The 144179-nt window shown below is 38.0% G+C and overlaps 8 protein-coding genes across 12 annotated transcripts; 2 read left to right on the top strand and 6 right to left on the bottom strand.

The window, feature by feature from the left end:
- The first annotated feature begins 3329 nt into the window (after positions 1 to 3329).
- LOC129773105 (uncharacterized) lies at positions 3330 to 5458 on the top strand. The gene is made up of 3 exons (XM_055776659.1): positions 3330 to 4131; positions 4556 to 5373; positions 5447 to 5458. The coding sequence occupies exons 1-3, from the start codon at positions 3330 to 3332 to the stop codon at positions 5456 to 5458; spliced, it is 1632 nt and encodes a 543-aa protein (XP_055632634.1).
- A 5437-nt stretch (positions 5459 to 10895) lies between these two features.
- Positions 10896 to 20308, bottom strand: LOC129778038 (uncharacterized). Its single transcript, XM_055784674.1, has 11 exons — positions 20163 to 20308; positions 20028 to 20084; positions 14101 to 14302; positions 13874 to 14041; positions 13714 to 13808; positions 13489 to 13646; positions 13250 to 13433; positions 12946 to 13195; positions 12627 to 12886; positions 11960 to 12570; positions 10896 to 11900 (listed from the first exon to the last, which is right to left on the bottom strand). The coding sequence occupies exons 1-11, from the start codon at positions 20209 to 20211 to the stop codon at positions 11241 to 11243; spliced, it is 2694 nt and encodes an 897-aa protein (XP_055640649.1). The 5' UTR covers positions 20212 to 20308; the 3' UTR covers positions 10896 to 11240.
- A 7409-nt stretch (positions 20309 to 27717) lies between these two features.
- On the bottom strand, positions 27718 to 36021 carry LOC129779230 (ovochymase-2-like). Of its 2 annotated transcripts, none has more exons than XM_055786589.1 (11): positions 35592 to 36021; positions 32587 to 32643; positions 30572 to 30773; positions 30339 to 30506; positions 30209 to 30285; positions 30020 to 30150; positions 29779 to 29962; positions 29474 to 29723; positions 29155 to 29417; positions 28486 to 29102; positions 27718 to 28422 (listed from the first exon to the last, which is right to left on the bottom strand). In XM_055786589.1, the coding sequence occupies exons 1-11, from the start codon at positions 35638 to 35640 to the stop codon at positions 27766 to 27768; spliced, it is 2655 nt and encodes an 884-aa protein (XP_055642564.1). In that variant the 5' UTR covers positions 35641 to 36021; the 3' UTR covers positions 27718 to 27765. The 2 variants fall into 2 exon arrangements, with proteins under 2 accessions (XP_055642564.1, XP_055642562.1); XM_055786587.1 differs by having other exon boundaries at positions 32587 to 32652; positions 35592 to 36019.
- An 8571-nt stretch (positions 36022 to 44592) lies between these two features.
- On the bottom strand, positions 44593 to 48855 carry LOC129777013 (uncharacterized). The gene is made up of 12 exons (XM_055783043.1): positions 48729 to 48855; positions 48612 to 48668; positions 48211 to 48412; positions 47987 to 48154; positions 47830 to 47924; positions 47614 to 47771; positions 47357 to 47540; positions 47050 to 47299; positions 46732 to 46991; positions 46056 to 46669; positions 45680 to 46001; positions 44593 to 45619 (listed from the first exon to the last, which is right to left on the bottom strand). Exons 1-12 carry the CDS (start codon positions 48775 to 48777, stop codon positions 45339 to 45341), a joined length of 2640 nt encoding a protein of 879 aa, XP_055639018.1. The 5' UTR covers positions 48778 to 48855; the 3' UTR covers positions 44593 to 45338.
- Positions 48856 to 57299: 8444 nt separating this feature from the next.
- LOC129778254 (ovochymase-2-like) lies at positions 57300 to 68805 on the bottom strand. Of its 3 annotated transcripts, none has more exons than XM_055785045.1 (12): positions 68704 to 68805; positions 68588 to 68644; positions 60212 to 60413; positions 59981 to 60148; positions 59831 to 59925; positions 59617 to 59774; positions 59384 to 59552; positions 59064 to 59313; positions 58748 to 59007; positions 58079 to 58692; positions 57697 to 58018; positions 57300 to 57634 (listed from the first exon to the last, which is right to left on the bottom strand). In XM_055785045.1, the coding sequence occupies exons 1-12, from the start codon at positions 68750 to 68752 to the stop codon at positions 57354 to 57356; spliced, it is 2625 nt and encodes an 874-aa protein (XP_055641020.1). In that variant the 5' UTR covers positions 68753 to 68805; the 3' UTR covers positions 57300 to 57353. The 3 variants fall into 3 exon arrangements, with proteins under 3 accessions (XP_055641020.1, XP_055641019.1, XP_055641021.1); XM_055785044.1 differs by having other exon boundaries at positions 57302 to 57634; positions 59369 to 59552; XM_055785046.1 differs by lacking the exons at positions 68588 to 68644; positions 68704 to 68805 and adding an exon at positions 67078 to 67285 and having other exon boundaries at positions 57303 to 57634; positions 59369 to 59552.
- Positions 68806 to 74899: 6094 nt separating this feature from the next.
- Positions 74900 to 76172, bottom strand: LOC129777595 (serine protease snake-like). Its single transcript, XM_055783965.1, has 4 exons — positions 76030 to 76172; positions 75942 to 75962; positions 75357 to 75878; positions 74900 to 75296 (listed from the first exon to the last, which is right to left on the bottom strand). Exons 1-4 carry the CDS (start codon positions 76091 to 76093, stop codon positions 74935 to 74937), a joined length of 969 nt encoding a protein of 322 aa, XP_055639940.1. The 5' UTR covers positions 76094 to 76172; the 3' UTR covers positions 74900 to 74934.
- Positions 76173 to 79903: 3731 nt separating this feature from the next.
- Positions 79904 to 113374, bottom strand: LOC129778184 (ectonucleoside triphosphate diphosphohydrolase 5). Of its 2 annotated transcripts, none has more exons than XM_055784925.1 (4): positions 113186 to 113374; positions 99491 to 100598; positions 81054 to 81217; positions 79904 to 80990 (listed from the first exon to the last, which is right to left on the bottom strand). In XM_055784925.1, the coding sequence occupies exons 1-4, from the start codon at positions 113219 to 113221 to the stop codon at positions 80901 to 80903; spliced, it is 1398 nt and encodes a 465-aa protein (XP_055640900.1). In that variant the 5' UTR covers positions 113222 to 113374; the 3' UTR covers positions 79904 to 80900. The 2 variants fall into 2 exon arrangements, with proteins under 2 accessions (XP_055640900.1, XP_055640901.1); XM_055784926.1 differs by lacking the exon at positions 113186 to 113374 and adding an exon at positions 112689 to 113055.
- Positions 113375 to 119403: 6029 nt separating this feature from the next.
- On the top strand, positions 119404 to 133938 carry LOC129776649 (ethanolamine-phosphate cytidylyltransferase). Its single transcript, XM_055782411.1, has 7 exons — positions 119404 to 119891; positions 127644 to 127781; positions 128831 to 128943; positions 131767 to 131833; positions 131900 to 132012; positions 132315 to 132800; positions 132864 to 133938. Exons 1-7 carry the CDS (start codon positions 119836 to 119838, stop codon positions 133007 to 133009), a joined length of 1119 nt encoding a protein of 372 aa, XP_055638386.1. The 5' UTR covers positions 119404 to 119835; the 3' UTR covers positions 133010 to 133938.
- The last annotated feature ends 10241 nt before the right edge of the window (positions 133939 to 144179 follow it).

The raw sequence follows: 144179 nt of genomic DNA on the forward strand, positions 1-144179 counted from the left end.
GGACGGAATCTTACGCGGGACATTTTGTTGAAATGCGGGACGTCTGGTCAGTTTATCCTAAACAACTGAACGAAATGGTATGATAAACACTTAATTCGAAAGATAAAATGTCTACGTGTTATATGCTTGTTACTTTTTGATCCAAAAACTTGTTTCAATAATCCTAAAATTGCTTTCAAAACAGGCTATTGAAATCACACCAATCGGTATATAAGCGAGTGCCGCTCGGAAATCCACTCAGTTACGATTGCGCAACGATTGAGGTTCGATTGCTGGAATGGATGGATGTTTCCCTAACACAGACTTCAAAACCATGGAGCCTGTGGAAATCGGCATAGCAAATTGGATGCAAGCTGCGGGTGCTATTGTACTCGCTTGCGTTTCTGGAAATCGGAATGTTTCTCTAACACAGACTTCAAATCCATGGAGCCTGTGGAAATCGGCATAGAAATTTAGATGCAAGCAGTGGGAACTTTCGTACTCGTTTGCGTTTTTGCAAATTGGAATGTTTCCTCTAACACAGACTTCAAAACCTTGAAGCCTGGGGAAAGATGCAAACTAACCATCCATAGATTTTTTTAAGATTAGGCTCATTAGCATTTTTGCTGTAGCAGAGCCGGGGTTTAATCGTGTACATGTACATATGTTTATGTTTCTATAAATTGTAAATTACACAGTAGTAGCCATTTATCCAGCAGCGATGATCCGATTCCGCAACGCACTTTTCGGCGGGCCACAAAAACCAAAGCTGAATTGGAAAACAAAACGTCAAACTGAAGACACACAACAGAAAACAATTGAAAAGGATAAAATTGCTGATCAAAAGAAGAATTATATGAAAAGTTCCCTATTATCTATATATTTAAAGTGAAATCATAATTTTATAAAATTCCTGAATTACGTGAGTCGAATTGAATTCAACATTGAACTTAAAAATAATATATAAAGCCTATTTAAATAGTTCTAGAGTGGATAAAAATTAAACCTAACTGGTCGTCCTGATAGGATCTTTCCTCTGTAATAGCTTCACTAAAATTGTAAGTGAGGAATAGAATTAAATCCCATAAAAATTCTAATAAAATGCTTTGCAGCAAAAAGTCAACCACAACCAGATCGTGTTCTCTTTTTTTGACTTGGTGCAATCTAACCCAACAAAAATTCTTTTGAATTTTGTACGTGGGTAGCAAGGATGGAAAGACATCTAGGCACTCCAGAATACAACTGCAAAGGATGTAATCGTTCCGACAACGCGGATACAGAAATGGTATGCTGTGATGTGTGCCACGAATGGGAACATTTTTCTTGCGCAGGAGTAGATGACACGGTGCGAAATCGTCCGTATACCTGTAAAGTGTGCAAGGCGTAAACAACAGTAACAGAATCGCTGAAGCACCTGAAACCTTCTACGTCGGATAATAAATCCGCCCATATGTCCAAGAAATCCATGAGCGGGTTTAAGCGTGGAAAGAAAGTTTCTCAATCGGTGTCACAATCAAGTGTAACGTCCAGTGCAAGAGTAGCATTGCTGACTCTAGAGAGAAGGTTTCATCTTGGTTGAATGTCCACCACGACGCTAGAAGATCAATGGAAAACACTATGCGCAACGATACCACGAAACCCCGAAGAATGGCCGGTGTTCATTGCAAGTTTTGAACAATCGACTTTGCCATGTGGATTCTCCAACGCGGAAAATTTAAACCGTCTACAGCGGTGCCTAAAAGGACACGCCCTGGAATCGGTGAGAAGTCGTTTGCTTTTACCTACGAGCGTACCACACGTTATACAGACCCTACGTACACTATATGGTCGACCTGAACTGTTGATACGAGTACTATTGGAAAAAGTGCAACAATCGCCCGCCCCCAAGCCGGGACGTTTGGAGACATTGGTACAATTCGGATTGACTGTCCAGATTCTTGTAGATCATCTAGCGGGAGCAAACCAGAAGGAGCACCTTTCCAACCCAATTTTAATGCAACAGCTAGTCGATAAACTTCCTGATCACTTAAAACTTAATTGAGGCGTATATAAAGGCAATTATCAAAATGCTACACTTGCGATGTTTGGCCAGTTTATGACTGGAATAATCGAAGCTGCTAGCGCAGTCAATTTCGACTTACCATGGGTCGATAAGCAAGACTGGAATGAAAAAAGAAAACGGGAAAAAGGTGTTGTCCATACCCACTCCACGGAGCAAGTTGTTCCAGCCGACGAAGCTTCCTCGACGACAATAAACCGAAAACGTGTTAAAACGTGTCCTTAATGTGGTCATGAAGGTCACCGGCTACCTGATTGTGATCAATTCGTGGCTCTGAATTGTGATCAAAGGTGGAAGATAGTTCAACAGAAAAACTTGTGTAGGACGTGTCTCAATAACCACGGTAAATGGCCATGCAGGTCTTGGCAAGGTTGTAGTATGGATGGATGTAGACAAAAGCATCATACCCTTCTTCATAGCACAACGATAACATCGATCAATGTATCAGCAAGTCACCTTTCTCTGAGTACACCACCGCATTCCATATTGAGAATGATCCCGGTTGTCGGACGAACCAAAGCGATTTTTGCATTCATCGACGAAGGTTCGTCACTCACTTTACTAGAACAATCAATTGCCGAGCATTTGGGAGTATTCGGGACGCCGGAACCACTAACATTGCAGTGGACGGGAAATGTAAAACGGGAAGAACGAAATTCTCATCGTGTATCACTGGAAATATCCGGTAATAGTAACACCAGTCGTCGAGAAATACTGCACGCGCGTAACCGACGCATCTACGTTTACCTTCACAAACAGTTAGATATCGTGAGCTCTCCCAACGATTTCCTCACCTGCGTGGGCTGCCATTAGAAGACTACGAACTAATACAACCAAAATTGCTTATTGGGCTCGACAATCTTGCCTTAAGGGTTTCTTTGAAAATACGTCAAGGAAATCGAAATGATCCAATTGCGGCTAAATGTCGACTAGGATGGAGCATATACGGCGGCTCTCCTAGTCATCCTGGGCAAGCATCGATCCTCAACTTCCACGTTAGTGTTGTTTCCGATCCTGATAGGGAACAAAATGAGCAGCTTCGGGTTTTTTTACTCTAGATAATGTTACTGGAACAATTTTACTAGAAAAACTAGAATCGGAGGATGACAAGCGAGGCAGAAAAATCTTGGAGGAAACCACCAAGCGTATTGCGACCGGATTTGAAACTGGGTTATTGTGAAGAACTGATGATCCTGTGATTCCAAACAGCTATTCGATGGCGTATCGTCGGTTGGTCTCACTTGAGAGGAAGTTGGAGAAAGCTCCACTTTTAAAGCAACGGATTCACGCCATGATAGCAGACTACGAAGTGAAAGGCTACGCTCATAAGGCTACTAGCAAAGAACTAACTTTAACGAAACAAAACCGAGTGTGGTACCTTCCATTGGTTGTCGTTTCTAATCCAAAGAAACCACACAAGATCAGATTAATCTGGGACGCTGCTGCCAAAACCGATGGAGTCTGTTTTAACTCTCTTCTGTTGAAAGGTCCTGACCTATTGACTCCACTTCCACAAGTCCTAAGTCAGTTTCGTCAATTTCCCGTTGCGGTGTGTGGAGACATCCGAGAGATGTTCCACCAAATAAAAATCCAATCTCAACGTTTCCTGTGGCGTAGCACTCCAACTGTATACGTTATGGACGTAGCCACTTTTGGGTCCACCTGTTCACCTGCGTCGGCACAATATGTGAAGAACCTTAACGCATCGGAGGCTGCTGGACAATTTCCTCGGGCTGCTGCGGCCATCACATTGAACCACTATGTGGACGATTATCTGGCTAGTTTCTTATCAACTAAGGAGGCGATAGCAGTGGTCAACGAAGTCAAGCAGGTACATGCTATGGGTGGGTTTGAAATGCGGAATTTTCTGCCAAACAAATCAGAAGTCTTGCGTGGCGTAGGCGAATTGGAAAATGGTGTTGAGAAAGAACTTGATTTAATTAGAGGCGAATCATCCCAATCCGTCCTAGGAATGATTTGGTTCCCCAAGACCGATGAATTTGCTTACACATTCACTATGCGGAAGGATCTTTTACCGATTCTCGCTAAGGATCACGTTCCTACAAAACGAGAAGTTCTCAAAGTAGTAATGAGTTTGTTTGATCCCTTGGGAATTCTGGGAAAATACTCATTCAAAATACGTGGCTCTAGGGGTTAGGCTGGGATGAACCTATCTCGAACATACTGCAAAAACTGTGGCAGTGGTGGACTGGTCTTTTTCCGCAACTTGAGTTATTGAGAATTCCTCGGTGTTACTTTCCAATTCCGTTTTCAAATAACTTGCAAGAGTTGGAAGTACACATCTTTGTAGATGCCAATCAACTGGCGTATTCTTGCGTAGCATATTTCCGCCTGGTAACGGAAAATAACATTATCGTTGCGCTTATAAGCGCAAAGACCAAGGTAGCCCCCATAAAGCCACTCTCGATACCCGCCTGGAATTGAAAGCGGCCGTTCTGGGCACTCGCCTGCTGGAATCTATAAAAAATTATCACACTCTGCCCATTTCACGAAAAGTGTTCTGGAGTGACTCCAGCACCGTTCTGGCCTGGATTCGTTCTGACCATCGTCGTTACAACAAATTTGTAAGTTTCCAAATCGGTGAAATACTGAGTTTCAGTGAACCAAACGAATGGAAATGGGTGCCTTCCAAACTGAATGCAGCAGACGCCGCAACGAAGTGGGAAAATGGATCAGAAATCAAATCTGACGGCCGATGGTTCCTAGGACCCAACTTTCTGCGGTTAACTGAAGAACAGTGGCCAAAAGAAAAGTCTGTGTCAACCACCGAAGAAGAATTACGGTCGGTTCATACTCACTGGGAAAAGGAGTCGACATCACTCGATTCAGTCAGTGGACAAGATTACTTCGTACGATGGGATATGTATTACGCTTTATCAACAATCTTCTACATAAAAAAATGCAATTCACCTTCTGAATCGGGAGTACTGACCCGAGAGGAAATTAAAGGAGCAGAAGAAGCGCTATGGAAAATAGCGCAGTCAGATGACTTTTTTGAAGAAATGAAATCGCTGAAGGAGACCCAAGGGTCACCCCATGATGTACACTGCATAGTCGCTAAATCAAGTTCTATATATCGAGCTTGGCCGTTTATAGACGATCGTGGAGTGCTAAGAATGCGTGGTCGTATTAGTGCTACACAGTTTGCGTCATACGAAGCAAAATATCCAGCTATTCTGCCAAGACAACATCGTATAACCTTCCTGATAACTGACTGGTATCATCGTCGCTTCCGTCATGGTAATAAGGAATCTATTGTGAACGAGATGCACCAGCGTTTCGAAATCTCCAAACTACGGACATTGGTGAAGAAGGTTATGGCGAGCTGCGTCTGGTGCCACGTTATGAAGACCAAACCGAAGTCTCCACTCATGGCATCATTTCCAGATGCTCGAGTAAGCGCATTTGTCAGACCTTTTACATTTGTTGGGTTGGATTATTTTGGTCCAGTGTTTGTAAGAGTTGGTAGGAATCAGGTCAAACGTTGGGTGGCTCTCTTCACCTGCCTCACCATTCGAGCCGTACACTTAGAAGTAGTGCACACTTTATCGACAGAATCTTGCATTATGGCGGTTAGGCGATTCGTTGCACCTCGAGGATCTCCCGCCGTATTCTATACGGATAATGCGACATGTTTTCATGGTGCAGATAAAGAGCTGCAATCTCAGGTCGACATTCGAAACAGAGCGTTAGCCTCTACGTTCACTAGTTTGCAAACCAGCTGGAAATTCATTCCCCCTGCTGCTCCCCATATGGGTGGAGCATGGGAGCGACTTGTTCGTTCCGTAAAAGTAGCAGTTGGCACAATCATAGATGCTCCCCGCAAACCCGATGACGAGACTCTGGAGACTGTTTTATACGCTGTCGGAAAATGTGTGGAACTTTACTCCCTGATGCTTTCTCATGCCTCCGCTCAACGGCGGCATTTTGGAGAAAATAATTGGAAACAGATTCTCGCACACTTTGATGGATGAACGCCAATCGATTGTGGAAACAGCGATTAAAATTTGCTGTTTCCACAATAAACTGGCGTTGGTAACATAGCTTAAATAAAACTGCATTTTTTCAAAAATCAAGCCGATGGCAATGTTTTTGCATCAACAGTACACATTTTGTACAGATCAGATTTTCGTAATGTGATGGGAGAGTTCGACAGGCGATGATACGAACTGCGACTGGCGTTCTACGGAGACCGGTGGTTAAGCTAGCGGTTTTAGACGTCAGAAAAATTAGTAAACCCAATCAAGAGCCTACAGGAGATCAGGACCATTACATAGGTTTACGGGCGGGGGTATGTGACGACCAAAAACCCGATATCGACAACACTACAGCCGCGATGATCCGATTCCGCTACGCACTTTTCGGCGGGCCACAAAAACCAAAGCACACTGAGAGAAATAATTAGTATATATTACAAATTGTCTTGTAAATAATACCGATTCGTTAGCCATTTTCGACCGCACTAATTATTCGTATATTTTACGCGAGTAAATTGGTAAATACAAGTGTCAAAATATGTACCCGAATATCGCCCCAACCTCGATCCTGCTTTCGGGATTTCGGGCCTACGCACAATTTATGGAGATCGGGTTGCATTCGTATTATCATTGTATTTTCAGTTTTTGAAATAATTAAGATGAAAAAGGTTGTTTTGTTAATTTATTTCCATCAAATACATCTTCAACATACAAAATGTAATTGTTTCGGAATTGGGCACTTGTTTGGGCTCTGGTTTCTGGTTCTGTAATTGATATCTGCGCTAGTATTTTGTTGCCGATGCCGTCTGGACTTTTCTTAGAACAAGAATTGTTCGTCAAGTTCGCTGACATAATATTTGTGCAATTAACGGAAAGGACCGGCTGAAAACTTACTGAATAAGTTTACATAACCGTCTCCCGGAAACTCTTTAAGTTTCCCTAGAAAGAAAAAAGGCAGATTTCGTTTCGTTTCTTTTGAGGACTGTATTATGTGTAGCCCTGCATTTCTTCCAGCAAAGAAAGCTTAAACGAAATACACAAGTATAATTATAATTAAAATAAAACAAACTGCTCACCTTCGAATTGCATCGCTTCCACAAGAGAAATGGCGAATGCACACACACAGTTGCTAAGTAAGAAAATGCTCGAGGTTACTCATGCTATGAAGTAAAATGTACGAATCGTTGGTAGGTATGTACATTGCATTTGACATTAGTTTTACAAGGAGTTGGTAATATGTACAAAAAATGTGTACACTTTACCAATGTTTCGGTTACTAAAGATTTGGTAGCTGCGTTTACTAATGTTTTTCTCCAGTGCAGAATTGGAAAACAAAACGTCAAACTGAAGACACACAACAGAAAACAATTGAAAAGGATAAAATTGCTGATCAAAAGAAGAATTATATGAAAAGTTCCCTATTATCTATATATTTAAAGTGAAATCATAATTTTATAAAATTCCTGTATTACGTGAGTCGAATTGAATTCAACATTGAACTTAAAAATAATATATAAAGTGACTGTATATATATATATGGGTGACCGAGAGCGCTAACCGGTGATGATTCCGGAAACTTTTAGATCAATGTAGTATATCGTACCATAGTCGTAAGGCAAAATTGTCAAAATATTGAACTCCCGGCCCCGACCGGCTAACATCCATATGTGCTTTAATAAAATATATATTTGGAAAAAAGGTAGTATATCTCTTTTTCTAGAGATTTACTGCCTTCACCCACGACTTTATAGTTGTTTATAATATTAGGTTGGGGAAAAAGTAATCCATTATTTTTGGGTGAAATTCAAATCTATTTTTATAATGTTTAATGTTTAATGTTATATGATTGTCCGTTTTGGGTCAAATATGCACCGTTTTGTTGTAAAATTTGTTACCATTCTAAAGGTAGCTTCATGATAACTCTATCGTAGAGGTCTTGGCCCTTATGGGCGAAAAGCTCTAGCAAATTCTTATTACTCTGAAAATTTTGCAATGCGAGAAAAAGGTGGTAATCGCTTGGTGCCAGATCCGAGCTATATGGTGGATGCATTAACGAAGCTCTCGGATTTGTGTGACCTTGCGTTGTCCTGATGGAACAAAACACCTCTTCGGTTGGTCAATTCTGGACGTTTCTGGTCAATCGCTATCCGATTTATGTACGACGTATATTTTTGCATTTTTTCACCTTAGATCAAACATAAGCTTTCGCAACCGGGGCGGAAGAGTTGATTGACATTGCCCGGGTTTCTTACATATGTGGGAAAAAATTAAAAACCAAAATACCTAACAATTCCTACTATAAATGTACAAATAAAAAACAAAAATTTTGAATGAAACTGTTCCTATCAAAATAGCAGTAACACCATGCAAACATATATTCAAGGGATATATTTGGACTATATTTGGAAAAAGTCGTAAGATTATTGGAAAATATTTAAAAAAAATTCAAACGAAAAATCTTGTAAAAATATTATACAACCGGTCGATAGTTCTAGTGTCAATCACTTCAATGTCATTTTGACAATGCATGGAAACAACAATGTGATGCGAAAATATAGGAGCGCTTCCACCGAACAAAGTTGATCCGCTGTTTGTGATATCTGTCATCCTTCCTTTGTACCGTACAACACCTCTATGTGTGTTATCAGCATTAGAAAAGAGCGTTGTTTGCTCGCTAACTAAATTAAGACTGTGATTTTAATTCGCTAATGGGAATAATGTACCAGATAATACGAGAATGGGCGATGCCTAAATTGAAACATTTGCTCTCTCTACATTGTCCATAGAACAAACGCTGAGTTTACACTTCGAGAGATCTATTTATGCAAGCCTGATTCACAGTGGTATATGAATATTGTACTACAACATTTTTATATCGTACGGGCTTTAAAGTTGCAAGTTATTCCGCCTCTAAAATATTGTACCTCACCGATGACATAATCGTTGTTGATGGTGTGGGCAGATAGCATACAATTGGGCAGAAGCATGGTTAACAAGTCCTATAACCTTTCCAATTCGATTGGCATACAAACTATCAAGGTTGATTGGTAGCGAAAATAGTTATTAATGTTCACATGATTTAACCTGTTTTCTGATTTGACACCTCTACTGAAAGACGCAATCCAACGTCAAAAAACATTGCGCGCCGTTGATTCATTATTTTTTATTCATATTCTACTACACGAAACGATTTTTGCGTTCGTTTTGTTTTTGGAAGCCTCTATAGACTTACAAAATATGTTTCCAACAAATAAATAGTAAATCCGAATGACCTAATTCATTAGTTTTCATTCGATTCCTAGAACGTTTCAAAAAACCATTTGATGCATACACGATTGAATGTAAAATAGCTCTTCCCTCTCAGATTAAGAATATTCATTATTATAATGAACATGGTTTCGCATGGGATGATTGAATTCCGCAAAAAAGCTAGACGAAAATTTATTCAAATTTTACATCACTTTGAAAAAGTACCGAAAAATGTTTTTGTCGTTTTTCAGAAACTCTACTGTAATTTCGCATCTATTACCCAAAGTACTCATGTTAGGAGGAAAAACTCTACTAAATTTCATTGTAATATGCTCAGCTGTTTTTGACGTAGGATTACGTCTTTCGGGAACATATTGGGGTACAAATTGAAAATTGAAAATCGAGCACATCGTGTAAATTGTCCAATTTCAAACGCTTATTGTCCAATTTCAAATGCTTATTGCTTCATGATGGATTGATGAAATTTTTGTGTCAATCGATTTCGGCACTCCATAACAATTTTTTATATTGAATAAAATAATGTATGTCATGAAACTAACTATCGAACAACTGAAAAATCTCAACCCCTATCCTAACGGAAATATCCACTTCTAATTGGTCGAAATTGACGACACATGCGGCGGTTCCCTAACAGAGACATCAAACCCAAGCTGCATGGGGGAATATCGACATTGCAAATATATGAAAGCGGGTGGAACTTTTGTTCCTACCGTAATGTGTTCCCTAACAGAGATATTAAAACCAAGGAGCCTGAGGGAAATCAGCATTGCAAATACATGAAAGTAGGGGGAGCTTTTGTTTCCACCGAAATATGTTCCCTAACGGAGATATCAAAACCAAGGTACCCGAGGGAAATCAGCATTGCAATATATGCAAGTCCGGGGAATTTTTATATTGCACCTTACTTGCTATATAAAATTTCCCCCGAGTGATACGATTAAATCTAGCAAATAAAATTTAAATTTGGAACTTTAATGTTGGTTGCTTCGTGAAATTTCATATCAATGACCGATCGTGTATTGTGAAGAATTTAACACAAGTGTAAGTGTTAAATTGTATATGGTAGCAGTTGTGTTAAAATGACTTGATATATGAAACGTTATATTTCAATTTCCATAAATAAAAACCAAGGTGTGTTCCCGCTCGAGAACGGGTCGTTCGATTTGAGCTGTCTGTTTTGATGTGTTCATTTTTACGTAGGGAAAGTTCATGCGGCGAGAAAAAATTTGAAAAGGGAAGAAATATTCGGAAAATTAATTTCCATATGTTCTACATATAGTATTGGGTGTTGTTAGTCCAATTAAAATTCGCATTGGGTTGAAAAAACACTCAGAAAATAAAATTTATAAAACAAAATTACCTTTTCCATTCCAAATATGTTTCTCTATATTAAAGAAAGATGTTTTTACTGATGAGAAAAATTGTCAATTGCGTTCGGTATTAGTAATTATCATATATTACATTGGTGATTTTTTTTTCTTTATTTCATCCATGCATAACACAGGAGGCATCTCGTAAAGGGTCACATAGGGCGGTTTTCATCATATCTCATTCCACTTCGGCTTCTTCTATCTGATACGCACCGCACAACGACTGTTTACCATACTTCTGTCATTACCACTCGGTAAACACCGGTGGAGTGATCAAACAATACCCAACAACCAAACAAAATTGCCCTTTTCAGGCATCGTAATCAATGATTTTAACGATGTAATTCTTCAAACATATCCAAAATCAACAGATGGCCTAACGGAATCCTACGTCAACTATGCGGTCGTGTCTCGGACACAACCCTCCTGTGAATTTTTTTCCCAGTTCAGTTAAAATTAAGCAACAACTAGAAGAGCCCTTCATTGCAAATTGTACTGGGGGTGAAGATTTTTATTTATTTTTCTATGCAATGTGTATTTAACACTTAATGATCTACATCGATTTCATATATACATTCCTATCCAGTTAACGAACCCAGATATCCTGGTAAACAGCTTGAAATACGTGTTCGAACAGTCCGAAAAGTTCGTAGATAATCCCACAACAAACGGTACCTTATCAGCGTTAATAAATTGGAGTTGGTCGAGGAAAGTTCCGCAAGTAATACTCTCGAACGGATTCCTCGCGCACAGTTGAGTATCTAATACCTCATGCTCGTGTGTTCTCTGGCAATCTGAGTTGTACATCGACAACACTCTGGTGTACTCTGCCTCTTCCGGAATAGCAGTAATGTTGAGGTTTTGATCCGTATGGTCCGCTGATCGTGAAATATTTTGGGCAATTGGAGAAATCATTGACAACACAAGTGGGACGTGTGTTGTATTGGTCCATAGACATGATGGGTATAGATCGGAACTCCAGACGAGCGTATCTTCCAACTGGATCAATGCAATGTCGTTTATATGATCATTAGCTTTGTAGGCTGGATGAAGAACAGTTGTATTCACTCGATACATATTTTGAGAGGTATTTGCTGGCAGCTGTACGCCAGTGGGAACTTCGGTCCCAACACAGCTTGCCGTAGTTAAAATAATCCTGTCTGTTATGATTGTTCCGAGACACCTGAATTCCACGATATCTTCGGTGAGCCACGCGATGTAAACCTAAAACAATAAAATCTATTATCTCTACAATCATAGCTGCAGGATACAGAACATCATACAAGTGAGCCTGCAGACGATGTCGGCTTGAGGTCTTTCACCAATGTTGGACATTCTTGCAACACTGGGTGAACCACGCTGTTGTCGCTGTTTACTATATCACTCAGAGGACAGCAAACCAAAGAACTAGTATCACATAGTTCAATCGTACCATTTGATAGGAACTGTTTCCATCCCCTCGAACAGTTGGAAATCGGCGTACATCGTGCCGCGCGTCCATCGTATCGACGACAGGAATCTCCCTCATGTCGATCTGAATCAACAAATTGCACTGTTCCGTGAGATTTTTGTCCATTCGGCAGAAGCACGGATTTCATCCACCCGACGTGACTTGCAGTGCCAATCGCGATCGAGTGTTCGCCAAAACCACAGTCCCTGCTAAGGTAATTCAATCCGTAAACCATAGGATATATGTTGCCTCTATTCACCTCATTGTGAACGGCAGCCCCGGTCAGAAGTTCGCAAGATTTCGGCACGAGAAATAAGTGTTCTCCAGTGCAAATATATTCATCAGTCAATCCATCACGAAGCAACGGCTGATACTGCTTGGGAATGATACATGATGAAGCATTTTGGAAATGTAGCCGTGGAGTAAGAATCGATAGCGAAGGATCTGTAATTATCCGTTATTGAAATGTAATTCTACAACAATGCTTCTTAAAACATTACCTAGGGAGTAAATTTCACTCCCTTCAAAAAGTATGTTATTGATATCAGTTCTTCCGGAACCGTAGACATGAACTTCCCTCGATGGAGTCTCCTCATGCCATATACATGCTGGTTGAAGGTCTAAGATATTCAGCAGATGTTTTAATCGTAAAATAGCAATGTTGTTGGAGCTACTTTCATGTTTATACTTTGGGTGAACATGGACTCTAGACACCTCCAGTGCATTATCGTTTAAATGTCTTATATGAGAAACTGGTATCCTGCAGCAATACGGTAAAAGAAAATAGGAACTAAATGGAAATAAGTTATATGAATTTACCCATTCTTCGTAACACACTGTGCCAGAGTTATCACAGTGTTCTCATCGATAATCACTCCATAACAGTCGTTAGTGTCTCCATTCCATACCAATTGTGCAAGATATGACGGCAGTTCGTATATTGTAGACATGTGCGCTCGTTCATAATTCAGATTTACATCGGTTGCAGTACGGGACACAATCATAGCTTCATCGAATTCACGAAAAGGTGCGAAACTGAGCGCACAAAATGTAGCATTGTAAGTATCCTCTGGAAAGTAAAACAGAATTATCATATGTACCACAATGGATCTTCATTTGTTACCTGTAACCATCGCACCGCTTTTCTGCATCGTCTCAACTATCCAATCGATATAGGACGAAACTCTGGTGTAAACGCCAGGTGTAGACATACCACATGCCGCTCCAAAGGATGTAATACCAACAATGAAAGGTGTCATTCGGCCGTTGTGCAGTAACTTGACTTGAAGTGGACCTCCAGAGTCTCCCTACAACAAAAGTATTGAATAACGACTCAGCAGAAGAGCGCACAATATGTATTACCTCACAAGTATCCATCTTTTCATCGACAGCGCATATTTGATGTGATTGAAGCCCAAGTTTAAGCTTACGATCGGTTCCATTTAAATACACTCTGCTACATTCCTCATTTTCCATTGGCTTCAAAGCTACTTTCAGCAGTATGGGAGTTTGATTTTCAACTATAATGCGCCACCAAAATACCGAGGTATTGAGAGATTAAACCATGTCTTCAAAATATACACATACCATAGCCTGTCCTGCCCCAACCGGTTGCTTCCAAAACCTTGAATCTCACTTCTTCGTCTGTCCAAAGACATGCTGGTGTCACAATATCGCTCAATCTAGAATTTTACATTTAAAAAAATAAATGATAATGAACCCAAATCTAACGCAAGGTTTCACTTACTCGACAGGATGCTCTAACTTCAGTAGAGCAATATCATGATAGTGTGCAGAAAAACGATGCTGCGGATGTCTGAAAATTTCCACGATTTTCAATTGCTGCGCAAATTTGTCTCCCTCGCTGGTCTCGATGTTCAAATCTCCAAACCTTACGACGTCTGGTTCTTTATTACTTCAACGAATAACATATCATTGATACACTATCGCCTTCAACAAACGTTTTATACTAACTTCGCATCAAGCACACAATGGGCCGCGGTGAGGACTGTGTCCAACCAGATTAAAGTTCCGCCACATTTCCACAAGATATTTCCGTCTGGTTGAGTCCATCCTATAGCACCCATATGGGCAAATTCTTTCAGGAGAGCAGGGAAACCAGCTGCAGGCGCCACAAAACCCCGCGGTTGCAATCTATGGAACCGCAAATGGCAGTCTAAGGAACAAAATTGTTTTGAGTGTCAGTTCCCATCCCGATGAAACATTTCCGGTGTTAGAGTGTGTATTCACCGTTATGAAGATCATGATTTAACTTTCAAGTGCTTTTAACAGGAACAAATATGAATGTATGTACCAGCACAGATTCATTTGTTACATTAACTTAAACTTTAAAATAAGCATAGCATTTTTGTTGCTCAATTTTATTCTGTGCTAAATCCCATGTTTTGATTGGTCCACTTTGCGCTTTCCCAGGAAGTAACAGAGCGGCGATTATTTGTGCCCGTGTAGCAAGTATAGAGGCCGTTTCCTGCGATATCGGTGTTTAAGTGTTACTCTAGATAGCGAGCAGTGCATGATAATGTTGAGTAATAATCTGAAACGTTGTCTACAAGCGCTAGTTTGCTGTGGGACCGAATATTGAAATTAGGGTAAATAATGTTGGTTTGTTCAGTCGAAAATATGATCTTGGTTTGTCCACTTTTTGAATGCTCTAGTTCTGCGCACCTGTGTCAAACCAGGTATTCGAATCTTTCAAAACATATGAATAAAATGGTCTTTTTTATGATTTACAGCAGTTTTATAGGATATTATTACGGATACACATGTGCGATTATTTGGTACATATTCAGACCTTTTCTGGGTTATAGCACTTACAAATATTGTATCCAAATCATGTAATTAATGCATCTCGATGACCTCAATTCCGATCATGGTGTGTTTATTTTACTGATGTTGGTTTTTCCACATGATTACTACCGCTCAAATCGCTGCAGTTTTTTTGTTTTGTGTTGTTGTTCTTCACGCGAAACAGAAATAAAGTTTCACTGTGTTGAGTGCTGTTTACCTTTAAAATGCCCATGAAAAGGGAATAGTGTAAAGAAAACCTAAATTATGAAGGGACCAAGTCAGTAAACTTAAGCGATGAAAAATACACCATCTACTTGCAAATTCGAACATTTTCATTCAAAAATTGTGAATACTAAAACCGCACAAATCATGATCAGAGACGGACAAAACATAATCATAATTTCTCTTTGAAGAAAATCATCAAAAAACATAAAAAAATAAACAATTTGAACGCCTTTTGGTGCTATTACCAACTAAAGACTTGGGGATTTTCAATAAACCCAAACGTCGTCCTGGCAATATCTAACAAAAACCAAAACCAACTAAATATCATCCAAAAACTAATCACCATACTTCTGCCATCATCGCTACCATTGTACCACTACACGTATCCAAAATCAATAGGCAACAAATTGCCTAACGTAATCATCAACTACAGTAGAAACCCGATTATCCGCGGAATGTTCGGGTCACCGCTTATAACGCAAAAAGAGCTAAACATTTTACACTTCATGTTGAAAAACTATATTTTAGCATGAAAACTATGCTTCATCAATACAGAAATCATTAAATTATTCATCTGTAAGGTCGTTTACACCAGTGATCATATAATGTGAAAGCCATGACCAAAACAAAACAACAAGGCCCTACCACTAACCGATACATTTCGGGAAGGTCTATAGAATTACTAGGAAAGTCCCTTCCGTGGTTAATCCGCACCGCGGATATTCGAGGTTCCACTGTATGTGGTTGTGTCTCGGACACAACCCTCCTGTAACTGTTCGATGTCACAAAAATTATTATCGCTAGCCACACGAGCTTTTTCTATTTTCCTGACAGCGTTATTTTTGCACTAACCTCTGAAAGCTTACTAACACTAACAAAACAGTTTAGAACGCCGTTATTGTTTTGATATTCAAACATGATAAACTTACGAATACATTGTAACGTTTTATGAGTAAAAAATTAGTTAAGGATTGAAAAAAATTATAGGAGATTGTGTCCAAGATACAACCGCATTGTTGACGTAGAACTACGCTGTTATTTTATATAAGTCGCTTGTTAATAACTTCGGATATTATTTTATAATGCTGTGAAATTTTAGAAATAACTGTTTAGTAGAATGGTTTGATCGCCCTGAAATGTTTTTTTTTATAGTAGAATCAGTTGACGATAATTGATTGATGATTCATTCTCACCCTCGCAGAACAATACACTAGCTGATCATATGTCGCAATTTGTTGCATGTCAATGCATTGACAATTTACCTCGAACGCTATTCCGGTGGCCTTTTTCGCAATTGACATAAACTAATTACAGTCGATTATATACTTGTTGTACCAGCACCATTATTCCACATCTTATAATTATCAATATAAACTTGGCACCGCATGGAAACAATTACAATGACAATACTTGCAAGTATCAAATATCATGCCACATGTTATTTAGTACTGCCTCATTGGAATCGCACCTCTAGACATCATTCGTACAATGTAAACCAAGCGCCAAACAAGCGTTCGTCATAGCATGCATACAGAGCCCTACATCGGTGGCTTGAAGCTACTAGGAATATAAACACTACTCATCATTTTGCGCTATTCTCAAAAGAAACGCTTCTGTTAATATTACTGGCCTCGAAAAAAGTTGCATTACTTTTCCATGCTCAAGATAAGCGCAGCTGTCATCCTTAGTGGAGAAAGTTTTGCTACTGGCAATCGAAACCAAATCGCATACAAATTTCCAGAACGACATTTACTTTCTTGGTGACTAAATAAATGAAATAAACTTTTTCAAGATTGGAGCAGATACAATGAAGACAGTTTTGCGACTAGCACGCGAACCCAAATAACATACTATAACATTCCAGCACGACATTCACGATGATCTAGCTTGGTATTCCCCAAATAATTTTTTGACGCACAACCTTAACGCCTGCTTCGCCATACCATCAGTTCAATTCATTGAATGTAATGTCAAAGGCGCCAACGAAGCCTTTATGATGACGGAAAACAAACAATGTTAACTGCTTGGAAAAGACTGGATATTTACCTCAGCAGAGATGCATTACTAATACCCTAACGCAAATATTTTCCTCCCGAACTATTTTCACGTACGGGTGATGAAACACGCACGTACGCACATGAATATCCATATTTCGATGGCTTGAAGCAACTAAATATACACACACTTATCTCCTCTCTTTTCAACAGAAGTCCTTTCTGTTAATATTGCCGATCTAGATTAGCTTAGCTGCCATCCTTGGTGGAGAGAGTTTTGCTACCGCCATATGAAACTAAATCACAGACCAAATTCCGGAGCATTTATTTTCTAGGTGAGCCGACGATAGCCTAGCTTGATGATTCCCCAATTGTGTAGCTCAGAGCCTTAATGTAATAGCGTCAGTTTGATGCAATGATTGCAATGCCAGAGACATCAGCGAATGGATAACTTGGTCGCGTCCACAGCTCAACCCGAAACGAAGGCATGTAATGACGCAAAACAAGAAAGAAACAGCGATTTTCATTGCTTTTGAAACAGAACGAGACTGAAAGTTTGCCTCAGCGAGATCCACTGTTTACACTCTAGGCAAATATTTCCCTTCGTTCTTCTTCCTTTCCTTTGTTCACGGAGACGTTAAATCTTACGATTTCTTCTTCGTTGCTCATCGATAAGTTGCTCGTTATTGACAGCTCTGTTCGGGAAAGCACACAAATCAGCAGAACAAATGTATGGGAAAATGGAAACGCTTGTAGTTTTCATGAATTTTAACCATTTACACCCCAGGAGATTGTGATTTTTATAATATCAAATAAATCTTAGGGAATTTCCGATTCATTTGGCATGTGAATCGCCAAAATCCGTTCGCGGCAAAAATAGTTATTAACGTAAACTTTATTTCATAAAAACGTGACCTGTTTTCTGATTTGGCACCCTTAATGAAAGACGTAGTTCTACGTCAAAAAAAACTATAGGGGGCTGTGTCTAGATCGCATTTTTGACTACGAAATGATTCCATTACTATTTTAGATTTTTTGTTCAAATATTTCAGAACGCATCGAAATTTTTGAAATAACACTTTAGCAGAAAGTTTGAGTGATGTAGAAAGTCCAGTAGTTTTATAGAATCAGCAGAAGATGATTAGGTCATGGTTCATTCCCTCATTCTCAAGAATAGCACGATGTGCACAAGAAGCAGGGCCCGAAATCTTCGCAGGTGAAAAATGAAGACCGACTCTACTCTCAGTAGTTTCGCTTTGACTAGAACTGCTTCGGCAGTCGCCCACAACAAAAAATGACTTGACTAGAAAATGAATTGACTAGCGAGGATGACTGGTGAGCTAGTCCAGTCAGTGGTTATTTTAACTGACTCGACTAATGAATAGAAATCGGCCTCTTCATTCAACTGACTTCAATCCACATTTCTACTCCTCTAGGAACGAAATTTATACCCGCGTACGCAATCTTATTTTTACGTCCATGTAAAGAGGAACGAAAACATGATCTCTAATGCAAAAAAAGAAGTTAAACCATCAATGGACGGTTTATTGTCTACCCATCGTGAACTCAAACCAACGAACTTAAACATTTATGAAGTATGCTATAAAGGTCCTCGCGTTAGTATTAGTAAACATCGTGCAAAATAGCGCACACATACTGCACACTATTTTATACGTTTGAGTAATTTTCGTGTACGATGCAAAAGAATCTAGCTCACCTGTAGCGTAAGTCAAACCACGTTGAACTCAAACATCGATGCATGCATACGTACATGGGAGCGAGAAAGAGAGAAACGAATTCGTTTTGGGGGAAGCCACTTCAAAATGCAATGAGGACAATTTGACTGGGAAGAATGAAATGATATGGTCGAGTCGGTAGAGAGAGATAGCGACTAAACGCCCGACAAACTGTTTAGTCGAAACTGCCTGAAGAAGCCAAAGGTCATTACTAACTGAATACGGATATAGTCAGTCAGATAGTCAGCTGACTATCCTCAGTTGACTATGACTATGCAGAGCCCTGACGAGAATAATGAGTAGGCATTGCAAGCGTTATGTTTTTACCTGTTGGTATTATAGCTAGAACAGTTATCGTAGTGGTCGTTTTGCAGTTGACATAAACACAGTCACAAGTGATTATATTTTTTGTTTTATCACAAACATTGATACAAATTTCTGATAGACAAAACATTAAAACCGCTTGAAATGATCATCATATTTCATTCTACATTTGCAATTTAAGCAATGTAAAAAAAGCCAACGACAATGTATGCATGTGATGCAAAACTACACAAACGCTCTCCATCAGGTGGCTTGAAAACTGACGCTCTGAGTTCCATCGAGTTCCACCTCCAAAGTGATGTTGATCGCTCGTTGGCAAGCGAAAGACTGGTTAAAAGTATCTGGAAATATTCTGCTTGTTCGCTTAGGTCGTCTGGGTAAGTTGCCATCGGGTGGAGCTCCATTTGCAATATTTCCTCTCTCCCTCTCCGCAGTATCTCTCCAAAAATAGATATCTTTCAAGAATCATGCCTCGATGTTATCTATAAGATACTTCATGCGTTGATATAACATTTCAAAAATCACACATAATTTACGATGCCGCTATCTGTACCACTTATTAAAAATTATCTGATTTTCAACTAGTGTAGTATCAACTAAAAACATCTCAATAAAGTTAAGAGACAAGGCTTCTCTGGAGAAGCCGCATCATTGAAGAAGAAGTAGAAGTAACAAATCGGCGCCAACTTGCGTCTCGGAAACACTATTTCTGTATCACCTGTACCATCATAGTTGTCCTAGTTCACTGTCACGATAAAGTTTTTTCGGCCCAAATAATACAATGAAACGCCGAATATTAAACATATATATTTACCGTCCAAAGTAGTGCGCTCATTGGGAAGAAATACGACATCGTCGTTGTGTCCGTGAACTGCAACGAAACTTGTTTTTACTGAACAATTCCTTCACCTTTTTGGGATCACTGTAGATTCCATCATCAAATACGCACCACAGTAGAGCGCCACAAACAAAAGCCCGCAGAATAAGACAATCCACATCGGGGAGCTTACTTAGCACTTTTAATATCAACTACTGATTTTGGCACGAACATTTAACACAGCCGGTGAGCTCGACACTATCAGCACAAATGAAAGCCTAGCGATGTTTGGCCAATAACGTGAAATCAACCGAAATCAAACTGGTTGATCCAACCCAATACCGATAGCTTAAGCCGTGATAAAAAAAATACAAAAATATGATCTTGTTTTGTTTTGTTCTTCATGGTGAATCTTGTTCTATACGGAACGCTGGAATTGCCGGTCATCACTCAGCTGTAGGATGCTTTTCATTAGTATTCCGAATTAGAGGCTGTATGGAGACGGTCCGATAAATTCAATTTAATTGCGATAAATCGGGTAAAACCACTGTGCAGGAAATGTCACTGGTTTTACCATCGAAACAGCCTTTTCCAGACTGCCAGACGAGCTAGACCCACTCGTCGTTTTTACATAGGACTACGTTTAATAAATTTAATTTATTAATTTTCATCAAACAAATTTCATTTCATTTATTTGTCGTCTATCTGTGAAGACCATTACTTCCTTAAAACTTCTTAATACTATTTACTTAGAACTAAAGAAAGCCAGCTGGATAATTACATAATTTAATCTTTAGAAGACGAATTTCACAAGCTAATAGGAGTACCGGTAAGTTTCTTGGTTTTTTTTTAAATTAAAGCTTTAAATTCTGCGAAAATGGTTACAAATTTAATATTCAAAGTATTCAAAGTATATTACTAGTCACAACTTTTTCCCATCTTTCTGGCAATTCAAAGATCTCCTAGCGGAAATATTCGGCCGGGTTTTCAGCTAACCACGAATCGATCCAATTTTTGAATTCATCAAAAGTGGAGAAGTGCTGGTCAACCAGGCCATCGCATCGATCGAAAAAGGGAGTAATCGGACGGAGCAATATCTGGAGAATACGGCGGGTGGGATAGGATCTATCATTTCACCTGTTTCGCGACATGCGGCCGAGCATTGTCGTGCAGCAAAATAACTTTTTCGTGTCTTTGCTCGTATTGTGGCCGTTTTTCCTTCAGTACCCGGCTCAAACGCATCAATTGTCATCGGTAGAGGTCCCCCGTAATGATTTCACTCGGTTTTAGCAGCTCATAGTACACCACACCCAGCTGGTCCCACCAAATAGACAGCATAACCTTCTGGCCGTGAATATTCCGCGCGTCCGTCAATGTTGATACATGGACGGTTGTAATGGACCCACTTTTAATCGCCAGTAACGATTCGATGCAATAAAAAACCCTTTCTTTTATGTCGTTGGAGCAGTTGTTCGCACGTGACCCACGTGACCCGGCACCCAATGTCCTATCTTTCGGATCATTCCCACTGCATTTAAACGATCCGATATGGTTTGCTGAGCTACTCCAAGTGTATCTGAAAGTTCTTGTTTCTTTTGTGACGGATCTCAATCGAGTTTAGCCTCCAATTATTCATCTTCAAACTTTTTTGGCGGTCCGGAACGTTTTTCCCCTTCCAAGTTAAAATTACCACTTTTAAATCGTGAAAACCCCGGCTGACACGTTCGCTCAGTTGGAGCATGGTCACTATAAACTTCCACCAAATTGCGATAACTTTCCGCAGCTTTTTTCTTTCTATTAAACTAATGAAGTAACACTTCGCAAAAACATTCTCGTTGGTACGAAAATCGACATATTCAAAGTGGCAAAAAACTATGTTGTTTACGCTTCAACTTTTTGGCATATACTGAAAAAGACGCCCAACGACAGCTCTATCAGTCGAACTCTAACCGTGATGGCGAAAACAGTGAAACTACTCCGTTCAGAAGTGTGCGCGTTCAATGAATGGTACCCCGCCGCGTCGAAAACGGACATCGTGCGGAACTTTGTGAACGCCGGATATGCTCGTTCCGGCATCTACAACATCTTGGCCCTATTGGACAACAATCAGAGCATCGAAAGAAAGCCCTGTTCCGGATAACCGACGACCCTGAGCGACAAGATGCTCCAAAGGATGCTGAAGAGGAAGATCGAGGAAAAAGTGGCTACATCGCTGCGATCGTTAGAGGAGATGGAGCGGCTGAATATCGGCTGAATATTCCCCCAGCTGGGTCACATCGAGAATCTTTTGGCCAATCTGAATCGTAAGATCTACTCCTTCCTCGCTTCACTGTCAATTTTTCGTAAATTTGGAAAAATGCCGTCGAACGAAAAAGAGCGTCGTGAATTAATCCTGCGCACTCATTTCGAGAATCCGGAGTTGTCACATCGGGACATCGGTAAGATGCTGGGAATCGTCCAATCCACGGTCAGCAGAGTACTAAAACGATACTTCGAGAACCTAACCATCGACCGGAAGGTGAAGAATGGCAAAAAATGGATGCTCCATCAGTGAAAAAGATCACAAGCGCGTAGTTAAGCAGTTTAGACGTGATCCGAGAAGTTCGGTCCGGGATGTCGCCAATAAGCTGAATTTGTCAAGTTCATTCGTCCAGCGGACCAAGCAGCGGGAGGGCCTGCGTACATACAAGGTTCAGAAGGCTCCTAACCGCGACGAAAGGCAAAACATGGTGGGGAAGACGCGAGCCCGGAAGCTGTACACCGAAATGCTGACGAAGCCGCATTGCCTGGTAATGGACGACGAAACCTACGTCAAAGCGGACTTTCGTCAGCTGCCGAACCTGTTGTTCTTCTCCGCAGAGGACAAATTCAGCGTTCCGGAGGAGATTCGCTAGCAGAAACTATCCAAGTTTGCCAAAAAGTACATGGTTTGGCAAGCGATCTGCTCTTGCGGAAAGCGGAGCGCCCCCTTCGTGATGACCGGCACGGTAAACGGGCAGGTTTACCTTAAGGAGTGCCTACAGAAGCGCTTACTACCACTATCGAAGCAGCACGAGGGCCCGACCATCTTCTGGCCGGATCTCGCTTCGTGCCACTATTCAAAGGACGTGTTGGAGTGGTACGAAGCCAACGGGGTCACCTTCGTGCCAAAGGAAATGAACCCGCCCAACGCGCCGGAGCTTCGCCCAATAGAGAAATATTGGGCGATTATGAAGCAGGCCTTCCGGAAGAACCCAAAAGTTGTCAAATCGGAGGCGGACTTCAATAGAAAATGGATTTCTGTTCAAAAAAAAACTACAACCTGACGTTGTACAGAACCTTATGGACGGGGTAAAGAGGAAGGTGCGAGCATACGGGCTTGGACTCGAAGTATGAATAAAAAGAAAATGCCAAAAGTTGTTTAATAGTTTTTATTTTACTGTCTAAAATTTTCAAAAGGATCGGTCTACTGGGCGAATTTCTACAGCGTTTTTTCCGTGATGCAATTTGATGTGACACACCCTTTAAACTTAAAAAAAATAAAAGAACTCAAAAACATGCCTAAAAGCATGTTTTCCTTCGCCATGGCGAATGTTCCGGTTAACTACCGGAAGGCCGCTCGCAAGGTCGTAGAATTTTTTTTAGTAAGCTAATATAATTATCCTTATCAAACTCAATTATCTTCTATAGTTTTTTTATCACCATCCGAAAAAAGTTCATTTTTTAATGCAAACGTTATTCAGGTAATCTTTAAGTATTTACCTTGACATGGTTACATCAATTTCACTGTTTTCGTTAAATAGGCAATCGCTTAATAGGACTATATTTGGCGTAATTTGTTCTTCGGTAATCTATGCAGAAAGTGTTGGAGTTTCTCAGATGCCTAATGGGTGCGTAAAAATTTGGGTTTCCTAACATTTCTACTGAGTCCACTCGTTGTGATATGATGACAATAATAAAAAGAATCATGGCAGAGTTCCGACGTTCTTTCAAACTTTTCATATTGATTAGCATACAGCGGGATTTATATGGAGGGAGTTGATATGAAGACCGGCCTAGTTTATGAAGTGAAATTAATAAAAATTGCTAAGAAACGATACTATGATCACAATGTTGAATTCTAAACATTTGATCATACAGCGTAGGGCAGCTCGATTAATAACTTATAGATGCAGTTAAAGTTTAGCAAGTTTAGTCATATATTACAAAAAAAAAAGATGGGTCTGAGCCTAGGGGCACGAACGGGATCTTAACATAGGACTGTGATTGTGTGTAGTATTTGCATTTAAATTGAGTTCTTCATTGTTCAAAATCAGATTTTTTTTCTTTTAATACATCAGCAGTTTGTTATCGATACGATTAATCGGCCCAAATAATCGATTAATCGCCACACTGAGAGAAATAATTAGTTAGATTAATATTTCTCATTTGCTAGAAAGCCATAGGGAATCAAAAAAGTGTTCATTCCGCCTGAAAATCAATTAAAGGGTGTGTCACATCAAATTGCATCACGGAAAAAACGCTGTAGAAATTCGCCCAGTAGACCGATCCTTTTGAAAATTTTAGACAGTAAAATAAAAACTATTAAACAACTTTTGGCATTTTCTTTTTATTCATACTTAGAGCCCAAGCCCGTATGCTCGCACCTTCCTCTTTACCCCGTCCATAAGGTTCTGTACAACGTCAGGTTGTAGTTTTTTTTTAACAGAAATCCATTTTCTCTTGAAGTCCGCCTCCGATTTGACAACTTTTGGGTTCTTCCGAAGGGCCTGCTTCATAATCGCCCAATATTTCTCTATTGGGCGAAGCTCCGGCGCGTTGGGCGGGTTCATTTCCTTTAGCACGAAGGTGACCCCGTTGGCTTCGTACCACTCCAACACGTCCTTTGAATAGTGGCACGAAGCGAGATCCGGCCAGAAGATGGTCGGGCCCTCGTGCTGCTTCAATAGTGGTAGTAAGCGCTTCTGTAGGCACTCCTTAAGGTAAACCTGCCCGTTTACCGTGCCGGTCATCACGAAGGAGGCGCTCCGCTTTCCGCAAGAGCAGATCGCTTGCCACACCATGTACTTTTTGGCAAACTTGGATAGTTTCTGCTTGCGAATCTCCTCCGGAACGCTGAATTTGTCCTCTGCGGAGAAGAACAACAGGCCCGGCAGCTGACGAAAGTCCGCTTTGACGTAGGTTTCGTCGTCCATTACCAGGCAATGCGGCTTCGTCAGCATTTCGGTGTACAGCTTCCGGGCTCGCGTCTTCCCCACCATGTTTTGCCTTTCGTCGCGGTTAGGAGCCTTCTGAACCTTGTATGTACGCAGGCCCTCCCGCTGCTTGGTCTGCTGGACGAATGAACTTGACAAATTCAGCTTATTGGCGACATCCCGGACCGAACTTCTCGGATCACGTCTAAACTGCTTAACTACGCGCTTGTGATCTTTTTCACTGACGGAGCATCCATTTTTGCCGTTCTTCACCTTCCGGTCGATGGTTAGGTTCTCGAAGTATCGTTTTAGTACTCTGCTGACCGTGGATTGGACGATTCCCAGCATCTTACCGATGTCCCGATGTGACAACTCCGGATTCTCGAAATGAGTGCACAGGATTAATTCACGACGCTCTTTTTCGTTCGACGACATTTTTCCAAATTTACGAAAAATTGACAGTGAAGCATGGCCAACGTGATCTATACTACTCTTATCTGATTATAAGCGAAAGCTGAAGATATAATTCCTAAAAATTAAATTTCTACAGCGTTTTTTCCGTGATGCAATTTGATGTGACACACCCTTTATTATCTTTTACTCACCCCTAAAGTCGTAAACGAACGTTTTTTTCTCTCTGAGTTTGGATCGATTAATCGACGTAAATTATTCGTTCGCTTCGATTATTGGTTGTGCAGTATTCGTTCGATTAATAATCGATTTCTGTAGGAAGTATTCGATTAATCGATTAATCGAACGATTATCGGGGATCACAATCTCCGTGAACAAAGGAAAAGAAGAAGAACGAAGGGGAATATTTGCCTACAGTACCTATAAACAGTGGATCTCGCTGAAGCAAACGTTCAATCTTCGTAAGGACACCGACTGGACAACACCGTTGCTGGGCGAGCTGGATGGCGAGGGATCGAGTGCCTTTCTTAAAGCAATTGGGTGGACGCGACCAAGTTACTCACTCGCATTGCATTGCAATCATTGCATCAAACTGATGCCATTGCATTAATGTTTTGAGCTACACAATTGTGTGGGGAATTATCAAGTTAGGCTATCGTCGGCTCACCAAGAAAATAATTGTTCTGGAATTATGCCTGTGATTTGGTTTCGCATGGCGGTAGTCTTTCCACCAACGCTAACAGCTAACAGTTAATCTAGACAGGCAATATTAACAGAAAAGGCTGTTGAGAAGAGCGCAAAATGAAGATAAGTTTGTGTATATTTAGATACTTCAAGCCATCGATATATGGATATTTGTGTGCGTACGTGCGTGCTTCATAACCCGTACGTAAAAATAGTGTATCTTGGCTACGCTGAAACCCCATTTGTATCTGCTCCCGTGTGCATTGGTGGTGCAAATTATGCAGCCGTAATGATAAATTTAAACAAGGAGGGGAGATAGTGGGAGGGAAATATTTGCGCTAGGGTATTAGTAATGAATCTCTGCTGAGGCAAATATTCAGCAATGCTACTCTTTTCGAAGTTGTTGAGATTAACAGAAAGAGATTTTTTCGTGTATTTAGTCACCATGAAAGTAAATGTCGTTCTGGAATTTTGTATGTGATTTGGTTTCGCTCGCCAGTAGCAAAACTTTCTCCATTAAGGATGACAGCTGCGCTTATCTTGAGCATGAGAAAGTAATGCAACTTTTTTCGAGGCCAGCCACTATTAACAGAAGCGTTTTTTGAGAATAGCGCAAAATGATGAGAAGTGTTTTTATTTCTAGAAGCTTTGAGCCACCAATGTATGGATCTGTATGCATGCTATAACAAACGCTTATTTGGCGCTTGATTTACGTTGTACGAACGATTCCTAGAGGTACGATTCCACTGAGGCAATACTAAATAACAGGTAGCATGATATTTGATACTTGCGAATATTGTTCTTGTTGTTGTTTCCATACGGTCAAAGCCAAAGATATATGGATTTAGTTATAAGATGTGGAATAACTGGTGCAACAAGTATAAAATCAACTGCAGCCGAGTCTATGTCAATTGCGAAAAAGGCCACCGGAATAGCGTTCGAGGTATATTTTCAATGCATTGACATGAAATAAATTGTGACATACGATAGGACTAGGGTATTGTTCTGCGAGGGCGATAATGAATCATCAATGAATTATCAACAACTGATTCTACAATTTAAAATACCATTTCAGGGCGATTAAACCATTTTACTAAACAGTTATTTCTAAAATTTCACAGTATTATAAAATAGTATCCGAAGTTATAAACAAGCTACTTGAATAAAATAACAGCGTAGTTCTACGTCAACAATGCGGTCGTGTCTTGGACACAACCTCTTATATTTTTTTTACTATATTTACTGTTCATGTTTCAAGCAAAAAAATGTTTAGATAAATTTCCTGTCTAATGATATATAACACAACATATGTCGCAAAGTTAATAATGTTAATAAAGTAAAATGCGTTTGAAAACTCTTAATAAATTTTTACATTTTTCGTAGAGTGACCCCCCTATATAGAAATCAAAGACATAGTATTATGTCAAAAAACAAGAAATATACATGACAGCATTTATTAATCCATGTTACATATTCGTTCTAATCCAATGAATATACTCAGAAATTCTAGTAAACACTGTGTAACGTGACTGTTTGCAGGAAACAAGATCTGCAGCTAAACCCACAATATAAGAAAAGCCGTTTGAATCATCATATCGTAGATGGTCACTTAGTGTGTTACACGTAAAATTCTCAAATGGATTCCTCGCGCAAAGTTGAGTTTCTTGAATCTCATATGGATGGGACCGCTGACAATCGGAATTATACATTGCCAATACCTTAGCACTCAGCGCTCTTCCGAACTCTTTTATTACGTCAACAGATCGAACGGCAGTACTCGAACCATGCTGGGATTCCTGGGTAACCGGAGAAACCATCGACAAAACCAGTGGAACATGCGTCGTATTGATCCAAAGACAGGCTGGAAATAATTCAGAGCTCCAGACAAGCGTATCCTCCAGTCGAATCATTGCAATATCGTTAGTGCCGTCGGTGGCATTGTAGGCTTGGTGAACAAGCATTGCTTCCACTCGGAACATCTTTTGTGTAGTGTTTGCCATCAGCTTGACAGCGGCCGGTTCCTCATCTCCAATGCAGCTGGCTGAGGTAAGGATGACTTTTTCCGTTATGATTGTACCAAGACATCTGAACTCTTCGACATTCGATGCGAATGCAATAAAAACCTTTAGGGGAAATCATCGTTGAAACTGACAGTTTAAGTGAGTACGTTTACTATAATACTATACCAGAGATCCTACGAACGATGTTCTGTTCAGATTCTTCACCAAGCTCGAGCACCCATCATCCGGCAGACGGACTTCGGTTTTCTCGGTATCCTCAATATCATCCAGAGGACAGCAAACTAAAGAGCTTGTAGCACACAACTCAATAGTTTGCTTCGATAGGAAGTGTTTCCATGCCCTCGAACAGTTATCAACCGAAACACATTGACCAACGCGTCCATCTTGTTTCTCACAACTCTCTCCCTCGCGTAAATCCGAATCGACAAACTGGATCGCGCTGGATTGAAGTTTTCGATTGTTCGTGATAAGCACCGTCTTCAACCACTCGATGTGGCTTGTTATGGAAATCCCAATAGAGTGCTCCCCGAAACCGCAGTCTCTGCCGAGATAATTTAGCCCGTAGACCATGGGATAGTTATTGCCGGCCAGATATACTGTTTCGTCAATTGCTCCACCGGTCAGTAGATCACACGACTTCGGCACGAGGAATAAGTCCTGTCCATTGCAAATAAATTCGTTAGTTAATCCATCGTGAAGTAACGGAAGATACTGTTTGGGAATGGTACATGTTGAAGTGTTCTGAAAACGAACCCGCACAGACAGAAACGAGACCGTAGGATCTGAAAGTAATGATATATTTTGAAAACATCGTCAAATTATTTCAACTATTACCTATTGCTTGTATGCTTCTATCTGTCCAGATTATGGAATTGATGTCAGTTCGACCAGAACCATGAACATAAACCTCATGCGATGGATGATGTTCCTCATGCCATATACATGCAGGATCGATGTCTTCAATCTCTAGCAAATGTTGCAATCGTAATACAGCTAAGTTATTAAAGCTCTTTCCCTTCTCATACTTTGGATGAACATGAATCTCCGAAACGTTCATCACTCTGTTGCCTAGGTATTTGATATGAGAAACTGGGTTCCTGTAACAGATTAAATATGCAATTGGACTAAACCACACCATTTTGCTCGAATTTACCCATCTTCCGTAACACACTGTGCCAAAGTCACTACAGTCATCTCATCGATCAATACACCATAACAATCGGTTGCTCCTTCGTCCGTTGCTAATTGCGCAATATACGTTGGCAGTTTCGTGGATACACCCACATTATTCCTGCCATTAACTATTGTCACAAAATCAGGGCTCCGACTCATAATCGATGCGTCCTCAAATTCTCGATAAGATGCGTATCGCAACGCACAAAATGTTTCATTATAGACGTCATCTGAAATGGAAATTTTAACGACAATTCTAAAAATCATAACCCATTCTCTCTTTACTTGGAACCATTGCTCCGTTCTTCTGAAGAGTCTCGACTATCCATTCACGATACGGGGCTACCCTGGTATGAACGCCCGGGCCATTCTTCCCACAAGCCGCTCCGTACGAATTTATAGCAACAACAAAAGGTGTCATTCTGGCGTTGTTCATCAATTTGATTTGAAGAGGGCCTCCGGTCTCATACTACAACATGGGTATCGTTATTTGAGTGCAACTCAGATTACGTATTATTTGTTTTACTTCACAAGGGTTCATCGTTTCGTTGGCGGCGCAAATTTTGAGCTTACCATCTTCCACACTTGGACTCACTTTGCTACATTCCTCATTGCCAATAGGTTTGAATGATTCCTTCAGTAGCATTTCATCTTTGACTGTAAGTCGTCATTAAAAAAAGTTATCTGTGCTTACAATGTCTTGTCATTCGCTTACTATATCCGGCTTCCAATATTTTGAACCGCATTTCTTCATCTATCCAAAGGCACGCTGGAACAACATAGTCGCTCAGTCTGCAATTCGCAAACTGTTTATGCAAATATTCCGAATACACCGACATACTTACGTGACATTCTGCTCCAACTCTAGCAGAGCGATGTCGTGGTATTTTTCTTTCGGAGAATACTGTGGGTGTTTCAAAATAGCGGTAATATTCAACTGCTGTGCATCTTTATCATGTTCGGTGGTTGCCATGTTCAAATCCCCAAATCGGACAACATCAGGTTCTTGATTCCTTGAAATATACAAAAGAATACATCAAATAACAATTTTTGAGCATATCTCCCTAAGCATATTAACCCATTATCGAGGGTGCAGTGTGCAGCCGTGAGAACGAAGTTTGGCCAAATTAATGTTCCGACACATTTCCATGCGATGGTCCCGTCTTCTTTGGTCCAACCTATAGCTCCCATATGGGCGAACTCCCTCGAACGAGCGGGGCGACCGAAGGCAGATGAGGCCAATCCGTACCGTGACAGTTTGTGGAAACGCAAGTGGCAATCTGTAACAGAAATGGTTTAATGGCGTGTCAAATAAGTTTTGGGACTGATCAAATAAAACACAAAATACCAACCAAAACAAATTGGAAAATGTTTTCAAGTTCATTGAGCATATTCTAGTAGGAAAAAGATTTTTTTTTTTTTTGACGTAGGACTTTTTTTCGGAGGGTGCCAAATCAGAAAACAGGTAACGTTTCTATGAAATACAATCAACGTTAGTAACCATTTTCCCTACGAACCAATTCTGATTCCCTAAAATTCGTTTTATACGCTATATATCACGATTTCCTAATCCATTAGTCCGCCAAGCAGCAAATTTTGCCAAAAGCAGTAATCACCGCATTACGATTAGCTGTTTAGAAGTGGAGATCGCCACATGTTTGAAGCCCGACGGACAGGTTGTTCAGTCGTCGTCAGTCAGTTGTGGGGGGAAAACGAAGAAAATTACTATAAACTCCTTCGGAGCGCTAGAGTACGCCCTTCTCGGTTTGATACCCAAAGCGCACTGATTGAAATTCAGTCATCCGTCCGCTTTGGATTATAGAGACTTCAAACTTCTTCAGTTCATTCGTGTCCAGCACTGAGAAGAGCCATTGTGGACAAACTTAATCCAAACTCCTTTTCCACATGTCTTGAGAAAGACAATTGACTGCCGCTCGACGTTCGTCGGCAAGCGGTGTTAACTCTACAAACATCAAATGAGAAGTCTTGTGACGAAATACACGAATGGTTACTCCTACCTTCTACCTCCTACCTGAACATGCGATATAAGCGAGCGGGTAGAGCTAGCGATGCACATGATTTGTTTGACAGAAAATGTGCCGCGAATGAGCTCGAAGCACCGATAATGTTATTCCGAAGTGGTTGAATCGGGCGCTAACAAGTGCACATTCACTAAGAGCACATATTACCGCCACAGGTTGCTTGGATTTTCAGAGGATTTAGGTTAGGTTAGAGAACTTAGAAAGGTTTTAGAATCTATAACTAAGCACAACGAAATAAAAACAACAACTGAAGCTGATTTCTCTGTTTTCAGAAACATTTTATATATGCGACGCATATTAGCAGAATATCGAACATCAAATTCATATTTCATTACACAAACCTATCTAATTTCAACAGAGTGCAGATTCACTGGAACTGAAATCAAAGATTGCTTTCGCAAATCGACCAATCAGAACGCGAGGTTTTCGATTGGATAATGCTTGAGGTTTTTCCATTTTTTGATAGCTAGTTTCATACAATACATCCTTTTATTCATCTTCGATTTCGACCAATCAAACCGCGGAATTCCCGTTTGAATAATGGTTGTAATTTTTCAATTGTTCGATGGTTAGTTTCATGATAGATATTATTTTCTTCAATGTAACAAATTGTGCCCAGATCGATTGACGCGAAAATTTCATGAAATGACTGAGCTATTGAAAATTGGACAATTTTCACGATGCGATCGTTTTTAGTTGTCAATTTGTACCCCTTGTATGTTCTCAAAAGACGTAAATAGAAACGCATTTTCGAAACCTTCTAAAGTGTGTCAAAGACAGTTTCCAATCACAAGCAAACTGCAGGGTTTACAAGTTGAAAATAAAATTTAAAACATCGCAAAAACGGAATGATGTTGGGGTAAGGACAATCCAATTTGGATTCATAATTTTTTTTAACACTGAGTTTCATCATCCAAGCAATGCAAAGCAGGAAGATCTTACATTGCAGCCATCAATTTAAAGCATATTTTATAGCGAAAATAAATAACCATCAAACATAGAAACAACTGAATTGCAATATAATGAATTACACAATGTTTAAAATACTCACCATCCAAAGTAGAGCGTTCATTAGGAAGCATCAAAGTTGGTTCATCCCATCCGTAAACTGAAAAAACTGTACATAAGCAAATAAACTTTATTTTTGAACCGACATCTGTGTACCTAATAGTTTAATTTAATAATTATAAAGATCATTCAAACTCGTTCAAAATGTATCCGTGGTTGTTTGTTTTTGTTGACAGTTTGTGTAAACAAAGTTTGCTAATTTACCAATCGTGTCAAAAGTTACGTTGTTTTGAAAATAAGTGAAATTTGCGAAGAAATACGTTATGTGATGTTCTTTTCACTACCGAAAGCAAATCCGCAGCAGCAATATGCAGAAAAGTCTGTGAAGGTTACGGAATTATTACGTTCTGAAATGTTAAATTTGATGTCGAATATCGGTTGATGTCAGATAAAGGGTGAGTCAATAGTTATTGCGACATTTTAGATTGATTGGTAAATCGGTTATGGTTATCGAAATAAAATCAAATATAGTTCAAATAGTTCAGTATATTTCAGCTTACATACATCGATTAATTTTTATGATGAGTTTAAAAAAATAAAATGCTCGACATTCACAATTGTAGTCTTTCCGGTACGTTTTTCTCGGTTTTTTATCCACTCCCTCATTATTTTGTTTTTCATTTGGTCTTCCGAAGTTCACGCTTCATCATGATCCAATGCGATTCGATCGGACGGAGTTCAGGACAGGTTGGTGGGTTAATGTCTTCCAGAACAAAATCCACAGAATTAGCCTCATACTATTCCTGCACTATTATGGGATAGTGACATGAAGCCAATTCAGACTAAAACAACAGCTTTTGATCGTACTGTCTCAAAAACGGCGAAATCCGTTTTTGGAGGGACTAAGTTTTGTAGATCCCAGATAATTTCGCTCCCTCTCATCGTTTGTCTGTCCAACAACTGCAATAGAACAAACAGAGAAGGCGAGCGAAAAAAGAGTCGAATAATCTTTCCATCATGTATTGGATGTGATCTTAAAAAAAATCACTGTCCATTTCGCTCCACCAGTACAATTATTCAAATAATTTACATACCGAAAATTGTTTCCTTGTTGACTCACTAACTAAAATGTAACCATCAGTAAATTGAATTTTGATATTAAAACACTCCAAATGCTGAATATCAAAGCCGATAAAATAACATCCACGGAATCATGTATGACTTTCAGTTTTTGTTTAACTTTTCAACTTTTTATCAGTATTAATTGTCTTGAGGTGGTTTAAATATTATAGAATAACAACGGGTTCTCATTACCAGAAATTTGAAATTCAAAATGTAACTATACAAATATACCTATCCATATTACCCCCACTGTCCGTATTACCCGCTCTTCCCCTAGGTCTCAATGACACAGCACCGGTATTTCGTTAACAGCTTTGTGTAGAATTTGCGGGCGCACATTTGCTGGTGCTCGTCCCGACAAGGTGCCAATTGTACGTTTTCAATCCGGATCGTTTCTTGTCATTCAGAAACGAAATTTCACGGAACATCAAGTTTTGTTGGCCAAGTCCCGCGTTGTAATGCTCGGATTCCGCTGGAAATGAGCAATCTCCGTTCTCTTAGCTTTTTGAGGGTCATTTCGTCCAACTCCTGACGTGTGACCCACTGTAATCCATTCCTGGAACCTTTGGAGGACCCTGTAGAAGGTCAAATGATGTATATTCGTCAGTTTTCCCATGGTGCGATGCAAAAACCCAGGATTTTCCATTTGAGTGAACAAAATCCTTTCGCGAACGGTTTGCTGGTTTTCTTTCATTTCTACCGGTATCTCACTAAAAACTGCAAACCGCTCAGTTTTAACAAACACTCTAAAGAGAGATCGGCCAAAATTTGATTAATTTCGGTCAAGTAAGAAAAAAAGGTATGCGAGTTTGAAAGTGTCACAATAATTATTGACTCAAGCTTCACGGACCTCGACCTGATCAATCTGTCCCTGAAAAGTTATATGAAATTTTCCAACTGGTTGAGAAAGAGCCGCTTCTAAACTGCCATGAGTAGCCAATGCATTAAGAACTAACCATGTGACAGATTGAAATTATTAGGAAAAAACCGCGAAGAAGCTCTATGTTTGGGTCCAACATGATTAAACGCACAGGAACTTGATTTATTAAATTTTCATCAGCCAATTTCTATCACGAGCGATGAAAACCGGGTAAAATAGAGAAATATTGTTCGCAAAAATCATGGTTCCAGTGCAGCGAACAACCACAAATAATTTAAAACCCTGGATTGGCGCCAAATCAGGTTATGCTTAGTGTATGATTGGTTTGGAAAGGAGTCGTCTATTATGTATAAGGAATGGTCTAACCATTAATTCAGAGCTTCATTGTTCATAACTGGATAGATAACACGAAGCGTTTAGCAAAAAATACCAGAGTTAAAAAACGGTAGTGTCTGCCATTATGATACCGCGAGTCCACACACATCTTTGATGACACACCAAAAACTGTGGGAGTTTCGTTTAGAAGTTTGGAGGCATCTACCGTTTAACTGGTTAAGCCCCAATTCCATTCAGCGCGCATCAAGAGCGTTTGCTCTTATCAGTGTCGGCCCCAGTTCCCAAAGATACTTATTGTACATTTAGAAAACAATCAGTAATTCAACTAGAAAGTAACAAAGAAGTAACATTTTGTAAAACAGCCGAAAACAAACCGTATATATTTTTATTTTATTATTTTGTAACTGTCAGTCCCAGACAGTCAGCACTTTCCCACCAAAAAGGTCAACGTCGGCCCTTAGGGACCGACGCTGGGCTTAACGTGTTAATCCGAACCTTGCACTGTTCTAATAACATTTGCTCCGATCTCTGTAGAGCTCTTTTGATTTGAGGCAATCGATAATAATGGTCGATATACTCGTATACTTGATTGGAATAGATTTTCAATAAAGAAAAAAATTAAACAAAAAACCTGGATGCTTTTTAAATGACTTTAAATAAATTTGATCATATCATTATCTTTTCCTAATATTTTCCCGATTAATACAAACCACTAAAAGACCCCAGGATAATAACTGCATAGAACTGTGAGTACCACATTTTTGATATTTTTTTTCTCCTATAAACACTTTTAATCCACTAATTATTCCACACAGATTTCAAACGCGAACTGACACCATTCAACTCGCATCAACCGTAGTATATAAACGATAATTTAAACACCAACAAAAAAGCTTCACTTAAAACAGCACTATGCCTGCTAACAGAGAAACTCGTTTGGCTAGATCGAATTGAAGAAACTCCTGTCACGAGAGGAATCCCGCGCGGAAATAAAAAACCGGAGAAATCGTTTCGCCTCCAGCTACCGCAGATCTGGCGCGTACCGTTGTTTATATGGTGTAATAAACGACGACAATGCTACTACTAACCGAATCGAGAACTTATCAAAACCGACCGGCAAAATAGGGAATCCCATGAACGCGAACATAAACAGCACCGAACGAGCTTGAAATTTGAACCGTTCATCTCACAGCGCAATGATAATTATTTGCGAGGCTGACTAAACAGGTGATAGCGATTAGCTACACAGGTAAACCTGTTTTTGTACAAGGGATAGGAACCGCACAAAAAAAATCGCATATAGAATTGTGGAAAAATTTAGGAGTACCTTCAAAAAATAGGTTTCGCTCTACAATTTGGAGAAAAAACATTTTTTATGCGTTGAATTTGGACCGCATGGAAAAAGTTACACGTAAAAAATAACTCCTCGGCTGATGATTCCGATTTAGATCACCATTCGATTTCCCTCTTTTTTAATGCTGTATGTTGGGATATGTTGCCTTATTCAACAAATAACAAAAAAAGACACCTTATTAAGCTGCGCAGATCTGAGAACCACGTCTTTAGTAAGCTACTACTTACACAACTAAACAAAGCATGAGACTAGTATTGGGATAAAATACCAATGTATTACCAAAATATAGGGTAACACGGGGTTATTTGGTCAAATGGGGTGATTTGGACCACCCCGATTATCTCAAAAATTACGGCTCAACTTGGATTTTTTACAATGTCATTTCCTTCTATTGTTGAACCGTATGTACCTAAAATAACAAAAACTTTGGTAAAACTTTACAAGTAGAGGGAAACGGTAGCATAAACACAGCAAGCACTTTGATCGTCAAAAAATGTGAGTTTTCCGATAGTGGTTTTAAGGTTTTTTCCGCTAATTAAACAAACTTTTCGTGTATTGTGCAGTACAGTTCTGTTCGCCTACAGAAGTGGAACAATTTGATTTAGCGAAACTGTAAGTTTGATAACAATAAATGAAATTAATTGCATTTTATTTTTTACATGACATGGACACGTTTCTGTGGGGTGAATTGGTCCTACAGATTTGAGACTTTTTTTGGTCTAATTGATTCCAGATGCCGCTGAATTACAAATAGAGGATGGACAGACAACGTTGGAAGAAGGAGGAGCTTGAAAGAGCAACGCAGGCCATCGAGAACAGATTTTCTTTGACTAAGCATCAAAAGTGTTTGAAAATGCTCGACCAACAGTGAAAAGATTCGTGCAGAAGTCGAGATGGTCTCAATCCAACTTTTCTGGTCTCGTATCTTGCCAAAACACCTGGTATCGATCCCAAAACATTGTTACTGATTGTAACATTAACATTACTTTACATAAACATAAGTATGTTTTTTTCGATGAAACACACACTGGACCAAATCACCCCACAGACGGTCCAAATCACCCCACATCAAATTTTAATGTCCAAAAATCATCTCTTTTATTTTATGATATATTTGATAGATTGAAGCTTTATATAATGATTAAACATTATTTATTGAGAGAAAACAAGTGTAGCTCAGTATACAATGTGAAATTTTTTATTTAGACCGTATTGGTTTGGAAATATTAGGCGATTTGCTTAGGTGGTCCAAATTCCCCCCTTTTCCCCTACATATCAAAGTTCCTTTTCATATGCAACACACAAAAATCGCACAAAGAATAACGCCCAAAAACAGGTTTGACTGTAAGTTGCGTCTCTCTCTCCGTAACGCCAGATAATGAGAAGAGAGAGTGTTTACTCGTTCTGTTCTTAGTTTTAATATGCATTTCTCGCGTAACTTTTGAAAAGGTCCAATGTAACATTTTCGCCAACTCGAGAAAAACGTAGTTGAAGACCCGAACATTATTTCGCGAATTGTCTTAAAAGCTATCAATCTTTATCACTGTTTTCACCACTAGCTGTCAAGAATAACTCCATAAAACCAATCGTAACTATTCTTCCGTGATTTGAGATTAAGGTTGAAGCCTCGGAGCGAAAAATGTAACATTGGACGTTTTGACTGCCCGCGTTTGCACATTGGACATATTACGTTACACTATAAAAATTTGAAACTAACTAATAAACAACAATCCAAATCTCAGCATTTCGTTCTGAAGACTGATTATTATTGTTATCACTCGTTGAATTGCACTGAAATCGGTAACAACACTGTAAGAAACAAATTCCAAAACGACCGAAGTACGACTGCGAGTTGTATTGACTGCTTTGTTACTTCGGACGTTTCGGCCGTCGGAGGAAAGTGGCGTCCGAAGTAACAGCCGGGTGCTTAAAATTCGAATCTGTACATTGGATATTTTTTGTATCGGCGACAAAAAGATGAAGAAGATAGATACGTGAACGATTGTTTTTGTAATACATTCAATGATTGAAAACTAATAGCGTGCATCCATTAACTCGATTTGTTTACATTTGTTACATAGGACCTTTTCAAAAGTTACGCGAGAATCATGCTATGAATCGAATTAGAGGTCAAGAGAAAAGTAGTCCAGTCTTAATATAGAATCAAGTACTGAATCAATTAACACTCCGGGTCCATTTAAAATATTATAATATCATACTTTTGTATGGCTGAAACCATATATAGCATCATGATAAGTTATTCAAATGTACAACGAATTGAGTCTGGGAATGGCACATCCTAATCAACTTTAACTTGCCTATTATGCTTCACATACTAAATCATTCTGCAATTTATTGGATCCATTTGCATGTTTGTTAACGCCATGCATACCCTTCAAGTAATGCAGCTTCTCGACATCCGGCCAATCTGTCTTGGGATAGATGAGTGACATAACCCTTCGCATCATGTTGTGAAAATACGAATTCCATCACTGCTGCATCACACATTTAAAACTAGCAAAAAAAGTTCAGAGCAGCTCAAACTGTTGTTTGAATTGTCTGATTGAGTTTGTTAGCTGTTGCGTAAAATGGTCGAATATTTAAAAATTAGTTTCTCTTGTTACAAAATCTGAAATAAATCCGCAGTATAAAAAAAACTGAAAATCTGTATCATTACAGAAAAATCTGTATATGTGGTAACACTGCTTAGGAGCTGGCAGTCACATCTCAGATCGCAGTGAAACGTTGTGGATGTAAAGACATGGGTCTTTTGAACAACTTTGCATACTTGATATCTTCAAAAAAGAATTAGACTACTTTTTGAAAAAGATCAAATTTTTTTTCTCAATTTTTTACAAAACTTTACAACTCTAAAATTTTGATGCCTACAAAGTTCTGGTCGAAGGATAAAATGATGAAAATAGTTTAAATTTTCATAAAAAAATACCAAAACAATTTTTTTATTATTTCGCAAAAAAAAATATTTAAAAAATCAAAACTCATTTTTCTCAAAAACGTATTTTTTTATTTCTTAACGTATTTTGAATTTCTTAAAAAAATATATGTATGAATGACCCTTATAATTTCTAACAAGTCGTCCATACGTCGGAAGATGGGCAAATTACAACAACTTTTACAAGAAAAAAGTTTTTCGAACAACAATTGTTTCATGTTTTTCTTCGAAAATTTACTCATTTTTATCATTTTTAGGTAGAAAATATCGCGATTCACTTCTCTGCTAACTTTTTTCTATTAGGGGCTGTCCACATACCACGTGAACAACTTTAGGGGGGGTAGGGGTTATGAAAATGTTCACGCTTGTCCACGGTGAGGGGGGAAGGGGTTTTGATAATGTCCACGTGGACACGTTAAGTATTTTTTAAAGTAAAACATTCAAGTTAGAAGTCAAAATTGAATGAGATCTGTTTTGTATTTACAAGATTTTTTGAACTTCACGCCCGCCCTGAGTACTCAGTATTCATCAATAAAAATACTGAACTGCCTGAGAGTGCTGCTCGGTCGAACATCCATATTTTTTCATATGACTAACCTCTTTCCTGAAATGTATATTCTGAAGGTAACGCACATGAACTAGGATCCAATTTATTCCAATCGGTAATAGAGGGCCATTAAAGACACCCAATAACACAAAGAATGTTGGATTTTTTGTAGTAATCAAAATGACGACTTAAGCGCGGGTTGAATTCAGCTTTTGTTCTTGATGACAAAACTGTTTGGTTTGTTTTCGAGAAGTCCCAAGGATTTCTGAACATTGAAACGAAAAACAAATTCTTCCATGAGTGTACGGGCCGTATCTCTGGAGATCTATTTCTTGCAATGATGTTGTTCTTCATTGATGTCTGGTAATTTTTGTGATACGCTTCTTTTGAGTTGTCTGGAAAGTTCATGCTGCTACTGCTGATTAATTAAAAGAAAAGATTAATCTTTCATGCACATGAATTAGTAGATTCACTACAGATGTCGAAAATCACCGAAATCACAGAAACTAAACATCACGAAAAACATGCATGTAACATGCAAACATGCAACAATGCATTGACTACATATTATATTAAACCATATTACGGAACCCGATCGGATTTGACATATCGCAATCCAAACGAAACAAACTTTTGCATTCTGCATTTCAAGGTTGCAACATTTGTACAATCCGATAGGATTTGACTCGATCAGAATAAGGGGGATAAAGACTCGAATTTCGGACGTTTGTTCGAGCTCCGAAAAAGAAAAACAAAGAATATTTTTACCATCCATTATATCACTGTTTGTTTATTTATCTTTCAACAATAAAACAAAAATTGAACGGAAAAAAATATATCCATAATTAGAAGCTGATCGAGTGAGGGGGTTCAAAAAAAAGTTGTGCCAGGGCGCACAAAATTCCAGCACTTCTGGAATTTACTGAAACAAACAAATCGAACAGATTCTGAATCAGTAAAGATGCTACTATCGCATGAACCTCGGACAGGTCAAAAACGTGTTTTTTGATAAAGTGGCGGAAATTTGAAGAAAAAAAATGCTGTTTAAATTTTTTTTTTTAGGTTTCTTGATTTTTTTAAAATGGTAAAGTTACGAAATTATGATTTTTTATAGGTTTATGTATAGAAAGATACATACACATTGTATTCATATAAACATAGATCGGATAAGTAGAACTTGAGATATCGTGTAAGCCAGTTTGAAAAACATGTTTCGAGAAAAACGCGTTTGAAGTTAATGGTTATGGCCGTACTAGATAAGATATCGCATCACCAAAATGGCTATAACTTGGTAAATAATGAGATTTTCGAAAAGTCTCTTCTATGGTATATTCTTAAATGTCTGAATTAGAGAAATATGAAGAAAAAAAAAGATTTTTTTTTCAAATTTCTAGACTAGAATACCCTCTTAAAGAACGCAACATTGTGCTAATTTCAAATCCGACCGGATTCCGAAATAAGGGTTTATTTATTGTTTTCATAAACGCGACGAAAATACATATTTGTAACGAATTGTAAAGGGCAAATTATTTACAAGAATGTTGAGTTAAAAAAATTTTAGCAAGTGAATGGAATCCCGAAGCAGGTTTTCGCTTTAAGAAAGTTATGGCTGGGTCTGGTAGGACTGGAAGAAAATCTGTATCATGAGCTTCTACCAAGCAACTAGTTTCGATGAATTCCAACAAGTACTGCTAGCAGCTGAACGTATGATAATCAACGATCCAGACCGCTTCTAGGGCACTTCTAAAACTCCACCCGCCTTACACGCCAGATATTGCATCTTCAGATTATGAACTGTTAAGATTCTTGATTCTTTAAGATACTCCATAGCATAAGTTCTGAGAGGATGGAATTTTCAAGTTGCATGAAGGATGCTGAAATATTCAGGAAAAAACGGTATATCTATGACCGAAAAGAAGTATGCCTACAAAAATATGCTTTTGGTTTTTTCCTTAGAATCGGCACGATTTTTACAGGACAATATTTAGCATGATTTAACAATTAAGGGTTGTAGGTCAACGGAATCATCGATCACGATGATACTGCAGATGTTTTGTTTTTACTAGGTTCATTATAGCCATCAGGCACTACCGAACCTGTAAAAGCGAAAGTCATTGATGTTTAAACGAGAAAATTCTGTTTTCAAACAAAGTGCTTGATTTCATTGTCTGATTTTTTGAAAACTCAATCAGCCAGCCAGCTTTAATAAAAATACTCGAGAATAAGCTCACAATCGATATTTTAAATGGATATGGAGATAACATAAATGGCATTCGAAAGAAAATAATGAGCTCTCGGACAATGTTGAAAAAAATCGATTCAAGAAAAATAGTTACCATTGGTAAGGCTATAATTTTTATCAATAAACATATGGAATAGAAAATAGAAACAAACTTGAAATGAAATTTAAGCAAAAAAATAGAATTTCTTGATTTTTTCCTCAAAGCCGGAGGAATGTCCACGTGGAGGGGTATAAGGAATGTCCACGCTTGTCCACGGAGGGGGAGTCTAAAATCATGCTTTTCCTGTCCACGTGGTATGTGGACAGCCCCTTAAGAAACATGTCAAGACGAGATGTCAAACACGAGAATTTACACACAAAAATATTACGAGTAGAAAAAAAGTCAGATATTTGACTAGAGAGTAGTAACATATCGTAAAACATGCGAAAACAAACCTTTTTTTTATTATTTCCTTATTTTGTAACTGTCAGTCCCAGTGATCAACGTTTTTCCAACGAAAAGCTCAACGTCAGTCGCTAGGGACCGGCACGGGGTTTAACGTGTTAAAAGAGCCATGTGTTTTCACCCACAACGTTTCAGGGTTATCTAAAATGGTACTGCAAATGGCTAGTCGAGTTGGCATGAAATTTGTCAGTGAATTTCAACCTTATGGATGGTTCGTCACTCGGCCCAGGGCATTATTTCCATTCCGACGGAGTAATGTCGGGAGTGAGAATTTAACTCGTGACCTTTTGCTTGAGAGGTACGGATGTTAGCCATTACGTCAGATCGCCTCCTCTCTGTAATGAAATCACTGCTACATAAAACATACTTAAGCAGGATTTGTGTATAATAATCGGAGACTTGAAAATATATATGAATACGTTCGCATTTTCAGCGCGAATATGTCACATTTTTAGTATTCTTACTTTGCCTTCCTCCTCGGCAACCACTAAGCATTTTTTTCTGATCATAACAACAATATAGCTAAGCTTCTAAATCAGATCACGCCACGACACTACGAACGCAAGGTCTGAGGTCTGAAAATTTCATTGAACACCTACCCTGCCGTTCTACGCATAGTTGTCCTATGTTACTTTTCGACAATTTTCACTTTTCTTCATAAAACTATGGTTTTATGCCTTATCTTCTGAAAAAACACAAAAAGTTATTGTTGGTTCCCAGCTTTTAGAAAAACAACATCAAGCTCAATTGTACCATGTTCATATTCTAAGCATAACTGTCCCGCCATATATTTTTTGTTGATACATAATAAATAAATCGGTAGTACAAGAATTTAGTGCCAAGCTTTCAGCAGGGCTATGCACTCATTTTAGGTTTGGAAGAGCGAACTAATTCTCAAACAAATGAAAAAAAGTTTAACAGAACACGTGTACACCTTGTTAGCGAATTCCTAATAACAATTAGATTTATATTCTGCAAAGTTGTTGCAGATCACTCTCTTCTTCATAAAACGATGTTTTTATGCATAAACTTTCGGAAAAACACTAAAAAACGTATTGTTTTTCCCAGTATTTCAAAAAACAACATCAAGTTCAATTGTGCCATGTTGATATCCTAGGCATAACTGTCCCACCATGAATTCTGAAACTAATAATCAAGCTTGATTGATTCAATTGAGGGGAACTTTCCACGTTTCATCAGACAATATTTTACTGCTGAGGAGGCGATCTGGCGTAGTGGTAACATCCATGCCTCTCACGCTAAAGGTCACGAGTTCAATTCTCACTCCCGACATTCTTCCAAAAATGGAAGTAAAAGTGACGAACCAGCCAAATGAGTTGAAAGTCACTATAATACAGATAAAAAAAAAAAAAAATATTTTACTGCTCATAAAAAATCCGGTGTTTTGCTAAACTGAAATGCTTCAAGCTTCTGGTAGACAAATATGCTAGAAAACTTCGAGTTCGGTTTTCTCAGTTGCTGATTTTGGAACATGGTAGAATTTTGAACATATGATAATATGCGATCTAAGTTTAGCAAGAGTAATAAACAAATAAATAAATATAATAAATAAGTCTCATTAAAAATTAATATTATGAGACTTAAGAAATATTTATATGTTATTAAACAAATCTTTCTGTGCGAAGAATATTTTAACGGTACAGATTTCTGAAAGATGAATACAGATGAATATGTGGCAACAATATTCATAATATTTTTAAACCCTATATTTTCTACCAAAACAATCGTTTTCTAAATATTTTCATGATGCATAATGTAATGATAATGCACGAGCTGGTCCGGAACACCTGACACTCTAAGAAGACGGTCGCTATTATCTTCTTACTTCTCTTATCAACATTGTTACAACATCTGCACGCATTTGAGAATAATGAAAAATAAATTGGAGCTTAATGTACCGTACATAACAGGAGCTTCTCTATCAAATTTTGCCACAACTTCACGCAATGCATTGAAAATGTTACCGTTGTGCATTCATCAGATACTTTAAAATTCTAGTATATTTCCAAAAGTTAATCAGCCGTATCAGATAATTCTGCATTCTCATCCAAATACCTGAGTATGCATATGCATTCAAAAACGGAACTATTTTCGGATGGCGATGAAAAAAAACTACGAAAGATAATTCAATGGACCAAATTTCCCTTGAATTCGACATTTATTGAGCCTTAAAAAAATGATACAACGCTCGCCGGGCAGCGGTAGTTGACCGGAACCTTAGCCATGACCGATCAAAAGATAAATGTCAGACTATTGTTCAGATTTTTCGTGACCTTGAGGATCAACTGCTTCTGTGTTTGACCACAAAATCATTAGAGTAGATCCTCCGTTTGTGGTTCGCCCAGCATTTTCCTATCGGTCGCAGCTGGGGAACTTTCGGAGGGTTGGCGGACTTCGGTACAACGTCTATCTTCAGCTGCTCTTTCTGGGATAGCTGGAGTGGAAAACCGAGAGCAAGGAGGCGTCATCGTTCCGCACCTTGGGCCGGGAAGTGGGATCAACCGGTATTTGTGCAGCAGCCAATCACCCAAAAGAAACGGTTGCAGGTACTTCTGAAATCCATCCTTCCAGCGAAGGGCGACGTCGATGACGTAAACTATATTTCCCACACAAAGTTCCCGAAGAAAGCCTTTCTGTGACTGACGGTCACCGAAAAGGGACTTCGTTGTCCTGCAAAATCTGCGATAAACACGGAAAACAACCGTGAAAACGACAGCTTCTGCAAAGTATAAAATTCATTCAACAATGTGTTATCTGTTTCCCAAAATATCGGTAAATCTCAGGCTTGTTTGTGAAATAGTGTAATTTCCGAAACGTCTGTGTCATCTGTGTCTGTTTAATTTAAATCTATAATATGAATCATTAATTGTTGAGCATGTCATTCTACTGTATATGTTATATATTCGTTCCAATCCAGCTCACAAAACTGGAAATTCTTGTAAACACCGTATAGTGTGAGCGTTTACAGTTCTCGAAATCTGTCGACAATCCCACAACATAGGAAACTCCGCTGGAACTGTCATATCGTAGTTGATCACTGAGGGTTTTACAAGTGAAGTCATTATTGGGATCCCTCGCACAAAGCTGACTTCCCTGAATGTCATATCTATGAGTTCTCTGGCAATCGGTATTATACATTGAAACCACCTCGGTACGAACAATGCTTCCGGAATCACCTGAAATATTGGATGGATTGTTAATAGTTACCACGAGGGAGTGGCAAACGCGAGAGTTACCGGAAGAAACCAACGACAACACCACTGGAACATGTGTTGTGTTGGTCCATAAGCATGAAGGGAAAAGATCTGATCTCCAGACGAAAATATCTTCTATTTGAATCATTGCAATATCGTTAGTATTATCGGCAGCATTGAAGGCGTAATGTACGAGAAGTCCATCAACTCGATACACCTTTCGAGAGGTATTTGCAACAGGTTTAACGACTGCGGGTACTTCTTTCCCAACACAGCTGGCAGATGTTAGAATGATTCTCTCCGTGATGATTGTTCCAAGACATCTAAAATCCACAGTATTGGTTCTTCTCCATCCAATTAATGCCTACAAAAAATGCATAGTGAATCTTTGTCTGAAATATCGTACGAAATGTTATACAAGTGAAGCATTTGGTGAGGTTATGTTATAATGTTTCATCAAACTCGAACATTCAACTAGCCCTGTGTGTGTCACATTTCTTCCAGTATCCGCGATATCATTGAGGGGACAGCAAACTAGTGAACTGGTAGCGCACAGCTGAATTGTTCCATTCGACAAAAACTGTTGCCATGCCTTTGAACACTTCGATACTGGAACACATCGGGCCGGGCGCTCATCGTACCGATGACAAGAATCTCCCTCTCGACGATCCGGATCGACGAACTGCACAGTGCCATGGGATTTCATATAGTTTGGAAAAAGCACCGATTTCATCCATTCTGCGTGACTTGCCATGCCAATCGCTATCGAGTGTTCACCGAAACCGCAATCTCTACCAAGATAGTTCAACCCGTATACCATAGGGTAAAAGTTCTTAGCTCTCTCTACCGTACTGTGAAGTGTTGCACTGGTCACAAGATCGCAAGATTTTGGAACGAGAAACAAATCTTGTCCGTTGCAGATATGTTCATCAGTTAATCCATCGCGAAGCCTCGATAGGTACTCTTTCGAAATGACACAAGTTGAAGCGTTTTGGAAACGAACTCGTGGGGCGAGGATCGATATCGATGGATCTGGGGTTGAGCACAGATGAGAATGGTATTTGAAATGAGGCATATATGACCGCAAATATTACCTATGCTTGCAATGCGCTCTTCTGACATGAGCAAAGTATTTATGTCCCGACGGCCTGAACCATATACGTGAACACTAACTGACGGAGTCCCCCCTTGCCATAGACATGCTGGATTAAGGTCTTTGAAACTGAGAAAATGCTTCAAACGTAAAATAGCTAAGTTGTTGTAACTGCTTCCCTGCTCATACTTTGGATGGATGTGTACTTTAGATACTGTCATTGTAGTATCATTCAAATATTTAATATGAGAAACGCGTTTGCTGTAAAAACGAAATGATAGAGTGATAGTGTGTCAGAAATGATTGACTATTACCGTACCTATTCATTGTAACACATTGCGCCAGAGTTATTACTGTATTCTCATCGATTATTACACCATAACAATTGTTTGTTTCTCCATTCCAATCTAATTTCACCATATATGATGGAAGTCCACTGCCGAGAAACATATGTCTCAAATTAATATCATAAGCAACCCAATTAGGGGTACGAGTAATAATAATAGCATCCTCATATTCACGGAAATATGCGAAACGTAACGCACAAAATGTAGCATTGAAAACATCATCTACAAACAAATATCAACTAGAATTTGTAAAACACCAGTTTATCGAATATTATCTACCTGGAACCATAGCACCGTTTTTCTGCATCGTTTCGACTATCCACTCATGGTAAGGAGCAATCCTGACGTAAACACCAGGGGCGGATGACCCACAAGCCCTTCCGAAGGAAGTTACAGCAACCACAAAAGGTGTTACTCTGGCGTTATGCATTAGCTTGATTTGAAGAGGACCTCCTGAATCGCCCTACAAAGAACAAAAATAGATTACTTCAGAAGTTTTGGAGAGTTTAGAAAACGATTCCCGTAAATTTTGTTACCTCACACGTATCCATCTTTTCATCGACAGCACATATCTGGTGCTTTTGAAGTCCGAGCCGAAGTTTACGATCCGTTCCGTTTGTGTACACTTTGCCACATTCCACATTTTCAATGGGTTTCAAGGCTACCTTCAGCAATATGGGTGTTGGATCATCAGCTGTAATGTGTAGTGGAATATTATACCTGAATGAAGTGTATCGAGCGTCACAACTTACCATATCCTGTTCTGCCCCAACCTGTGGCTTCCAAAATTTTAAATCTCACTTCTTCATCCGTCCAAAGGCATGCGGGAATCACAACTTCGCTCAATCTACGGTTCAAGTTGTTTCAAGATTTAGAATCAAAGTCGGAAATGTTATATCTAGTTCTCACGTGACATTATGCTCCAACTTCAACAACGCAATATCATGGTAATGTGCTGTAATACTATGTTGTGGATGTCTAAAAATACCAACGATCTTCAATTGCTGCGCGTATTCATCACCCTCAGTACTCTGGATGTTCAAGTCACCAAATCTGACGACGTCTGGGGCTTGGTTTCTGGAAAAAATGTAATTAACTGAACAAGAAGAATCCATTGCAAACAGTATTCTAACTCGGAATCAATGACACAATGTGCCGCAGTGAGGACAAAATCAGGCCAAATTAAAGTTCCGCCACATTTCCATGAAATGGTCCCATTTGGTTGGGTCCAACCAATAGCTCCCATATGGGCAAACTCTTTCAAACGAGCCGGATGTCCGAATGCTGGTGCCACTGTGGCAAATGCACCTAGTTTGTGGAACCGCAAGTGACAATCTGAAAGAGAAGCAGCTCTATGAATCAATGTTTAAGGAGTATAATTGATTTCTGAAGATTATCCAATACCGTAATCTACAAGGGAAGCCAACTAATACCAATAATTCTTTTGATTTATTATTTTCAATTATTCAATTCCACACAACAAATACTCCCGACTATTTCAAAGACTGAAATTTCTTATTAAAAAGTTATTTACCGTCAAACGAAGTGCGCTCATTGGGAAGCATCAAAACTCCCTCATCCTGCCCTTGAGCTGTGATAAAAAGAGAAGGTCGTTCACACGTTCAATACCCATAAAGTGATCAATACAAACCACCACACAGAAATATGGCAAAAATCACCCCGCACTGAAGACGCCTCATATTGAGCTTTCCCTTCTACCTGGCAGCGTGATTGCGCTGGTTGTTACCACTCGAACAGTAAACGTAAACTGAAGCTGGGCGACTTTTAACCACAATGATAATGCAGCGATTCTGATCGTTGGGTACATTTTTTTTCTGAATAAAACGATGAAGCAGAAAGTAAGCTAAACTTCCCAACATCGGAACAAGCTACATTTAATTGGATTCCGGATAACTCATTCCTCAGAGTGGCGTTTCTCGGATGGGGAAAATCACAATTTGGTGGTATCCACTTCGCAAAAAGTTTTTACACATGTGTCACCCTCGATTGGACCCTCAATCAATCGATTGGGTTCAATGCTCGATCGGGCTGGAAGAGAAAATTTCGTTCAGTTCAAAGAAGAAGCGTTAATCATCGCTAAAAGCGAATGAATTTGGGGATCATCCCGATCTAGTCCTGTGTGAAAACATTTTGCTTGCAAGTACTTTATGGATACCTAATATAGATAAAATTGCAGTAGTGGAAGAATTGTAAACTGCAACCTATAAACTAATCGGTGGCTTATGGTTATTTTTTTATTTATTTTATTTATATATTTTTAATTCAAAACCATCCGACTATAAGTCTTAATGGAAAAATATACCTAGATTAGGAAAAGCCACCATGAGCAAACATCGACGGCATAAGAACTCAATATTATTTCACAAAAAGTATACAAATGAAAATAATATTACAATTTAGCAAGTAACAAAAATTATTAACAATAACAAAGATATTAAACTAAACATACATTTCACAGTTGCACACAAAACAGTATAAAAGGACAAGAAATTTCCACGACGATTATATTTCAACGCCATCTGCCGAATAGGTTCATGAAGTCCATAATTAGTGCGGTGCGCATCAACCCGTAACAATTGTTGATTCCGTTGGGCGGTACAGTAACTTTTAACCCGAAACAGAAGATGATTATAAACAATGGCCTCAAACACCTTAGAGCAAGCGCACAGAGAAGTGATTCCGCGATAGTTCTGTGCTCGTAGCCTTTCTTGAACACAGGTAACATGAATGATGATTTACGGCTATCATTTCATCCGCCATTCCTGTAGCACAGTTTGACCCGTCTGCGAAAAAAAGCTCAAACTATTCCCAATGCAGTCTTGGACACCGCTATTCTATTTATTTTATTTATTTTTTTTTGGTTACGCGATCTCACAGCTCTGGTCTTTTTTAACCTTATTTACTTTCTTCATATAATAAAATATACCTATACCGTTTTGACTCATATTCCGAACAGACCCAAATTCCAAACACTTCATTTTAAAAACTAAATTTATTGAACAACAATGTTATAAATAATTAAATAATGAAAATCCCGATATTCTTTAGAATACAAAACAACATTGATGTTAGGAATTTGAAATGAAAGCATTTTTACTGATACGGAAACCTTGCTTGCTTGAACAATTCAAAAACGCCTCGTCCTCGGCTTACATTGTCAACTCCGTCACACTCCGCAACGCTATCCTAGTTTGTTGCCACTTTTATGAATGTTCGGTACTTCCTTGTCTACCTCAACGAATTTCACCGTTTCGTCAGTGTGATATTGAATGAACTTGTATATTAATGTCAATGAATGATAAAACTAAGGATATTTCCTTATTCTCACATTCCGTGAACGCAGAGCAGAACGAAAGAGGATGAACGAAACTGAATGGATGACCACGCTATAACTGCACGAAATGTAAAAAATATGTTTGTCTCGAGCATGCTGTTATGGTATCTTCTGATACCTTCACCAATGAAACAACAATCGATTAATACTTTTCTATGTTATAAAAAAAATTAAAAAAAAACACTGAAGTCGCTTTTTACGCGGATTTCGGAATTTACGCGGTTTTTTACACTAACGCGGATTTTTTACGCGGTTTCTTTACGCGGCACGTAAAAAGCGATTCTAGTGTATAGCGTCTTTGGTCTTTGGACCTCGAAAATTATAAAAAAAATACAATCAATAATAACGAAAACAAGATCCGATTCTTTTGCAAGTATATCATTTTTTTCAAAACAGGCCAGCAAACTGGCTTCAATTTGAAAGACAAATTTCTGCATAATTGAAAAACTAATCAAGCAAATGGAGCCAAATTTGTCATGCGAATATTTTAAGGGAAACGAAACGTTTCCATGGTGAATAGACACTCCTTCCCTCTCTCTGAGGGAGGGGGGACTGCCGTACAAATGAAGCATACTATCTATCTATCTATCTATATATATATATATATATATATATATATATATATATATATATATATATATATATATATATAAGTTAAAGACCCGATCCGGGCTTTCGGATTTAAAGAGTACTCTACTCTACGACATTAGGACTAAGACTAATTTATTTACAGATTTGCTACAACGTTCAACCTTTCCTTCCTCTTGCCACGCCAACATGCTTATCTCCGTCTCCTCCGTTGTTGTGGTATTGCGCTTCTGTTTGTGTTCCTCCAGTTTCCATCTTCATCGGTTTGTTTAGGATTCCTGCATTCTCGCTTTCGTCGTCGGAGTCCTTATCGCTGCTGCTTAGATTGTTGTTGGCTATCTGCAATCTTTGGCCTATCTCATGATCCTTGTCATGAATGCGTTGAGAGTATGCATCTTCTAATGTTCCCATTCTTTGTGAACAGCCAGTTGCACAGATGTTTCCTTAACTTCTCCCTTCTCCGAGTCTGAAACGTCCCGTTTCAGTAGGGTTTTGACTGCGTTTTCATCATTTTTTGACTGCGAAGTGTTATGCCTCTTTAATACAAACAAGTTCAAGTCGGACTCAATATAAATCCATGGCAGAATGGTCACTGTCCGGTACAACCATCAGCTCGTGTAGAGTTGTTCTGAGCGGTACAATCATCGGCTCTAGTTGATGAGTTAGGGAAACACTCGTTCTTGGTGAAATCTTCAAGACGGTTCTTATCGGATATGCGGCTACACTTTTTAGTGGGAAAATACGTCCGGTTTTGTTGATGATGGCGATGGTGGCGGGCATTTAGAATTGTTAGAATTTTATTATTGCTATAAGTACTAACAAGATTGTAGAATAATTTGGTGTTTTTAATTGTGGGATTGATACGATGAAGGTTATTTTAGTGTAATTTGATTTAAAATTTGTAATTACAATTCCGTTATTTACTAATTCGTTTGTTGCAAAATCCAACTCTTCAGTAGAAAGAATTTATTTGGAGACTATGTTGGATTTCATTCATTTTTTTTTTTTGAACATGTATGCCTTTAAGAAGTCTAAACTGAAGTTTACTTAAATTATTTTATTGATTCTATTCTAGATTTTTGTATTGATGCTCATCGTTTTCATTTGTCAGAATCTTTTTTTGTGTTTTCGAGGTTAGGTAGATTTCTCGAAATTTGTATAAGATGATTGTTGTCTAGATTTCCTGATATTTCTTTATTGCCTGGTACTATAAAGTATAATAGCACTCTTCTACTTCTATGGTTTGGCATCAAGCCGACAAATGAGTTGTGAATATTTTTGTAGTTAAATTCAATTGATTCAATCATTTCGGTAAAATTTTCATAAGTCTTTGGGTCTTTAGTCCGTTTGGTGTGCTTTTTAATGCATAAAATGTGGGTTCATAGTTTTTGAAGTCCTTATGTTGGTCAATTCTGTTCCTTCAAGCAAATGCTTTCAACTAGATTGTGGTTGAGGATTTTTAATTTAAATCGTAGAGATGGGAAAATTTGATTAAAAGGGTAGGATAGGAATAGAATAGGGTGGAATATTTGGAAGGGGAGAAACACTTTTATAGTGAAATTCATGTTTTGACGCTGTTTGTTGTGGTGAACTTTTTTTACCATATCTTCGAACAAGTTATTGTTGTATCGATATTTGAGTGAGTTCGACAAGCATGAAGGACTTTCTCCAACGTCTTGAATGCCATATGACGCCTCTAGACATACCAAATCTGTGGAAGAGAGTAACGTGTTATTAAATTGTGAACGTGATATTAGAAACATTTCCTTAGGTGTCAAATTTCCAAACTTGTGCCTACTAGAAAGAAAAATTCTGTTGCACGCTGTAATTTTATTTATTTCATGTTTGTTTCGAGTGGGTACACAAAGATATGAATGTTTTCGAATGTTGGGTTTTTTGCTAGGAAAATGAAGCATTTTCAAACAAGTTTCATAATTTTCTATTATTCCTCTATCTACTTTGATTTGTACATCTGTTAGACTTTCCGATAAACCATCGGTTACTACATTTGTTTCATTCTGGTCAATATAACGGTTTTCAGTTCCATTTGTCATTCTCATATTGACGTTATCGATTTGGAAATTTATTTCGGCACAGCTTTATCATAGGAATTCTTAAATTCCCTATCAATAGCTTATTGGATGTGATATTGATTATAGCACCTAATGATCTTGATGATTCATATCCTATTAGACCATCAAAAAATTTGTGAAATCGGAATAATAGGAATTTTTGCCTTGGTAGTGATTTGTAGTTAAAGAAAATATTGAGCTCACTAAATTTGTCTATTTTATGCGATCCAGAAATGTTTTCAATTAGATGAGGTGCGCAATTCATTTTCATTGTGGGGTGGATAAGCTCTGGTGCAATGTAATTTTTATCGGAGCCAGTGTCAACAAGAAATTTTAGATTTCCGAATCGTGTTTTTACTCGATTTATTCATAGCATATTCACATATGGCAGAAAGCTGCTTTCTGTATTATGTAACTGAGTGCTGATTCTATCTGAAAAATTTCGATTTTGCTCTGAAAAATGATAGTTATGTTTGAGGCCATATGAAATATATTCGTGGTTACTTTTGACTTGGTTTTCATCATGAAATAGATTGCTATCGTTAGGCACGGTACTAGTTGATTGAACATAATATTTGGAATGTTGTTCATAATTTGTTTTAGGGCGGGGTTTTTTATTGAAGAACCTCAAAGGGTTTGGTTGATTGGATTCATAAAATGAACGTGAAATTGGTTTATAATTTGTTCTGACTGAATTTGTAAGACGCTTTTGAAAAAGTGATTGTGATGTTCGCATAGAATCGTTTTCCACAATATTGGTTAATCTTTGAGAGAATTTGCCGCGCCGTCTTTCTAAAGCGCTGTGTTGATCTAGAGCATTTTGATAGGCTTTCAAAAGACTATCTGGTTTGTAAATACGAGTTAATGACGATAAGTTCGCATGTAAGCCATCTATGAAAGCATTTGTAATCATACAATCGTATGTTTTTGTAAGAACTTCAGCGCATACTTTTGTCTCTTCGTTCAACAAAATTTTTGCCCTTATATCAGCTAATAAGCCTCGGCACTCTTCATAATATGATTTTAAATCTTTTGATCCTTGTTTCAAGTAAGGTATACTTGAACAAAGTGTGGAAAGATCTCTTTTGTCACCAAAAGAATCTTGCAAAGCAGATTTAATTGCCGACCAGTCTAATTTTGTATGACTATTTATAAGAGCGTCATTAGCTTTATCTATAATTTTGTCTCTGATGATGCTCACCCACAAAGACATTACATCATTAATCAACTGTTCATTGTTAATTATGTTCTTGATGAACTGGATCTTTTGATCCACCGATTCTAGCCATGAAACTAGCATTTTCGGCTCTCCAGCGAAATTTGGGATCATTTTAATAGGATCAGGGATCCTTAATTTATCAAAGTTATTAACCGCATTCTGGGAGTGATTACCCACTAATGGTAATTCCAAAGTCGCGTGTGCTGTTTTTCAAGCAAAAGGATTATTTCCTTTATTTGTTTTTGGATTGATTTCGCCATTTTGCGAGTAATCATTCGTTTATTAAGCTAGTTCTATTTGTATAAAAAAAGCATAAAACTTTAAAACTGAATACGCAATAAATGCGGTAAATTGGATCACGTTTTTATTGGTCTTAGTAGTATTTAGTAGAAATATAGAAAATATTACTTACTTGGTGCTCCGGCGAAGGCGAAAGATGTGTTTTCCTCACTATATCACACTCGTTTTACACGTTTAATGTTTAACACACACCACAGTTCAATCAGTTCTTAAAGTTCATCGGTATTCCCCCGATAAAAAAAACAATTAAACGTTTCGCGGCCGGAACTACCGACTGCGCCAGTTAAAGACCCGATCCGGGCTTTCGGATTTAAAGAGTACTCTACTCTACGACATTAGGACTAAGACTAATTTATTTATAGATTTGCTACAACGTTCAACCTTTCCTTCTCTTGCCACGCCAACATGCTTATCTCCGTCTCCTCCGTTGTTATATATGTTATATATATATATATATATCTATATAAAAATGGATTTCTATCTGGTCTGTCTGTCTGATTCTTATGGACTTATGGACTCGGAAAATACTGAACCGATTGACATAAAAATTGGTATCCTATATCTTCTTCTATCTGTATAAATAAAAATGGATCGCGGATAGTGTTGATAATAGCTAAACTCGAGAAATGAATTGTCCGATTTAGGGCTATCTTCATTCTATCATATTTTCTGTATCAAAAATTTATTCCATGTAACGGAGAAATCTGTTATTTGCAAGTGGATGAAAAATCTTGCACGAGAATTTTGTCTGAAAATAATCTGATATTATAATGTCGAGTTTTGGTAGAAGTACTGAAATTGCATGGTAAGAAATAATTTTATAGGGTAGATTAGAAGATCAATCAATGAACAGTTCTGCGATTGGACCCATGAACGTGCACTGAGTAACAAAACGTGGATGTGATAACGAAAAATAAATTTCGGGCGGGACGAAGTTTGCCGGGTCAGCTAGTAGGATATAAAGAATAATCATAAAATAAAAACTATAAAAATATAATGTTTGTACTACACTTTTTATTAATTTATATTTTGGATTGTTAGTGCCAGGATTTAATTCAATTAGAATTCGGAATCCCTGTTCATTTCATAGCATGAATCGTAGGATGCGTATCTGAAATCTTTCAACAGAAAATTGTTCGGAAATTTCAAGTTAATCCGTTTTGTTTTGACAATGTTGTGCAGAATGAAAGTCGAGAGAAAAAAAAATGATTTCACTTTAAAAATCCGGCGCGGTCAGGTACTTAAATCGCGGAATCGCTGGTATGCTTAAATCGACTGATACACTGAAGCGTTTTCGTGAACGCACAACTGTTGTTCGGGTAGATCAGAGGACACATCGTAGAACGACGTAGAACAAACTTACGATCGGGAGCTGAGGTTGAAGGTAGTGAGAACAGTTATGGCAAACCCGGGACTCTCGAACTACGACTCTAACCCAAGTACCAGCCGGAGAATCCGTATGCAAGAAGGTTATCGTGATTTCCGTGCCTGCAAGCAACCAAACAGGACGATAAGTTTTGGACTGCTCCCAGGTCTGAAATCCTATATAGCCACTGCCAGAGGACATGTTCCCAGCCAATTTAGGCCCGTCTTCACAGATAAATTCACCAAAAAGTTCTTGATTTGATAAGGGATTTGCATCTGTGCACTAAAAACCAACTTTCGAGAAATGTTGGGCAATTTGTCAAATTGAAGAAGGGTACCAAAGTGACTAGGGATGCTGCAGACATGAAGAGATCATGGAATAAAATCTCCGCTGAGGTTGACCAACAGAGACAAACTTCGATGGAGGGTATCCAAAGTGAAGTACGAAAATTAATCAAACGGAATATTTTTTCCGATATTGAAAAAGATCAACTGAAAGGAACAATAAACTATATGCATTTTGATATAAAAACATTTTTGTACCTTTAACCAATCTCGAGATACAATTGGTTTTGCATTTCCAGATTCTAAATGAATCAAGCTTCAAAGATATAACTCATGTGGTATCTATTGTCATTCCTTTATGATCTTTTTCATGGCGTCAAAATGTTTGAAAACAGTCGCTTCTATAACTCCCAGGTCATTTCCATGTTCTTCTCATGTTCGGTTTTGATAGTAAGTGTAACTATTTCCCTGTTATTTGAATTCGTTAAGAAGAAGCTGGGTAAGAATTAATATGTTTAGCATCTGTATATATCGTTTTAATGTGTTGGAAATATGTTTGTTTGTCATGCTTAAAATGGAAACAGAAATTCTGTTTAGAAAAAGATATTTTTTATGAAATTTAATAAGCAATTTGATGAGAACCACTCGCGAAAAGAATCTACAAATGATTATTGAAGGTGTCATATAAAAATGTCTCAAATTCAATTAAATAATGCCTTCAAAAATTTTAGTTTGTTTTCAATAGTACGTTTGCTCCATTTCACCCCGGTGATCAATTTGCCCCCGGATGCTACTACATTCACAGTTAGAGCAATCTGGATTCTGGATTCATGTCTAAAAATCTTGAATACGCAACTGGAAGCCCATAGTTCAAGCCAATGTTTCTTCTCTCATCAACTTTGGAGTTATCGCGCTAACGATGCTGTCGCTAATTATTAGAAAGACTTAACTATTATCTAATCGACATAATAATTACCTTATAAACTCATGTAATTTTATTGTCCTTTTACATGGAAGTTTCAGCAATGGTTAGAAATGAAATTATTTTCACATTACATATAATGCAAAAAGCAAAAGATTTTTTGCTAAAATTTATATATTTATTCCGATCCAGTCCACGAAACTGGATACCCTTGTGAACACCGTGTGTGGTGAACTTTCACAGTTATTGAGAATTGTTGATAATCCTACAATATAGGTAACACCGTTCTTGCTCCCATAGTGTAGTTGATCACTCATCGTAGTACAGGTCAAATTCCTAAACGGATCTCTTGCGCAAAGCTGAGTACCCTTTAACTCATAATCATGATTTCTCTGGCAATCGGAATTGTACATCGCTAGCACTTCGGTTTTCGTTATGTTATTGGATTTGACTGCAACAGGGAGAGAAACGTTAATATACTTGTGCCCAAAGATTCCAGGATATGAGGATTACCGGGAGAAACCATTGACAACACCAGTGGCACATGTGTAGTATTTGTCCACAAACAAGCTGGATATAGATCCGAACTCCAGGTGAGCGAATCTTCCAATCGAATCATTGCAATATCATTAGTGTTGTCGGTGGAATTGAAAGCATTATGAACAAGTATGGCGTTCACCGGATACATCTTTTGGGTAGTGTTTGTCACCAGTTTCACAATGGACGGTATGTCATCCTCAACACAACTAGCTGAAGTGAGTATGATTCTTTCCGTTATAATTGTACCAAGACATCTAAAGTTCAGACCGTTGGGTGATTGACAAGCAATGAAAACCTGTAATAATAAAAAAAATAAACCAAACATTTGTTCTGTATATAATAACGAATGTCATACGAGTGATCCTAATGAGGATGTTGGTTTCAGACCTTCCACCAAACTTGGGCATCCCGCAAACTGAGGATGGATCACACTATTCTCAGTATCCGCAATATCATTCAAAGGACAACAAACTGAAGAACTTGTTGAACACAACTCGATTGTTCCATGCAACAGAAACTGTTTCCATTCTCTCGGACACTTCGAAACTGGAACGCATTGTGCTGCGCGCCTATCATATCTATCACAAGCATCTCCCTCTTGTAGATCTCTATCGACGAAATGCACTATGCCGTGAGATTTGTCATGGTTTGAAAGAAGAACAGTTTTCATCCACGCTATGTGACTAGCTGTACCAATCGCTATCGAGTGTTCACCAAAACCACAATCTCTGCCAATATAATTCAATCCATAGACCATGGGATAGTCAGCGCCAGCTCGTTTTATGACATCGTGAACTGCAGCACCAGTCCGAAGCTCACAGGATTCCGGCACAAGGAACAAATTTTGTCCATTGCAAATATGTTCATTAGTTACTCCACTACTCAACAGCGACTGATAACGTTTTGGCACAATGCAAGATGAGGCATTCTGGAGACGAACCCGTGGTGTGAGGGAGGATATCGATGGATCTGAAGAAAGTTACAATTGAAACTGTGATTTTACCTCATATACTGAAAACGAAACCTGAAGATGAAATATAAGATCCAAACGGTAGCATAGTATTAATGTCGGTTCGCCCCGACCCGTGGACATATACTTCCTTTTGTGGAAGCTCCCCATGCCATATACATGCCGGCTCGATGTTCTTCATGTTGAGCAAATGTTGCAAACGTAAAATGGCTATATTATTATAGCTGCTTCCTTGTTTGTACTTTGGATGAATGTGTATTTTAGAAATTTTCATCGTATTGTTACTCGAATATATAACATGAGAAACATACTTTCTACAACAAAAACTGTGTGCAATTGATGTGAACAACGCTAATTTCTGAGAATGTACCTGTTCTTCGTCACACATTGTGCAATAGTCAGTACTGTGTTCTCATCAATTATTACTCCAAAACAATCGTTTGTTTCTCTATCCCATGCTAACTGCACAATATACGATGGCAGTCCTTCGGCCAAAAACATGTGTCTTTTACTGGAATCCACGCCAACAAACTCGGGTGTGCGATAGGTAATTATGGCATCCTCATATTCACGAAAATACACAAAATAGATGGCACATGTTGTTGCGTTGAATGTATCATCTGGAATAGATAAACGTAAATAATTTTATAAACGTTGGTACTCGATACTGTCTACTTGAAACCATTGCACCGTTTTTCTGCATCGTTTCGACTATCCAGTCACGATACGGAGCAACCTTGGTGTAAACACCAGGGGCGGACGTTCCACAAGCTGACCCAAAAGAAGTTATTCCAACAACGAAAGGAGTTACTCTGGTGTTATGCAGTAACTTTATTTGTAGAGGACCTCCGGAATCACCCTACCACAATCAACGATTAAATTGAAGACTAATGACTTAGAACACTACTTTTAATTTTTGTTACCTCACAGGTGTCCATTTTTTCATCAACCGCACACATCTGGTGCTGTTGAAGTCCAAGACGAAGCATACGATCTGTCCCATTACTGTATACTTTGCTACATTCCTCATTCTCAATTGGTTTTAGGGCTACTTTTAATAGTATAGGTGTTTGTTCTTGGGCTGTGAAGTGTGATAAACTTAGGTTACATTTAATAATCCACGAACGTCACACCGACCATATCCAGTTCTGCCCCAACCAGCGGCTTCCAAAATATCAAATCTTACTTCCTCATCCATCCATAGACACGCAGGAAATACAACCTCACTAAATCTGCAATTTGATATACTTTTTTAAGTATTCCGTATCATAGTTGAGAAAAGCTTACGAGACATGTCGCTCTAATTTTAACAGAGCAATATCGTGATAATATGCTGTAAATCGATGTAGCGGGTGTCTAAAAATCGCAGCAATTTTCAATTGCTGCGCATATTTGTCTCCCTCTGCTGTTAGGATGTTCAAATCTCCAAATCTGACGACGTCCGGCGCTCGGTTGCTTGGAGGGAAGAATTATTTGTTTTGACTGGTTTATACTGTCGGAAGCAACTATTCTACTTACTCAGGATCGATGGCACAGTGTGCAGCCGTGAGGACAAAATTGAACCAAATTAACGTACCGCCACATTTCCAAGAAATGTTGCCATTCGGTTGTGTCCAACCAATCGCTCCAATGTGAGCAAACTCCTTGAGACGAGCCGGATGCCCAGATGCTGGCCTCACAGGGACATCGGGCCGTAACTTGTGAAAACGCATATGGCAGTCTGGAGGCAAACAATGTTATTAAAATATTTAATGAACATGAAAACACTATTTTTCAAAATCATTCCTATTGTTGAGGTGGTGGTCACTATTGTAATAAGGAAGAAAAACAGGGGTCAAACAACCTTTTCTTGAAATGTTCGAAAAAGAATTATTTTTCGCTTGAATGTTCAATCCACATCTAAAATTACATGCTCAATTATCGTTAAAAAATATTTTGCTGATTATTTTAATAGCGGATTCATTAAATTTTACATCTGTAAAATGATAAAATGTGGCTATTTTCTATAGCCGCGCAATCATCCCAGGCTTAACTTAACTAACTAGCACAAGATTATAGAAATTGTTGTGACACAATTTTCTTCAGATGTGTTGGAAAATAAAATTCATGAAATAATGTACAACATAATTCAACAAAGCATTTATTTGCGCTTTCCATGATATTCAGTGGCTATTTTCTATAGCCGTATTCAAGCTTCAAATTCATATTTGTTAATGTATTGTATATAGGATTTTAATAGGAACCCAAATCGAAATTAAAACGAATAAGTAACTGTCCACATTCTCAATCCTCCGTAGAACAATGAATGCAGAGCCAGAACCAGGATAAAACAAGAGATCGATAACGGATCACTTTTCGGTTTCTTTCTAGATCTGCTGTAATTTATATAATTATATTAATAATTCTAACAGTTATCGACAAATACAAGAAGACGTCATATTAGGCCTGATCATGAACATCCCTGCCACATACGCTTTCACGTCACTTACACTTCACTTAATCTTTTTGTGTTCATCATCATTGTCACGGACAGTTGCGTGTAAAAATAAACTCCGTGAAGTGAAAGAGTTCATTCCCGTTTATAAGAGACATGTCGGTTGCATAATTTCGGGCGTTTGAACATTATGTAAGTCAAATTGATACAGTTTGTGATATAATATTCCATATAATTAAGCCTATGTTTTAGAATGACAAGTTTGCAATTACACCTCGATGATTCGGTATTTCAATGCCATTTTGGGCTCATCCCATGCTTCATTTGCGTTACTTTGCTGAATAAAACGCTGGTTCAAAGATGAGGAATACTTGGTTGCTCGCGAATAATGTAGTTGTTGAACATATGGGAATGTAATTTTATTTTCCCTTCTATAAATTACTCTAGAGGTAAAACATGACTATTATGTATAATAATGAACATCTCGCATATTCTTTTTTTTAACTATGTCTTACTCGTTTTAATAGTGAGAGGCATTTAGTATAGGTCAAGGTTAGAATCATTTTATAAGAACCATTTCTACAATTTTGTTGAATAATAATTCCTTCTTTAACTCATAGAAAACCAGAACCACCAGAATCCACCTCACGATCGGTATAATCTGAGCTACTCTCATATGAGATTCTGAATTTCTGTAATTTGATATATGGGACATGAATTTTGATTTTATTATTTTAACTTCAGATTCAGATTTTCTTTAAACGGATATAGAAATTATTGAAAAATAACTAGAGAAGAATTGAAAAACCGTATCTTGTGAATGCTTTGCAATGATAGACTCATTTTTTCCTTGTTTGAAACTTATTATCACCTTTTTAATGTTCTTTCAATCAAAGAATGCCTTCAAAACAATATCCCTGAAAATATCTATGACGTAAAAAGAAAAAAAAACAATGGCCTTATTCGTTATAACTACCGTCCTGATTTGGGTTTTGTCCACAAATTGCGAATGTTATAATTACACAAACCTGTTCTGCAATGTTGGAAAAACTTTACAGTTATTATTTTATACTCATAATATCAACAAATCAATATTATACATAATCATAAAAATGAATCGATTGATTGAGTAATGATCATTCTTTCTAATACGAGATTATTAAGGTGAAGGTGGAAGCTAGCCACAAATGGCTGCCACAATGGCGCTCATTTCTTTCATCTCCGTCCCTCACCCCTCGCCCGAAAATCAATAATTGCGCGAAACTATGTGAAGAAAATTATCGTTTTCGCATGAAGTAATTCCCATGAAGTCATATCAACCAAAATCTAATCGATTACTCACAAGATATTAAATTTTCATCTGCTGTCGCACTGTATAGTGAAAAACGTCGGAAAACTCGAGCAAGTGCTCTGAAAGTTAAATTTTCATTTTTCAATCTTCGGCAATGGTTTTGTTTGTATTGGTGAAAGCATCGTTATTTTTTCGACACTGATGCCAGACAACATCATCGAAACAGCTATCAAAACCACTCAATAAAATGTTATTCCTGAGTCATAGCCTTTCATGTCATGAAAATCAATAGAATAAAACAGTGTTGATATACAATTACAATTACCAACAATTACCAATAATCAATTATTAACATTGGGTAAGAAAATTGTATTGCAGAGCTCGGAACACTGCCACGGCTGCCTATGCTTTCAAAAACAGTAAACGGAAAAGTATTAAATTCAATCTAAATGCCTCGGCCAACGAAGAGAAGGGTTAAGGCTTTCCAACGTGAATATGTGAAAACAATACGATCAACGAAGGAAAACATTAAGGAATTATCAACATCGAGTTACTATGCGGAAGAACTTGTTAATACCAAAAGATCTTGTGAGTAATCGATTAAAGTTTGGTTGATATTACTTGATGGGAAGTGTGCAAAAACGATCATTTTCTTCACACTGTTTCGCAAAATTATTGATTTTCTGGCGAGGGGTGAGGGAGGGAGATGAAAGAAATGAGCGCCATTGTAGCAGCCATTTGTGGCTAGCGTCCACCTTCACCTTAAGTGGCCTCCATTGCCATTTTATGATGTTGCAACTTTCTGTTAGGCTAATCCTAAGAAAAGAAACAAAAAATTCTATTCATCAAGACAATCAGAAGTAGACCTTTCGCCATGCTTTAATGGGCCTACGGGAGCTACATTTTTAGACCTTAATTACATGCCATAGCGCATTTACCGAATACAAATAAACAAATTTATGTCTTTTGGATACGTCAGAATTTCGTTCCAAAAATGCCACCAGACGGATAAATTGCTGTTTGTTTATGTTTTCTTTCCTAAGAAGCAAGACAAGATTCAAAATGTTAGCAAAAAGCTAAATAAATACGAAATTAAACTCACTCCATCACCTAAAACACAAGTGACAAATATACTTGATTTTCTCCGACGACGGATGAATTCTTCCGGATTCTACACACGCGATGACAACCGTAATAACGTTGTACAATGTAAAATGTTGTACAATTCCCTTCGTTTCCACCGTGAAGTGACGTTCGTGATCAAGCCCATTATCAAACCTGATACTTGATTGCTATAAAATGTAAAATTGTGATGAAAAAATGCCTGTTTTTGTTACTGTTGTGTTTCTATTTTCCCCAGTAATTCTCTTAGTTCATTCCAACTCAACCGCAACTGTTTCCCAGGGGTCAACACAAACGAAAATTGATTTTGGGGGTCGACGAGGTTTGGTAATTGACCCCCATAAAATAACAGAAGTTCTTATTTGAAATATTTAATAACCTGCATACCGTTTTGTCTCATATTCCGAACACTTCATTTATAAATGTAAATTTACTACACTTTAATGTTACAAATTGCTTGCGTTAGCAAATTGCGTAAGAAACTAGTATCGGTAATTTTTTAGTTTTTGTAGTTCTTTCAATTTATTTGTTTGCTTTTTTTCATGTTAAGTGCTAGAGAAGATGAAAATCTACAATAAATGGATGAAAAAATGATATTTTATGCAGAAATATTCATTAAAATTAGTATTGAAGTAGTGTTCGGAATTTGAATCAAGCTTCATTGCATGATTCAAATTTCGAACACTTCATTTTAAATGTAAATTTACTGAACTTTAATGTTATGAATAGTTGAATAATGAGAGCCTATACATTCTTCGGGTTATAGGCTACATTTTCACATCATTTACATGTATCGATACAGCTAGAAAAGGTAAGGGACTATAATAAATGGATGAAAAGAAAAATGATAAATTGATAAAATTAGTATTGAAGTAGTGTTCGGAATTTGAATCAAGTTTCTATGCATGATTGAAATTCCGAACACTTCATTTTAAATGTAAATTTACTAAACTTTAATGGTATAAATAATTGAATAATGAGAGCCTTGACATTGTATTGGTTATAGGCTTCATTTCAACATCATCGATACAGCCTATAATTTATAATATTAAGCACTTGCAAAAAAGTGACAGTCAAAACCAATGATAAAATGTTTACGTTAGCAAATTCCGTAAAAGACAAGCACTATTATGTTTTCAGTTTTTGTAGTTTTTTAACTATTTTGTTTGCTGTTTTCATAGAAAAGTAAGAATCTACATTAAATGGATGAAAAAAATGATATTTTATGCAAAAATATTTATTAAAATTAGTATTGAAGTAGAGTTCGGAATTTGAATCGAGTTTCGATGTATGATTCGAATCCCGAACACATAATTTTTAAATGAGAATTTACTGAACTTATAAATAATTCCATAATGGAAACCCTATTATATTAAACATTTATAAAAAAAAAGTAACTATCGAAAACCAGTGATAAAATGTTTGCATTAGCTAATTCGGTAAAAATCTCGTTACAAGTCTACTATAAATTGTAAAAAAAAAATCTTTTATGAAGAAAATTAACGTTAAAGTAGTGTTCGTAATTTGAATCAAGTTTCGACGCATGAATCGAATTCCGAAAGAAAATGTTTGAACACTATTTTCCGGCAAATACAACGATAGTTCACAAATTAGGGTACAAGGACAATCCAACTCTGGTGCAACAGTATAAAAAGACCATTTTTTTACAAATTTTTGCATGCTCTTTCCTTGCAAAACGCAGGTCGCAGGTGCAAACCAACGAGAGTAAAAATGATTTTCTTGGTCAGGTCTTCAACTAAAACCACAATAACAAAACCAGGGTCCTGAAGTAACAGGGTGAACTCGATTATTATATTACATTTTTATATAACATATCCAAAAATCAGAAATGTGTTGTTTTTTTGTTTTTGAATTATAATTTTTCCAAGTTAATCGTTAGTCTAAAACTCATGTTTCCCTTTTTTTCCAAAAATGACGTTTTTCAAAAATTCATAACTTTCGAACTACCTAACAGATTTGGATAATCGACATACTAAATTTAAGTCAATAAGCTAGTCTTCTTTGAAAAAATATTTAATTTGCAAAAAAAAAATGGAATCCTCTTCGCATAGATCTCATCTAATCGGATAGGAATATCGAACGAAGACTAAATCATGTCAACTTTGAAAAATAATAACTCAAAAACGATAAAAAAAACACACCTCTGATTTTTGGATATGTTATGTAAAAACTCCTCAGTTTTCAAGAAAAAATATAAAAATATATAGCGCCCCAAACCATGTAAACTAGAAAAAACGAACACAATCGATAATTACGAAAACCAAATAAAATTTTCTTGCGAGTAAAATATTTTTCCACAAAAGACTAGCTTATTCGTTTTAATTCGATATATCGATCATCTGAATCGGTCCAGTTCAAAAGTTCAAAAGTTATGAGTTTTTTAAACAAATACATTTTGGCTGTTCTGAATTTGAGACAAGTGTGATTAATGTATTTTTTAGTTTTTCACCTTGAAAATATATTTGTGAATAATTTTTTATAAGTCAAATGAAAAAGAAGGCTGTATTGTATCAAAAAATCAAATTAATTTCGTGATAAAGTACCATTTGAGTAATGAGACACTATTTAATGGCCACCAAAGCTTAAGTGTTCGGAATAACGGTAAGTTGTGTTACATGAACCAACCAGTCATAAGAATGATTAATATTTTAGTAGAAAACATCAAAACGTGAAGTAAAGAAAGTAAGTTTTAAAAACTCAACAAGAAAACAGTACAAAAAGTACAAAAAGTACAAGATAAAAAATTCGACACGTAAAAAAACGTGAACAAGTTCAAGATAATGTGTTTGAGCGTACAAATCCTTCAGGTACGTTTTAAATTTCTCTGTGTTTTAGACATATACGCGATTTAACACGAAAGAAGTCATCATCAAATTCATGTCCAGATATGCTCCTGATATTTTACTGTATAACAAGCTTACCCTTAGGTTGAAAGTTCATTTGCGTTCTGAAATACGTTGGAGCTTGAATGACAATACACCCGTCAACTGATTCAATTCAAGAGATTTGAACGTGTTTACATAGCTAAATAAAGCGAATTACAATAAAGTTATTGAAAAAGAATTTTAAAAATGCTTGGTTATCTATGTGCATGGCGTAACATTTTTTATAAATTATTTCAGGAAACTTGAGATGGGTCGCGAACAGGGAAAAATGTTATTCAATTTATTACGGACCAACAGATTTTCTCTCCAGCTGGACGAGTCTACATTACCCAGCAATGAAGCTCTTTTGTTAGGGTATGTTCGATATATTAAAGATAAAATACGTGGCAAGAAACTATGTTTGCTACATATATTGAGACTGATACCAGAGGAGAACACTGAATCATTCACAGACAGCATTTAGTAGCAAAAAATCTGAGCCATGGATCGCATCAGTCTTTACTATATGTTATAAGTGCTATCAATAAACATCGGAGCCATCTTTGAACACTCGATTATTAATTAGCTCAGCTATATGAGTAAAACGACGAAATCTTTACTCGCTTACTTCTACATGCTTAAGTTCACTTACCACCAAGAGGCTTTTGCTTAACTAAAACTCTTAGCTTTTTTGAATTTGTGTTTCAGCTGCAGGGTAACGACCTAAACTTGATTGTAATAATATCAAGAATATCGACCTTTTTGATAAAATTTTAAAACTTTAAAACTTTAAGCAGAAATAATATTCGTAGTTTCTGCATTTCTCAAAATTATCATAAAAGTTCCAACATCATGTTATACTATCATATGTCACTCACTTGGATGCATTACACAGTCATGGAATAATAGGTGATAATGCAAGAAATGTTCATTATCAGCACAGATGAGGAGCTCAAGCAGGAGTACAACCAAGATTGTCATAAGTTCTAGTTACAACACAATATTGAAACACAATATCCTGTGTTGTGGGACATTGCTGAAATATATCTTCTCGTTTTTTCATCATCATACTTTGTCGAAAAAGGCTTCAGTGTGGTTACAACAACCCGAAACCCGAAACCCTTAGAGGCTTTAACTAACCAATATTGAACCGTATCAAGATATTTTGGTAGTTTCGGATAGATTGGATGTTTTCATAGTTTGAGTAATTTGTATTAATAATTATTAACTACACTCGATATTTACTAAATTGTATTTCTATTTCGTTGAATATGAGAAAATATTTTTTTGTATTAATAATTATTAATTACACTTGATATTTACTAAATTGTATTTCTATTTCGTTGAATATGAGAAATTTTTTTTTTCAGTATTATAGTTACTTTCAACACTTTTGGCTGGTTGGTCACATTTCCATTCACATGTTCAATTTTTTGGAAGAATAACTGCTAACTGCAATGTTCTTAAATCGAGTAATAAAAAATACTAAAGATAGGATTCTTAAAAAAATTTGGCTATAGGGGTCTGAGGAAAATTTATTCTTCATTCTGGAAAAGGTGTCTTTTTCCCAAAATAGTTTGAGAACCCCTGGTTGAGATGATAGATACGAGTTTTGATAAACAAAACTTTACTACTTCACTTGAATTCTTAATAATATTATATAAGAAGAATGCGATGAAATTGCAGTGAAACTAGAAATTTGCTAATATGGATACGAATAAATCGGAATGAACATATGGTAGTGAGCCTGTCAAGGCGAGAAGCTAAAAAAGAACAAACCCCGATTTTTTTAAAATTATCAACTTTAAGTGCAATGATTTCTGTGCTAGACAGAGAAAGCATAACAAAATCAAAAAAAAATTAACATTCCGATTCTCAGCAAAAACTTTGAGAGCTAAGAGGATTGGCGAACCATTTCTGACTTCATGTTGTCTCACAGTGATCGTCACAAGCTTTTGGGGATTGCAGGCGCCCCCGAATTCACGATTCACTTCTCATATTCCGCAAATTACAGCTTCGTTATCGTGTCGAGCATGTGCTACCACTTATATCAAACAAAGTATATTTAGGTTTGAATCTTTAAGACCACGTTTGTTATACTTATATGGACAAAAAAAATTCCAGTGTAAAAAACTTTCGATGGTAACCCTGTAAATACTTACCATCTAAAGTCGTACGCTCATTATGGAGCATTAAAACTTCATCATCCTGTCCGCGAGCTGAGAACAAGCATACATTTTTTTAATTCGGTATTTTTCTATTCACATATATTTCTAACCACAGGATGAAATCAAAAATAGGAATCCGCAGTACACAAGACGTTCCATTTTGGAGCTTTATTCACTAGACACAATCAACATAGAATGTAATCACGCAAACGTAAGACAGAAACTGAGGTTCATCAATTCTCAACCATAATCATAATTCAGCAAAGTACATCGAAAGAAAAAGATAACAAGCTATAAATAAGAAGCTACATCATGAAACATAAGTTCTTTACAACTGAGCATGTACAATTGGGAAACGGACAAAAAAATCCCCGTCATGATATTTTTTTTTAAACTTCAACGATTATACATATGGTACAGAACTTCAGTTTAAATACATCCCAAGTCGTTGGATTTTTGACGTAGAACTACGTCTTTCATTTCTGTACCGAGGTGTAAGTTCAAAGTTTCGGAAACGAGAGAGTGACGTTTGGAGTGCCAACATATCTCAGTTTTCATTTTGCTTTGGCATGAAGTGGTCTTGGAAAATTGTTTGCCTGTAAATGCGCCCGAGCGAAGGAATATTCGCACACATTTGTACATTCGGCTAGGTGTTCCGTGATGCAATCTAAGAGCATCGGTTTTTTATTCTTCTTTCGCATGGAATGGTCATGAATAATCTTGTGTATTATTCTCACGAATACAACATGAATCAAGTATCAAATATCTTCAGTTGCTTTTACAAAACCACTCAAACCCATCGATTCTTTTCAGGGCCACCAACAAGTTCGAAAGAGTTTAATTTCATGTTAATAACAATTCCATACTTATACTCATCCACCCACACACTAACAAGAAAAACTCAGAAATCTTTCATTCATTCATTGGGGACTGATTCAGATGCAATTTCAAACAAATGATTACTGATCCAGCGGTAGTCCTACGTCTACCTTGCGGTTACATCGGACAAATTACGCCCGCATTTGTCCGTAAATTCCAATCTAAAGGTAAATTCCACCATCGCATTAGAGCCCCCGCACACTACAGACTTTTTATCAGCCGATAGTTTGATCGGGTTGGGTTGCTAGTGCGCACACCGAGCCAACCAAACAGTCGGGTTGGTCAAGAATGCACACACTAGCCAACTGTCGGCCGATATTCTCGAAAGATTGTATTTAATTTATGTATGACAGAGGAGAAGAAAACGGAGAAGGAAAAGCGAATTAAACTATCGGCCGATATACAATTGTCGTGTGTGCGTAGATCAATGGTAGCCAATATGGCCACAGAGGGTTCCAAATCACCCCGCATCAAATTTTAATTTCCAAAAATCATCTCTTTTATTTTATGATATATTTGGTAATTTGAAACTTGATATAATGATTAAACATTTTTGATTGAGGAAAAACAAGTGTAGCTCAGTATACAATGTGACATTTTTTATTTAGACCGTATTGGTTTGGAAATATTAGGCGATTTGCTTAGGTGGTCCAAATTTTCCCCATTTCCCCTACTGATAAAACGGACGACCGATAGTTGGCCGACAGAATAGTTTGAATGCAATCGGGAAGCCTATCAATCTTTTTATCGGCCGGTACTGAATTGGTATAGTGTGCGCATATGCATATCGCTCCATACTGATAAAGTCGTCAGACCAATCTATCGGCCGACAATAGTCTGCAGTCTGCGAGGGCTCTTAACAGAAGCGGATATATTGGCAGTACATAATGTACAATTCCAGAATAGTCAAAAAGTAATAATTCGAGTTCGAGAGCTCCGAGCTTGGGAAAACCACGGCCTCGATCAATTCGCTTTGAACATGAGCGTCAGCAAATTGGATTTCTCATATGCATCAACTACAGGTCTGACCAATCAAATGGCATTGAATATACATTTTTGATTATTACGATTATATACGATCATATAATAGGAGTACCGGTAAGTTTCTTGATTTTTTCAAAAATTAATGCTTTATTCTGCAAAAATGGTTACAAATTTAATATTCAAAGTATTGCCCATCGCTAGTCACAACTTTTTCCCATCTTTCTGGCAATTCACGGATCCCTTTCTGGAAATAATTGGTCGGTTTGTAGGCTAACCACGAATCGATCCAATTTTTGACTTCATCAAAATCGGAGAAGTGCTGGTCAACCAGGCCATCTTGCATCGATCGAAAAAGGTAGTAATCGGTCGAAGCTATATCTGGAGAATACGGTGGGTGGAAAAGGAGTTTTCCATTTCAGCGTTTCCAAATATGTTTTGACCGGTTTCGCGAGATGCGGCTGAGCATTGTCGTGCTACAAAATAACTTTATCGTGTCTTTGCTCGTATTGTGGCCGTTTTTCCTTCAGTGCACGGCTCAAACGCATCAATTGTCATCGGTAGAGGTCCCCCGTAATTGTTTCATTCGGTTTTTGCAACTCATAGTACACCACACCCAGCTGGTCCCACCAAATAGACAGCATAATCTTCTGGCCGTGAATATTTCGCGCGGCCGTCGATGTTGATGCATGGCAGGGGTATCCATACGTTGCCCGACGTTTAGGATTATCGTAATGGACCCACTTTTCATCGCCAGTAACGATTCGATGCAAAAAACCCTTTCTTTTATGCCGTTGGAGCAGTTGTTCGCACGTGAAAAAACGGCGTTCGACTTCTCGCGGCTTTAAATCACACGGCACCCAATGTCCTATCTTTCGGATCATTCCCATTGCTTCTAAACGATCGAACATGACTTGGTGAGCTACTCCAAGTGTAGTTCCTGTTGCATTTGTGGCGGATCTTGATCGAGTAAAGCCTCCAATTCTTCATCTTGAAACTTTGTTGGCGGTCCGGAACGTTCTTCGTCTTCCAAGTCAGAATTACCACTTTTAAACCGTGCAAACCACGTCTGACACGCTCGCTCAGTTAGAGCATGATCACCATAAACTTCCACCAAAATGCGATGACTTTCCGCAGCTTTTTTCTTCATATTGAAGTAATGAAGTAACATTCCCCGCAAAAATACTCTCGTTGGTACAAAATTCGACATATTCGAAGTGGCAAAAACCTATGCTGTTTACGCTTCAACTTTTTGAAATATACTGAAAAAGACGCGCAATAACAGTAGCTTTCCAAAGAATGTCTGGAAATTGGATTCACTGGAATAATAATCAAGTTACGCCATCTATTGTAAAACCGAAGAAACTTATCGGTACACCTAATACAATTTTGATTTTTTTTTTCATATTTCAAATATGATTTATTTTAGGAAAAAAAATGAAGATTTTAACGTGAAAAGGTGAAAGGTGAAAGTTAATTGGCTATTGACAAATTTCATGCCAACTAGTGTTGAGAGTTAGCAGCACCATCTTCAATTGCAGTGAAACGTTATGGGTGTAAAGACATTGGTCATTTAAGCAACTTTGCATACTTGAAATCTTCAAAAAAGAAATAGACTACTTTTTGAAAAGGGCCAAAGTTTTCTTAATTTTTTACAAAAAAATCAAACTCAAAAACTATGATAGCTGGAAAAGTTTAGTATATATTTTAAGCACAGTGCACAATGGTCCAGGAGATACATTTAAGTGGAAATTAGCATTTAGAGCTCGACAGTTATTCTCTAGACAAAAACTGTCTTAGACAAAGTTTTTACTCATGATAGAGCGCTCGCTTTTATGTTGTCAAAAATAGGGTGACCAAAATTTTCGATGAAATAAAAAATCTAACTTTCTTATCTTTATAATATAAAAATATAAATATAGTTCGACAATGTTGTAGTCCCAGTTGTTTGAGACATCTTTGTAGAACAAAGTTTTTCTCTATCTTTTGAAATAACCGATATAGTGCCTTTTTTCTAAGTTACGTTAGGGTCACCATGAAAAAAACTGTTTTTTTTTTGCTCTAACTTTTATGTTTCAAATTTTACTTACAAACTGTCTTCAAAAGACTTTCAGAGCTTACTAATACAAACATTTTTCGATGCAGAACTTGTCAATATCTCAACTTTACTCAAAGTTATTGATATGTCTTCCCAAAAAACAAGCTTTTCGTGTTCGAGTAAATTAAAATTAAAATCATCAGTTTTTGGGCAAAAAACCATCCATAACCTTGAGTAGGATTAAGATATAGACAAGTTCTGCATCGAAAAATGTTGGTATCGATAAGCTCTAAAAGTCGTACGAAGACAGTTTTGTTGTAGAATTTGAAATATAAAAGTTAAAGCAGAAAAAACACATTTTTTCATGGTCACCCTAATGCAACTTAGAAGAAAGCGTTAAATCAATTATTTTAAAAGATAGAAAAAACTAACAAAAATAGTGTCAATTGGACTGTCCCCTGAATAGCCGCAAGAAGGTTTGTTGAACCCTTGCAGCCAAAACCTTGTAAACTGGTGGGAGTGCTACAAGTTTTTCTAGTGGACCGATTAAAACCAATGATTTTTCTACGTAATCTTGGATATATTTCCTGTCATCGTACGTAGGATTTTTTTTTCAAAATATTGATTTTCGACGAAATGGCGACATTTTTTGTAAAAAAAATTGCGTTTTTGCCTAAAAAATTAAGACAAAAACTTTTACTAAAATTTTATTTTTCAAAATATAAAAAAAAAAAATTCCTACGTACGATGACAGGAAATTCAGTGGAGAATCTAGGAAAACCAATTTCATCAAAATCGGATGGACCGTTCCGGAGATAGAACTCCCACCAGTTTGCAAAACTTAGTTTCGACAAAAACGCGTTTTAAATTATGGATCCGCGTTCCTTACGCAAAGACTTGGGTCCACTAATTGGCTTGTAACTTCGGAACGGAGCATCGGGCAAACCTGAGACAAAAATTACAGTAAAGTAGGCATACCAAGGAAACATTTTAAGCCAGAAATATATTTTTTTGATTTTTTCGAGTTTCCATAGTGTACTACCCCCTTAATGGAAACAATCAAGTTTGCCAATTCTTCCAATTCTATCCAATTCTCTAATTCTTTCTGGCTGAAACTTGGTGTGTGTTCTTCCAATAGAAACCACAAACTAAATATAATCTCGATACGCGCCAGTAGCGCCATCTCTTTGACTTTGCACGGACTTTTCATGCGATCCTCGAAAATTTTTCCCAAAATCGTTTATTCATCAGACTCAATTACTTATCATCTAAAAGAGTCAAATATCCACTTAAAATAAAACTTTTTGGTATATCATTAAGACTAACAATTCAAAAACAACTAAGTTTAATACTAGATACCGTCGCGGGGGGTGAGAATTGGTAAAAAAAAGAAGTTTTCGAATTTCGATTTCGTTTTCGTTGAATAACTTTCGTAAACTAGAGTGGAACGCACTTCTGATTATGTAGATATGTTCTCTAATAATGAACTTATGAGTGATCAGAATATTGTTGAAAAGTTTAAATTTTTCACTCAACTGCGATTAAATGAAAGATGACCCAATCTCACCCCTGTTTTTCTCACCTATTTTCTTTTAAGAATTATGTTTAGAAATCAATTACTCAATAAGTACAAGATAATTCGAGAACATGTAAGTGTCTTGAATGAATATTTGAGTTACGAAAATAGTGTTAATCCACCTAGAATTTCGATGGAATAATAACATTTTTGTCGTCGACGATGTCTTCTGTCGTGATGCTGTTTCATGGAGGGATATCAAACATCAACTGTGGCAGGCGGCTTGTTCACCTGACATGGCCTCTTCCGATGACGATTTATTTCCATCGATGGGACACGTACTTACTGAAGAGCACTTCTTACTTGAACTTATTACGTAAATGTGCGAAAATGACTCGAAGACTAATTTTGCTTGAAAAATGGGAAGATTTTTTGGGCAAGGCATTCATAAATAAAAGATAAAAGATGGTAAAATGTTCAGCTTCCGTTGGCCATCACTTTAACCATTACGTATATTTTTCATGCAAAAAATCCGGTTTCATATGCCTGATAATTTCATTCGGCCACTAAAATGAAGTAATATCAAACAAATTATCATCATCTTGGAATTGGATTTGTCGCTTAAAATCTCAAACGCATCAACGCGTAATAAACACTTCTTTTTCATAAATTTATTACACAACATCGCCGGAGTCGAGGGAAGAACAGCGAACTCAAGGTGGTTAGATCAAGTGAAGCAGGACCTGGTGAGCACGAGGTGCCCGCAGAATTGGTGAGTGACAGCCAGCGAACGAGGAATATTGCGAATCACGATATGTTGTATATATGAAGTCAAAATAAATAGAATTGTAACAACCGCTGTTAAACTACAAATTGCACAAAGTGTCAAGGATATTCTAGAAATATTTTAATTTTATTAAAGAGGTTTCATCTTCCACGAACTAATTTCGATACATTTGTGGTTTTTCCCCAAACGTGCTCCTCAATCCAATCGATAAAACTAGCGACTCGTGTGTAGACCGACGGCGATCGTCCTGCTCCACATTCTCCCCCGAATGAAGTGACCGCTACCACGTGATAAATACATTCTCCAGAAGCCGTAACTAGCTGCAGTGGCCCTCCAGAATCACCAGTGCATGTATCCCTACCCTCCCGTATGCTTCCAACGCACAGTTGGTTCTCTACAACACCATCTCTGAAAATGAATATCCCACGATACTCTTTATTACACTCTTCGGGATCAAGTAAATCGAGCTGAACCTTTCGAAGAGTATCAGAGATCACGCCGGCTGAAAATATAACAAAGAACATGAATCAATGGTTCATGAAACACATCTCGAAATGAATACCGCTATCCGCAAGATATCCAAAACCAGTTGCAATGAACGACGTAACGTTTATATCAAATCCGGTCCATAGACACGCCGGCCGAATGTAATCCGAAAATATTACCTCCTCTTTTAGTCTAATCAACGCTATGTCGTAATATTTATCTTTGGCAGTATATTTGTGGTGATTTTTGAATGATTCAATTTCAAGGTCAACCTGGTTATCATATTCATCTAGCAAATTCAACTCGGCAAAGCGCACCAGCACCGGTTTTCCCCCCTTGGAACAGTGGGCAGCGGTTAGTACATATCTTTCGCTGATCAACGTTCCACCACATCTGAATTCGATTGTGTTTGTCTCATTCTTTCTGTAACCAAGCAAAGCTTGATGAGGGAACTCTTTCTCTCTAGCATCTTCACCTCCAACGATTAAATCGACTGATTTTGTGCACTTGAGTGATTGGAAAGTTATTGGATTGGGGTCAAGAACTAATGGAATCACTGAAGTATATCGGATAGTTCTATTGCGATATTCCGAGCATTCTGGTTTCAAAAAAATCTAATGAGTGTTTGAACGTATTCGCTTCGGTTGCATAAATTACTCACTGATTTCGGAGATTCGTCTGCCTGCGAACGGGAAAAACCCAAACTACTTTAAACAAATAACAAGAGAATATGAAAATATAAGTATTACCTCCAACTACCAACAAGCATCCCAAAAGCACTAATGATAAGCCTTGGTACAAGACTTTCCGCATTCTCTGAGGCGAGAGAAAACAAGAAATTCCGAGCAAAACGTCTACAACGTACAACGGCAATGAGTTCACTGAGACATAATTCATATGATGAGAGATGAAACATAATGATTACAATCCAACCGTTGTATATTCGTTAGCGGGTAATCATATCGACGGGGTAATTTCTTTGAATGAACAGCAATTCCACGGGAAAAAGGTTTTTTTTCTATTATAGTGACTTTCAAACACATTTGTCTAGTTCGTCACTTTACTTCCATTTCGGAAGTCGAGAGTAAGCATTGAACTCGTGGCCTCAAGCGTGAGAGGTACGGATGCTACCACGACGCCAAATCGCCTCCACACGTGGAAAAAAGTAGAAGGATCTGCGACTAGAGACATGAACGGAATCTTGACATAGGATTTTTATTATTGGATGTCTCTGCTTTCGAATTGTGTTTCCAGAAATACGGATCAGAAATCCGTAAATTTTAATCATTCAATACTCCAAATGGTCGCCCTGGAATAATCGTTTGTTATATAAACAGTTGTAGCGACAGAAATAATCCAAACCCGTTAACTATTATTCCTGTTTATTTTCAATAATAAACTTTTGGAAAAAATGGGTGGGTTATATCTATGATATAACCGCGAGGTTGACGTAGGATTCGTTTGTATTGATTAAATTATTGTTTGAATGAAACAATTTTCTGATTTAATTGAATTCAATTTACTTGCTGTGTTAGGGAAAACATTTCGGTGGAAACGAAAGTTTCATCAACTTGCATGTACTTGCAATGCCAATTTCCCTAGGCTCCTTGATTTTGATGATTGTATTTGGGGAAACCATAAATCGAACTAATCGAAACGTGGTAGTTAGGGCGTTTAGATAACGCTCGACATTTGACAGTTGATCAATTGTTTATCTCATGAAAAATAACATTTCATTAATTTAGAAAAATGCGTAGAAATATTTCCTATCAATCGATGCAAACATCTTTCCGATCTAGAATAAAAAGCATTCTAAATCTTTCATTTTTTCCTGTATGTTCTGTGTTTAGGTTTTCATTATACTTCTCATGTATTCTGGTTAGACGTAGTCCCACGTCGTTCGGTTTTTTTGTATATCGATGTTCATAAATGAACATAAAATTCACCGTCCCTGCATAAATACTAATCGTTTGTTAGAATGTTTTTTTTTCATTTTTGGCTGATTAGGATAAGTAGCCATCAGTGTATTCTTGAACTTTAGTTTCAGTTATAACTATTCAGCCATTCCATGCCAAACCGATATAATTGTTCTCAGATTTTCATGAAAAGTGGTAGTTTTTTCTTTAACGCAATACATTAGACCCGTATTTCTTCATTTTTTTATCAGGGTGGACATTTCTATTTTAGGGTGGATCGAAAAATCCTTTTTTTCTACTTTTTCTCATAAATGCCTTTTCTCAAAAATTCATTACTTTTGAACCACTGAACCGATTCAGATGATTAACGTATAAAATTGAAGCCAATGAGCTACCTTTTTATTAAAAAATATTAGTCTTGCAAAAAAATATTATTACTTTTCGTAAATATTGACTGCAGTAGTTTTTTATTGTTTTCGTGGCTTTGGACTGAAGAACGCTATATATTTTTATATTTTTTCTTGAAAGCTGGGGATTTTTTACATACTATCTCGATATCAGAGATGCTATTCTTTTCGTTTTTGAGATATGATTTCTCAAAGTTAACCCATGATTCGAAAAATCAATTTTCACCCCTTTTTTCCACTACAAAAATTTATTATTGTTAGCTTTCACATACAGTTGTGCTCAAAATAATAGCAGCGGTGATTTAAAAATTGAAATATGTTAATAATTTGAAATTAGCTTCTTGATTCCAGTTTTCTTCATAGTGAATTTTTGAAGAGCGTTCCAGCATAACAAAAGTATGTTATTTGTTTCAAGTTTTATTTTATTCTTTATCAAAACTATCAGTTATTCCAAAAAGGCAGTGTTCAAAAAAATAGCAGTATTCTTGTTGACACTAGAATAACAGGAATAAAATGAAGGAAGTTGTCGGAATTGGTTTTATATTCTGATCATCTACTTCAGTACTTTGTAGTGTAATCTTTATTCTTAATAACAGCATAGAGTCCACAAGTGCTTGGCAGCGAGAAACAGGCATTGCAACCCAAGAATCGCGAACTGCAGATCACAATTGATCCACATTTTTCGGCTTAGCTGTTTCTGGAGCATTTGATATCTTCCCAAGTTTCTCAATCGGGTTCAAGTCTGGAGACTGCGCTGGCCACTCCATGAGCTCAATTTTCCTCTCCTTAAACCATGTATTAGCGTGTTTGCTCGTGTGTTTCGGATCGTTGTCCTGTTGCATGACCCATTTTAGTGGCATCTTCTCCTCAGCATAAGGCAACATAATCTCACTAAGTATTTTGATGTAACCATATTGATCCATGATGCGTGGTATGCGGTAAGTTACCATAACTTTTGCTCCACCGTGCTTTACTGTCTTAATCGTGTACTGCGGTTGATACTCTGTGTTGGGTGGACGTCTCACATACTGACGGCCTTTCGATCCAAAGAGAACTATTTTGGACTCATCCGTCCACAAAATATTACGCCATTTTGCTTCGGGCCAATCAATGTGCATTTTAGCAAACTTGAGGCGACCCGTAACATTACGTTTTGTAAACAATGGTACCTTTCGAGGGCTATGTGCATACATTTTGACTTCTGCCAATCGTCGTCTGACTGTAACAGCGCTCACAGTTAAGTTCAGTTCATCTTTGATCTTATTAGTAGGGAAAGTTGAATGAGTCCGTGACAGTCTAACTCTCTTTCGATCAATTATTTCAGAAGTGCAACGTTTTCGCTCCTCAGAACAATGTTTACCGCGACCCATTTTCTGCAATACAAACAAAAAATACATGTTATCTTGTGCATATTTTACAATTAGATAAGCATATAAACACTTACCGATCCTCGAAACGACAAAACTTGACGGAATCTTCAAACGAAAACGCTTTCATTGAAATCGTACTTCGCTGCTATTACAGTAATCGTTCGCTAACTGGTCCTGTTTTAACTGGTCTGCGTTTTAACTGGGCGAACGTTAACTGGTCCTTGGACCAGTTAAAAAGCAGAATTTCGTAAACAATCGACGCCATATTCAAATGGAAGATTTGCTGTGAGGGGAATTCGAATGAAACTTGAAATGTTATGAAAATTGACATTATTTTCGCATGACAAAAACATTGATTGAATTACAGAAAAATAATGTCCTCAAATTATATTTCATATCTGTTGTCACACTCAATGCGAAACTTTTAATGGAATCCTTTTGTTTATCCAATTTCATTATCAACGTGAATCAAACAATTCATTGAAGTTCCCCTCGATTTTATTTGACGTTTAACATGCCGGACCAGTTAAAACGCAAATGTCAATAACTGGTCTTCCCTTTTCGCCCAGTTAGCGAATGTTTACTGTATTTTGAACCGCGCGAAAAGGACGTTTTAAACGAGAAATACTACCTTCGTATATTCATATGGTTAGTTGACAACATCGAGGGTATGTATGCGAGAAATGATAAAACATATGAAAAGGCATTAGGTGCTACTATTATTTTGAACATAACTGTACCTTTCATCATACATTAAGACGTCCGTTGAGTTTTGTCAGCCCCTGCTATGTTGGGATCAGTCTTGATCTTCCGTCCACCCGCTGTTCACGAGTAAGAGGGTTTCAATTCAACCGTTTGCACTTAATGGCAGGACCGTTTCGTAGGAAGGGGACTTTCATGATGTCATCGTTCAACAATCTCACAGAATATGTTTGCTATTCATTTTCTTCTGAATGAGTTTAATCGAAAATCGTCAAAACAATCATACACAGAGGGGTGCTTCTCACGGTTCTAGGTGATTCATTGGTACACATTTATTTCTAGACAACAGATTTGCAAGCAAATTTTCCCTCCTCGTAGCATCTTACCTCATATCCTAACTATAATGCTTTTCGACCATTCGCTGGGTTTTTTTGTGCATACCATCCTCAAAACTAATGGAATTAGGTAGAAATGAACAACACTTGAGGTAAAGTTACACCTATTCTACGAACATCTTTGCTATTTACACGCTGAAAATAGTCTTCTTTTAAAATGATCTGAACATTTAATGTTAACCAACCTACTATCTACTATGTGATGGATAAAGGATTAAGGGGAATGTGCTGTTGGTATTGCTAGTGAAAATATATGCACACTGCGATAAATCTACTCATTGAACAATGCTTTCTTTTTCTTTCTCCTAACGAATTAGCTACAGGTTGTAATTTCTCTCTATTGGTGGATTTCTCGGACAAAAGTATGATTTGTCAAACTTATTTTCTCTTTTGTAAATGAGCTAAAATCAAAATATCTTCTTCTCTCGTCCACTGATTTCTGAAGGCACAAAGAGGTTTCGTCGTTTTTTTGTTGTTCACATGGTTCATCCTACTTCTTGACGTGATATTCTTGCTGTAATTTGTTGTCATAAAAAGAATGAATTAAAACGATTTGGTTCAGACAGTTAAAAACTCCGCAAACAGCTGTCGGTGTAAAACTTGAATTATCAAAAAGTCCTTTTCTATGTTTTGTTTCGTTTTGTTCTAAATCTAAATATTGAATTATTGTTTCCGGATTTGGAAAAGTTGCATATTCTTTTAAAAATCAACGGAGGTCTCAGTTGATAAAAATAATACCATTTCCCTATCGCTGTCGTGTTATTGGTGGTAAATTGTTTACTGATTGTATCGTTGTTATTGTTGTTATGATTAGTTTCGGTCGTCGGTGATTACAGTTGCGAACTTTTGTTGCTCGTCAGAATGTTGTAGGCACAGCCCAGTGCCCAGGAAATCTCGTGTCCATCGATTTTCTTGTAGAGCTAGAGATAGAAATCGCATTACAATAGAGGAGATGGGAATCGAAACAGATGAGAGTGACTAACCTTCAGTGGTGTTTTGGGTTTGAGACCATAACCTTCCTCCAGGAGCACGGCAATAAATGTTAGATCTACACACATGAACGGTTGATCTGCGTTAGCTTCCGCACATACTTCACGGGAACGAGTGATGAAGTCTCCAACCGTGATTTCTCCACCCTGAAATGGGTCTACAAGGATTGGGACGGTCAATCCACCCTCAAAGAATACTGAGCTGTTGCAGATTTTTCCATGTTTTTTTTTTGGATTTTTTTATTTGGCCTCAATTTTGCAGACGCATAATTTATTAACAAAAAGGGAAATTTGCATAATCGGTTTTCTATTTTGACTCTAGCCTTACTTTAGAGAAGCGTCTAAACAAAAATTGTTTTAAAAATTTTCGATTGATTGGTTTTTCCAATATCTTCCGCATAGTTTTGAGTTATTATTAGGGCTATATGGAGAAAATATGCACTGTTAAAAAATGTTTTATTTTCTTTTTATTTCAAGAATAACAATTCTCAACTTTTGGTTGTTTTCGATATAAATAATACATATAAATTACTAGCTGACCCGACGAACTTCGTATTGCCCAAAATTAATTTTCGATATGAATACTTTCAAACATTCTCGTTTTCTTACTAAGCGAACATTCGTGGTTCCGATCCCAAAACTCTTCATTGATTGCTTATCCTTAAGACCTTTACAATTTCCTTTTACTATACATTTCCTAATACTTCTACCAAAACTCGTCATCTATCTATATAAATAAAAAAGGAATGCCAAATTTGTTGGTAAGCACAAAACCCGAGGAAGGAATGTTCCGATTGGAACCGTCTTTATTTTGTTGTATTGGTTTTTGCCCGTAGATCAATATAGCGGAGAGATAATCAGAACATTTTTCGGAAAAACTCTAAAGGAAGGTCGGAAAATTCGCAAAATTGAATTTCCATAAGATCTACAATTACATTATGATAGGCGTTGTAAGTCCATTTGATGTTTGCGCTAACGAAATTGATATTTGTTCGAAAGTGGAAATTGTTTTTCAGGTGGAATAACGCGTGTTTTGACGTGTTTTAACATGCAAAAAACATAAAAAAGAGAATAGATACACTGAACTGCTTCACACCACCGTATTTGTTGACATTCATCGCGAATTTATTGATTTGTTTACTTTCTATGCTAGAATTTGTAAACTACAAAGTTCATTCGCCTCAGCCTTGAAAAAGGCAAATTTGAAGATTAATTAACGAATAGTTCGGGAATTAAACACATGACTTAAGTAAAAAAACGTCAATTTGGGCGGGATGAAGTTCACCGGGTCACCTAGTTATCATATAAAACAACTTTCCAATTTCTAACAAAGATCAATTTCATTAGCGCAAACATCAAATGGACTAACAACGCTTATCACGATGTAATTATAGAACATATGAGAAATTATTTTTCCTTTTTTTCACATCTTTTTTCACAGTTGTCAAATTTTTTTCAATTGTTATGTTGAGTTGAAATGTGTTTCATTGGTATGTATGTATGTATGTAAAAAAATACGTTTGTAATATTTTGCGAAAAGGAACAAAAATATAAAAAAAAATCACAGAGAATAGTCTTTTGATGTATAAATTGCTTCGGATGTTGCAGCGCATAACAAAAATAACTGATTGTAAAAAGGATCAATTTGAAAAAATGATGAACAAGAATAGTATAAGTTTATAAAATAATAGAATCACGAATTAAAAGGAATCAAATTGTGAGAAATATGAAATATGTTCAGATCGAAAATAATAACATGATGAGGTTAGACCTCTACCATATATAAATATTTCATTATCTTAAATCGATTTAAAAATATTTCACGAATTGAGCGTCATTTTGACGTATTTCGAATTTTATAAGGAAAATTACAAAAATCGGCTGCATTTATATTCCATCTTCTTCTTTCTTTGTTTTTAAGAGGCTTTAAACTTTGCAGTTCATTCGCCTCTAACTTCCATCTCCACATATTCCACTTTTATGCATTGATCGAGGTAAATATATATTGATGTCTATTTTCTTTTTTCTTTCCTCAAATCGATGCGTGTTCGTAAAGATCTTCTTCTTCTATTTTTTGGCTTTAAGAGAGTTTAAGCTTCGTAAAGATGGTATATAAGAAATGTCCGTAAACCTAGTGTTAAACAATGAAATTTAAGAACGTCTGTCGATATCTTCCTAAAAATAGATTGTTCTCTGATTTTTAATTAAGTTAAAAGACGACTGAGAAGTGTCGTTGAAAATTAAAAAAATGGATCCAATAACATAACAAATACAGTCCAAAAGTTATCATGGAGGACCCTTAAGGAGGGACCCCTTTCTGAAAGGTCGAAAAATAATGAATTTTCGTGATTTTTTTCGGATGTTAGGAATAAAGTGAAGTGTTCGGGTATTTTAATTATTTTCCATTTTTTGAGTGCACGAGTAATGATTTTTACGCTGTTGACAGCTGGATACGTAGATGTTGTCTGAAAATCGGTACCTTACTGGTGGCATCGGTTCTGAAGCAACGGGGTGTCGCAGAATGGATTCCAATGAATATTTTGAAACTTTGGGACAATCCCTAAAGCGTTACGTAGAGGTTTTTGAAATTTTGAAAACTGCCAATTCTATTTTTGGGACTTTCCAGACCGGGGTCCCCCCTTAAACACTAACACATAATAAGTCATTTTCATTTTGATTCAGACCAAATTCACGAAACTGTTACGATTTTGACGAAATTGTTTTTCTTGCAATACCTTTTCTCGCAACCTTTCTGTGCAATTCAAAGTTTTCCAAAGTTTTCTTCGTTTGACCTCGAGAGATTTCGCTTCTGCTTCCCGTAGCCGTTTCATTAATTTACTCATTAATTAACTCGTTTAACGCAAAAGCTTCTTTCTTCTAGATAAAGAGAATGAGAATTTCGAACTCGTTGAATTAACTAGCTCAAAAATTTTATTGATGCTATCCTTCCTTTTTTGATAGAAAGTTCCGTAAACCTATCCTTTCCAAAAATGCTTCAGTCGTTCATTTTCGGATCATAGTGAGCAAACTTGTTGCTTTTGTTGCTATCAATATTGCTTCAGTGCTTAGTCTGCTGGAGCTCATCTGACACGTTCAAAATCCGTCAAATATCTAAACGTTCAATAGGGCCAATAGTAAAATGTTTCTCGGATTGTTTTCCAGCCATTTTTTATCGGTATCAGTGACGGCAAAATCAAGGATAAAGGATGTATCACATCAAATTGCATCACGGAAAAAACGCTGTAGAAATTCGCCCAGTAGACCGATCCTTTTGAAAATTTTAGACAGTAAAATAAAAACTATTACAGCTTTTGGCATTTTCTTTTTATTCATACTTCGAGCCCGTATGCTCGCACCTTCCTCTTTTCCCCGTCCATAAGGTTCTGTACAACGTCAGGTTGTAGTTTTTTTTTTGAACAGAAATCCATTTTCTCTTGAAGTCCGCCTCCGATTTGACAACTTTTGGGTTCTTCCGGAGGGCCTGCTTCATAATCGCCCAATATTTCTCTATTGGGCGAAGCTCCGGCGCATTGGGCGGGTTCATTTCATTTGGCACGAAGGTGACATCCCGGACCGAACTTCTCGGATCACGTCTAAACTGCTTAACCACGCGCTTGTGATCTTTTTCACTGACGGAGCATCCATTTTTGCCGTTCTTCACCTTCCGGTCGATGGTTAGGTTCTCGAAGTATCGTTTTAGTACTCTGCTGACTCTGCATCTTACCGATGTCCCGATGTGACAACTCCGGATTCTCGAAATGAGTGCGCAGGATTAATTCACGACGCTCTTTTTCGTTCGACGACATTTTTCCAAATTTACGAAAAATTGACAGTGAAGCATGGCCAACGTGATCTATACACTCTTATCTGATTATAAGCGAAAGCTAAGATATAATTCCTAAAAATTAAATTTCTACCGCGTTTTTTCCGTGATGCAATTTGATGTGACACACCCTTTATATAAATACTTCATAAGCTTATAAACCAGTGCTTTGCATCCCAGATTTGTCTGTCCTAAAATTTTGGTAAGTTTTGTAAAATGTGTAAAATATGCAATCCGAAGCTACCCAAATTCAAGAGTTTTTATCCTCTATTTTGAAAGTCCTGTTGCAGCTCACGTAACTTTCCAATTTATGTTGGTACCGTCCATCGATACAAGAAAAAGTTTATTCAAATATATAATTCCCAGACCTTCTTTAAAAGCTTTCAAGTTGATCTCTGATGCTGTAGAGCGTTCCAAGAACATTGACGTCATGTTCATTCCAAAATCATACATTCAGATCCATCCGCAGCCTCTTTGTTGCCTTGTTCAAAGACTCGTCAAAATCAACAACAAACTATAGCTTACAAAGTTTCATCGAGCTCAGATTTAAAATTCGGGGCAAAGCCTTCACCTTCTCAGCTTTTGGTATCATCAACATTTTCTAATTACTGCAATAATCAAATTTTTAATTGGCGGAATTTGGTTTATTTCAGATTTGTGGCGTAATTCTCTGATATTCCCTGATTTTCCCTGACATTGTTAAAACTCGCTGATATTCCCTGATTTTCAAGCATTTCCAAGGTAGTCCACACCCTGCCTTGTCACGGTATTTATGGTCGAGCTCCTCCCAAACGGCAGGACCGATTTTGATATAAGTATGCAAAAAAAACTTGATAGGCATGTAAATGGGTCGTAAAGTATACATGATATTGTTAGGATACCGATTAGTAATTGTTCAATACAGGTTAAGGTGGCTCTACGCAGAAAAAAAAATCTGAGTAACTTTTTTTCTTAAATTTGACTTCAAACCCCCATTCCCTATTTTTAATCACTATTTTAGTGTGTTTGTATGAACAACATTCAAATAATTTAATCGTCATTCGTTTTTCAAACAGAATACATTCACTTGCGAGACGCTATCATGAGCAATGTCGACAAAGCAAAGGCTTTTTTTGACGTAGGACTACGTCTAACCGGAAGATATAGGGGGTGAAATGAAAATCTAGGCACTGAACAAGTAGGAAAAAACGCAAGATTTGGAACGCTTATAACTCGAGCATTTCTCAATAGATCGCAAAGGTTTTTGCATCAATTGATAGGAAATATATCTACGCATCTATCATAACGAATAACATTTCATTTTTCTTGAGATAAATAATTGAATAATTCCAGTTAGCGCTCATCTTCCGAGCCAAGCAGACGTGTTTTCTCTTAAGCTAAACCAGGAAGTCTATACAAGCTAAATTGTTTCGCCGCGTTATTTTCATCGCCGAGCAGTTGTGTGTTTCCGCATACTACGGCTCAGTGATGGTACGGCGCGAAAATACATTCCGCATAGATTATGCGATGTTGCCGCGCAAGCCGGACTACACGAAAGTGCAGAATTTCATAGGAACTATTCTGGGCTTGAAACCTGGTGAAGTGACGAGAATCCAATGTAGCCGAAGCCTCGGATGTGCCTTCGTGAAGGTAGTCGATCTGGCGCTGGCACAAAAAGTGTGCGAAGAACACGACGGAAAACACGAGGTGACAGTGGAAGGAGGGATGAAGATTCCCCTACGAACAACGATGGAGGATGGTGCAGTGGAGGTCAAATTATTCGATTTGTCTGAAGACGTGTCGGATGATGCCATCACTAAATTCCTCTCCGCATACGGTGACGTCATCTCAGTGCGAGAGCAGATATGCGGAAATGATCAGCAGTACTTTTTTCCGGGTATCTGCACTGGTGTCCGAGTTGTGAAAATGATCGTAAAACACAACATAGAATCATGGGTTGTCATCGAAGGCGAATTGACGCTGCTATCCTATTTTGGTCAGCGTCAAACATGCCGACATTGTCGTGAATTCATCCACGTCGGAGCGTCCTGCGTTCAGAACAAGAAGCTGCTCGTACAAAAATCATACGCTGATGCTACGAAGCAGCCAACAGCTTTGAATGCTAAACCAACTGCGAAACCGCATGTCCAACAAACAACGACACCGAGTCATCCAACGTCTGTATTGCGGCATCCGCCGCCGAAGAAGCAGAAGCAGCAGCAAAAACAGCTGCCGATTCCCGTACCTACAATAGAACCGATCGATACACAATCGGAAACACAATTCCCACCGCTCACTATCCCTATCATACCTATATCGGGTTCGAATCGACCATCGGATAGCAGGTCGTTGCCCAGTACATCTGGTCAACGACCTCCTGCTAGTGGCGAAGTGATCGACAGACCTGCTAGTGGAAAATCCGATGGCAACGAGACAGACGAATCGGCGATGTCATCTACACGCTTAAGAGCACGGCGCCAATGCAGGAGGCGACGAGAGGACAGCGACGACGAAAGGGAGCAAAACAACAAGCAATGAGTCATCTGACCAGTTACAACGTTGCCACTATAAACATCAACACGATCACCAATGAAACGAAGATGAATGCCCTCCGAACTTTCTGCAGAACGATGGACCTGGACATCGTTTTTCTGCAAGAAGTCGAGAACGAGCAGCTCCTCATCCCTGGCTACAACGTCGTCACAAACGTTGATCAGTCGAGGAGAGGGACGGCAATAGCGCTGAAGGAGTATATACGCTTCTCTCATACTGAAAAAAGTTTAAACGGAAGACTTATTGCCCTACGGGTCGAAAACACGACCATAGCGAATATATACGCACCGTCAGGCACCGCAATGCGCGCCGAACGAGAAAATTTTTTCACTGACACCATCGCTTTTTATTTGCGGCACAATACAGAAAATTTGATTCTTGCTGGCGACTTCAACTGTGTGCTGCGACCATGTGACTCGACGGGACACAACAACAGCCCAGCTCTACAAGCCACCGTTCGGCAACTGCAACTGAGCGACATTTGGGTGAAGTTATACCCCACCACTTCCGCACCCACATACATAACGCATAATTCTGTCTCCAGGCTCGATCGAATTTATGTCAGCCATGGACTCAGTACGCATCTGCGAAACGCGGCCACACATGTCTGTTCATTCACGAACCACAAAGCACTAACTGCTCGAATATGCCTCCCTAACCTGGGTCGCGAACCCGGTCGCGCTTACTGGTCTTTACGTCCCCATATTCTGACAACAGATAACATTAATGAATTCCAGATTTCATGGCAATATGTGACTCGACAACGACGATATTATCCAAACTGGCTCACGTGGTGGTTAACATACGCAAAGCCAAGAATCCAGTCTTTCTTTCGACGGAAATCGCGTGAGGCGTACAGCGTATTCTATGCGGAGCATCAACGGCTGTACAACCAGCTGAGGCAAGCGTATGATGGATATTTTCAAAACCCAGCGATGCTAGTCACAATAAATCGTGTGAAAGCACAAATGCTTGCACATCAACGCACATTCTCCCAACATTTTATGCGCATCAACGACACTTACATTGCGGGGGAAAACATTAGTACCTTCCAGCTGGGTGAGAGAAGACGTAAAAAAAATATAATCACAGAGCTGCGTGGCGTAAACGACGAAAATCTAAATACTTCCGAAGCGATTGAAAATCATCTTCTTCGGTACTTTGCCGAGTTATACACAGCGTCAGAAGTGGATGAGACAGCGCGGTATCCTTTCGAATGCGAGAGAGTGATACCTGTAAATGATGAGTTGAACGAAGCCTGCATGGCTGAAATAACAACAGCAGAAATATTAGCATCAATTCGGTCATCAGCAAAAAAGAAGGCTGCTGGGAGCGATGGGTTACCCATCGAATTTTATGAACACACTTTCGACGTCATTCATCGTGAGCTGAATCTCGTTTTAAACGAAGCACTTGTATCCGAGATACCTCCTGAGTTCGCCAATGGTGTAATCGTGCTAGTGCGAAAAAGGGGAACAGAAAATACTGCACGAGGATATCGTCCAATCAGTCTTCTAAATTCGGATTTTAAAATTCTCAGTAGAATTATGAAGTTTCGTCTTGAACGGATCATACGTAACCATCGGGTACTGAGTGATGCGCAAAAGTGTTCCAACGAAGGGCACTCAATTTTCGAAGCCACTCTGTCTCTGAAAGACAGAATTGCTCAGCTGAAGGCGAGTAAGATAAAAGGGAAGCTGATAAGCTACGATCTAGATCATGCTTTCGATCGGGTATCTCTTTCCTTCCTTCATCAAACAATGAGACAGCTGGGAATAAATCCGAGCTTCGTTGACTTACTAGCACGAATCGCAGAACAATCCTTCTCTCGTTTGCTAATAAACGGGCACCTTTCGCAGCGCTTCCCGATCGAACGCTCCGTACGGCAGGGAGATCCGATGTCGATGCTGCTCTTCGTCATCTACCTCCACCCTTTTCTGACAAAGCTGGAGCGACAACTCGGTTCCGACCTCGTGGTGGCATACGCAGATGACATATCTGCGATAGTTACCAACACTGATACTATAGAGCGCATCAATGAGCTTTTCAATGATTTTGAACGTGCCGCTGGAGCAAAACAAAACAGATCCAAAACGATTTCAATCGACGTCGGGCTCATTGATGGGAATCCAATAAGCGTGCCGTGGCTACATACAACAGATAAAGTGAAGATTTTGGGGGTGTTTTTCACCAACTCGATCCGAGAAATGAGCAAAGTTAACTGGGACGCTCTCATAACAAAATTTGCGCAGCAGTTGTGGCTGCACTCTTTGAGAAATCTCAACCTCTATCAGAAAATAATAGTACTAAACACATTCATCACGGCGAAGATTTGGTACGTGGCCTCAATTCTTGCGCCGTATTGCGTTCACACGGCGAAAATAACGTCGCTTATGGGGTCATTCCTGTGGCGTGGACTTCCGGCGCGAGTTCCGATGGAGCAACTAGCGCGTGATACCGAATATGGTGGACTGAAACTGCAGCTACCAGTCTTCAAATGCAAAGCGTTGCTCTTGAATCGTCACATACAGGCAAGTGGCTCCCTCCCCTATTACCAATCCCTTCTGAACCAGGGTATTCCTCCCCCCGCAGACCTTCCCTGCTTCAAGATAATTTCCCAACAAATCCCCCTTCTCCCCCCACTTGTTAGAGCGAATCCATCTAGTGAACAAATCCACCGAATCTTTCTGGAGCGAACAGAAACACCTCGTGTTGAACGGAGAAATCCGGGAACAAATTGGAAAAGAGTTTGGAAGAATATTCTAACGAAACAACTATCGTCGAGCCAGCGAAGCAGTTTGTATCTGTTCGTAAATGAGAAGACAGAACATAGGCAATTAATGAAAAGGATTCAAAGAGCGAATGATGAACACTGTCTGCACTGTAATACTGCGATTGAAACGTTGCAACACAAATTTAGTGACTGTTTCCGGGTAGCACCTGCTTGGGCTTACGTACAACAGAGAATAACAGGAATACTCGAGGGATGGCAACGTCTTTCTTTCGAAGAACTAATGCGACCAGCACTACTGAACATAGCAACTACCAAACGAAGTCAAATATTGAAAATTTTAATTCTGTTCATCAATTATGTTAATGAAATTAATGGAAGAATTGATGTTGGCGCACTTGCATTCTACTTAAGATGCGAAAATTAATTTTTTTGATGTAAATACTCTTTTATATTTTTGAAATAAACGTTATATTTTATTTAATAAAAAAAAAAAAGAAGATAAAAAAAAAAAAAAAAAAAACCTGACCGTCGCACATCCAAAGATAGCTGAGTGCTTCAACAAGGTGCTACGTGACCCACACAACCTTCCTGAATTCGCCACCCGTGGCGTCACCTTCCTCCTCCCGAAAGACAGCAACACATTGAACCCATCAAAGTACAGACCGATAACGTGCCTATCGAGTCTGTACAAAATACTGAGCAGCATAATTACCGCCAAAGTTTCTGCTCACTGCGAACAGCATCACATCATCGCAGAAGAGCAGAAAGGATGCAGGAAAAATACGCATGGCTGCAAAGACCAGGCCATCATCGACGCAGCCATAGTCGGCCAGGCGGTATATAACCAGCGGAACCTAAGTATGGCCTACATCGATTACAGGAAGGCTTATGACTCCATACCTCACTCGTTTCTCGTCCGGGTATTGGAGCTCTACAAAATTGATCCCGTCGTCGTTAGGTTCCTGCAGCATGCGATGAGGCAGTGGAGTACGTCTCTGCACCTCAGTGATGGGGAAAATGTGTTGCAGTCTAGAACGCTGCAGATAAAGAGGGGGATATTCCAAGGCGACTCTTTCAGCCCGCTTTGGTTTTGTCTGGCACTGAACCCCCTCAGTAGGACGCTCAATAGAAACGGTCATGGCTATAAAATAAGGTATGGCGACGGCGCCCACGAAGAAGTGACCCATACCTTTTACATGGACGATCTCAAGGTCTACGCTGATTCACGTCAGCGTCTAGGTGTAGCTATCCGGGTTGTCGAAGACATAAGCAGGGACATCTGTATGGAGTTCGGCCTCGACAAGTGTCGCTGTGTCCACCTGCTGAAAGGACAACTTACCGAATCCGGAGGCTACGAGGTCTATGACGGCGAGTTTATAAGAGACATGGCTCGTGGCGAATCCTATAAATATCTTGGATTCCGACAGCTCACCGGGATTCGCCACTCCGACATCAAGACGGAGCTGCGAGACAAGTTCTTGAGTCGAGTGAACTGTGTCCTGAGGACTTTCCTCAACGCGGGGAACAAGGTACGCGCGATCAACACATTCGCGGTTCCCCTGCTGACCTTCAGTTTTGGTGTAGTCAAATGGAGCAAAACTAACCTAGAGGACCTTGAGAGGAGGATGAGGAAAGCATTCAAAGAGGCCGGAATGCACCATCCTCAATCGGCACTGGAGAGAGTTTCACTACCACGCAAAGAAGGGGGACTTGGAATCGTCGACATTTCTGCACTGTGTGTTGCCCAGGTACGACAACTGCGCGAGTACTTCGCAGAACGCGCCAACCAAAACGCGCTATACCGGGCTGTCTGCGCCGCCGACAGAGGATACAGCGCTCTGCACTTGGCGCAAGCGGAGTACCAACTCAACTGCAATCTGCAGACAGTGGAGGAGAAGATTGCAGCTTGGAAGCAGAAGGCAGTGCATGGTGCCCACCCCCATCAACTGGACCGGCCACACGTCGACAAGGCCGCATCTAATCTGTGGCTAACGCGTGGTGAACTCTCTTCAGTAGTAGAAGCCGACATGATAGCCATCCAGGACAGGATAATGCCGACGAGAAACTGCAGGCGGTACGTCTGGCATCAAGACGTTGATGACATTTGCCGGATGTGCCATCAACCAGGTGAAAACATAGAGCACATTATGGGAGGCTGTCCCGTTTTGGCCAACGCAGCCTACACCGAGCGCCACAACAACGTGGCCCGTATTGTTCATCGACAACTGGCGCTCCAATGTGCTCTACTGGAAGACAACGTACCAAACTACCGGTACCTGCCTGCACCTGTCCTGGAAAATGACCGTTTCAAGCTGTACTGGGATCGCACTGTTCTGACCGACCTCTCGATCCACCACAACCGCCCAGATATAATGGTTTACGACAAGAGCGACCGCAAAGTCACCATCATCGATGTCGCTATTCCACTGAACCAGAATCTGGAGGAGACCTACGGTCGCAAAATCTGCAAGTACCGACCATTGGCCGTGGAGCTCAAGGAACTGTGGGGGCTAAGGGAGGTCCCAAGAATTGTTCCAGTCGTTCTCTCTGGAACTGGAATTATCCCGAAGACACTTCTGGAAGCGCTAAAGGTGTTGAACATCGAGAAGGAATTGGCCGGCATCCAAAAGTCGGTCATCCTTAGCACCTGCGCGATTGTCCGACAATTCCTCGGTCAGGACTAAAACAGCACGAGCATGCAGATACGTGCATTCCGCAGAGCCTAGTCCCCCTTTGGCATTCAGAAGCCCGGGGGCAGGTGAAAATTCTGGCTAGGTTCGCCTAGTTAAGAAGTGAGATAAGTCTGCCAAAAAAATAATTGTGAAATATCAAGTATTGTCCAAATGCACTATGTGCCCATTTTTGATTGGTCCATTTTGTGCTCCTCATATCGTACCGACCAAAACGGGCAACCAGAGCAGCAGCGAAATACAATGAACCCGATTGGAAAGGAAAAAGAAAAAATATGAACGAAACATTGGTCGCAGTCTCACACATGCGTAATTCTCGAGCCAGCCAGTCAGCTTAAAAATCCCCGCTCCGCTGCCGTAACGATCATTCTCATCCAAATCATACACCACATCGTTTCGCATCACAACATATCAACAAACCAACACAAGCAGCCATGTCTGGACATGACAAAGGAGGAAAAGTGAAGGGAAAGGCAAAATCCCTATGCCGAGCGCGTTAGTACCAGTGCTCCAGTCCACCTAGTCGGCGTTATATAGTTTCGGCCGCCGAAGTTATCGAGTTGGCTGGCAAAGCTGTTCGCGACGATAAGAAAATTCGCATTCAGAACAGACCACATTCGGTTCGGTGGACATCTAGACAAGAATAGGCAGTTTCAGCGAGTGACGAGCAGAAGATAAAAGTTTGTTCTTCATACAAACTGCTTTGGTGGCAAATCCAGAACAAGGCAGCATCGATGGCGTTCGAAATGGTTTTTTTCAAAACCACGAGTACAAAGTTTTCTAAATTGGAACCATTCCATAAAACACGGCGCTTATCAGGGCCATTAAACCTTTCAAAAAAGAGTTTACGAAACACAGTTCAATGCATTCTAAAATATTATCCAAAATAATAATAAAACACAAATTGATTTTTCATAATTTGTTTGCCAGGATATGAAGAGTATGAGAATTTTGCAGTTGTGCTGAGCTTATTGATGGTTGGGGACTTTCTCGATTATTCAATTTTCACCAATTCTTAAATTGCTTCCAGATTGAAAGTACAGTAATTTTAGTTCGATAATTAGCTAATTGGATTTTTGTAAACTCTATGGGGGTTCAAATTATGACCCAACATGTCCCAAGCTGGATGGGAAGAAATTTTCCAACTGTGAAAGCTGTACCACTGTCATCGCAAATGTTCAATTACAGGTTAAAATCACCTCCATTGCGACACTGAGTGGTGCTTCGGCATGTCGCATTAAATGTAATTTACAGTACAACATGTCCCAAGCTGGATGAGAAGAAATTTTCCAACTGTGGCGAGTGGCAAACGCACTCGCTAAACAGGAAGGTTTAACCGAACAAGATGGAGATATCGAGTGATAACAAAACAATAAACTCTTTAGATTAAAGATGATTTTGTGGACCTGAAAAGGACCCTTTTTAGCGTTTGCTTCCTTCTCCTTCTTCTTGTCGGTTTCCGAGATATTCTTCTGCGCCGTGCCGAACTTTTTGGCGGCTTTTCCACTATTCCACTAGTCTTCGGTGCCTTCGTGTTTGTTAGAAACACCTGCATGTGAATCCAACGAGCGAACAAATCGTAATGAATATATTTTTTTGCCATCGCTGCCTTTTAACGCTCATTCGTTCGTCTCGTTGGACTCGCCCCTTTGGCTGAGTCTGCTGATTTGTCTCTATCCTGTGAGCGTGTACCGCTAAAGTACAAAACGCGCGGATCCGCTGAAAAATATATCATTCTCTTTCAAACCGTGGTTGTATGGCATCGTTTCACATCACATCGCATCAACGGATTGGTGCCGGAGCACCAGCATACCTAATAGCGGTTATAGAATTTCGGCCGCCGGAGTGCTCGAGTTGGCTTGCAAAGCTGCTCACGACAATAAGAAAACCCGCCTACAGAACAGAGCACATTCGGTTCGGTGGCAACAATCAGTTTCAGCGAGTGGCAAACGCAATCTCAAAACGGCAGCAGGTAGAAGAAGGAAAAAGTTTGTTTATACAGACTGCTTTGGTGGCAAAACCAGCCACCGTAAAACACGGCGCTTTTCAGGGCCATTAAGCCATTCAAAGAAAAGTTATTAAAAGGTATTCACAATACCAATGCATTCTAAAGTGACATAATATGGCATATAATATGAACTGAATTATTTTGTTTATGCTTGTTTTTGAACTTATTGGTGGTTGAGGTCTTTTAAATTGATCATTCAGTTTTCACAAACCCATACATGGTCTCCGAATTAAAAGTGGGTCCAAATTACAACACATTGTATGCAGGATGGCATTAACGAATTTTCTCGGTAGCAAGAACTGCTTTCTTTAGTTGATAACTGATGTTGAAAATTGACTGACGTTACATCTGCATTGTATAGAAACATAACTAAGGAGCAATATGATGAGCTATGCATTTCCTGCTACTCTGTTCTTATTTTAAAGGACTTTAATTCGAAGGTCATCCGTCCCTGTATTCACATTGATTTTTCAGAACGTTTATAGCTCGTCTATTCCTCGACAGATTGTAGAGTTCGTCTCCAAAACCTCAGTTCTTTTTCATTTTTATTTATTTTGTTTGCGGAGACTACAAATATTACAATTCATTCGTCTCCGAAACCACAGTTTAAGGTACGGTAATGTGCTCAATGAACTGACGACCACCTATGCATTCCTTATCACAGCCATCATTTTGATTGTACGATATGTGCATACGCCGAAAAATGCCCGGCGTTGAGCATTTAATGAGTACAAAGCCTTCGGAAAAAAAAATCAAGAATCAACTATAAGACAGTGAGAAAAAAATGAGAAATTTTTACAAAAAAAACGCAAAAACACAACCAAAAGGTTCATTTCAGAACTCCCAACATGTTCATAAAGAGTAAACAGTAAACTAATCCATATTTCAGGTAGAGAGGTAGGTATTCACGTAGGAGAAGACAATAAAACAACATATTTAAAATATATATTTAGAATAAGCTGTCCCCGTTGTATAGTCCTACGTCACTCCGGTTATGTCCCCGACATTACCCACCCGTCTTTTTTTATTAATCCCTCCGACGTGTTTTCCAGGCCAAAATGCAATGCATTGTCATGCCCATTGCAGCTCATGTGTTCAAACAAAAGATTAACTCTTTAAAAAGCTTCATTACAACATTACACATATTCGGTCCTACACGTTGCTAGATGTATTCGGACGAATAGCAAAAACGAGGAGTACCTCATACCTTTTTCGTTTGGTTAGTAAACAAAGTACGTCCTGAGGAAATCTATACTGTAATATTATCGGAAATTCTAGAAAATCCGATCCAGTCAAAAGTAACACAATCGAAATTTTACATTCTGTAAGCCGTTCGACTCAAGTCCAACCGAGTTGTGCAAATGAGACAACCTTGCCACGTAATTCGACATAGACGACATTGAGTTTCATGTCCATTTCTGTGAACCGAAAAAGATGATGGATTTTCGGGTTGAAATAAACACGCTTTCACAACAAAAAATATAAATTCAAATTAGCACTACCGTATCAGATATGTGTTCTATGTAACAGAGTAACGCATTATGGAACGTGTAAAAAATCTTGGACGAAAATTGTGGCTAATGATGATTTTATAGAAAAATGGTTAAGTTAGGAGCTGGACTATGTTTTCTAAGTCTGGGCGTTCCAACGACCCGAAGGGATACGCCATGAATTGCTCAAATGACTGATATTTCTGAACCGAACCGAACATAAGAGTCACGAACAGAAATGCCAACCATCCTGATTTTTCAGGATTTCCCGGACCTATTGACCCGTTCCCTGATATCCTGACAAACACTCAATTTTGCCTGATTTTTATGAAATGATCCTGATTTTTCCTGATTTTATACTTTTTGCTTTATTAGAATGAAAATTATTCGTAATAAATATACGAAGTTTTCCTGGTTAGAAATGAGAATTGTCATAATAGCCTACTTAAAAAAGCTCTCCATTCCGCTCTTGTATAACGTTTAATCTTTTTTTGCTGATTATCTATATATCACGAATCTTGTTATCTTTGGGCCTGATTCTCGAATACACTTCACGGTGGAAACGAAATAAACGGCACGCCATTGAACTACGTTTTACGTGTTAGTGAAGTGTCGAAGATAATGATGAGTTTTCAGGCAGAATAAGCACTTTTCAAATAAAAAATCATTAATGAAAATTAACTTGTTCGTATCAAACTGGTATTCAATGTGAGTGGAAAACTTTGTTTTCTTCATGTGATATAATAATCTCATACAAAAATTTCATCTGAAGGTAATTTGATATTATAATGATAAATTTAGTGGGAAACTAATCTCGCATCCAGATGTCGACACCGTACCGTTGTCATCGCGAATGCGTTTCATACCGTTTCCACCGTGAAGTGTATTCGTAGTGTATTCGAGAATCAGGCCCTTTATATTATTTGTATGAGATTATTATATCACATGAAGAAAACAAAGCTTTCCACTCACATTGAATACCAGTTTGATACGAAGAAGTTAATTTTCAAGTGCTCATTCTACCTGAAAACTCATCATTATCTTCGACACTTCACTAACTCGTAAAACGTAGTTCAATGGCGTGCCGTTTATTTCGTTTCCACCGTGAAGTGTATTCGAGAATGAGGCCCAATGTTTCGCTTCACGTCTGTTTATCGAATGACAATGCGCACCGTCATTTTCGGCAGCATAAACATCGGATACACTTTCGTTGCATTCGTTGGCTGATTCGTCACTTTTACTTCCATTTTTGGAAGAATGTCGGGAGTGAGAATTGAACTCGTGACCTTTAGCGTGAGAGGCATGGATGTTACCACTACGCCAGATCGCCTCCACACATTCGATTAATTTTATAGACCGCTAAAACGTTCAAACACACTTTTTTAAATAATTTTTTTATTTATTCATCGAAATGTTCACAAGAAATAATTTACATGGCAGAACCACGATTGCCTGGATAGTAAATTAATAATATTTCATTCACCCTTGTTTTATATTAATCAAATTTACAATAAGCAATATTTGTTATTCGCTTCAACATCCAAAACTTTTCAAACAAAAGATTATTTTCTGAGAAAATTCTTCTCGAAAAATTAGAAAAAATGATTTGTTATAATGTATATTTCTCTTCACAACCTTATACCATAAGAATTACCCTCATCGCTTAATTAACTCAAGCATTGCTGTCGGAAATCATGTACTCTTTGAAGAAAATTTACTTCTAGGCTAGGAAAAACACTTAAAAACGACCAAAAGTAGAGAATTTTCGGTAAATTTTATTTTAAAAACACTATATTTCAGAAACGATAGCAATTAGCAAAATTTTACCGTACACATTCTTCTTGACTGCAAATTATGCGTACTTTCATAAAATCGGGTCTCAAAACAATTGTAAGCAACTTTTTAAAAAATTCCAAAAATCCAACTTTTTTGACGTAGGATTACGTCTTTCGGGAACATATTGGGGTACAAATTGAATATCGAATATCGAGCACACCGTGAAAATTGTCCAATTTCAAACGCTTATTGCTCAGTCATTTCATGATGGATTGATGAAATTTTTGCGTCATTCGATTTCGGCACTCCATAACAATTTTTTGTATTGAAGAAAATAATATGTGTCATGAAACTAACTATCGAACAATTGAAACATGTCAACCCCTATCCTAACGGAAATACCCACTTCTGATTGGTCAAAATTGACGACACATGCGGCAGGTCCCTAACAGAGACATCAAAACCAAGCTGCCTGGGGGAAATCGGCATTGTAAATACATGAAAGTAGGGGGAGCTTTTGTTTCCCACCGAAATGTGTTTCCTAACAGAAACATCACAACCAAGCTGCCTGGGGGAAATTGGCATTGCAAATACATGAAAGTAGGGGGCACTTTTGTTCCTACCGAAATGTGTTCCCTAATAGAGACATTAAAACCAAATCATTATCAAAGAGTTTAACGATGTAATTCTTCAAACACATTCAATATCAACAGATAGCCTAACGGAATCCTACGTCAACTATGCGGTCGTGTCTCGGACACAACCTTCCTGTGACTTTTTAAAAAATATTTTCAAAATAAAATAAAAAAAACTTTTTTTCTAATTGCACATTTTCTCTATATAGCCTCAATAATAACCTGAAATATTGCGGAAGACACCAAATCAATCGGAACAACCGTTTGTGAGTTATATATTTAAAAAAATTCAAAGCAATTTTCGTTTAGACCCTTCTCAAAAGTAAAGCTAGAGCCAATATGGTAAACCGATGATGCAAAATGTCCTTTTTGGTCATAAATAATGTGTCTGCAAAATTTGAGCCAAATAAAAAAATACAAAAAAATCGACTTTCGAATTCAAATGAGGGGCTCAGAATGCAAGGTGTGTAAGTGACTTGATCGATTTCTCTTCATCAACTTTTTATTTAGTTAATTACTCAACTGCAAAAACTTTCCAATTTAAGTTTGCTATAGAATCCGATAGATGAGATTCTGACCTATTTTCCACATTGGTAAATACAGCTGGGAATGTATTTGCAGCTAAGTTATGACCCAAAGAAAGAGTCGATGTAGAGAAATCGATCAAATCAATTACACCCCTTTCATTCTAAGCCCCTCAAATGAAATCGCTTGGCTTTGATATACAGAGAACATCAACTTACCAACTAACCCAGTTTCGATCGCTCGATCGAAGAAGTAGCTGAACGCGGCTATCTCACGCTGCTTGAGGGTGACTGGCTTCGGCTTCAACGTGGGCAATACCTTCTTCCTCACAACAGATGAACATAGCTCGTAGTCCACCTCAGGGTTTTCGGTTGAAGCCTTGGAGTTATCCTTTCCACTGATGTAAAACTGTTCCGTGCCGTATCGGAACAACTTATCTTTTATGATTGGGTTAACGCACTCACTGACCAGTTTTCGTTGCCCCTCGGGTGCTCCGTTCGTGAAGACAGCATGTCGAACAGCCATTAATCCAGCCCCCAAAAAGCTGGTTGTGAAAACCTCCACGAAGGAATTAAAAGTAGGAACTCTGTGCATGTAATCTTTATATAGAGGAGTTTGCGAAATGTCCTTAGGAACAAACGTGACTTGGGTGCTACCTCCACCCAAATCCAACGCTGCAACCGTATTTCGTCCGTTCAACTTCCCTAGCAGGAAGTTAAGAGTAAACCAGGAAAAGATGCCCTCATCGGTCCCATCCATGATTTCCACTGATTGATCGTTCACCTGGAATCCTGATTTCACGAAGAGATCTTTGCATGCTTGGAGCAGCCCCTCGGCCTGCTCGGGTTTTAGCAATCTCAACCCGGCGGTCGCCTTTAACAAAAGCGGTGTATTCTTCCACTTTTCCTGTGGAATCACATTTTTTGCTTCCTGCAGCAATTTTTCAATCGACGCCGCCCCTTCGATAGGTCTATCCGCGAATGCCGATAGCCCAGGCTTGGAGTGGCGAAACAGCTCACTATCCAGCACCAGTCGCCCGTCCAAGTAACCCCGGTGAAATTCGAACGCTAACACACGGCTTCCTGTCGAACCAGCGTCCACCACCACGGTGTAAATTTTCTCGTGATAGCCAAGGGTGCCGGCAATACTGTCCACGATCGGATGGAATGAGTCGGTGTATGCGAGGAATAGGAATATCAGTAGCGAGGCGCTCACCACCAGACAGAAGAATGAGAATCGCAGGTTATTGGCCACCCCCTTGTGGCTGGCTTTCCGACGAGATCCGGCCGGGGCGTTTGTGCGCTCGGACGGGTCCTGCTGCTGAAGCTGTGGGAGAAATGTGAGTTGTTACTTATTATGTCACTTTGCTTATATTAACATAGTTTTTTGACTAACGATATCGTGAAAGAAGGAATAGCTCTAGCAATCGAATTAAAAATAATTCTCGCTACAAATTAATTGACAATTATTCTCGATTTACTTCATAACACTCAAATCGAAGGCCCGAAAAGGGATGGATTCGCTTTACTGTTTCAAGCAATTTTGAGTTGAGCTTGGACCAATCATTATGTCTTTCGGAAACATGACGTGTTGACTTTCCATCTAAACAGAACCTGATCTCACAACACACAACATTCACAAAAAATCACCATTGTAATACAAAATCATCAACAAAAACAATTTTAGTTTAATATTATTTCACAATTTGCGAGAAAACGTAATACTCTATTACATAGAACACATATTCGATACAGAAAAGTAAATTTACATTCATTATTTTTTATTTTAGAAGTGTGTTAATTTCACCCTAAAAATTCATTATTAGTTTCGTCTTCCAAATGGCGCAAATCGTAATGGCAAACGGTAGTTGCATCAATGCGAATACACTAGACCCCTTGGGGTCGATATCAGTTCCCCAGGGGTCGACAAAATACTGTATAAGTTGTGTTACGTGAACTAACTCGTTATCTTCTTCTTGAATGGCGTTAACGTTCCCTGTGGAACTTTTGCCGTCTCAACATATGTATTAACTAGCGTCATTTATTAATACTTAGTTGAGATTTCTTAAGCCAAATAACACGCCTTGAATGTATTCCGAGGGGCAATCTCTTGAATACGCGTGACCACAGTGCAAGTCAAAGGAAATTTCTCTGACGAAAAATCCCCCGACCAGAACGGGAATCGAACCCGAACACCCGGCATGATAATGTGAGACGCTAACCACTCGGCCACGGGTGCAACTCGTTATAAGAATGACTAATATTTCAGTGGAAAGTATTGAAATGTGAAACTTGTATTAATAATTATTAATACACTTGTAATTTTTCCGAATTTCATGTCTATTTATAGATGAGAAAATGATAAAAAGTTTATACACTGAACAACCGAAAAGTTGTTGGGGATCGATGGTATCACTCTGGAAAAGGGGTGTGTTGCCCAAAATAGTTTGAGAATCCCTGCAATAGACGAAACGCTTGCAGCGTAAAACGTGAAGAATGTAATGAATCTGTATATATAAAAAAATGGATTTCTGTCTGTCTGTATGTCTGATTCTTATGAACTCGGAAACTACTGAACCGATCAACATGAAAGTTGGTATGTAGGGGTTTTTGGGGTCGGGGAAGGTTTTCGTGATAGTTTGAGACACCTCCCTCCTCTCTAATGGGGGGCTGCCATACAAATGAAACACAAAATTCTGCATTACTCGAGAATTAATCAAGCAAATGAAACCAAATTACGCATATGGAGGTTTTAGAGTGCAATAAATGATTCTATGACGGTTACACTCTCCACCCCCCTCTCTAAGGGGGAGCTACAATACAAATGAAACACAAATTTCTGCATTACTCGAGAATTAATCAAGCAAATGAAACCAAATTAGGCATATGGAGGTTTTAGAGTGCAATAAATGTTTCTATGGTGGTTAGACTCTCCACCCCACTCTCTAAGGGGGGGGGGGGGGCTGCCATAGAAATGAAACTCAAATTTCTGCATTACTCGAGAATTAATCAAGCAAATGGAACCAAATTTGGCATGCGGAGGTTTTAGGGTGCAAAAAATGATTCTATGGTGTGGTGGGGGGTGGGGTTGAAATGTTGGGCGGGACGAAGTTTGCCGGGTCAGCTATTAGAGTAATAAATATGCAATCAAGTATCAATATAGTTCACAATTTGTGCTTAATTATCGTGATTTTTTATAGTTTTCAGATTGGTTTTCACATTTTGACCCACCTGGCAGTATGTTAAGCGCCTTGATTTACACCAGCTTGAAATTTTGGCAGTTCTCGCGAGTGACAGTGGTCGCACTGCCGTCACGCGTATTCTAGAGCGTGTTATTTGGCATAGAAATCTGAACTAAGTACTAAGAAAAAAAATGACGAAAGTAATACTACGTTGAGACGGCAAAGTTCCTCTAGGGACGTTACTTCAATTTAAAAAGAAAAAACTCCAAATGGTTGTTCTAGAAAAACCATTTATAATATGAACTGAACTGAACTTCAAACTTGAAAGAGTTTAGTGGTAGATAGAATCCGGAACCATTAATTATCAATAATTTCTATTTTCAATAGTGAACTGCTGAAAGAAAAAAATCAGATAGATTTTCTAACATAAACACGAAAAACTCGACATTCTCTGATTCTCTAGTATCGTTGTTCATAAATGTACATTAAAATCGAGATTTTGAATTAATAAAACCATCCCTACAGAAAAAAATAATCTATCGGTCGCCTTTTTTCTTTGTTTCATTTAATTTAGTTGAATACGATAAAAAGCCACTTCTTGAAGTGTATTCTTGAACTGAAGTATTCTTAAATCTGTCTGAAACATTGCCTGTCGTGTGTCGTAAAAACTATATCGCCAGGTGATGCAGATTAGATATGCTCCCTTGTGAAGTTTGTGTGGATTCTGTAGTGAACTGATCGACGAAGGGAAAGAGGAATTAACTAGTGGATTTCGAGAAGTGTAGTTAGCAGTCTTCCATGTTTCACAAAAAACACTGCGTCCGGAATAAACATGTCCACGCTGCTGTTCACAGTTTTGTGTTTGAGTACAAACATGATTTTTTCGTACCAATGTTAGAAAATGTGACATGTTTGTATTCGTGGTATGTTTGGACATACGATGTTTAATCCCAATGTTTCACATGATGTTCGAACATGGTGTACAGTTTCTCTTGCATTTTCACCCCAAGCACCGGCAGTGCGTAGAGTAGAAGAAGCGAATCGGACACCACACCACCACCACTCAACGCGTGGTGTGTTGGTATTTTTTTTTTATCCAAAATATATATTTTTATTAAGGCTCATATGGCGTCAGCCTAACGGGGCCGGGAGTTCAATATTTCGACAATGTTTGCTTACAACTATGTTAGTAATATGTAACCGATTACTCGCGGTTGTGGTGTGTTGGTATGTTGACATGGAAAAAATGCTTCCCTTCATGACAATGGGTGCTTCATCAAAAATATTGGGCAAATTAAATAAACCTCTTTTTCTGTTCTGAACAAAATAAACATCGATTGATATGAGAGTTTTTCACATTTGATATCATTATTTAGTGCACGCATTAATTTATATATTGAATTCATGTAACATTCGCTATTATTAGCTATTTGAACAAGTACTAAAATTGAATTATTCAGCAGTGACATGTTAGGCGTGACGCTAACCACTCGACCACGGGAGCAACAATTTTGGCTGGATCTTTGAATACAAATGGCCAATACTGCTTGTTCGCGACGATCACGACCCGAGCTATAAAACGAGCGGAGAAGAGGAGAAGAAAGGATGATGCAATCGCATGCACACATAGCATATGTAGTGCAGTGTAAGTGTAGCTTTTAGTTTTTTCCTTCATTCAGTTTGTGATAACATCGAGAAATTAATGGTGTTTTAGCCGCTGAAATTTCTCTGCTGGTTCTGCTGTGTGCCGCTGAAGGTTGCATCTAAAACAAATTTTTGGGTATTTATTTTTTTGGTCAGCATTTGTACGACGTCGCCCGCTATGCAGTCGGCTCCCCAGACTTTAATTGCCAACATGCACGCAAAAAAAATAGAAAGCTTCTTTCTATTCAGAGAATGTTTTCTTTGAACGAAACCAAGGATTATTTAATCAGACTTGCAAAATGTGCATGAACGATCTATAAACTTTTACTTAGTCACGGCAATACATACACACACTCTTTACAGATACACGAGCCGAAGGTTGTGCAGTCCACTGATGATTCAACAAGAGCCAAAGGTTGTACCGCTCATGACAACTCTACACGAGCTGATGATTGCGCCGGCTAGTGATCATTCTATCCTGGATTCCTCGAGTCGAAAAAGACGCACCACGCTAGATATGGGGTGCAGACTAGGGGGTCGTTGCTGATTAACGGTCAGCTGCATCCCAATAGGAAGTATCCCATGTCGGGCACACGTACAGAGCACTGAAGACTGCAACATACCAATTATGAGAACACTTGTAATACTAACCTCGAGCCAACCGCGAATAATCGGCTACATATTACTAACATAATTGTAAGCAAACATTGTCAAAATATTGAACTCCCGGCCCCGTTAGGCTGACACCATATGAGCCTTAATAAAAATATATATTTTGGTGCATGAACTTATAGCCTCTTAGTTCGTGCAATTTTTGAAATGCGAACTAAATTTCAAGTTCGTTTCTGTGAAAAAGTATTCTACGAAGAAATGTTTGGGATGAATAATTTCTTTCCGTGTATGAAAAGAAACCAAACGAAAGCAATGAATACTGCGACATCGGGTGATATGTTTGTACATGATGTTCTTGAATTATAAACATCGTGTTTGTTTTCACATGTCTATGTTTGTGTATCAATCCATCGCGTGGACATTGTTCGTGTTAGGGATAGACACTCAACACTAGCGAAAATCATGTTCGAATTCAAACAAAAACATGGAATTTTCACATCGCGTGGACATGTGTAAGTATTTTTCGGAAGACTGGTAGTTAGTTAAATAAAACCACTAGTGCCTTTCTTTTTTTTCTGTATTATAGTGACTGTCAACACTTTTGGCTGGTTCGTCACTTTTACCTTCCATTTTGGATGAATGTCGTGAGTGAGAATTGAACTCGTGATCTTTAGTGTGAGAAGTATGGATGTTACCATTACGTCAGATCGTCTCCACGAGTGCCTTTCGAACCTCTCAATCAGTAGCCAATTTAGTTCTACATGATAGGGATTATAGAATCTGTATCTACGTTTAACCCTTCAAATCAGGCTCTCGTCGACACAATAACTTCAGAGAGAAAATATGCTTCTTCTACAAAAATCTTCAAAATTGTGTGTACATTTTTACCCGACAATGCTGTATTTCATAATTTGACTCGCACAATTTTTCATATTTTCTGTTGGGATTCAGCCTAGGTTTCTGTTCAATAAGGTTATGTTCAATAATAGTGAAATCAGAAAAAAAAATCCCGTAACGACATTTTTCTATTTTCACAAACAATACGCAATAACCTAAACGATGGACTGAAACAACGAAAAAACATTTTCCAAAGTGCTTTCCCAGTAGAAGATTGTTTGTTTACCTCATTAATGAATTATTTCAGCTTCCCTCTGTTGTTTTCTAACAAACAAACTGTTACGATTTAAATAAAACAATTTTTCTAGAGCAGGGTTTCTCAAAGTGGTCGACCCCCTGGGGTCGGAGCATATGCTTTTTCGAGAGGTCTGAGACAAAGATGATGACGCAGCGGTATTTTGTTCAAATCAAATAGGATTTTCAAAAGATATTTAAAGTTATAAGCAGAGAAATATAAATGTAAGATAAACAACATAGAAATAAAAGGATACCATACTATATATTCAATTTCTGAATAAAATGTTGTATTATAATGATATTAACTAGAACATTTTTAACGCATTGGAGATGGGTTTGGACAATTTCAACAATGGGTCGTAGTTTTATTACACGTTCCCTGTAAAACACCGTAATCATTCTTCTAGGATTCATACGGTTCTTCGATATCCTCTATATAAGAAGGCTATGAAATTTTTCCATCATCATGTCATGTTTATGGAAAAAAATTCGAAAAATAGCTTTTTTAATTCCTTACTTCGTCATCACCACTTTTCTAAATTTAGATTGTATTTCAATGCCGTCCGTTGGACAACTAAAGTTAGTCAAAAAGTATCATTATGCGCCTGAGAAAAATATGCATCTTCGCGTCACTAGTATTTTCTAGCGCGCAGAATCGCATTTGAGCAACGCAAGAATCTCAAATCGAACAGGACGAAAATATCTGAGAATTAAACTACGTCCTGATTAGTCGGATAGTTTATTGAGCTTTGATGACTTAGGCATACAGCGAATCGAAATAAACAAAAAACAAAGGCAAAATGAAGGATGGAATAAACATGGAAAGTATCACTCCGAGCAGTCTTAGAAAGAACAATCCAAATAGCACTCTTATCACACAACCTAACAGAATTCAAACAAGAATGACTCACATATTGGAATCTGCATAAAATTGTTTGAGATTAGGGCTAAGCTGATAGTTCTTAGTACAACTCAGCCCATGTTTGCATAGGAGACGTAATCACCATTAGTGTTGGGGAAACGCAATTTTGTTGTTTTTTTCCTCTAAGCGTAATCATGCAGATTTCCAATGAAATAATCTGTCCAGTTGAAGGACATTATCGGCAAAAAGAGGGCCCTGGAGATTTTGCGGATTAAAACATATTTTTTCCATTTGGAAAACGCTTGCGTCTATTTTTTGCGGACAATCATTTGTTTCAATGAACATTTGATCACCAGGTTGCTCTGTCTGTTGCGTTAGTATTTACATTTCGATAACAGTCAAAACGTATCCGTCGGTAGTTTCAGTTGTTATCGGATAAAATCAAAAAGGTTTGGAAGAAATTTAGTGAAATGTCTGGAAGAGGTACTCTGGATTTGTTGAGAGTCTATGATAGTAATTTTTTCCTGAATGCTCTGGGATATGATAAGAACAGCAGGTTCGTTTTTTTTCAATTAATTGAATTTGTTAAGGTAATCTGCAATGTTGGTAATTTTAGCAACATGATTTACCGATATCACGATCAATCGCATAAAGATGGTGCAGTGACTTATACCAACGGTATGAGTAAATGCTGAGTATATGGAATAATTCGATGTCGAATCCGAGGAGCTATATTGCTAAGAACCAATATTATTTAAATTTTACTACTGATCTGATTGTTTCATTATCTACTTGAAGATTATAACATTAAAAAACACAATTGCTTCTCTTTTTTCATCGCAGTGCAGTGTACGGAAAATAGTAATTATATGAGCAGCGTTTCAATGGTTTCTTATATTCATCTATTAGGAAACACTGACACTAACCAGACAGGTATGTTTGGACTCTACAAAGAATGTGATTCAAATGTAGATTTTGCTTACAGCACATAATACTGACAATTGTTGATTTTCGAACGATGTATGATAGATGTATGGAACTACATCTGTTATGCGGACAAACAGTGATTTTTCGGAAACTTTTTTTTTCAAAATAGCTCAAATGTTTTCGAACGAAAAATGTTTGTTTGCTCGTTGAGCAAACGTATTAACGTAGCGTAGAATGCATAACGGCGAAAAAGTCGGTTTCGTTCATTTTGTCGCTTACGTCTCCTATACAAACATGGGCTGATCTGTGGTATAAAGTCATAACACATCAAAAGTTGAATTAATAAACGCACAATTTCTATTATTTAATCTTGAATCCAAATAACCATTGCATTAAGACCCATTTTATCCAATGAAAAAAGATGTACTTCCAAATATTTTTTTTTCTTCCGGGAAATCGTTTTTTTGATTGTCGCCTGATGATTTGATGATTTCCCTATCAGTGAAATCAGATATACACTACAAGCCTTTTGAGCTTGTTTGAAATGAGTATTATTTTTTGTAATGAAACTTTTGCCCATCAATATTTGGTCGGTGTTAAGTCGAAGGGGACCAAGTCGCAAAATTGAAAATTTGAAGTTATTGATTGCATTAAGTTAAGCATTTCGTAAGCTACATACCACATTCATCAGATTTGGAAAATCACGCGTGCAACAGGAATAACGTAACGAAATTGTTTTGAATGCTCAACGAAAACCCCTTATAGCACCAAACTTAACTTAACACCGACCATTCGATAGGTCTAATTTGGATAGATAGAACGGACGGAATACTATCGAGAAACAAGCATACTTTCCATCATAAAGAACAGGTGGGCAATGTGCTCGTTTTGATTGTCGCTGCAAAATTACATTCAATTTCTCACAACTTTCAACAGAACGTTGCCTGGTTCCCGAATATGCCCTGTTAAAAAATTATTCCACTCGTGAAAAACACTCCGTCTTTTGCATATTTTCAGATCATTCCGACTGAAAATGCTCGCAGACGTAACGTACATTATCAGCTTGAGCCTGATATCAAACAGCCTTATGTACCAAATTCAAGTTTGATGAGTCATTGTTTGTGTTCTGCAAGTGTGTAAGATAAGAATCTGAGACGAGACCTGACAATTGGTTTCCTACGTTTCTTTTTGTTTTTTTCTTTGACTGAATGTGAACAACAGGGATGTCGAACTACGAAAGATGTCAAAGTTCACAAATGTTCCAGGATTTGTGATGATTTTGACGTAGGACTACGTATGCGTAGTTTCGAGAACGAGAACGTCGCTCTTGGAGAGAAAGGTTTTGAACGTTAATACCTCTTTGTCGGCTGATCGGAGTGGTACGATAATCACTTCTTTCGAAAGATAAAATGTCCAAGAGTTATATGGTTGTTAATTATCGACTCGAAAACTTGTTTCATTAGCTTCAAAAATGCTTTAAAAACATGCCATTAAAACCATCTGTATACAAACTGGCACCCGCTCGGAAAACTATTTGGTTGTGAGTGCGAAGTGACTGGAAAATGGTCTTGCCCACTCACCTAAGCACTATGCTCTTCTCTCACAATCCCATTTCTTGAGGAGGCGATCTGGCGATCTTGAAAAAGACCATTTCGGAAGCCTCGTTGCCTGATGACTGACTGAATTGTGAATCTTTCAATTTGAAATCGCGAATAGCTTGTTTATACTCATTGGATAGAATACGTGGAAGATAAGATTGAAATATTTTCGCTATCCGTAGAACGAATGCTGCATTTTCATTTCGAACGACCGATTTACGCTCGTTTGATTAGCAAATGATATTCAAACATTGTATCTCACTTCAATTTTCCTTAATATGAATCATTTATAGTTTAAGAAACCGTAATGTAGATCTTATCCGAAAAATTCTAGAGAATTTCCGATTCGATTGGAATGCAAACCATCAAAATCCGTTCTGGGCTAAAATAAATATTAACGGTAACACTATTTCGTAAAAAAACATGACCTGTTTTCTGATTTGGTACCATTACTGAAAGACGTAGTTTTATGTCAAAAAATAGGTAATGATTTCATGTTCATATTTTCATATCTATATTTTCATTTCTATTCACTAATATCGACCGGATTAGCCTCAATTATCGGATTAAATACATTCAATAGATATTCAATCTACATATGTGTAATGTGTCAAACTCCATTATTCTCATCTCATGTTTTCTAAAAGATTTCTCAAGTTTTCGTGATTGTTACATACACAAATGGTAACGGACCAGGCGGGCCAACCAGAAGAACCTGGAGGGCCGCAGATTGAGTAAACTGCCTTAGACGTACAATTATATTGCACAATCCAAAATATTACGCAATAATATTGAACGCCAATGAGCCGCTGTAAACTAGTTTGACGGCAAAGGAAAATTCAATTTGTTGGAAAATATGTAACTTTTTCGCACATGGCTTGAAATTTCAGTTTAGTTTCCAGAAAACCGAGCTCTGAACTAAAATATCGATAGCGTAGGAAACTCTCACTTATCTCACTTAACAAAATTCCTTATTTTCGGTCAGAAATAATTATGATTATTCGTTTTAACATAGTTACAAAAAGTTTGTCTTCACATATTTTTCAATGTTTTCACAAAATTAGGAGCCTCTACGGTGAGTCACGCGAAGTCAATCAAGTTATTTTGCATAATTTGGTTTTTCTCTTGCTCATATTTTCCCGATCAAAGTAACAAATGATTTCGTGACTTGCTTATTTTCCATTGTGTTCGAACCAGAATTTTACAAAAAAAAACTCCGTGCGATTAAATGATTGTCTATCGAAGTATAACCTCAATTTTCATTTTGAATTTTGACTTTTCCAAATTTTTGAATTTTATTTTTGTTCATCCTGATCTTTGGATCTTATTTTACATTTCACATTGGTTTCTTTTTGAAAATTAACCCTTTGCGGTCGTATTAAATTTGGGCATGGGTAGTACGGTCGGAATTATTTTTCCTTGAAAAAGCTTGAACATGCACAAGATTATGAAAAATAAACATTTTTGATTCTTTACTTGAAATATATATATATATATATATATATATATATATGTATATATATATATATATATATATATATATATATATATATACATATATATATATATATATATATATATATATATATATATATATATATATATATATATATATATATATATATATATATATATATATATATATATATATATATATATATATATATATATATATATATATATATATATATATATATATGTGTGTGTGTGTGCCATATACGATGATTGGCATACCCCCCGGCGAAAAACGAAGCGACAGTTAGTTCTCAGTGATACCCCGACCGATGCATTTTTTGTTAATAATCTAAATCTTTTAAGAAAAGCATAAACTGGTACTTGGTTGAGTAAAATATAAAATTAGAATAGTTTCTTGCTGTGGTGGCTAAGAGCAGACAAACGACCACAAAGAGTTAATTCCAATCTTTCCGCATGATCCAGACTCAAATGTCTTTAAAACGCAGAAATCTCGCCCAACTTTTGAATAGGTCCTAAGTAACAAATGTAAACAAATCGAGTTAATGGTTGCACACTATTAGTTCTCAATCATTGAATGCATTGCGAAAACAATCGTTCAAGTATCTATCCTTTTCACCTTTTTATCATCGATACAAAAAATGTCCAATGTACAGATTCGTTTTTGTTATTTTCGGGTGTTGATATCGTTTTTAGTGCAATTCAACGAGTGATACCAATAATGATCTGCGTTTAGCACGAAGTGCAAGTATTTGGATCGTTGTTCAGTAGTTGTTTTTAAATTCTCATCGTGCAACGTAATTTGTCCAATGTACAAAGCGGTCAGTCAAAACGTCCAATGTAACACAATTTCAAACTAAAATCACATAACAACAGTTACGATAGGTTTTTCAGAGTTATTATTGACTGTTAGTGGTAAAAGTAGTAATAAAGATCGATTCCTTTTGAAACAATTCGCGGACCAATGTTTCGGTCTTCAACTTCATTTTTTCCAGTTGTGATGAGTTGATGTGAATGTTACATAGGACCTTTTCAAAAGTTACGCGAGAAATGTTTTCACAACTAGCATCTCTACTCTGGCACAATAGAAAATACTGTAAATACTGCTCTTGAATGAACTGGCATTTTTTAAATTTAGCTCAAATAAACAAAAAATATTGAACTTTATATCCTTTATTATTTCTTGGAGGATTGTATACCAATGTTGGAATAAAAAAACTTTTTCGGAAAATATCAAAAACAAAAAAAATAAAAAAAAAATCTATGAGCAGGAGAAACAAGTTATTGCAATAATTTCGCAATTATTGCTGTTCATGTCATACGAAAACTGACCCGAACAACAATGAACGCATATCACCATTAACCATTAACGAACGGTAATTTGTTTTGAAGTATCCTCTTCGAGCGCATTTTCTCTTTAATGCGGCACACATTTAAATTAACCGTTAAATATAAGAAGAGGAAATTTCAATGGCATTTCATAAAAAAATGCGTGGCGCGTCGTTTTGCAACAGAAACAAAACAACTGCCACCAAATAACACACACGCGAATACATTAATCATACGTACAAAATGTTGCAAGTCATCGTTATCTCGCAGAGTTTGCCGGTGAGTTGACGTTGACGTTACACCTTCGTTGATAAGGAATTGATTGACTTCTATTGTGAAATATCGTAACTGATCTCGGTAGACTAATTCAGAAAATCAGATGAGATCTGCTTTCAGAGAGAAACAATTTCACCAAGTAATGAAAACCCATGTGCGGCGACAATAATCAGGAAGTGAAACATTTTTAGAATTCTAATTCATTTTCAAGGGCGAACTCAACAATCGCAAAAGAGCACATGACAAATACCGTCGAGGATTTTATGATACTGAGCTGAGAATTATTTCATTTCATAGTTCTATAAATTACCACAAAAATGTTCTAAAAGATAAATGGAGCTAGTATTCTCCGGCTCTTATTGTATTTGTAGAATATTTACCAGCTGATATTCAATCTGCATTTCGTTGTGACTTCAGTGGATGTGCCTACAATCAACAAATGGTAGACTGTCCACCAGTTGCTGGTGTTGGCAAGACGCGATGTCGTTCGGATTCAACAAGCGATACCCGACCAGACCTATCCAAACACATTGTCGACTCTCTGATGCAGATAAGCGCGATTTACTTTACAGCCTTGATTGCAACAACCGAGGCAAAGTATTTTTGTGCGATTCGATGGTAACGATGACGATTAATACGCTGATAAACCTTTTAGATCGAGATATGTGGCAAAACAATTGTTTTACTTAATTTTTCAACACCAAAATCGCTATCACAACACCACAAACAAAATTTTGACACACTGACTCTTGGCAGAGGAAATGTCAGAAAATGCCTCCCTAACACCCCCTAGCACCATCCACAAACAATCCGGAAGAAAGTTTCGCAATCAAATAGTGCAAGATATTTGTACTAAAACCAAAACAAATAAACTTACCTTCCGGCTTCGTAAATTTTGATTTTGTGATGGCATTGTTAGTTATGCTTCTTGCAATTGTTTAAAGGTTCAATCCCACTAGTACACTATAGAATGTAAAAGACAAGATCACAAGATTCACTGCATAGCTGACACTGGGCCGGCCGCACAATCCTATCACTAATAATATCAAAACAAAACTGACAATTTTGGTACATCTTCATCAGAGAGCAAATCCACTGAAGCTTTCGATTCCCCCACCTAAAATCGGAAAGCTTTGGTACACTATGCCGCTGTAAAAATGCAAACTTCATCCGTTTTGTGTTTAGTGATGTCCGGCTTTTGAAATTAAACATTTATCAATCAATCGAATATTCTTCAGTTGTTTTACCCCATCTGTTTATTTTATTATGCTCATTTAGCAATTCAGCTGTAAAGGTGGCCGTACACCGTTTGACAGGAGGTCAAATATTTGACACTTTTTGACAGAAAAAATTTGGTCAAAATTTAGTAAAAATTTCACGTTTGACAAAAATATTTTACAACCATAATTACACCTATTTGTTTTTGTAAAAAATTTGACATAAAACTTTTTGGCGAAACACAGCTTTTTGGAATGAATGACAAACACGGTTATCACATAGTACACTGTTTGTCGAGATACTTGCGGTAAAGCAGCAGATATTGACCGTGATCGTGCGATTCATCATTTGGCCATGCAAGCAGCAGAAAAGTGGCTGTTTGTATGAAACAGCGCCATTTAAGCCTTCCAACATGGCAAGTGATCCGTGGTGGAACAGAATCGGTATAGTGCTACACCGGTCCCGACAGGGCCTATTATCTATGTTTCATGTGGACGGTGATGCTCATGCAAGTCCTGCTAATCGAAAAACAGTAACGCGGCAACTGTCTCGGTCGGTAGCTGAATCCGATACTGAGACCGAATCGGAAGATGGCGATAAATCTGGTACAATTCTTAGTCACACTTCCAGCAGCTGCATTGATGGAGGAGAATTCGAGTATAGCAGCTTTTGATCGTTTCGTCCTAAGAGTGTTAAGCTCAAACCTAAGATTTCATATGGCAGGCATTGTACCAGAGAAATGTTGATACGTTGCAACCCAACGAGGTACATATAGAGGTGAAGCAGTAGGCGAAGTATATTTGTATTGGCGACCAAAATATGGTTTCGTAATTATTTGCGTTCTTGACGAAGTGTATATGGAAGAAACAAAACAATGTTCGAAATACTCACGGTTCATGATGGTTTGTGCCAAATTTCTCATGAAATCTTGCAACTTTTTGTCTTTTAACAGATGACAATTGTATTGTGGCCTATTTCCCTTATTAATATGGTGAAAAAAACCAGAGAGTAGTCGTAGTTTTAGTCGTCGAAAGCAGTAACATTTTCAGTGAAACGCTGCTCAATTGAACACTATTTTCTCACATCACACACACCCACACTGAGAGCCATAGTAATATTAATATGGTATCGATATAAAAAGGAAAGTTAGTTTGTTTCTATTGCCGTGGGGGAGTGAAAATGTTTCACTAAAATATCACTTTTGTTGGTTTCCTTCGACATGATTTCACAAATTTCCACTGCACGCTATCACATTATGTTTATAATACGCGGGAACATCAATAAAATGTATGTTTTTCATTGATAACACACATATTGAAAAAAACATTTTCACACGGATGCGGTGGGCAATCAAAGATAAACAGGACGACTGACGTCACTATTTGAAAAATAGTTTTGGCAGCGCATACTATGTCATTCGAAACTCTACCATCTTCATTACCTTTTTTCCAGGACATTGGTTGCAATCTGCATAACCAAAGAGAATTTGAAGAGCGAACCATTGAACAAATTATCGCAATGGTTGCGAAGAAAACAGGGGGAGAACTAAATAAACAGTATACTACTTATCAACAGGGCGGCACATACATAACTGACTGTTTATCGATTTGCGCGAAAGGTCTATTTCAAAACACTTCAAGGTTGCGTTTTTGATTTTCTGTTTTTCAGTTGAATTCGCGAGTTATATCTAACATCGTTCATCAGCTATGCTTAAGATTTTTTATAAACACACGTAACATTTTTTTATTAGAATAAACACAAATTTTACTACAAATCGGAGAAAAAATATAATTCTGAGCTCGACCCGATTTCGACTGACGAAAATTTCAAGAAGATAAAACATATTTGCACATAAATATTAATCTATTAGTTTTTTATCCTTCTTCATGGACTTCTTGATCGCATCCACTAACATTGTGTTGTACCAGCACATCATTGATTACCTGTGATACGTTGATCCAGGTCTGTAGCGATTTATCCAAAGCATTCTCGATAGGATCTTTTCCTCGTACTTCTCGAAGCCGCCATCCTCTCCGACCCTTATTGGCCATAAAAATATCCACACAACCAAGGTACGCTGTAATTTCGAATTCGTCCATTCGTTCGAGTCGTCCATTAAGCGGGATTCCACAAACCTATGAATTAATCATAAATGAGAAAATATTCTTATACAGAAAATATAACTTACCTTCCTGCCATAATGCAAAATATAGAAATGTCTACCGGGTATGAATGTCAGGTGTACTGACTAATATGTGCTCTATTTGAACATCCAGAAATGTCTAACCGTAATGATCTGAAATATAAATGAATCTCAAATTACATAATAATCTAATATAGAAAATATCAAACTTACCTTTCTGCCATATTGCTTCACTAATGTTCACTAATGTTAACTTTAGGGCATGAATGCCAGGTGCACGGATTGATCCGTTTTGTTCTTATTTTTTAATGTGTCTCAGACCTAAAATTCATTGAATCATTTCGTTGGGGTTATTAAATTAAAAAGAGTGACAAACTCACCTCAACAATTTAGATAGAAAATACATATCACACCGATTTCCACTGGTTTGAAAATGAATGGATAAAAATTAGAATAAAAAAGATCTGGCATCCCTTTTTGCAGTTTTATTTGCCACTTGCCACTTTGTTTGCCATTCTTCAATTATCATCAGTGACAAACACTGCCAAACATCAAAAATACAAAAAATTTGACTGAAATATTTAAAGTACTCAGTAAACGGTTTGACAAATTGGCCTAAAAAAATTTAAGCAAAGTACTAGATATTTGCTCGTCGTATTTTGTGTCGAATATATTTGACCAGTACACGTTGATCAAATTTTATCTGTCAAAAATAGTCAAATATTTGGCATCGGTCAAACAGTGTATGAGCACCCTTATGGCGTGTTTACATTAGGGAGATCTATAGCTATAGATGGATTTATTCACGTGAAAATAGGTGTAAACGAGTGAGAATAAATATGATACACTTATTCGAGGTATATATAACTTGAATAAATTCAGCAATGTAAACGCTTGTGAATTTCTCACTGGTGAGAAATCACTGAAGTTGGATGTAGTGCTACTTGAGGTGAATAAATTCAACGAAAATATGAATATATTCATTGTATAAGTTCGCGCTAGTGTAAACGGTTGATGCGATTTCTATAAATCTCATCATATTTCTTCACATGAAAATATCCCTAGTCTAAACCCACCCTTAGAAATACGTGTTTCAAGCAATTAAATAACATGATGTAAGAATTTCCTTTCAAATTTTGACATTTTAAACCTGGCTTCGTGTTTTTTAATCTGATAAAGATTACACTAACGAGTTTGGGACCCAAATTATGGCCCCTAATAGGGCGCTTGCAGCGTGCATATGTATTAGTGATCTTTTGGGCAGGCAAAAGAGATCGCTGCATAGGATTTATATGGACAAAATTGAGTTTTGTTTAAATAATTATTTTAACACAATAGTTATAGAAATAATAATAATAATAACATGCGAATATATGTCTCTTTATATAAAAATATTTACTTTTAGCTTCGAAGCCATATACACGGAGAAAAATAGAAATTTCTGTTATGGCTATGATCCATATCAATGGAAGCGGATTGATTATTCTAAAAGTTTCACAGAAATAATGCAAATTGCACACTGCGATTGTATAGTCGGATTAGGTGAAGTGTGCTCCCATTTAGGCTTTGTGCTTTTTACCCTGAAATGCTGGTCTCGTGATGAAGTAAACTATAATGAATGTTCGTGTACAGATATCCTTAATCGGTGATTAGTTTCGCCAAAAAAGCAGATGATTATGTTGAAATTAGAACGCCAGAAAGATCAACCAACCCTAATATATGATTTCCGGGTACCTGAATGCTCTACGGAGAAGTGAAATATGGTTATAAGATCTTGATGGTTATTGATCGGAAACGAAGAAAATCGATCAATTGGCTAATTCACAGATAATAGAAGGAAGCATTCAAACATTAGCTCGAGCCTCTGTATCTTGAATCTAGGTCCGAACATGCTGATAATCCTTTCCTGTTATTTTTTCGATTCAAATCTAGTGGGAAAGTCGCTCAATGAACATCGCGAAATAGGTGCTAGTAAGTTAAGCAATATGCGTCAGACAAAAGCTCTTGTTCGGTAAATAGCTTGCCTAACTGTTTTACAAAGTTCATGTTAGTTCAATGGAATATTTCGCGCTAATAGAGAGATCACAACTATATTTAAATCATCTACAAGAACGTCGATTGATAATGAATACGCTTCTGCTGCCTAGAAGCTACGAATGTAAACAAATGATGTTTGCCCAACAAATGCTCTGCATGTATGTGTAGCAAGAGCCCTATTGGAAGTCGCCACCAAGGCGCTTATAGCAATGGAGTATATATAGATGCGCCTTGGTCGCCACCAGACGTCGACACCAAGATGGTGGAGTTAACAGGTGGCTCGTAATATACACTATTTAGAAAAGACGTATGAGGAATGACAAGACGAAAAGTTTGAATTTGTTTATGTTATTACTTACGTTGGTATGGTTACATTTGATTTCGTCGAAGGTATTTGAAGTAGTATAATAAATAAACAGTTGTCGTTGAAAATAGTAACCTAGTAACCTTTATGCATATGCTTCCGCTAGCTGGCTCGGCTAATGTGATATGATTTATTCAAGGAATGCTTTGATCGTGCTACCGCCACTGGCGCATAATTTGCTTTGCTTTGTTTTTTGTTCTGGTTCATAACGGCAATCAACCGTGCCGGCGAAACTATAGTCAATGTTTAGTGTTGTTTGGATACCATCTATGTAAATAAATTCAAACTTACGGGATACGTCCGAACGCCAATTCTGACATTACGTTTTACCTTCCACTTCACTTTCCTTGGTCAACACTGTTTCACTGTCATCGCGAATTCACCATCCAAGGCGTATCTCCTAAGGTGGGCCAACTTGCTAAAACCCAGCCGTATGGCACCCGCCATGTTTTTGGTGTCAACATCTCAAACGTCAGAAGTATTTGTTGTCTTCAAAACAGCGATCCGCGTTGACGGCAGTGAGCTTCGTTTACTAGTTTAGGAGAGCGTCAAAGAATAGATGATTTTCAGTCGGAGTGAACGTTTTCAAAATTAAAATTATGAATGAAAATTAGCTTTTCCATATCAAATTAGTATTCCGTTTAAATTAAAAACATTTTTGTTTGCAGGTTGGGAAAATGTCTCATACGAAAATTGTTTATGAAGACAACTTTATATTATAAAGAAAAAAATCAGCAACAATGTTGGAATTGTATGACCATATGGTTGAATGAAAGTCAGAAATACGTGTTTCTGATAATTAAATAAAAAAATTTCATTCAAATTTTAAAACTTGAAAACCGGCTCCGTGTGTTCTAATCTGGTAGAGATTACACTAACGATTTTGGGACCGAAATTATGGCTCTAACTTGAATTCGTCACCAGACGTCGACGTCATCGCGAATTACCAATTTACCACCATCTGACATATCGTGATGTCGATGGTGAATTTTTACAGCAGAGGGATAGTGAGATAGGCGGTGACGGTAGGTAGAGTGAGATAGCGATAATCGTGTCATACACCTGCTAAAACCACTCTTTAGCCATCTTGGAAGTCTACTGTGTTTTGTTTGTAAACAAAACACAATACGCTAGTGCCAAAGCTCGCTCGTCTGTCTCAGTCTGTCTCTTTCACGCTTCAAGCAAACAATTCCCCTTCTGCTTTCTTCAATACTGTTTTCATATACCGCTCCCCTACCTAACTTAGTGACGAAACGGCCTCACCTTAGGATATTCTTCTAGGCGCCTTGTCACCATCGTAGCAACCGCTGCAAACACACAACTTTAAGTCTGCTGCAAAATTTTCATCAGTCGTTCGTCTCCGGTCAAACAAGAAGCATCACTTGAAGAAACTACAAGAAAAGTCAAATCGCTCGTAGAGTTATCGATCGTGTAACAGAAGGCTTCAATTCATCGTTTATATTTCGTGTTAATTTATTGGAATATTGTTTCTGGAAGTTTTTTTTGTGTTCACGAACGTCCAACTACTACGCAAGCAAGCTCTTATCGCAAGTCCCTGCAATACCGAAGCGCTCTGGAATATTTTATATAAGCGGTCAACTGCAGTCGAACGGACTTCATTCTCCTTTCTGGAATCGCTCCGGGAATAAGTGGTGCTGAAGAATAAACGGTCAATTGTGAACTGTGGTGAATAAAAGAATCTGTCATCTGCCTGGAAGGTCTAGAAGATTTTTTTGTGAAAAATTGAATCGATTCAAGAACAGGAATGGAGCACGTAAACGGAAACAGTGAAAAGGAGATTAGAGTGTGGTGTGATGGCTGGTAAATAGTGCTTTTTTTTCCATTTCTGTGTTGCTTATGCTATTTCTTATGTATTTGAGTGCAATTGACTAGCTTTCGTTTTTTTCCATTGGTATCTTGTCTAGCCTTTTTTATCCCCTGTTACTGCGATGAAAGGGTGTGTACTGTCGGTATAAAAATTCGTAACATTTTCACTCCACAGTGAAATTTGTGAGGACTTTTTTAGCAGAACAGTTCTGAACTTGTTTTCGCTTAAGAATCGTTCCAGGAAAATATACAAACATATAATTATCGTTGGTTTAGTATTTCTCTTTGTCTCTCATTTTTCATAATTTGTCATAACATTTCATTGTGCCACTTCACAGAGGGCGTTTATTTTCTATTAGAACCGGAAAGATCTGCCTTTTTCTCTTGTGCTTCAGAGACCTTCCGGTATCAATCGATATGTGACAGTTGGCTTTCCTGGACAACAAATGGTTAAAAAAAAAATGACAGCTTTTTTACAATATTTTCAAATAATCGAATTGGCCAACTTTTAATCCATATTTCGTCAATGAAGTACCATCAATAGGCTTTAGCGAGTATTAAGAATCGTCTGTCTGATAAGAACCTGCCAAACGTAGCTTCCATACAATCATAAAATTCACATACTTATACGCAGCGGAACAGCACTGCGGTCGTGCGTCATCCGTTCCCCAGGAATGTAAAGAACGGTAAAGCAACAGTGGTACTTCCCACAGTAATCGTACCCGGTGACAAATAAGCATGCGTCGAAAACTGTATACAATACAACACACAGTCGTACGATTCGGCAGCCGGTTCTACAAAATACCGCACACAACTGGCCAAACCAGCACGTGCTCGATCGTATGATTCGGGTTTACTCCTATCAGGAGTGTCTGCTGATTGTGGGATTTATGCGTGAATGTTTATGTTTATGTACATGTGTCTGTGGGACTGTTTGGGGTAGAAGGAAGGAGACAAGCATTTTGAATATTGTTTGGTGCGCGTCACACTTCTTGCTATTAAGCGGGAAAGTCGCCTTGACGACAATCGTCAATTATTTTCTCGTTGCTCTTTCAGCAGTCTGAGTCACAACAAACGCAGATCATCTCTCCTCGTTTCTAGGATCAAAGCGAAGGTTCATTTAAGATATTATTTTCTTTGCTTGGCATCATTTCCCTCAAAATTGTACAGTTGTCCAGTTCAGTTCTGGTTAACTATGGAAAGCTCAGAGCTGCCGCATGTATCAGTAGTATCTAGGGAGACCTGGATGAATAAATTGATTCAGTTGCGTTATCTCTCAGCCTGTAGGCCTGTTCACTATATGCAAAATGCACACAACAGTACAGTTTAGTAAATAAACATGTTTATTCGCTGACGACTCAATCTGAGAGCCGAAGTTCGCGCTGCGAAAATTGGCTTTGCTGGTTGAAATGGTTTTCGATGTGTATAAATTGGCTAGATAGTGTGGGTACGGTAATACTATGATGTATTCCACTATCCGAATACTACACGTCAATAGTATCCTAACCAATATTCATGGATCACTTCCTGTATCACTGTTCCGTGGAAAAATATTCGGATTAATCACCGGGAAATACCTATTCACTACATCTTTGCTCGAATACACATTGATTGATCCCGTGTAGATGACGTGAATTAAACATCAGAACGTGCCAAAGCGTGGGTAAACATTGGCGTAATACGCCTGTGTATTTCGTTCTGAACAAGAGAGCTAAGTCATTCACTTTTCGCAGAAGAGATTTGAATGATACCGATGCCAAAATTTAAAAATAAATATATGATTTCCCGGTTTCAGTGTATTTGCCATATCTTTAGATTTATTGGTCTTGGCAACTCAGAATGCTTTTTTGAGATTCTTGCAAGTTTGTCTGTTTCTTTGGGTGAAGTATACATAAACACGCCGAAGTTGTAGTTTTGTAACACAGTAACACTGAAACAGGAGTTGATTCCATGAGATTCGATCAAAGCATAATCCTAGATTTTTCATCAGACTCGTTTGAGACTCAAAGGCTCACTTCCACAAGCCGATGTAATCTCCTGACTGCTCTTCAACGTGATGCTGGAAGACTTGCGGTGCAAAATTTTCAATTAGATTTTGTAGATAGCATGGACATAATCAGAAGAACACATGCTACGGTAGAGGACTTATATATCCTACTGAAACATGAAGCATTGGGTTGATTGTGTTTATGATCATTGACAAAACTAAATGCATGCTAGCAAAAGGCTAATCATCACAGACCCCATCTAGTAGTAGTAGCATTGTAATCGACCTCGACGAGCTCGAGATGGTCAACGAGTTTATCAACCTTGGCTCGTTAGTAACAACTGACAACAACAGCCTAGAAATTCGAAGATAAGTCGTGAAGTCGTGCCTACTCTGAGCTCCAAGAATCCCTAAGGTCCAACAAACTGCGACGTCGTATGAAGGGTACCATGCAATCTCGGATACGTCTGATAATCTAGTTCAGACACGAAGCATGGAAGAAGCTCGAAGAGGACACGCTAACGCTTGGTGCTTTGGAACGCCGAATGTTCAGATCAGTATACGGCGATGTACAGGGAAGCGGGGTATAGAGAAGAACGAATCATGAACTGATGCAACTATATGGCGATTCCAACATCAGTGGCGTCGTGTGAAGCTTTCGCACCCGGGACGGAAGAATCGATTTGCACCCTACTCCCCACTAGAAAAAGAGAATCAATCATATTGCACCCCTAAAATCGTGTACCCGGGGACGGTCCGCCCTTTGCAAGCACTTGGGGGTTTCGAACGCCGAGAGCTCAAAACAGCATACTGTTTCAATTCTCACTCCCAACATTCTTCCAAAAATGGAAGTAAAAGTGACGATACGGCGATGTACAGGGTGGCAACTTTTGCTTGTCAGTAAAATTAATGTTCATAAAAACAAAACGAATGACTGAACATCTACAAAAAGTTTATTTCCTGAAAGCTTACTCTTTATTATTGAAAAATTCCATGCTCAGCTCGAACTTCTCACCTTTTTCTTTGATTACCAGCCGTAGATGTTCCTTGGGCGCTTTGCAACTGGCACGCACTATTTATTGAGGCATATTGTCCCAGAATCGGTGCAGTCAGGAGTTAGAGAACCGCAGCTATGGACCGTGTTTATTGGCAATGTTGTGAATAAGATCTAATCTCTTCATGGGATGTAGCATCATCTATATAAATAAAAATGTTAGGCAAAATCTGTTGGTAAGCGGAAAACCCGAAGAAGGGATGGTTCGATTTTAGCCTTCTTTATTTTGTTGTATTAGTCTCTTCCCGTAGATCAATATAGTGGAGAGAAAAATCGGAAAATCCTGAAAGAAGGTCGGAAAATTCGGAAAATTGGATTTCCACATGTTTGAAAATTACATAATAATAAGCGTTGTTAGTCCATTCAATATTTGTGCTATCGAAATTGATCTTTGTTCGTAAGTGGAAATAGATTTCCAGGCGAAATAACGCCATATCTTTCCATATCTTCTTGAATGGCGTTAACGTTCTCTGTGGAACTTTTGCCGTCTCAACGTATGCATTAACTAGCGTCATTTATTAATACTTAGTTGAGAATTCTTAAGCCAAATAACACGCCTTGAATGTATTCCGAGGGGCAAGCTCTTGAATACTCGCGACCACAGTGCAAGTCGAAGGAAATTTCTTTGACGAAAAATCCCCCGGCCGGAACGAAAATCGAACCCGAACACCCGGCATGATAATGTGGGACGCTAACCACTCGGCCACCGGTACACTAATCCATATCTTATATTCTCTAAATAAAAATGGAAGGTCAAATGTGTTGGTAAGCCCAAAACCGGAGGAAGGAATGGTTTAATTTGAGTCATCTATATTTCGTTGTATTCGTCTCTTCCCGTAGATTTTTCGTAGGAAAATTCGGAAAATTGAATGCCCATATGTTCTACAATTAGCTAAGCGTTGTTAGTCCATTGGATGTTGGCGCTAACGAAATTGATTTTTGTTCGAAAGTGGAAAAGGATTTTCAGACGGAATAACGCATTCCTATATCTTCTATCTATCTATCTAATTTTTGTAGAAGTACTAGACAATTTATAGTAAAAGGAAATTGTAAAGGGTCAAAGGGTAATCAATCAATGAAGAGTTCAGTGATTGGACTCACTAACGTTCACTTAGTAAGAAAACGTGGATGTTTGAAAGTATTCAAATCAAAAACTCTATTTTGGGCGGGACGAAGTTCGTCGGGTCAGCTAGTTGTTAATAAATGAATAAATAACCGATAAACAAAAAATTCTCACTACTTTTATGCGAAAAGTAGTCTTGAATCGATCCACTATTTCTCGATGAACACTTCATTTTCACATAAGTATTATGAGAAAGTATTCAGTACACATACTCCGCGGAAGTACAGTCAACCCTCCTATAACGCGGTACTCTCTGAGCGCGGTTTCCATATAACGCGGAGACGAAATTGCGACAGCCCTGCTAAAACGCGGCCCTCTTAGAGCGCGGTTTCCATTTAAGGCTGATGTCACATTAGGCGGATTCCGCGAGTAAAACCGCAGCGGAGGATCTACAGTGTATTGTGAATGAGCCATATCACACAGAGCGAATTTATATCGAGAAAAAAAACGTCGCGATATCCCCCTAATGTGATATCAGCCTAACAACGTACCATCAAACAACTTTGTTCGATAGAAGCTGGCTAATTCGAACGAAGAAGAATACAAGAATACAATTCAATGTGATTGTTTACTTTCACTTTTACATACAATTCGTACGGCCACATTTCCGCATCCAATATCAACACTACCCTTGTCTTTAGTATTTATTTGTCTCCATAAAACGCGGTACGAATGATGTAATTTCTACTATTTCTGAGTTCCTTATAACGCGGTTTCCATACAACGCGCTACGAATTAGCCTGGTTTGTATGGTTAAATCCGAGTTTCTTATAGCGCGGTTTCCATATAACGCGGTATATCTAGATGAGATTACCAACCGAAGAAAGTATGCTGACCTAGCCGAAGACCTACAACTTCCAACATACAAATTCGAGTCCTCAATCAGCTTGCCGAAAAAAATATTAAATGAAGAACGCTCTTTGTAGACAACTTTGGCACGTGCAATGAGTTAACAATATATATTTTTGAAATTTGAAAACAAATCCCGTTGGAGGAAAAAAACACATTGCAATAGGAGATTCGTAAGATCCTTCAAAATAGAAATGAGAAAAGAGTATAGTATCAAAATTATATTTTAATGTTTGATTATTCTGTATATCGTCTATTTATATTTAAGTGCCTATTTCAGTTTTGGAAGAAATCATCTTAGCTAAGATCAAATGCATAGATTTTCAGGCTAGGTTGCATCGAAAACCTATATATTCCTACTGAATTTCATTTCAGCCAAATGAATATCAGTAGTTGTTAACTTCTAACCTGAGGCTGCTATGTGCGGTTGGGTTTTGCAGTTGCCGGATGCCGTAATCGGAAATACCTTATGAAATTCCCGATGTCGTAAATGACTTGACGGTAGCTAAAACCATTCGTTGTATCCATTCTGCATATGCCGTTGCTACCGTCTCGCCAAATAAAATTTATTTTGAAGTTAAATTCACTGCCAGAACGAATATCGTTCCGGATGTGATGAATATCAATTTGTTGCTTTTGATATCCAAAGTATAAATAACAGCGAAGTTATGAACCCCACTCAATGTCGCATTCATTCATTATAGCAAATTTGCTCATGCAACAGCGATATGAACAAAATGAACTCGTTTGTTATTGTCATCAAAATAATGAGGGCAGTGTGTTTCAAGCTGAAAAAAAGTCATTTACACTGGAACAAAATCATATTCGTTTCTCGTGAATATTTGTTGATATTCTAAGACACTGAGCTATTTCATTTCCTTTTAAAAATCCTATTCAATGTGAACGAGAAAAGTGTTATCTACGCCCTAGTTTGGCAGAGTTTTTTTGGGTTAAAGCATCAAATGCACCTTTTTAAGAGTGTTAATATTTTTTTATGTATGGAGCAGACTCCTCGTTCTCTCAGACTGAATGTCAGTTTAGAATTGCACAAAAAAAAAATACCGGTGGGTTATACCTATGATATAACCGCGAGTCTGACGTAGGACTACCGTTGCGAATTATTTGTGTGTATTGATTCAATTAGTGATTGAACTAGTTAATTTTCGAATTGAATTGAATTCAACAATATTTACTTTCTAAGTAAAGAGTATGAGCAAATCTCAGCTCAATTCATGCATTTTGATAGATTAAGTTCTTCGTAAAACTAAGTCTGACAGTCCATTGTACTTTTATGTATGACATGATGCCTTGAACATTTCATTTATTTATCGCAGACTTCCAAAATATGTCAACGGAAAAATAGTCAAACGATCATTATATTTTTTTGTATCTCCCAAGAAAACGTACTTCTCGACCCGAAATTCGCTTGATTTGATAAACTTCAGGCACTCAGTTTTGATTTTGATATGCACGTTGAATGGAAAAAAAACTTGAAAAAGTTTTTGTTAGAAAAACTTTTTTGCCTTAAATATGCACTAGTTGCGATGTATGGAAGAGTTGTAAGGCACATATTTATCTACCATTTGATCAAAATCTGAGATGACCATTTTGAATAAACCGACTTTTAAATTTTGAAATCGATTTTTTTCAGTGTAGGTGGACAAACCAAAATTGAATATCTGATATACAGACAATTTAATCTGGGTACTGGAAAAAAAAGGTTCTCCCATAAGGTAGAGGAATGCGTCACATTGCCAACTTAATCCATTTCGGCTAAGGAAACCAGAAAAAACACATCGAAAACATCATATGCTAGTGTTTGAATAATAATCAAATGAGTATAAATTCATGGAATTTGCCACTTGATTTAACAAACGAACGGTCAACTGTTTACCGAAATCAACGGCGCCACTTGTCTATAAATATAACAATAGCTAATCTTCTATCATCTTTCAATGCGTGGTGTAACCGAAAAAAAGCAGCGACTGTTATACACTCAAGCTTGCTTGATTGATTTATTTGAGCAAAGTTGAACCAAACTATGTTTTTTTTCATCTTTTTTTCAAGGTTTACGATGAGCATGATGAACTTTTTGAAATTATGTTAGAGAATTTTAAGCAAAGCTCGTCAATTTTCGCCTGCTGGTGGAAAATATAAATGCTCCTTTTTGTTTTTGAATCATTTCGTCATAGACAACTGCTTAATGAATTGCATCAGTCACTATTTCCTTTGTGTGAAATCACGGTCGTCAGAGTTCTAGCTTTACCAGAAACCGGTTGAGCCAGCTAATGAACAGTTGCTGTTATGAACTAGCGCCTGGAATTAACTAGCTTATATTAGTAATTAGAAGAAACAGCTTGTCACGCTGTTCTATGTAAGAAATAATTTGTGAATACTAAAATAAATTCGTTATTTTTCGTGTTTTTCTCATCGGCTCTCTCCCGTCAACGGCATTTGATTATTTCAATTATCTACTTTCCCTTAACGAGTTCATTCCATCGTGCGGAATGATAAAATTGTTCAACCTGAAGGCCAAGCGTCACCGACCCTAGCAGTCTATTTTCGTGCTAGTCATTGCATTTGACTCGTTCCATGTATAAGGTTTATGGTGTTCCTTTCTGTTATAATTTCGCTTCATTCCTTCTCGAGCAGGAAGTTTAAAATTAATGTTCTCACATACACAATGAGGCTGAACTGTCCAGAATATTCTTACATCTGTTTTTCTCCTTTCAGTTACGATATGGTGCATTTTGGCCATGCCAATTCTCTCCGACAGGCCAAGGCTCTCGGCCACAAGTTAATAGTTGGCATCCATAATGACGAAGACATTACCAAAAACAAAGGCCCGCCCGTGTTCACCCAGGAAGAACGGTGAGTGCAATCTAAAATAACAAGCAAAATTTCCCTCTCAGGTGTAAATACAAAACCATCAATCACAGAAAAATTGAATCATCACACCTGTGAAATTCCGTTCGATACGAAATGCATATGAATGGAACTCAAAACTGACTCGGTGTAAGCGACACGCCAATAGCTTTTGAATATTCCCTGTCGGATCGAGAAGGTCGATAATGGGTTCTAGTAAATTAATCTTCTCATGATGATAGCATTGTACCGTTCAATCAGCTCGTCTTCGTATGGGTCTGCCGGGAACGTACAGTGTGCTATTTGTACGCCGTTAATATACTTGAGAACGCGAAATAGGCTACACTATCTCTGACGGAATCACACACGCCATCCGTACCGTGAACCGCGGTGTCCTCCCTAGGAAAGCGCGCCACGGCGAAGGCTCGGACTTTGTAACCGAATCGTACGATTGGCTGTGAACGAATAGCGCGCGCGCATTCCGCAATGAATTTTCTTATCAAAGATCCGTGAGCTCTATTTGTGGAGTAGCCTGTTTATAGCGTAGTGATTCGTCTGCCCTTATCAGGCGCTACAATTTCAACCGCGTGGCCTGCTGATCGTTGTTAAAACATCGTATTTTTCCGTACGCAATGGGGCGATTCGGTTTGTTGTATGTTATCACCAACAGGGCCAAATGATAGTTCAATGAATTTTCTGGTCAGTGAATGATTCTAGTATTTCATCGGAAGTTTATTTTTATTTTACTTTATTTATTAATCACTAGCGGCCCAATTCTATGTTTTAATAAGTTTACCGCAAAGTCATTGGAATAGCTTTGCTGTTGCACTCAAACAGACTCTCGCAACAACGCAGACGCACACACTCTCTCACACAAAAAACGCATCGCAGCTGCTCACTGCTCACTCTCTCACTATGTTTGTGTTTACGTCAAGAATACGAACATTTACGACCGTTTACGACTGTTCACGACGACCGCGCTTTATTTTTTAGCGATTTTATTTATTTTATTAATCAATTGATTCACGCCATTTATTGTTTTTTTTGCTCGTTAGGTACAAAATGGTGCGCGGCATCAAATGGGTCGATGAAGTCGTGGAAGATGCTCCATACGTAACTACGCTGGAAACCCTCGACAAATACAAGTGTGATTTTTGTGTGCATGGCGGTGAGTAACTCACAAATCAGCCATTTTCAGTTGAATTGATAGTTTATGGGTAGTTGAACCGGCGAACGATGAATGAATGAGCGAAACATAACACACATAGCTTTTCTATTCAGGTTTGCTTTTGATGGATAAGGAAAATCATAGAGTGAAATTTGAGGAATTTATATTTTTTTTTTCATGAAGAGTGCGAAAATTGCGAAATAGGATTCTGCAACATAGACGTTATAGTTTTGTTTACCGATTACAGATTCTTCAATCACAATTAATTACAAAGACAAAATTTAAACGTATTACAGTAATGCCTCTTATTTCAAGTTGTGCTTAATTCCGTTTTTTTGATGTATTCGTCTCTGCCCGTAGATCAATATAGCGAATAGAAAAATCGGAAAACTCTGAAGGAACTTCGGATAATTCGGTAAATTAAATATATGTCCATATGTTCGAAAATTACATCATGATAAGCGTTGTTAGTCCATTCGTTGTCTTCATTTTGTTGTATTTGTTGTATTCTGTTCATAGAAAAATTGTATGATGAGAAAATGTTTAGAAATTTGTTCTGAAGAATTCATATCAAAACAATAATTTTGGGCTGGACGAAGTTCGCTGGGTCAGCAAGTGTTAAATAAACGGAATGAGGCACTGATTGGTATAAGGGAGCATCACGGTACGATATGAAATATCGTCGTTATCGCTAGGAATGCTCTTATAATCCGGTTGCAACCGGATAAGCGGAGCGCGCAGTTTGTGTGAAACTAGATTCAATATTATGTTTTGCTTGACGGTCGAAAAAACGGGCGTGTCACAATAGAATGTTAGGTTTTGTGTTTACCAAGCGGAGTAAAATTGTCTTGTCTTTTTTCTTCTCTTCCAAACTTACTTGTTTTCATTCGGCAACCACTTTAACAACAGACGGAGACGTTTTGACTATTATTGGAAATATAAATGCTAATTCTACAGAGGAATCAACCTGGTGCTTACGTCAAGTTATGCGAACAAATGTTCATGGTGTAGCGTTCTGTTATTGGGAGCTTTGCTATAATGATCCCGTACTCGACGATGGTTGAGATGCAAGAGCGCTTCTCGTATAGTGATCCCCGATAATCGTTCGATTAATCGAATACCTCCTACAGAAACCGATTATTAATCGAACGAATACTGCACAACCAATTATCGAACCGAACGGATAATTTACGTCGATTAATCGATCCAAACTCAGAGAGGAAAATACGTACGGCCGCTGCAGTTTTATCCTGTAAAACAATCATTATCTTCGATGCTTTGATGTTCGTAAACGATACTCAATGACGTCAACGCGAATTAAGCTTCGTTTACAACTTTAGGGGAGCGTAAAAGATAATAATTGAGTTTCAGGCGGAATGAACACTTTTTTGATTCCATATGGCTTTCTAGCAAATGAGAAATATTAGTCTAACTAATTATTTCTTCAGTGTGACGATTAATCGATTAATCGATTATTTGGGGCAATTAATCGTATCTGCTGAAAACTATTCGATTAGCTGATGAACAGAGTGAACACTTTTCACTCCGTGTTCGCTAACAACGAAGGACTGCAAAAGGTAACGTCGCGTTTGAATGCACGACCATCTTTCCAGAAAGTGCTGGTGGTATCTTCGTTCAATCACGTCATTTCTAACTAGAGATGGGCAGAATGGTTCACTTTAATGAACCGTTCAGTGACCAACCGTTCACTTAAGTGAACTAGTTCTTTTGAGCAATACACTCACTCTTTCGTACATTAGAGAGATATGCCATATCATCTATAAAAAAGTGTGAGATGTTATGTAGGACTGTTCTTTTCATTCAAAAAATGCTGTCAGTTAGCAATAATTATATCTCCGAATTTTGTTAAAAACATCTTAGCAGAATAGAAAATCAAACTATGATTTTGATTTTTTTTATTTTCAGTACAAACTAGCGTTGCGCTGCTTTTCTTCAATGTTTTGCAATAACTGCTATAGCAAAACTACCGAACCGCGAAAGACTTTCTCCAAATGATCGAGCACAATGTGATATAATATAAAAACATTTCGTATTAGCGACACAAATTGTTATTTACTGCTGAAAAATACTGTTTGAGTCGTTTCGCTTTCAACTGTTTTTTTTGTGAGGTAGATTTGCATATCTTACTGATCTATTACATATCAACATATCAACTACACACATATTAACGTACATATCAACTACACACGAAGATTTCGTTGATCACGAAATCTTCCTGTGAGCTTCTTGAATGGGGTACCTTCCCATCACCAGTTTTGCAGCCATCCCTGCTTTGTCCGCAAACCTAGTTACCGTTATCGCGTTATCGGAATTCGATACGTTTCTGCGATCATTGCAACGTCACACTTAGTTTCCGTTGTTGACTGCCACAGCAGCTGCTGTTGATCTAGGTAACCTCCCATCGCCCCTCCCTCCCACCGGACATTCGAAGTAACCTGTGAAGTGGTCGTTTCCGTCCTCTTCCTTGCACAGCATGCATCTGGGTTGCTTTGTGCAGTCTCTAGCAACGTGACTCTCCACGGCGCGCTTCCTCCACATTTTGGATATGTCAGGACCACAAAAATTCCTCGCCTGGTGACCGAAGCCTATGTTTGTAGTGTCCTCATGTGTATGTGTGAATGTGTATATAACATCGGAATGGAAAATATATCCTCCATCTAGGGGTCAGGGCACCCTCCACAGTATTTTGCTCTTACTATGTTACAGGCAAGAGTTGGGTGTAATTGATAGAAAAAAATAGAAGTGGAATAATATATGTACATACTCACGTAAACAGTATCAATCTCGCCTTTTTATCCCCAGACGATATTACCCTAACAGCGGATGGCGTTGATACGTATCACTTGGTTAAAACGGCTGACCGATACAAGTAAGCATTAATCAAATTTGCTCTTCCGTGATCGCTTCCTATCTACAATTGTTCTATTACTCACAGGGAAGTTTCGCGAACGGCTGGAGTCTCCACGACGGATCTTGTTGGTCGAATGCTGCTGATGACCCGCAATCATTTTAAACAAGGTGATCAAGAATATAGCGTCGAGAAAGATGGTAAATATTTCCGTACATATTTTTGTGTATCGTCGTAACACATTGAAAATAAACACATTTCCGCCTGCTTTTACAATCAATGATTCCCTTTTTCTGACACGCTATACTTTCTAACTGTGGTTCGTAACTAATCTCTTCTATATTATTGAAACAATAACGGTGCTGAAATTCTCCTCTCTCAACCGAATTATCCTCCCTATCCAAATAACCTGATACCCATTTGCCCATTTTTCAACTAATCATAGACCAAATAGAAGCAATACAAAGTTTACTCAACAAAATTAAAACAAAACTTGAAACAGGCTCATCCAAGCTGGGCCAGGATCACTCGGCGCGCAGTCCCTGGACCGGCTGCTCGCAGTTTCTTCCAACGACCCAGAAAATCATCCAATTCAGTGACGGCAAATCGCCGAAGCCTACAGATAAGATCGTGTACGTTGCGGGAGCGTTTGATTTGTTCCACGTTGGACATTTGGACTTCCTGGAGAAGGCAAAAACATACGGGGATTATCTGATCGTAGGACTTCACACTGATCCAGTGGTGAATGTGTACAAAGGAAATAACTACCCCATTATGAATTTGCACGAGCGGGTACTCAGCGTCCTGGCCTGTAAGTACGTTAATGAGGTTGTGATCGGTGCGCCTTATTCCGTAACCAAGGACTTGATGGAGCACTTTAACGTGGATTTGGTTTGCCACGGACAAACTCCAATTGCGTCGGATGTGGGTAATATTGATCCATACGCTGTTCCCAAGCAAATGGGCAAGTTTATGCTGATCGATTCTGGTAGGTGTTCCGTATTAAACAACTCGATTGTCAAAATTATTAAAACGAGACCTTCGCCCACAGGGAATCCCATTACCACGGAGGATATTGTCGAGCGGATCATACGCCATCGACTAGAGTACGAAGCACGCAATGTTAAAAAGGAAAAGAAAGAAATTGAAGTATTCGAAGCAATGCAGCGAGTGAAGCTGGCGGAAAAGTGTGGTTGACCAGATAATTAACGGGCCACATAACTAATCATTTTTATGGGAGGCAATCAACTGCAGCTTAGGGTACACCACTTATCTCGGTCCACAATTTCCCATGTTTGGTTGTTGATTCTATTTTCGATGTTATCGAAATTGCAGTCAGGGCAAATATTTACAACTTACAAAATCCCGTTTTGACCAAGACACAGCCTGTATGATGTTATGTTGTGTAAGTGGTAGGAATAAGATTTCAGCCCACACTTGTTTGTTTAAGCATCAGTTATTCTATAGAGTTTTTTTTTCGTTTTTTTCACGCACTGATCTGTAATTCCTATGTTGTATGTATGTTTTAGTGCAGAGAATTTTATCAACAAATCGCGGTAGGAATTGAATCATTGTGTTTGCGGAATTTTTGGAACAAGATTTTTAATTAATATATTCATGTAAGAATCTCCATTCTACTGACTTCTTTCATCGAGAATGACGATTCCAGAGATAGAGGTATAGAAAAGCTTTAAGTTTATATAAAACGAAACGGGTTGAAAAATCGGTGGAAAAATCAGATTGTTTATTTTTAGAGAATGATTTGTTTTCTTCAATATGGAAACTAGATTGGTACTTTGATTTTGAAAAGATTGTGTTCGGTTTCAGAAGAATAATGCAATTCTATTTGCATATAAAATAATAGAAAATAAGACCCACTAAATGTGTACATATTGTATGAACTATGCTATGAAATTTAGATTCGTGAGATACGACGGACGGAGGCGCAGTATGTTTTTATAATCGCGTGCTAATAGTAACCAGATTTCAAAAACGTCTTGTTCTGATTCTACTTGTAAATCACCATGTACAGCTAAACATGGTGAATGTTCAAGTTTGTGTCAATAGCGTGCAAGAAAACATGAGCAAAAATAATAATAAACCAATGCTTTTTTGTTAAACTTGAATATGATTAGTCGTTTTTAAATTTCGAACGAAGGCCTAACTCTACTCGATTTGAACTACTGTTTCATTTCAAGAATCTTCAAATTGGGAAGGATCTTTCTCACCCGGAATAGGTTACAATTATGAGTAAAGTCATAATATTTTGGCAATATCTGAACAAGTCACGTTTTAATTATCAAAACAAAAAAAATACTAATGACACTTTTCAAGAAAGTGGGCGTGTCGACTGTGTACCTAGTAGACATTGCCTGCACATACGAAAGCTGTTCATAAGATAAATCTGAATCATTTACACAAGGATTGATACAAAAAAAAACTCGATGAGATAGACCGTCTAATCAGACGAAAGAGTAAAACATAGTCAACAGTGTAAGACTTGGTGCAAAAATTACGTAACACAAAAAAATCCGGATTTTGGATACCCTCCACCAACATCGTCCCTACCTAAAATAATATTTTATATCATCAATGACAAATTTAAAGCACGACTTATTTTTTAAAAGGGAGTTTTCAAAATTATTGATTTTTCTTTCAAAAAATCGTAACTTAAAGTCCTGATGGCTGATGCCTGATTTAAATATGGTGTTTGGCATGTTATCACCGCAGAAAACGACTGCAACAGAAACAACCACTCAGAAAAAGTGTAGTAGTGCTAGAAATATTGTGGCGCGATATTGTATTTCAAAACAAAAAATAACCAAGCAAACGTAATGCACCAGACAAACGAATCCCGTCTGACACTCGCTAAAGTCCGGTCGGAGATTGCTGAAGGATCGTATCCTATGTTTCAAACTAACCGGGCAATCAGTGGAACACAGGTTTGCGTGCGAGACACCGTCACTTCCGACAGCGAGTCGGCGGTGGACTTAGATCGGCGGCTTGGGGTGCCTAGATTTCTTATACTTAACGCTCTTCGTCCCCATTACATTGACCTCAGAAAAAAAATTGAAAAAAGAAAACGAGAAAATAAATTTATAATAGAAATGTGAGGCATTTATACATACGATCTTCTTCTGGCGCACTTTTTCTAAGCGGTTGTTTCTGTTGCAGTTGTTTACTGCGGTGATTTATTTCGGTCACGCTCAAAACACTACCTTTCGAATTTTTTTTTTGATATTTTTATCGGAAACCCCTTCTTTTTTAATAAAGTACAGTGGTGCCGTAGTAAAGTCACCAAAATGGAGCTATGATTTTTTGTAAATTTATGAAATATCAATACTTTTTACTACATTTCGTATTTGCTGTCCGTGATTGACCTGAGCCTTCGAAATTGCACAAAGAACAGTCCAAATGACGCTTGGGAGTAGCAAATCATTCTCTTGGTACAAGTTTTGATGAATCGAGCTGTAACCCTTTAACGGGTCGTAAGAACTAAGCTTGTAAACAACGCAAACTACAATACAACGACATGTTTACATGCTAGAATAAACAATACATTTTTTCTCAATATACAAAACAATTAGAAACATTGAAAAAATTGGTGGCAATATAGTTGCCACTGTCCGACTAGCGTAAAATGTTGGTGACAATATAGCTGCCATATGCCCGGGGAAGGGCTAACGTAAAATGTTGGTGGCAACATAGATGCGTCTAGCGCTAAACACTTAATGGCAAAAATGATTTTTTTATATTTGATTTTTTGATGTTAGTTTCAACAAAAACAACTAAATAGAACTCATGATCAGACTCAGGAGGTCCCAAACAGTTCATATGTATTGAAAACTTCTACAAATTAATTGTTTTCCAATGACTTTTCGGGAAATTTGCTCTTGAAGCTCTAAATTGGGAGTTGTTAATACGAAAATGGCTCCAAAATGAATAACGCTCAAAAAAAATCAGGCATATTGGTAGATATCAGAACTAGTTACCACATAAGGCTAGAAGTGATAATTTATGGTTAAAGAAGAGAGAAAAATAAAATCGTTGGCGGCAATATAGTTGCCACTACCCGTAAAAGTGTTAATAGTTCTTCAGCAAACTGCAGTATTGACGTAAATTTTGCAATAGATGGTGAGACATCAGAACGCGTGAATGAAATCAAATACTTAGAAGTTATCATCACAATTTAACTTTTAAGTCTCACATTAATAATGTTATCAAGAAGATTGGCGAAAAGTACGGCGTTTTGTGTCGTTTGAAAATACAGTTGACAATAAATAGTAAAATTAAATTATATAAATCGTTGATCTCACCACACATAGACTTTTGTTCGTCGATCCTGTTCCTTGCAAACAATACTCAGATAACGAGATTGCCGCGTTTACAACATAAGGTTATACGTTTGATTTTAAGATATAGTAGATACACTTCCTCTTATTTGACGTTGGACCCGCTACAGTGGCTATCTATGGAGCAAATAATTTATTATTTGAAAATGGTGTTTATCTTTAAAATTTTAAACGATATGCTGCCTCGATATTGGCGTGATCGAATTGGAAAAAGAAGCGATGTTCATAGATACAATACTAGAAACGCGAACGATGCAAGGACACCAAACTTTATGTTTGCTAGAAGTCGTTGTTATTTAAAGGGATTAATTTTTACAATTCGATGCCCAGAGAAATGGCAGAGTATAAGAAAATATGTATTTCACACGTGAAGTCTGTTTCGTGAACAGTTTTTTTTTGAAGAAAATTTTTCGTTAAATTATTTACTTATGTTTCCAATTGATCAAAATCACAAAATCTATTCACAGGTGTTTACAACTACAGGGTCTTTCAGAATAAGGGGAGACCCCTGTCCGGAAGGTCCGAAAATAATGAATTTTCGTAATGTTTTTCGGACGTTACGAATAAAGTGAAGTGTTCGGGTATTTTTGTTATTATTTAAGGTATGTTTGAAGATGTATTTTCCATTTTTTAAGTGCACTAATAATGATTATTACGCTGTTGACAGCTGGATGCGTAGATTCTGTCTGAAAATCTGTATTTTACTAGCGGTATCGGTTCTAAAGTAACGGGGTGTCGGGGTGTCATTATTTTTTGCGTGAGCGTCTAATCTGAAGGAGCCTGTACCATGTTCGTACAGATGATGATCATGTTTTTCTTTTAAAATGTTTTATTGCATATTTAAAAAAATAAATTATTAGAGTTGCCTACGAAAGTTTGACCCACGCGTGTTTGGTGGGCCTGGACTATGTGAATGATGAACACTGGCAGAAAACTGATGCACAATGAATTTTTTGTAGGGTCTGAAGTGGAAGGTGGAATGGTGATTGCTTGTTTAGAATTCTCGTAAACTGTCTTTTTATCGGATAATTATATCAAGTATTCCTGAATTGTGGCAGATCTATTTTATGTTGTTTCAGACAATGGGTTCAATTCCCATTTTGGGCCTGAAGTTGAGACTATGTCGGTACGGATCGTAACATTTTTTACAGTTTGTGCCTTATTATAATGTTCAATCAATAGAAATTTATGACTGTAACGAAACCAGTTCGCTTTTCGGTTTCTTCATTGTTTCAAACATAAATATTATCTTTAAGATAAATCGGCCTTTTTTTGGTCAAAAATTGACTTTTTCACGCTTGGTGATTTTTTGTCTGAAAAGTCGATTTTTGCCAAAAATTTTTTTTCGAGATAACAGTAAATTTCGACGTTTAATGTGATTTTAAAACATTTGGCATAAAAACAATTTTTTCAAATCGATCTTTCTTCATGAAAATAACTTAAAATCAATACGAGTTTGGGTTTGTTGTAAAGACCCAAGCCTCTTGTTGCTAATAATACCAGAAGGCGTTCAAATTTTCCCATTTTTTTTTGTATTTTAACGATTCTCTTGAAAACGAAATTATGATCATGGTTTGTCGACCTCTGATCATGGTTTGTCCGAAAAAATGATCGTTGGTTGTCCGGTTTTAGAAATCACTATTTTTGAATGAAGAAATTCGAATTTTCAAGTGTATGTTGCATTTCTTATTGCTTGAGTTTACTGTCATCATATTGATCCATTCATAATTTAGGTTTTCTTCAGAATATGCCTTTTTTGAGGATTTTGAAGGTGAACATCACTCAACACAGAGAAGCTTTATTTCTGCTACACACGAAAGACAGCATAAACAAACTGTAGTGCGCCAAGCGGCTGCCATAGTAACAATGTGGACAAACCAACATCAGCGCATCGGTCAAACCATGATCAGTATTGAGGTCATTCAGAGGCATTTATTACATGGTTTAGATATATAAATCTGATACAAATGGTGTGTGGGCATGATGTTTACAATATTTGTAAGTGTCATATTCCAGAATAGGTATGAATACGTATCAAATAATCATCTAATGGTTGATTGAAAGTTAGCTTAAATGAGGGGCGCGTTGACGCCAATAGAAGGTGGATTTTATAATCCTTTAAAACATGTGAATCCGTAAAAATACCATATAAAACTACTGCAAATAAGGAAAAAAACTATTTTATTTATATGCTTGGATACATTTGAATATCTGATTTAACACAGAGGCGCTGAACTAGAGCATTCAAAAAAGTGGACAAACCATGATCATATTTTCGACTGGACAAACCCAGTGTTTGGATTTCGATCAAGATCGAATGATACACAATGTGTCATGCAAGTAACCTCTCACGAACATATAACCAAATATGAGAGGATCATTCAGATACTTGTATGAATGACAGTAATCACTTGTGTAACATTACATGATTAAACCAAGAGAGGAACGAAGACTGTTGTTTGCATATTCGAGCTGTATCAAACATCGCAAACCATTTTCGAAGCCTGCATACAAGTTTGAACCGCATATTGTGCGATTCATATAGAACGTTACGGAAAAGAACGTCTACGTTCCGTCAACGTCTCCACTAATTCACACATGCAGTCAATGCTTGCACCAGCACCGTCACGTCAAATGTCAAACGAATGATTCATTCAATGTTATTCATGGTGTCGCCATCTAGAACAATTTTAAATTGCAATGCCCTCTTTCAAAACAGCAGAATAAATTTAGAATCATCCTAGAATCAGTCATAAATTTAGAAAAAAAACAATGAAAATCATTGAACTATATAATTTAAATACCTAAAACCTGGAGTCCCGACCCTTTTTTAACAATAGGATTGGATTAGGATTGGCTAACTCGTGTTCAACTGCTGTTGACACGAAACCCTCCTCCACTTCAGTCATCCAAGATCTCATTCGAATATTTGCTACTACCACCAAGATCTGTGCTAGTGGCGGCTCCATGTCGGCTTACGCCAGGCACTTCAACGCACACCACCAGACCCTCCTACTCACTGGTGTCTCAAAGTATAAGGCGCAACGAGTGCGCGATATACCACTTGTACACCAGCGGTAATGTATAGGCAAACGACTTAAACGCCATCCATTTTAAGGGCTAATTGCTTCGGCTTGTTCAATGCGGGTCCATTTGTCTCCTCTGCTAAACCGGAATCGTTCTGTTCACCATGGCGTTCCGTTTCATTCACCCATTCCTGGATCTTAGACATCTTTTCCAAATCGCTGATGATCGATGACTTATCACTGCCGTTATCCATCAGGATCTTGTACTTATCATCCAAGAACTTCTTCTCTAGTTCATACTGATCTTTGAGCTTTTGCAACTCCAGCTCTTTATTCCTTGGTGAGTTCGCCTTACTCTTTCCAGAGTTCGCCTTACTCTTCGGTCGATCCGTACTGGTACCCTCTACTGCCGGCTCGATTTGACTTTGCTGTTCATTCGGCATACTGCGATGACCCTGGTTGGTGTTTGTACTGGCGGTGGGATGAATCGCTGTAGGTGTTGAATCCTTCGTGGCATCGCATATGGGACAGATCCAGGTCACGTTGGCGACGTCATCCATGACTTCTACGCACTCATAGTGAAACCAATGTTTACAGCCATCGTTATCACACTGCACCATTTGATCGTCGTCACGCCTATTACACAATTGACAGTGGAAATATAGTTTCCTTCGACAGTCACGAATCGGATATCGTCTCGCATCGGACGGATGCGGAATTAGTTTTATTTGGTCACCTGCGGTATCAAACCTCAGCGCCTTTGGGTTCGCTCCTGTGTTTCGAACAGGTATTGCATTAAAAGAAGCATTTGATTGATTTGAATTAACCTGCATACTGCGGGGAGGGGGAACTACACCGACGGGAGTGGTTGTAGCTACCAATGCGTCACCAGCGTTACTTGCCGCTGCTTCATCTGCCATCGGGACATCGCTCGGTCGGCCACAGTTAGTGGATTTTTTTGACATCTCAGAGTGGATTCTTAAAAGAATTTTATAAGATGTTGCATTCAGCAAAAATGAATTCTAATTTTATCAACTCCAATCAGGTTACAATTTATTTGATACGAAGTTATAAAATTCCTAAAATACAAATAAACAGGGATTAGGCACCTTCTTAAATTTAAGTATGAGTTTTTTTGACGTAGGACTACGTCTTTCATTTCTATACCGGGGTGTAAAATCAAAGTTTCGAAAACGAAAGCGTTACGCCGGAGACCGAGATTTTGAGCGTTAATAGCTCCTAAACAACTGAACGAAATGGTATGATAAACACTTCATTCGAAAGATAAAATGTCTACGCGTTATATACTTGTTACTTTTTGATCCAAAAACTTGTTTCAATAGTCTTAAAATTGCTTTCAAAACAGGCTATTGAAATCACCAATCGGTATATAAGCGAGCGGCGCTCGGAAATCCACTCAGTTCTAATTGAACAGCGATTGGAGCATGTTGTCGCTGTTGCGGTGAAGCTCTTTATTTATCATGAAAGCGCGGATGAACGGTGTCACCAAGAGCCTGTTTGTGCACCCTAGGCCAGAAGGGAATCTATCAGGGGGAGAGTGATGCCACAAACGGTTCCCTGGGAAGACATCGCTACACACACATACAAGCGCGGCTATTAACAGGTGGTTATCGAGTTGGCATTAACCACTGGTGGGCTTCCAGTATCTAGGAAAATGTGGAAATAACTAATCGTTACTGAAAATAATCTGCCAGTTCCTTTGGGAATTTTCAAAATATATTCATGTGAAAGAGTTTAATTGAATGTTTTCTATCCATGTAACACTGTGACCAAATATGTTTCAATCAAGTGCTATTAACAGGTGGTTATCGAGTTGGCATTAACCACTGGTGGGCTTCCAGTATCGAGGAAAATGTGGAAATAGCTAATCGTTACTGAAAATAATCTGCCAGTTCCTTTGGGAATTTTCAAAATATATTCATGTGAAAGAGTTTAATTGAATGTTTTCTATCCATGTAACACTGTGACCAAATACATTTGGTTTTGTGGTTTTTCAATCAATCGCAATTAACAGGATAGCTTCAGAAGATTATTCTTCCCCATCAGTAGGATATTTCCGTATCCAATATTGTATGCGCCCGCAATCGATTATTGCTCAGTCGCCGAAAGTTCCGAGCTCAGAGAGTTCATTCCCCTCTAGTTTGCCTTCCAAATTGCCATCGTAAACCACACCTTCTCTCGATTCAATCACACACAAAAAGCATACTTAAGCGATATTCTGGTGGTGAGACCAAGCCCCGGGCAAGGGGATATGATCCGCGAGTCAAGATGTGCTACAAATTTAGCTGTCATTGCCAAACCTATCAAATTACTCGGCGAACTCAAGGCAAATCTATGGAACAAGGTGCGCCCATTCGCTAACTAAAAAAAGAATTGTTTTTTGAAAAAAAAAATTTTACATAGAAATTACATAGAATACAAATTGAATACAGAAAAGTAAATTTTCATTCATTATTTTTTGTTCTAGAAGTGTGTTAATTTCGTCCTTAATTTCGTTTTCCAAATGGCGCAAATCATTATGGTGCCTTCAACGCAAAGACAATAAATGAAACGCTTGCAGCGTAAAACGTAATGAATATAATGAATATAGCAATGAGTATTTCATAAAGTATCAGTATATTCCACAAATTGTGCTCAATCGTCTTAATTTACTTTTGTGTATTTTTAAATGGCTGCAGAAAACCACTTCACGTTTTGACCCACCTGGTAGTATGTTAAGTGCCTTGTTTTACACCAGCTTGAGAGTTTGGCAGTTCTCGCGAGTGACAGTGGTCGCAAATTGCATTTGCGACCCGGACATGTTTGACGCTGTCAAATCCTATGTGCTAGTATACGGATGCCCTCAGGCTGGGTGAGACACATTCATTTTTCGTGAGGACATCGACAAGACAACATCATTGCCTAACGTGCTGGAGGAGGTGGACGGCGAAGGATCGACACATACACGCGCAGAACTCTTTCCGTTAGGATGCCATTCAGCATCGAGAAAGTTCCGGAAAGATCTAATCATTGCTGGAAAATAATCTGCCAGTTCCTTTGGGAATTTTGAAAATATATTCATGTGAAAGAGTTTAATTGAATGTTTTCTATCCATGTAACACTGTGACCAAATATGTTTCAATCAAGTGCTATTAACAGGTGGTTATCGAGTTGGTATTAACCACTGGTGGGCTTCCAGTATCGAGGAAAATGTGGAAATAACTAATCGTTACTGAAAATAATCTGCCAGTTCCTCTGGGAATTTTCAAAATATATTCATGTGAAAGAGTTTAATTGAATGTTTTCTATCCATAAAATATCCATATAATACATTTGGGTTTGTGATTTGTCAATCAAGTACAGCTAGCAGGTTAGCTTCTGAAGATGATTCTTCAGAACAAGGTTTTTCGTATCCTATATTGGATGCATAAAACCTTGTGCCTCCAACGTAATGCTCTCGTTTTCGAAGTCTCCCAAATATTCATTCATTCAGAATGGATTTAGATTCAACTTCAAACAAATGATCTCTAAATCAACGATAGTCCTACGTCACCCTTGCGGTTATACCATAGATATAACCCACTTCCTGTTTTTTACTTTTAGTAATTCTGGCTGAAATTTTCATTTAAACTGGCGAGAGCGACAAAACCGAATCTGTTCGTTCTCTTATTTTCAAGTCGCAGGAATATTGCAGTAGATTGATTTTAATTTAATTCAATTCATCAGCTATATCTATAAATTTACACATAAGTTTCATATTTTATATTTTAAATTTCATTTTAAGTTCTCACCAGTAGTAATTAAGATCAAGAACTGGAGAATTTTTAGCATACGTTCACTAGTTTTAGAATAGATTAAGTATTGTTTAGGATAGATTTCAATTCACCTTCAATGTTACTTTGTTTTTCTTTGTCTATTGTTCAACCTTCCTATTTTTCTATCATTCTTTACAGCTGTCGTAGGGCTGTCGATAATGTAGGATTATTTGGATACCCGCCAACCTACCTTTCGACGTGGCGTAACCTAGGTAGTGCGGACTGAATCAAAACGGCTGTCAAAAAAGATCCAATTGAAATGTCAAAAGAGATCCAACGATCAGGAGTGTTATTTTTCTTATGATAATCAACACTATAAAAGAGGTATTGTTGTCAAGGGCAAAAATAATTAAAATTATAAAATGAACCAGCTACATTTATCCGTCAATTGTTTAATTAACCATTGCATCTCTGAAAGAGCATCTCAACCTTTCACTGAGCAACGCATTTTTAATCTCCCCTCTCTTTGACATAACGTTTTTTCCGAACGAAATAAAAACAAACGAAGTCAGAGTCACGTAAATGTTTACTCCTGCGATTTGAAAATATTCGATAAAAAGTGGAAGGAAGAGATGCCAGATGATTTTTGAAAAAAGTCTGTAAAAACATGTGAATGTCTGTTAAAAATATGGAAAAGTCTGTAAAAGTGTACAGATCTATAGAAATGTTTTTTAACGTTAATTTTCACATATTCATAATTACTTTGTACATCGCGATGCACGTAAGATTGTATTTTGTATATATATACAGCCATTCCATGCCAAACCAATATAGTGGTTCTCAGATCTTCGTCAAAAGTGGTAATTTTGTTCTTTATCGCAAAACATTAAACTCGTATTTTTTTATTTTTTCATTAGGGTGCCCATTTCCATTTTAGGGTGATCCAAAAAAATTATTTCTTTCCACTTTTTCAAAAATGACTTTTTTCAAAAATTTATAACTTTCGAACCACTTAACCGATTTAGATGATCGACATATCAAATTCAAGCCAATGAGCTTTAATTGAGATATATTGAACTTGCAGATAATATGGATCCTATTTTCGCAATTATTGATTGTAGTCGGTTTTTAATGTATTCATGGCTTTGGACTAGGGGGCGCTTTTTTTTCTATATTTTTATTTGAAAGCTGAAAATTTTACATAAAATATCTTGATATCAGAGATGCTATTTTT

This window comes from Toxorhynchites rutilus, chromosome 3, assembly GCF_029784135.1.
Source record: "Toxorhynchites rutilus septentrionalis strain SRP chromosome 3, ASM2978413v1, whole genome shotgun sequence".
Lineage (NCBI taxonomy): Eukaryota > Metazoa > Arthropoda > Insecta > Diptera > Culicidae > Toxorhynchites > Toxorhynchites rutilus.

Bases quoted from the DNA above. Each gene is read 5' to 3' on its own strand.
- LOC129776649 (XM_055782411.1), top strand. From the start codon at position 119,836: ATGGAGCACGTAAACGGAAACAGTGAAAAGGAGATTAGAGTGTGGTGT. The intron at 127,782-128,830 runs GTGAGTGCAATC...TTTGCTCGTTAG, and splicing joins GTGTTCACCCAGGAAGAACG to GTACAAAATGGTGCGCGGCA. The intron at 128,944-131,766 runs GTGAGTAACTCA...TTTTATCCCCAG, and splicing joins TGATTTTTGTGTGCATGGCG to ACGATATTACCCTAACAGCG.
- LOC129777595 (XM_055783965.1), bottom strand. From the start codon at position 76,093: ATGCGGAAAGTCTTGTACCAAGGCTTATCATTAGTGCTTTTGGGATGC. The intron at 75,963-76,029 runs GTAATACTTATA...TCCCGTTCGCAG, and splicing joins ATGCTTGTTGGTAGTTGGAG to GCAGACGAATCTCCGAAATC. The intron at 75,879-75,941 runs GTGAGTAATTTA...TTTTGAAACCAG, and splicing joins CAGACGAATCTCCGAAATCA to AATGCTCGGAATATCGCAAT.
- LOC129777013 (XM_055783043.1), bottom strand. From the start codon at position 48,777: ATGAGGCGTCTTCAGTGCGGGGTGATTTTTGCCATATTTCTGTGTGGT. The intron at 48,155-48,210 runs GTTAGAATACTG...CATTTTTTCCAG, and splicing joins CATTGTGTCATTGATTCCGA to AAACCAAGCCCCAGACGTCG. The intron at 47,772-47,829 runs GTAAGTTGTGAC...TACACATTACAG, and splicing joins TTGGGGCAGAACAGGATATG to CTGATGATCCAACACCCATA.
- LOC129773105 (XM_055776659.1), top strand. From the start codon at position 3,330: ATGATAGCAGACTACGAAGTGAAAGGCTACGCTCATAAGGCTACTAGC. The intron at 4,132-4,555 runs GTTTGTTTGATC...TTTCACGAAAAG, and splicing joins AGTTCTCAAAGTAGTAATGA to TGTTCTGGAGTGACTCCAGC.
- LOC129778038 (XM_055784674.1), bottom strand. From the start codon at position 20,211: ATGTGGATTGTCTTATTCTGCGGGCTTTTGTTTGTGGCGCTCTACTGT. The intron at 14,042-14,100 runs GTTAGTATAAAA...TATTCGTTGAAG, and splicing joins CATTGTGTGCTTGATGCGAA to TAATAAAGAACCAGACGTCG. The intron at 13,647-13,713 runs GTATGTGTATAT...GGCGCATTATAG, and splicing joins TTGGGGCAGGACAGGCTATG to TTGAAAATCAAACTCCCATA.
- LOC129778254 (XM_055785044.1), bottom strand. From the start codon at position 68,752: ATGGAACGTCTTGTGTACTGCGGATTCCTATTTTTGATTTCATCCTGT. The intron at 60,414-68,587 runs GTAAGTATTTAC...GTTTGCCTCCAG, and splicing joins TGAGCGTACGACTTTAGATG to ACTGCCATATGCGTTTTCAC. The intron at 60,149-60,211 runs GTAAGTAGAATA...CTTCCCTCCAAG, and splicing joins CACTGTGCCATCGATCCTGA to CAACCGAGCGCCGGACGTCG.
- LOC129778184 (XM_055784925.1), bottom strand. From the start codon at position 113,221: ATGCCATCACAAAATCAAAATTTACGAAGCCGGAAG. The intron at 81,218-99,490 runs GTAAGTTGATGT...CAATCCTTGTAG, and splicing joins GATCGAAACTGGGTTAGTTG to ACCCATTTCAGGGTGGAGAA. The intron at 80,991-81,053 runs GTTAGTCACTCT...TTCTATCTCTAG, and splicing joins AACCCAAAACACCACTGAAG to CTCTACAAGAAAATCGATGG.
- LOC129779230 (XM_055786587.1), bottom strand. From the start codon at position 35,640: ATGTGGTACTCACAGTTCTATGCAGTTATTATCCTGGGGTCTTTTAGT. The intron at 32,653-35,591 runs GTTTGTATTAAT...GCTTATGTACAG, and splicing joins TATCCTGGGGTCTTTTAGTG to TTTTTTCAGTTTACGGATGG. The intron at 30,286-30,338 runs GTAAGTATGTCG...TGCGAATTGCAG, and splicing joins GAGTTGGAGCAGAATGTCAC to ACTGAGCGACTATGTTGTTC.